A 144,179-nucleotide genomic window follows, 5' to 3' on the forward strand; every position below is an offset into this window, starting at 1 on the left:
TAACAGCTACATTCGATATTTTTAAGATTTTAACAGAATTTTTAACGGATTTTATTGTTTTTGAGAATTGCCAAATTCGTTCCAAATGGTGGAGGGTATTCAAAGTCTTCCCGGCCGAACTTACAGCTATTTTGCTTGTTTTCTTTTATTCAGTAAAATGTAAAACAAAATGTAAAGATTGTGATGTTTGTCTTTTTCGCGGTTTTTTTTTATCTCAACCTGTAGGTCTTGATGGGAAAATCATAAATTCTTAATATGTTATGATTGCCTTTTCACAATTCACATACGTAACTAATTATCATATCTAATTCTAACTTCGATACACAACTCCGTAATCAACATCAATACAAGTTTACCGGTGCAGAACCTCGCCAAAAGTATCAAAGTTTATGTCACATTTGCACCCTTTTCATAACTGTATTAGCTATGACCGTTTTTTCGCATTAGCATTGCATTGAAGTATGCAAAATTAGCTCATTTTCTTCTTTCGGCAAATCGACGACACTAATCACCGTGACACTTTAAACGTTCCATATTTCGTTGTTATCCGCACTATGAGTTGGCCTCGGTAGTATCCACACAACACTTTGGACTCAAGTGAAGTGCAATGGAGTAAGCTCACGGCACTTGGCTAAGATGTAAAGTAATTATGCTCAATTGAACCTGATGCTAAAACGTCAACTAATTTCTACTTTCAGCTAGGGAGGGAGAGGGAGGGAGGGCCCTCTCAACTCATATACGCACACACACACGTGCACCCATGCTACACATTCTTAGCCATATTCCCTTTGGCAATGTTTGACGATATGTTAATTATAGATGTGACCCCATCTCTTGAGGATGCAACAACATCAGTAGAGCGGTATCATTGCCTACGAGGGCACTACCCAACTACATCATCACAACGGTTATGGTCGAACAACGACGACAATGGTTAAAACAGCAGATGCAGCAGCAACGAGAACGACAACAACAACAACAAATATTTCATGGCATTAAACAGATGAAAAATCTAACAACAACACAACTCAATGGGAACCTCTATCCGGTAGGACATGAGACATACATACACCAGTGTTGTTGCCATTGACTAAGATTATGTTCTTATCTAAGCCTTAGTTAAACAAACATACATACACATATGTAGATGTGTAGGTTTATTTGTGCTACAGCAGAGATTTTTGGTTACAGTCTAGGGTTGTGTAATTATAATGTGTAGTGGTGTACAATTTGCAGTTATGATGGAATTGAAAATATTATATATAGATTTCTGTTATAAGTTGAAATGAGACAAAACGGTATGGTGTGGTTGATTGGACGGAAATCTTCATAACCTACAGCCAAAATAAAATAATATTGGAAACAGATACAAAACCTTTTCTCTGCAAGTTTTTAAAACTATTATAATTATTTAGAATTGGAAATATATCACGTCGAAGAAACTATGGGAATTTTCCAAAGTTTGAAGAAATAATAGCAACTTTGAATAATAGGAATGAGCTAGAACTTTCAAATTTTGCATGCCGTCACTCTTAATAAGAAAGGGCGAGGGGAGTGTTCGAAATGTAACACTAGTAAGAATAGGACACAAATTAGACACCACTGTATATGTTTAGCAGTTTTAACCGTAACAAATATACGCGAAACATTTCCTAAGAAAATAATGCAAAAATCAATAACAAAGTAAATTACCGAAATATGTCAATGGGACAACATACAAAAAAAAAAAAAAAACATTTCGGACGGGCAGAACTATCGATGCCCTACAAGAAGAGGTAAAAACAACCACAAAAATCAATAATTATTTTCTTCAACGACCTACATGAGACACAATTTGTGACCCAATTCAGAAACAACAAGTAAACCAGTAAAGAAAGTCCTAAAGCCAGGCGGGGCCGATTTTATGATACCCTAAATAAAAGTTCAAAGGACTAAATATGCCGAAGCATTTGTATCTGTTAAATTCGGACTAGTATTGCTCATTTGGTGCAAAATTAATTTGAAATCAGATAAAGATATATATGGGAGCTATATCCAAATCTGAACCGATCTCGATATTACGGCTATGGGTAACAAATACAACAAAACGGATGAACAATATATATGGGAGATATAGCTATATCTGAACCGATCTTCACCAAATTTGGCATACTACCTTCTAGACTCAATTCGGTCGTATGTGCCAAATTCCATCCCATTTAGGCAAATATTAGACTTTTGGTACACAATAAAAGGAAAATCGGACGATGATATATGTGGGAGCTATATCTAAATTTTTACCGATTATCTCCAATTTCAATAGGGTTCGTCCTTGGACTAAACAAATGTTGTTTGGAAAATTTCATCTCAATCGGACAATAAATGCGACCTGCATTTTGTTCACAAGAATACATGGACAGGCGGACAGGCGGACAGACGGACTGACATGCATAAATCGACTCAAAAAGTGATTCTATGGAGATCCTCAAAAGTAACTATGGGTCTATCTCTCTTCCTTTTGCCTGTTAGAAACAAATGCACAAAGACATAATACCCTGACCACCTTGTGGTGTAGGGTATAAAAAGCATTAAGTTTGACCCATCCCATCCCATTTGGGATGAATTAGGAAATTAAAAAAAAAGAAAAAAAAAAAAACATCAAAAATTCTGTTAAAATCTAAAAAGGTATTCCCTGCCTTACCCCCTGGTAAACATTACCATCGTTCTCCACTAATAAACAAACGTTGTTTTTATAAAAACAACAATAAAGGGATAAGCCTGACCATTTTGCAACAACAAAATACTACGGTATCCCGAACAAACAAGCCACACTGTTCTATCTTTAAAAACCTAATATCGGAAGGTGCCTTTACGATATTGTGGACCTATATAGACAATTCTATTTCAGGAGGTAAAGTACTTACAAAGAACTTGTTGTGTGCAATATCCGAAAATTCGATTGAACATGTAGCCAAAATCATCAAAATACCGAATATGGGGAGGTGCCGTTATATGGGGAATATAACAATTTTCTTTTAGGGGATAAAGTACTTGCAGGGAAATCCTCGTGTGAATTTTCAGACAATTCCGTTGAAAAATATGGCTAAAATCATCGGAATACCGAATATCGAGGGGAGTGGGGATACCGTTTTACGGGGAATATACGATATCGTGGACCTATATAAATTATTCTCTTCTAAGGGATAAAGTACTCACAAGGCACTCCTCGTGTGAATTTTCAGACAATTCTGTTGAAAAATGTGACTACAATCATCAAAATATCGGGGGTACCGTTATGTGGGGGCTATGCGATATCGTGGACCTATGTAGACAGTTCTCTGTCAGGGGGTAAAGTACTCACAAAGGACACCTTGTGTAGAATTTCAGACAATTGCATTAATAAATGTGGATACAATCATAAAAATACCGAGTATCGAGGGGTGCCGTTACATGGGGGTTATACGACATCGTGGACCGATATAGCCCATCTTCGAACATGATCTGCCTGAAGACAAAAGACAGATCTGTGCAAAATTTTAATTCGTTTTGACTGTAGCGTGGTTACAACCGACGGACGGACAGGGCTAAATCGTCGTAGAATTTTATGCTAATGAAGAGTATATATACTTTGTTGGGTGTAAAATTATTATTTCGATGAGTTACAAACGGAAGGACGGAAGACGAATTTAATATACCCTCCATACTATGTATGGTGGAGGGTATAAAAACTGAGATTAGATAAATTAAGATAATTGAATATTATTTATAAAGGCATCCAAGCTCCGACTTCTTAAAAATTAATTAAGCTATAGTCATGGGATTTTTGGATTAATATTAAAGGGGCCTTAAGGGCCATGGACGTGCATATACTTTTCATATACTTTTTCTTTGGAAATCGAGATAAAATAACACCCTTATTTGGTAAAGTTGAAATAAAGTATTACAAATTCCAAAAATTACTTTTTTTTAAAAATCAGATATGAAATTTCTTTAATTTATTTATAAATAAAATTTCCTATACTTTCGATATGAACATAAACGACTAGCCCTAATGTCCATAGTGTGGACTCCACACACAAATATAGTCATACATACACATGTATGAACACAACTATCGTTCATAACAATCCGTACATATGGTTATGGCTAACATAGTAAATTTTCATTTAGTACAACAACTCGTAGTGTCAGTCGAGTATCATGGCTAAAAACCTGACAACACTTTTGGTTTTTCTCGTGAAATCTTATTAGCCTCATAATAAACTTAGCACACCAACACAAACATGTGCGTGTGTTTGTGCATACACACCCATACTACATTGCCATAGGAAACAGATTCTCTGGTGTTGGGACATTCCCACATGTATACGAAATCTGAACCCACAATCCCATCGACATGTACCTTAAACAGACGGCTAAGTATACGAATTTAGCCACGATTACGACGAGCCAGAGTTGATGTGTACCAAAACTTGACGATACACTCTGGAGGAAGATATTGTTTGAATTAGTGTGGGCACGTGTTTGTGTGTGTGTTGTATGGCTGGCTGGCTGGCTATTAGGAGGACGATTGAATGGAAGCTTGGTTCTTTGGTTAACATATGTAAGAGGTTTGTATAAAAAGTCCAGTGGGAAAATGTTTACATTTTAATATTAAACACATTTTAATTTTGAATGAGTGCCAATGCAGAGATTTGGAAAAATGAATGTTGTTTTTTGATTTTGAGATTTAAATTTCAGTTTTTCCAATAGAAATCTATTCAATATGGAATTTAATTGGAATGGAAAATCAGGCGGAATTTGAAGATGGTCCACAAAGTTTCACATATTTCGGAGCTATAGCTTTATCTGAAACAGATTTCCACAAAATTTAAAGTAATTGCATCTATGCTGAATTCGGTCGGTAGTGCCAAAATTCAATTTATTGGAAGTGATCTTTGCTACTTTACTGATCTTGATAACATTTGGAACAGGTATTTCTGCACTGTGTCTAATATCTGGTACCAAATATTTTTCTTGTGGAGTGCATGTTACGAATGTCAGAAAATTATATGTTATATCTGAACCGATTTTCACCAAATTTGAGGCACGTGCTTCCTGGCTGAATTCGGTCAGCCCCCACCCCTTTGGACTGATATTAACCATTTAGTGCACAATAAACCTTAAACCGTTTGAAGATATATTTGGAAACTATATCTAAATGTGGACCGATCCTCATCTATTTCAATAGGGTTCGTCCTTAGGCCAAAAAAATTATGTGTGGAAAACTTCACCTGAATCGGACAATAAATGTGACCTGCTTTTTCACAAAATGCATGAATAGATGGAATGACGGACAGATGGACTAACTTGCATAAATCGACTCAGAAAGTGATTCTATGAGAATCCCCAAAAGAAACTGTGATTCTATTTGGTTTCCTTCTCCATGTTACGAACAATTAAACAAAGACATAATTCCCTTACCAGGGTTTAATTAAACTAATTATATACAACACACTTAAAACTACTTTGCCTAACTTATGTCAGCTGGTCGATGTTGTACACCAGGCTACTCCAATCCAAAATCTCCTATGGAAGAATAGAAGACACTCATACCTCTGTGTTAAGCCTAGCTCAAAGAGGTGACTGGTGGCAAAAGTTTCATATCTCGCAGCTGGTCCGGCTCATCAAAGCACGTTATGATATCTTAAGCGATGCTATTGTAAACTTACATCTGTCTCAGAATGCCAATCCAGTCTTCGTCACGTAGATCGATTATTTCCCTTTCCCACAACCTTAGCCTTTCCATCTGGTGCGACGAAATATCAAAGCATACTGGTAAGAAATAGCCGAGGATAGGACAGATCACCTGCCGTAGATCATGAGTCTAACTACTTCCTAACTAACTGCCATCCTAAAGATTCGACTGTATCTGAAATACAGACCTTTGGCTTAAAGGGCGAATACGGTCGAACCTCTCCTTAAATACTGCCTGTAAGTATCTCAACTTTTCCGAGACAGGAACCTGAGTCTAGCCCATCGTCAAAATTGTCTGAAACCTCCTAAAGCGAACAAAAAGTATCAGCTGAGTTCATAGAAATATTGGGTTGTGAGATCCATTGTGAGGAAGGTACCAAAAGCATTGGTACGACCATCTTCATGCCAGACCTAGAATTGTTGGAAATATTGCGATATGCGAAATTCCAACACAATTGGATTCTTATTCCTCATTTTATAAGCTTTTATATTATTTAAAATTTTGAACCTCTAGTACTAGAGGGATTAATTATATATTGTCAATTTTCACATCTGACATAAAAAATCGCATAATCCTTTCTAGTTCCATAAAGTGAATTTCTTGTTCTATAAAGTGAATTAATTTTGACCTTTTGTGGGGGAGATACCAGAAGGTACCGATACTGCCCATCTCCAAACTTGATCTAAATTTGATAATAATCTTGCGATGTAGCAAGTTTGGTCCGAATATGTTACTTACTTCGAAAGTTATCGTGTGCATCAGCCAGCCAGGCAGACGGTTGGACACCCCTAGATCGACTCCAAATATCCTGAAACGGATTTAGTCAAAAGAGACCAAGGTCTAAAACCATTATTTCGATGAGGCACATTTTGGCCGTATCAAATGATATGGACCCTCTGTAGCTATATGGCTGAGGATATAATTAGGTTATACCATGCCGGGTAGCCAAGGAATGGTGAAGCATAACACAATCCAGAGTTCAACTTTAGGCACCCTCTAACGGAGGCTAATAGGACATCATCGCCCCTGACAACAACTGAGGGCGCTAGACAGTCGCTCAACCACTTTAATCGCGAAAAATCGATCCCTTTGAAAACTTGCAACCATTCTATAGGATTGCTTGTCAAACGTCAAAAACCCTGGCGATATGTAGGCCGACGGCTATAGCTCTGTAATGCCTGTCAAAACTTTTGCCAACAAAAAAAATATATATATAAAAGCCGATAAGGCATGTGTCGTGGAGAGACAAGACCTAAAACCGAACTGACAGTCCGTAGAATTCTTCTTCGATTCTTATACTTCTTGCCAGAAATTAATGATCCGAATAACTTTCCGAAATGGGATAGCAGAGACCTGTAATTACCACACTGAGAAGAATCAGAAACTCGCTTCAGTATGGGAACCATACCTTTTAATCCGTAGGAAAGTACCATGTTATGATTGAATAGGATCGTCAAAAAGGACAAAACTACATTTCCTACCCTAACTTTCAAGCTTACGTTTGAAATGTTGTCCATACAGCAGGATTTATGGGCTGCCCGACGTGAGAACACACATCCAACTTCCTGAGAGAGATGTAGTTCACAGAAAAGCCATTAGCAGTCAATTAACTTCAAAACGACACGTTAAGAAACTGGTCTCCAATCCCCTTCATGGACAAACTGACTTGAAAAACAGCGTCCACCAAAGATCGCAGTATTCGTTGGCCGCGTAAAGGACAATTCAGTATGCGATTTACCGCATAAGACCAAAAAATCTCATTCACTTGGTAATTCTGATTACATATAGTGTTCCATTTAGGTTATGATGAGACAGGTTTTCTTCTGCATAGGGCTTACCAAAGGGTAGTTACTGATTTTCTGAATCATTTTCTCCTCCAACTAACAGAATCGTTAGCTGGGAATACTTTTTGAACTGGCTCTCATTAAGTTAAGTGGCCCACAGAAGCGCATCGTCCCCCAGGAACTTCAGCTCTATGTTCCACGTAGGCTTCGGCCAAACAACTACACTCGAACATAGTCACAATGAGAAGCCGAGTCCGAACGAGTTTCAATCATCTTTGAAGGCCTCAGCATCGGCTACCGAACCTTCCCTTAGCAAGCTGCTAAACCCAAACAATTTCGATCAAACAAGAAGGTCTGGACATTTGATCCCGAAACTACATACCGCTTTCTTCCTGGACATCTCCACCGAATATTTTTACAATAAACCACCATACCCGAACGATTATACCATGAGTATCCGATCCATCTCAGAATACCTGATAATTCCTGATCACATTCAACCCGTCCCCGTTGCCTTCAACATCCCGACTACCTACATCATAGAACCTGATCATCTGCCTCTCGTCAGCCCAGACAGCAGTTCATCAATGTTCCCAAATATCATCAAATCGTTAACAAACATCCTAATTCCTGATCTCTCGCATCAAGTCCTGATCGCCAACATCAACCCAAATACAAACATCATACTTACTTATACTATATAGCATGTCAAAATCCGAATACCCGATCAGCTTTTAGTCGTCGGTAACCTAGTCATTATTTCCGGCTATTTACACTCCGAAATTAATTCGCCATCCTATATTTTATATACATCTTATGGCATTTGAAGAGTAGTAGATCGTAATTTAGTATTTAAATCAAGATAAAATCTGATTTACGCCATAATTTATTCTTCTTATTTCATAAGGTTTATTGGATCCTTATGAAGACCCTGGATGCAACTGAGCTTACCACAGGCGAAGAGAAGATCACGTTACACAATTACATACAAAATCTGTCATTGAATATTCAATTTGTGTATCGATTGTGGAAACCCATTCCCTACACATTCTAAAGTATATCACCAAACTTACCACATTTACCTCGACCATAACCCGATTCTCATTAACAACCACTTCAACATATAAGTAGTGCAATTGCATTTGCCTGTCAATGTTTTAGCTTCCGATTTGTGTCTCCTTTCTTGGCTGCGGTCACTCGACTCGACTCGACAGACAGACAGCAGCGGTAGGTGGTTAAATGCATGGTTATCTTATCAAATGTGCCCCATTTCGTTTGCATTTTTGGTCAAGCACAAAGATAATTGGCAATTGTTTTTGAACCTCAAATTGGCCTCAACATACAAATTGCTTTTAGGAAATCTGTCCCGTCAGCAGTCAAATAAGGGTACTCCAAGGAAACGTTCCTTTCCACATTAACGTGGAAACATTTTCCATGAACTCAGATGTGCCAATTCATTAACTATTTATATGTGTTTATACATATATGTACATTAAGTGGCTTTAATTTTTGCAATTTTCAACACCATCAAATCGAAGAAGAGGAAGAATAACTAGATGGAAAACTATTTTGGGCTGACTTGACTTGATGTTGATTTCATTAGAGTTTCAAATGAATTGTTTGCAATTCATCAACTTAACCCTTCGAGTACAATTTTGTTGGCTCCTCCCTCCCCCCCAAATATATTTTATTGCTGTTGTGTTATTAATGTTGGGGTTTTCTATAAAATTAAATTACTGCTAAACTCATTTATTTGTGTCTTGCTTCTTTGCTGAATAAATAAATATCTGCATGAAATTGCAGTTATTCATTTTGAAAATAATTTATACATCCTTACAATTGTGATATTTGAGGGTGAAAGAATGGAAATGCAAAATGTGGGAGTGAATGGAGAGAAGTTGTATGGTTATTTAACAATTTACCACTTGCAGTTGCATCTGGATGAAATAAAATTTGAAAACGGTAATTTTTGGAGAGTGTAATAAAGTATGGCTGTCAGGCTCAGAGTATTTGAAAGGGGGAAAGATTGATGCTCAATGAAATGGAGTTAGAATTTAATATACAGCCAGCATTGACCTGTAGATAACATATAATCGTACTATACTATCTTCAAATTTATTGCAAAATTTATTTCCATAATTTCTATGAGTTGTTAAATAATATTTCATAAAGTAATTATAAAAATCGGTTGTTACCCATTTAAATATATCCTCAGCCTAGAGAGTATATATATAAAACAATACGGCTAAAACGTACCTTATCGAATAAATTCTGTTAGAATGTCCGTCCGCCCGTCTGTCTAGCTGGCTGTATCCGATTTGGTACAAATTTGGTACTTCGTAATATTGTTTTAAAACACAGATCGAGTTCGGAGATGGCAGGTACCACCTCTTCTGGTACCTTCGACTCAAAAGGTCGAAATTTACAAAAAAAAAATATATATATATTTAACTCACAGAAAGAGAAGGATAATAAGAATTTTCTCCAACTTCGCAAGTCCCAATATTACCATAAGTGCTAGGTCAGGTGCGAAAAAGGACAATATGGGTCAACTGCATTAAGTACCTCTCTACAAAAGAGACAAAAATGTCAATAATTATAACACTTATAAAATGTGACTTAAGAGGCCGATTGTCTTCAAAGTTCCTCACACCCGGAAAATGCTCCCCACAACAACGGTTTTTTAAAGATCGGTTCAGATTTGGATATACCTCCTGTATATATCTTCGACCTATTTCACGTTTATTGTGCCTAAAAATTGTAATATCAGCTCAAATAACATTGATTTTGCTGAATATCATGATAATATTCTTCCACATACAGCGTGAGATAAAAAACTGCAACCAACTTTAAACTGCTATCGGAAGAAAACAGCAATATCAGAAGAAATGGTTCGAAAAATAAAAACACGTCTTGAACTAAACCGTCGCAGGGGCCGAAAAATGGCTCGTGAGCTGAACATATCACAATATTCCACTCGGCAAATATCGAAAAATGAGCTCGGGTAAAAGCCATTTAAATTCCAAAAAGTACGAACTGACACCCCACAGAAAGAAAATAGACTCGAAAGAGCTAAAGAGTTGCTTCGCTTGGCCGAAACTTGTGAAGTATGCGTTGTCCAGCTGTTTGTAAAAAACAAAATGATCGTGTTTACTTGCCAAAGAGGTCAGCTGAAAATGTGCACCATCGGTTGGCCACCAGAACTCAGGCGCCGGTCATGGTGATGGTGTGGGCCGCCATAACAGCCGATGATCGCTCTCCGATCGTATTAATCCACAGTCGGAATAAATACCGAATATTATCGCGAAAATATTCTGGAGGGTGTATTGAAGCCTTGGGCACGCAGACATTTTGGCGCAGACCTTGGACATTCCAAAAGGACTCAGCACCATCACACTCATCACGCGCCACCAAAGAATGGTTACAAAATGAGGTTACTCGCTTCATTTCCAACGCACAATGGCCACCAAAATCTCCAGATACCAATCCGTTTGACTATTGTGTCTGGAGTATTTTGAAAAGAAAGGTTGTCTCTAAAAAATAACAAGGTGTCGATTACCTCAAGCAAGCGCTTCGCCTGGAATGGTCCAAACTTCCGCAGAGCAACATTCGAGCGGCGTGTGACCAAAGGTGACCCTAAATTAAAACAAGTAAGCAAAGGCTACAGTCGAGCGGGGCCGACCGTTGAATACCCTACAACACTATAATAAACGATACACTTTATATAGGCGAGATACTCGAAAGAATTCCACAAGATATTGTGACAAATAATAAAAGAAAACCATCAGGTTTCGTTCTCTAATTTTCGAATAATAGCAACTTAAACTAATTTGCTAATTTAGAATTTATTGGTAGATGTTGCACTTAAATGGTCTTCCTAGATCTGGAACCAATATTTCCCAAAGACCTATAATCTCTCAGAAGTGGCAAAAGATTAACATTTATTATTGGTTTTAGACTGAAACGCATCTATATGAAATATAGACATTTGACTATATTCTTCAACGAAATCAGCGTTAACGAAATAGTCAGAAGTGAATTCTCCAAAAAGTCACTGGAATGGACATTTTCGTATTTTGTCTACAAAAGTTGGCAAACTCCTTCACACATTGAATATTTTTGGATGGCCATCCAAAACTGCTTTTCTTTTGCAATGTCCGGCAACCCCCATTCAAATGTGCGTGAGGACCGGGCGATAATTACGACCTGCTGACAATTTTGCAGTTTTTTGGTCCATTTCAACCCCTAAATATATGGCGATCATCTCCAAAAAGAATAGGCTTTTATTCTGACCCTCATCTTATCTCCATGCAAAATTTCGTAAGCCATAAATGCGATCTGTATATGATATCCTGATATCCTAACTACTTAGTTTTGTTAGCTGTAGAAATATTACCAAATGTTTAATTCAAAATGAAACCAGTAAGGAAAGCTCAAAAGTCGGGCGGGGCCGACTATATGATACCCTACACCACTATGCATATTTAGTAGAGCTCTCGTAAATAGGTTTATACAGGGCATTTCAGAGCTCTATGAGATATTTGGTACAAAATCAAAATCTATCTAATTCTATCGTGCATTTTACGAACTATAGCTATCTCTGAACCGGGTTTCTCCAAATTTTACGTATTAGCTTCTAGACTGGTGATTTGGGCTGATATTGACCATTTAGTGCACATTTAACCCGAAATCGGATGAAGATATATATGAGAGCTATATCCAAATCTGAACCGATTTCGATAAAATTCCTATTCCTATGCTCCATCCTATTCCTGTGCTCCATCTAATACCTGGTACCAAATATCACGGTTGTGGAGTGAATATTACGAATGTGTGGGACTAAAACTCTAAATCGGATGAAACGTGTATATGGTTGCTATATCTATATCTGAACCGATTTTCACTAAATTTGATATACTTGCTTCTAGGCTGAATTTGGTCCGATGTACTAAAATTCAGTCCATTTGGACTTATATCGGCCATTTGGTGCACAATTAACCCGAAATCGGATGAAGATATATATGGGAGCTATATCCAAATCTGAACCGATTTCGATAAAATTACAAACAGCTATTTCTGGGCTGTATCTTATATCTGGTACCAAATATCATTCTTGTGGAGTGCATATTACGAATGTGAGAGGCTTAAACACCAAATCGGATGAAAGATATATATGGGAGCTATAGCTATATCTGAACCGATTTTCTCCAAATTTGATATACTTGCTTCTAGGCTGAACTCGGTTGGGTGTGCCAAAATTCAGGTAATTTGGACTGATAGTGGACATTTGGTGCACATTTAACCCGAAATCGGATGAATATATATATGGGAGCTATAGCTGTTTCTGAACCGATTTTCTCCAAATTTGTTGTATTTGCTTTAAGGCTAATCTTGGTCACATGTGCCAAAATTTGGGCCATTTGGGCTGATATTGGTCATTTGGTGGTCAATTAACCCGAAATCGGATGAAGATATATATGGGAGCTATATCCAAATCTGAACCGATTTCGATAAAATTTAAAACAGCTATTTCTGTGCTCCATCTAATACCTGGTACCAAATATCACGGTTGTGAAGTGCATAGTAGGAATGTGAGGGACTTAAAGATCAAATCGGATGAAAGATATATATAGGAGCTATAGCTATATCTGAACCGATTTTCTCCAAATTTGATATACTTGCTTCTAGGCCGAACTCGGTTGGGTGTGCCAAAATTCAGGTAATTTGGACTGATAGTGGATATTTGGTGCACATTTAACCCGAAATCGGATGAAGATATATATGGGAGCTATATCTAAATTTGATCCGATTCTCACCAATTTCAATAGGGTTCGTCCTTGGGCCAAAAAACTTATGTTTGGAAAATTTCATCTCAATCGGATAATAAATGCGACCTGCATTTTGTTCACAAGAATACATGGACAGACGGACGGACGGACGGACGGACGGACGGACGGACGGACGGACAGACGGACTGACATGCATAAATCGACCCAGAAAGTGATTCTATGAAGGTTCTCAAAAGTAACTATGGGTCTATCTCGTTTCCTTCTCCATGTTACAAACAAATGCACAAAGACATAATACCCTTACCACTATGTGGTGTAGGGTATAAATATGCCAAAAATATGACAAAATTGAAAAAATATGAGAAAATTTTACAAAATCAATATTTTCACCTTTAGAGAGATATTTTTATTCGATTTTTTTAGACGTTTTTTGTTTCCTGCCAAGAGGCCATTCTGAATTAATGAGAACTGTCGAAATCAGTTCAGCCGTTCTCGACATATAAGAGATTTTTCAAGCATATCTTCTTTGATAAACATATATATCGCACATATTTATACCCTACAACACTATGTGTTGGGGGTATTATAAGTTTGATTGGGCCAGAATTTATGTAACACCTCGAAATATTGGTTTCCCATATAGGAAAGTATATATGGATCTTCCTAGCTCGCCGAGCTGAGCCGATCTAGCTATGTATGTCCGTCCGTCCGTCTGTCCATGTTAATTTGTAATCACTCTACAGGTCGCAATTATGGCCCGATCTTCACGAAATTTAAAATGTAGGTGGGTTTAATGTCAGAATAGAACCCTATTTCTTTTGGAGATGATCGCCAAATGTTTAGGGTTTGAAATGGACCAAATACTGAAAAAATTTCGGATTTTGCAGTAGCCATACAGGTCGCAATTATAGACCAATCGATGCGGAATTTCGCATGTAGCTAGAGTTTAGGGCTGGGAAGAAGCCTACCAATTTGGGTGGTCATCGGATAATATTTAGCGGGTAAAATAGACCATATCTTTTTTGTTGAAAAAATTCAAAAATTTTCATTAAACCGCGAATATTTTAAATCCCGGCGAAATCACAAAGCCATGACAAGGTTGCTTCTGACCTTTACATTGATGTTAACATCCAATAAATCGGATATATAGCAAAATATGTGCGATATATATGTCTATCAAAGAATATATGCTTGAAAGATCTCTTATATGTCGAGAACGGCTGAACTGATTTCGACAGTTCTCATTAATTCAGAATGGCCTCTTGGCAAGAAAGAAAAAACGTCTAAAAAATCGCATAAAAATATTTCTCTAAATATGAAAATATTGATTTTGTAAAATTTTCTCACATTTTTTCAGTTTTGTCATATTTTTGGATTATTTTAATTTTGAATTAAACATTTGGTAATATTTCTACAGCTAACAAAACTAAGTAGTTAGGATATCAGGATATCATATACAGATCGCATTTATGGGCCGATCCTTACGAAATTTTGCATGGGGATAAGATGAGGGTCAGAATAGAAGCCTACTATTTTTGGAGATGATCGCCATATATTTAGGGGTTGAAATGGACCAAAAAAAAACTGCACAATTGTCAGCAGGTCGTAATTATCGCCCGATCCTCACGCACATTTGAATGGGGGTTGCCGGACATTGCAAAAGAAAAGCAGTTTTGGATGGCCATCCAAAAATATTCAATGTGTGAAATAGTTTGCCAACTTTTGTAGACAAAATACGAAAATGTCCATTCCAGTGACTTTTTGGAGAATTCAGAAATACAGGAAAGACGCACTTCTGACTATTTCGTTGACGCTGATTTCGTTGAAGAATATAGTCAAATGTCTGTATCTCATATAGATGCGTTTCAGTCAAAAACCAATAATAAATGTTAATCTTTTACCACTTCTGAGAGATTATAGGTCTTTGGGAAATATTGGTTCCAGATCTAGGAAGACCATTTACGTGCAACATCTTCCAATAAATTGGAAATGAGCAAATTAGTTTAAGTTGCTATTATTCGAAAATTAGAGAACGAAACCTGATGGTTTTCTTTTATTATTTGTCACAATATCTTATGGAATTCATTCGAGTATCTCGCCTATATAAACTGTATCACTTATTACACTGTTGTAGGGTATTCAACGGTCGGCCCCGCTCGACTGTAGCCTTTGCTTACTTGTTTGATATATATCCGTTTTGTTGGATGTTAACATCAATGTAAAGATCAGAAGTAACCTTGTCATGGCATTGTGATTTCGCCGGGATTCGCGGTTTAATGAAAAATTTAGAATTTTTTCAACAAAAAAGATATGGTCTATTTTACCCGCTAAATATTGTCCGATGACCACCCAAATTGGTAGGCTTCTTCCCCGCCCTAAGCTCTAGCTACATACGAAATTCCGCGTCGATTGGTCTATAATTGCGACCTGTAGAGCAAGTGCAAAATCAGGATTTTTTTCAATTTTTGGTCCATTTCAACCCCTAAATATTATGCGATCATCACCAAAAGAAATAGGGTTCTATTCTGACCCTAGCCCCACCTCCATTTTAAATTTCGTGAAGATCGGGCCATAATTGCGACCTGTAGAGTGATTACAAATTAACATGGACAGACGGACAGACGGACGGACGGACATACATAGCTAGATCGACTCAGCTCGGCGAGATAGGAAGATCCATATATACTTTCGATATTTCGAGGTGTTACATAATTTTTGGCCCAATCAAACTTATAATACCCCCAACATATATTGTTGTAGGGTATAAAAAGGAAAAAATTTAAGTCCGGCCGGCCCGAATTTTCAATACCCTTAGGCTAAAGTAAACATTTATTATGTAAAATTATATGAATTGAAGCGTGTTTCACTTTATACCTCATATACCAGTAAGACCGTCTGCATAATGCTGTTAAATTTATAAAAATAAAAAACAAAACATAAAGTGAGTTAGTTATACGGAAAGTACCGTTATATGTGGCTATATCAAAACGTGGACCTATACATACAATTTTTCGCCACTTGAGCAGGAACCTATTCTAAAGTTTGTTGATTGAAATGGATATTATATTGCTTCACAGAAACAATATATAACGGATCTCTATAAAATGTACTCAGCCATATTGTTACAGATGGTATATATCACTTGATATGGTCATAATATGTCTCATCGATTTAATAGTGGAAGACCCTAGGTCTCTTTGAATGATGATACATCCCAAATGTCTCACTTCGTATGATGAAGGGCCAAAACTAGGCAATAGAGATTTTGATAAATCTTAAATTATATATAAACCAAAACATTGTCCGATTTCACCTGCTACGATAATCATTCTGTTTTCTGAATCCCGAAATTAAAAACGACTCAGTTGATAATATAAGAGGGTAACGATATTGGGACTGCTCAAATATTGAATTTGCATCGAGCATTACATTACAGCAAATGCCAAATTACAGCTCCAGTATTCGGAAGCCATGGCTGTACCTATTATACTAAAAATTCATAGGTCAATCCCCATACTTTTTCACTCAATATAAACTTCAAAATACCCCCAGATTTATGTACATAATTACATCAAGTATGTTTTCGTATCAATTTGGGAAATTCACTTTTCTGGCTTCTCGTCGTTTTATTGTTGTTGTTTGTACAATTTAGAAAATTTATTTAAAACACAATTGTTTTAGACTGGTACAGCAACATATGTCAGGTTTTTAGAAGCAGCAGCACTAGTTTTGAAATGTCGAAAACTGCAAAACTTTCCAACGAGAATACCCATGACAACGGGCAACAAACAAAACCAGCAGCAACAACAACTACAAATAGCAAACTTCTATTCTGGATTCTTTTTTTGCTTTTTTTCGTTTTGTTTTTGCATTTATGTCGAAAAACTATTTTATGTTTGTTTACGAAACTCCGGAAACCACAAAAGTACTTTTGCATATGGGTGTTTGTGTTTCGGCCGTTCGTTGTTGCTGTTGTTGTTGTTGTTGTTGGAGTTTTGTTGTTCCGTTGTTTCTACTGACGAGTATTTTCACCTGAGAGTATTTACCTACATTAGTCTCAAAGTCCTTCTTCACACGTCTAAACATAACACACGAACATATGGATGTATGTATTGATGTATGCATACATACATACATGCCGTATTGAGACTGACACCCGGCCATTTGTTGTTGAAACGCACGTAACTTTTCACGCACACATACACACACACACGCGCGTCAGTGGCCAACAAAGTAAACAAATGTCAAAACATGAGTTTACCAATATTCCCACCTATTTTTTGAACGGAAGCTTTGCACCAGTGGACACATCCGTTCATACGTCGATATGGGCATTAGAGAGATATATACCCACGTAAATATGTACAAACACACACCATCAACAAAGATAGCAGTGCTGATATGCACATCAATGTGTTTGGGATATTTGGGAGGCACAGTGTCGGATAAATAAATTTTTTGTCGAACATTCGGTATTTTATTGCTCCAGGTCATAACTTGAAACCCTATATTAATAAAAGAGTAAAGTAATTGACTGACTGACATAACGATTCATGAACGCTAGACCGCAGAAGCAAGAATCTTGAAATTTTGGATGAGGGTCACTGTTGGTCCAAAGAAGTCAGATTTGGCTGGGTTTTTGGAAATTCGTACTAGAACGGTACTAAACATCGTATTCGACAAACCAGTATAACTAGAACTCACTGATAGAGTGTATAAAAGATAGACAGAAGAATTTTAGGGAATTCGCACTATAAGTGTACGAAAAGCACCAAAATGTACTACATTTGGAACTATTTCGTATCATGTGAACGGATGAACCTTTAAATTTGGAATCGAAATCAAAGTTGAGAAATAGAATAAATAGTATAAAAATAGGTACAGTTTCTCTTTGGGAGAACGAATAGAGCTAGAATTCCGAAATTTAGAATTAGATTGCCATTACATTCTAGTGATGAGAAATGTAGGTAGTTTTGGAAATTCGTACTGATGTGTACTAAATTTGGTACCATTAAAATTTAGAGAGAAGCAATAGAGTTGTGGTCCGGAAATTTGAAAATTAGATTTCTATTGGAGTGTATGATGTAGGTAGTTTTTAAAATTTGTACTTAAGTGTACTAAATATGGTACAATTTGGTTTTGGATGAACTAATAGAACTGATATCCTCAAATTACAAATGAGATTACTGTCGGAGTGTAAGATTGAGATATGTAGGCATTTTTGGAAATGTGTACATATGTGTACTAAAATTTACTAAATTTGGTACAATTTGGAATTATGTGAACCGATAGAGCTAAAATCAGGAAATTTCAAATTAAGATTACTGTTAGAGTGTAGGATTGGATTATATAAGAAGTTTGGAAGTTCGTACTTATTTGTACTATATGGTACTAAATTTTGTACAGTTTATAATTTGACCGATAAGGATGGAATGCTGAACATTGGAATAGGAATTACTATTGGAGTGTTGGATTGGGGTATGTAGGAAGTCTAGGAAATTCGAACATATGTGTTTGGATTTGTGTGAATCGATAGGGCTGTAATCCTGAATTTAGGAATTTAAAAAAATGTAGTTATTTAGGATCTTTTAGAAATTCGTACTTCCGCATATTATATGGTACTAAATTTGGTACAATTTAAATTTTGGGGAAATCGATTGTATAGGAATCCTGAACTTTGTATAGGAATCCTAAATTTGGCGCAAATTGGAGTTGTGATGAACCGATAGAGCTGGAATTCTGAATTTTGAAAATACTATTTCTATAGGATTATATAATTGAGCTATGGAGAATGTTCTGGAAATTAGGAGTGTAGGATTGGGGTATGTCGGAAGTTTTGGAAATTCGTACATATGCGTACTAAATTTAGATTTGTGTGAACCGATAGGGCTGGAATTTGGAATTTTTTAATTATCAGTCTGGATGCAATCACCAACATATTCTAAGAACTAATAACCATTACCAAATTTGTGTGGATTTTTTAACAATATCCCTTCAATTATAATGGAGAAAATATTTGTGTAGACCAACCAAACCACCCCAAAATCCTCCACTGTATGCCATGATAATAAATACGATGAGTGTCAAAACTTTTAACAGCACAATGGGGCACAATTAACCCGTAAGCTTTATTTATATGCAACAATAAATAATCTAAGGCAATATAGTTCTATACACGCATACATACACAAACGCACACACTCAAACTTCTAAGATGGACGCTGAAACCTTCATGCCATAAAAATGAAAACTAGCATAAGAAACTATATATGTGTACGTTGGGTAGAAGTCGTATTATTTATCAAACCATATGCTATCCTTAGGATATAAGTTTAAACTTAGGCGCTAGTATATTAAAGAAATAATAAAAAATAAACATGTTTAAATATATAAACAAATATAGAATAAGAATGAAATGATTAATGTGTTTTATGAAAATTAAAAACTAATTCCTGCAACTTCGTATGCTAGAAACGTAATCTATTTTAAGCGAATTTAGAGGTGATTTTTAAGTCCAAATGGATAGTATTTAATAAAAACAAGTAAGCAAAGGCTATAGTCGTGCGGAGCCGACCATGTGATACCCTACAACACTACAATATGTTGGAAGCCCCCTCATGTCCAAATCCATTTTGGAAGATTTCGTGTTTGAAATTATGTCACGGGGTAATGCCCAGATATTACCCTTAGCATTTTGACCAGGGACATTTTCCCAATATTCATGCACTCCGTCGTGCTGTTAGTTCTTGTGGTCCATTTTACGGCTAAATATAATCCAATGGTCATCCAAAATGCCAGAATTCTTCCCTGTGCTTAACTATTTTCTCAGGTGTGTCGATTGGCTTCAATTGTGTGATCAGGAATTTTTTTCTGTTTTTGGTTCATTTGAACCCCTAAATATTTTGCGATCATCTCCAAAAGCAAGAGCCTCCTCTGTGTCTCCAAATTTAGACTCATCTATATGATTTGCTTGTCTACGATATTTGGCTATATTCGTCAACGAAATCAGCATAAACCAGTAATGAAAGTCTTCAAGTCGGGCGGGGCCGACTTTATGATACCCTACACCACTTTGCTAATTAAGTAGAGCTCCACATAACAATTAAAAGTTTTTATGGGAGAATTCAATCATACACGCTATGATTACAATTATAATTTAAAGTTCAAAGGACTAAATATGCCGAAGCATTTGTATCTTTTAAATTCGTAATTGTATTGCCCATTTGGTGCACAATTAATTTGAAATCGGATAAAGATATTTATGGGAGCTATATCCAAATCTGAACCGATCTCGATAAAATTTGGCAAAGATATTTCTGAACTGTATTTGATATATTTCCCTGAATATCGTTGTTACGGAGTGCATATTTCGGTTGTGGGTAACAAATATAACAAATCGGATGAATAATATATATGGAAGCTACAGCTATATCTGAACCGATCTTCACCAAATTTGACATACTAGCTTCTAGACTCAATTCGGTCGTAAGTGCCAAATTCCATCCCATTTGGACAAATATTAGACGTTTGGTGCACAATAAAAGGTAAATCGGACGAAGTTATATATGGGAGCTATATCCAAATCTGAACCGATCTCGATAAAATTTAGCAAATGTATTTCTGAGCTGTATTTGATATATTTCCCCAAATATTGTTGTTACAGAGTGCATATTACGGCGGCGGTGGACAAAAATAACAAATCGGATGAAAAATAGATATGGGAGCTATAGCTATATCCGAACCGATTTCGATCAAATTTGGCATACATATTTTCAGGCCTAATTTGGGTGTATATGCAAAATTCCATACAATTCGGGCTGGTATTACACGTTTGGTGCACAATAAAAGGTAAATCGGACGAAGATATATATGGGAGCTATATCTAAATTTTGACCGATTATCTCCAATTTCAATAGGGTTCGTCCTTGGGCCAAACAAAAGATCTTTGCAAAATTTCATCTGTATCGGGCAATAAATGCGACCTGTACTTTGTTTACAAAAATACATGGACAGACGGACAGACGGACGGACAGACGGACGGACAGACGGACGGACAGACGGACGGACGGACATGCATAAATCGACTCAGAATGTGATTCTATGCAGATCATCAAAAGGAACTATGGGTCTATCTCGTTTCCTTCTGCCTGTTACAAACAAATGCACAAAGACATAATACCCTGACCACCTTGTGGTGTAGGGTATAAAAAGCCATAAGTTCGTCTACTGTGTATTTCGGATATCGCATGTAAGTAATGTTGGTATTTTTTCACACAAAAGTAGTGGTTCATTCTACCCGCTGTCTTAAATTGTAACTTCATGCAAGATTTCGTGTCCTTTGGTTTTTATTTGTGACCTTTATAACGGCTGCAAAATCAGGAACATTTTCAGTTGCTGTTCCATTTCAACACCTTAATATATTGCTGACATCTTTGAAACCAATAGGATTAGCCCTTCTGAGCATAACCGTACCCTTGTGAAAATTTTCGTGAGGATCGGACGATAATTGCAATCTGTATATAATAACCCTAACCTGTGTTGTAAGGTGAAAAAATATTACAAAATATACACTTCAATATTTTAAGTCAAATTGAAAAAATCGCATGCGATAAAAATATGAAAAAATAAAAAAATGTCACAAAATACTACCAAATCTGTAATAACATCATTATGGGCATGTTTTTATGCGATTTTTTTAGATTTTATACTTTTATGCCAAAAGGGCATTCTAAATTTACAAAATTTGTCAAAATCGCTCCAGCCATTCTGGCGATATAAGCATTCTAGCCAACATCCCCTTCCTTTGTGTATATACATTGTATATATTTCGCTATATATCCGATATTTTTACCATCGGCAGCGACGTAACGGTCAGAATTGGCCTGTTCGTCTATTTGTGATTTCGCCGGCATTAAAATATTCGCGGTTTAATGGAAATTTGACTTTTATTTATCACAAATGCTATGGTCTATTTCAACCACTAAATATTATCCGATGACCATCAAAATTGGAAGGCTTCTGCCCAGCCCAAAGCTCTAGCCCCATGCCAACTTTCGCTTCGATCGGTCTATAATTGTGACCTGTAGAGCAACTGCAAAATCAGGAAATTTTTCAGTTTTTGGTCCATTTCAGCCCCTAAATATTATGCGATCATCTCCAAAAGAAATAGGGTTCTATTCTGACCTTAACCCCACCTACATTTTAAATTTCGTGAAGATCGGGCCATAATTGCGACCTGTAGAGTGATTACAAATTAACATGGACAGACGGACGGACGGACATACATAGCTAGATCGACTCAGCTCGGCGAGCTAGGAAGATCCATATACACTTTCCTATATGGGAAACCAATATTTCGTGGTGTTACATAATTTTTGGCCCAATCAAACTTATGATACCCCCAACACATAGTGTTGTAGGGTATAAAAATAAGTAAATAACTAAAATTCCTTAAAAATCCTGTTAAAATCTTAAAAATACCGAATGTAGCTGTATATTAGGGTCTATATGACGACGTGGACCTGCATAGGCAACTTTTGTCATAAGCCATTAGCATATTCAAATGCGAAACTTGAAAAAAAATTCGGTGAATAATGTAACCAAAATCAGCAAAATACCGAATATCGGGAGGTACTGTTATATGGGGGCTATACGAAGACGTGGACATGTACAGACAATTTTTTGTCATTGACTGTAGAATCCATTACGAACTTCAAAAATCAATCAATATCAAAAGTTCTGCAGACATTATATACACTTGAATAAAGCTTTTTTAAACCTAATTCATTTCTTTCTAGAGTGATTTCCACAGTCGGACAGACTGAATCGACATAGCATTTTATGCTGATTAATAATATGTATACTTTGTCGGGTCTAAAATGTATATTTCTAGGTGTTACAAACGGAATGACAAACTTAATATACCCTCCATACTATGGTGGAGGGTATACAAATATTATTGTTTATTAGGCTACCGTAAAGTGTGCGGAGGAACCTACGAGCAAAACCATGGAAAATCAGTCTAAATTTATCAAAATATCGAGGGGGTACTAAATTGAGATGAACTAAAAGGTAAACCATAAAAATTTTATATACAGAACTTTGATAAAAAAAAAAATAAATTAATCAGGAAATTATGTATATATGAAGAAAATTTATATGAGGGTTATATGCAATCGAATGTATATTTACAAAAAAAATTGTCACAATCATTAAGAAAATGTGGCCAAAATCATCAATATACCAAATATCAGGAGGTACCGCTGTATGAGGGCTATACGATATCAAAGACCGATATAGGCATATAACGGTACCTACGGATTTTCGGTATTTTGAAAGTTTCAGTCACAATTTTCGACAAAGTTAGGTAAAACTTTGCAATTTGGGTTCTCGGTTGGTCACTTTGCTCCTTGCAGAAAATGTTCGGTTTAGGTCCACTAATTGGTATTGCTCCCATATAACGATACCTCAAGATTTTCGGTTTCTTGGCGCTTTAAGTCACATATTCGAACGGATTTGTCTAAAGTTTTGTATTTGTAGTTCGTAATGGGTTTTAGCTAATATGGAGGAATACTTCGTACCTCCCGATTGTTCGGCCCGAACAAATTTAATGGTTTTACCCGTTACATCACACTTTTATACTTTTTCTGGCAAGAGACTATACTATACTATATCATATCATGAAAAAATGATACATAAAACAGAATTGCTTATCTAATACTTTTGTCAGTTGTTGAGCAGTGCGGAATAGCAGAAAGAACAAGCTGTGTTTAAACGGAGTCACAAAGGTTTTTAATAGGCACCAAAGTTTTTACCGCTCCAAAATTCTGTCTCCAATCCTTATATATCCAAATCCAACTACTTTATATCAAACAGATCAACGAAAAATGTGGGTCAAATTGCACCAAAAATACGCTAATAAGTATCTGTCGGATTTTTTCGTTAATATATACAGGGTGAGATAAAAAAAAACTGCAACAAAGTCAAATGCCATTACTTTTACATATTTTTTTTTTTTAAATTTTATTGAATGAAAGCAAAATATGTCGGGAATAGCATCAAATTTTAGAATAAATTTAGAATAACGGTCAATAAAACCCTCTCACGCTGCCCGAATGTTGCTCTGCGGCATTTTGGCCCATTCCGACGAAGCGCTTGCTTGAGGTGATCGACACTCTGGAATTTTTTGCTGCCAATCTTGCTTTCCAAAATACTCCAGACACAATAGTTCAACGGATTTGTATCCGGTGATTTTGGTGGCCACTGTGCGCTGGAAATGAAGCAAGGAACTTCATTTTTAACCATTCTTGGGTGACACATGCTGAGTGCGATGGTGCTGAGTCCTGTTGGAATGTCCAAAGTTTGCAGCCAAAATGTTTTTGAGTCTATTTTCTTTCCGTTGCGGTGTAAGTTCTTGCACTTTTTGGAATTTCAATGGCTTTACTCCGAGCTCATTTTTCAATATTTGACGAATGGAATATTGCGATATGTTCAGCTCACGAGCTATTTTTCGGTCACTGCGAGGCGGGTTTCGATCAAGTCGTTTCTTTACTTTTCGAACCATTTCTGCTGATGTTGCTGTTTTCTTCCGTCTACTTCCTTGACGTCGGGCTACGCTACCAGTATCACGGTAACAAGCAATGGTACTAGACACAAAAGATTTATCCACATTTAAATGCTGGTGTACTCTAATGATAGCCACTTGTGGTATTCCAGCCAAATATAAAGAAATCACATTATCACGCTTGAATTCCTTTACGAATAACTTTTTTCTGGAAAATTCTACCCAAAATGGATTTTTACGCTTGTAAACAATGAGCTGTCACTGGAACAATTTTAATAGATGTCGGACTGTGGCTTAGAAATGACAGCAGTCTGAAGTTGGTTGCAGTTTTTTCATCTCACGTTGTATATACATATTTTAACTGGACCTTTTATGGGGGAAGTTCCAAAAAAGTGGACCAATGTTGTCCATTTCTTACCTGACCTAAGTCTGACATACATGAGAATGTAATGTATTTTGTAATATATTTTTGAAAAATTAAGAAATGTGCGTGAGGTGCCAGATATAGTGGACGAAACTATTCCACTTCATCTAATACTGAAAAAATATTGGGAAGGGCATCTTAAATTTATATCGTAATTTATTCAAATATTTATTAATTAAAATTTAAAACTTTGTGGTCTAATATACTCCGTCTTCATACAAGATCTTGTATTGATAGAAATGTTGAAAATGGCCAAATTTGAAGGCAATCGGCGCCTTATTTCATATTTTATAAGAGTTATAATTATTCAAAATTTTTGACCCTTTTTGTGCGATGTACTTGATGGAGTGAGTACTTGTAAAAATATTTGGATTTGCATAGTTTAAAAAAATTTGATGATCCTTTCTTGTTCTATAAGGAAAATAATTTTCTGTGAAATTTTGACCTTTTGTGGGGGAGGTACCAGTAGGATTGGACGGATATTGCCTATCTCCGAAGGAACAAATGATATATACCCTCTCTAGCCATGTGGCCGAGGGTATAAAATATCAGGTAGAAATGGGCGAATTTAATCCATTTCCTTTACAAGCGTTAGTTACCATAAAGACTGGCGGAACAATTTCCTTTAATTATATTTTTGTATGTCTGTAAGTTACGCTTAATATGGGCACGAGTTTTCCAATGACAAGAACTTTTTTATTTTATTTTCAAAGTAATGTTGAAATTACTTCTAATTTTACAGCATTAGTAAGCAACAATGATGATTGATATTAAAAACACATGCCGAGTAATTAATAATTTGAACAAGATGTTGTCATGACATGTTAAAAGTTGGCGTTCATACCGCCAATGACTTTGCGTTCTCTCCATTCCATTTCATTTTGTGTGTGTGTGTAACACGCAAAATTATCATTTGTAAATGGTAAATTAAATTGTAAATAATTCGATATTACAGGAAAAAAGGGAAGAGCACAAAAAGAACATTCCAAACATGTTCCCCGAGCACCCAAAATCCCAGACCTACAGCAAACGCTCACACACAGCGCTCAGGAAGAAAAACAAAAACAACAGCAATTCCAATGTGATATGAAACTTGTAATTTCCGTAAAAATTACACTTGTTTGAACATTGGAGTTTATTACTTTATGTAAGCTAACACCTCAGTACAAAATAGATATGGAGAGGAAACCGACAAATGAAATAAGCAAACCAACGCACGCAAACACACACAGACACACGGAGACCAACATGGAATAACGCAAAGAGATACAATTTTAATGGTGAGCTTTGACACAGACGTAACACACACACATCCGCACAGAAAACGTGCAGTCAGAGGACCAATACAATTTCTTGGAAGCGGGTTGGGTGTGTGTATGTGTGTGGGTAAGTATCATTAAATGCTTGAATTACATGGCAAAAGGACATATTCATCCACACTCCCGAGGAACTTTGTGTGTGTGAGTCTCTGTTTCGTTTTAATTTTTTGCCGATATAGCTTTTTACGAGCATAAAAAATAATTTTGGTTAACAATCACGTAACACGTGATACAGAAACTAATTGCTAAAACGAAAAAAAAAATCACTCAAATTGTATATGAGTTATTTCAGGAAAATTACGGGAGTGACGGAGGGTATACGGATTATGTTATTCCGTTTGCAGTATTTATATGAGATTTATATGGAGAAATTTTGAGGCTTTCATAAAAAAGAGATTGTGATATTTCCTGGGTTGTGTTAACTGTCATAAAATCGTTATTTGGACGTTCCATACAAGTCCACCTTTTGATAAAGCCCCATAAAAAAGTACATACGATTTTAGGTACTGTTTGAAGTTTTTTCAACATCGACGTTGAAAAACGGAAATGGTAATGTTCGAAATATCCTTAATAAAAAAACAAATTGGGCCAAGTTTTTATACCCTCCACCATACTATGGAGGGTATATTAATTTTGTCATTCCGTTTGTAACTCCTCGAAATACTCACGTCAGACCCAACAAAGTATATATATTCTTGATCAGCGTAAAATTCTAAGACGATTTAGCCATGTTCGTCTGTCTGTCTGTCTGTCCGTCCGTCTGTCTGTTGTAATCACGCTATCTTTCGAACAAATTGAGATAGAAGGCTAAAATTTTGCACACATGTATATTGTGCCAGTAGGCAGGTTAAGTTCGTAAATGGGTCATGTAGGTCCAAGTTTTCATATAGCCCCCATATAACGGTACCTCTCGATATTCGGTATTTTGATGATTTTAGCGACATTATTCACCGGAATTGTTTCAAATTTGTCATTTGAAGTTCGTAATGGATACTACAGCCTAAGACAGAAAATTATCTGTGTAGGTCCACGTCTTCGTATAGCCCCCATATAACGGTACCCTCCGATATTCGGTATTTTGATGATTTTAGCGACATTATTTAACGGAACCGTACCAAATTTGGTATTTGAAGTTCGTAATAGATACTGCAGCAGAAAACAGAAAATGGACCATGTAGGTCCACGTCTTCGTATAGGCCCCATATACCGTACCCCCCGATATTCGGTATTTTGATGATTTTAGCGACATTATTTACCGGGATTGTTTTAAATTTCGCATTTGAACTTCGTAATGGATACTTCAGCCCATGCCAGAAAATTGTCTGTGCAGGTCCACGTCTTCGTATAGCCCCCATATAACGGTACCCCCTATATTCGGTATTTTGATGATTTTAGCTACATTATAAACAAATTTTTCTTCAAGTTTCGCATTTAAATGTTGTAATAACTTATGACAAAAGTTGCCTATGCAGGTATATGTCGTCGTATAGACATTCGGTATTTTTAAGATTTTAACAGATTTTTTAAAGGATTTTGTTATTTTATTTATCTATTTATTTATTTTATTTTTTTGGAAATTGCCAAATTTGTACCAAATGGTGGAAGGTATTAAAAGTTCGGCCCGGCCGAACTTACAGCTTTTCTACTTGTTATACTTTACAAGGCTACATATGCTCAACAATTATATGCATTACAAGTCTGATGTGACTTTAAATCGGTCTTAGAGCCAACATACCGCATATCTCGCCCAGATAAGTCGATCTAGCTATGTGTGTCTGTTCCTCAAAAAAAATTGATTTGAGTTAGAAAAGAAGTTCGAAAATTATTAAGGGAATTAAATTGACTGCTTTTGCACACGCTCGTCAGTCTGTTCATTTATATATGTAATTTAAGTAGATGTAGCGTGTTTTGTTCGATTGGGATATCATTGGGATATCATGTTTTGTTCGAACCAATCATTTGTTTGCCTCTAGGCAGAAACCTATTGAAAATGGGGACAATCAAACCAAATTAACCTATAGTTCACAGTTATAATTCTATCGACGCGGAATTTCGGATAGGGTTAGCGTTTAGAAGATGGTAGATCCCTACCGTTTCAGATGGTGGTTGCTGCATATTTAGTCAGTGAAAGTGAAAATAAATTTAACACGACAAATACCAAAATTTTAGTGCTTTCAAACTCTTCCGACCAAATCACAAACACGCGAAGAAGTTGTTATCATTGGCGTACATAGTCAGATATAGGAGGTATAGCAAAATATATTCGAAAATTTTAATTTTAAAATACAATTTTGAATAACGACTAGTACGACAGAGGGTGAAAATTCAGTACAAAGCCAACGAAAATGTTCATGGTGCCGAACTGCCAAAAACATTTACAAAAAAAGTGTGAAATGTTTATTGGGCTTAAAAATAGTATTTTGAATATAAAATTTGTGGTCTTTCCGCACAATCCAATTCGTCAAATACTGAATTGGAAATAAACTTAAAAATCTTATAAGTCAAAAATAAGATAGATCTATTTCAGGACATTTGGAGTAGATCTAGGGCATCGTCTCGCGTCTAGGACATAACTCAGGAAGAGAGTATTCGATTTGATCCAAATTTGGAACATCGTAGTATTATTGTCAAACTTAGATAGCGTTCAAAGAGAGGCTATATTGGTCCACGGCTTTTTGTTCCTCCTTAAAAAAAGGTCAACATTTTCATAGAAAATAATCCACTTCACTAATAGCTGTGTCAGGGCTAGCTCGGGGCAGAAAATGAAAAATATCGGCTCAATCTTTCTATCACCTCCCCCGCAAAAAGGGTTTTTAAATTTAAATAACTTTTTATAGCCTCCACATTGGAGAGAAGGTTATATTAAATTTATCATTCCGCTTGTGACACCTCTAAATATCCATCGCAGGCCCCATAAAAATAATATATTCTGGATCAGCATAAAATTCTAAGACGATTTAAAGATGCCCGTCTGTTTATTGACATGGAGCCTTGAAATCTAGCACAATAGTTTGTATTATGTCTAGGATGGTGAGTATTGAAAATGGTCAAACCCTATTGAGATACATCTGTTCACGTTTTCTTATAGCGCCCATATAATGGTACCACCAGATAATCTGTTTTTTATAATTTTAGCCCCATTTTACTGCGGAATTGTCACAAATTTGGAATTGAGAGATTGTGACTGAGTTACGACAGGTGCCAAAATTGTATACATTCGTTCAAAGTTTCCAAACAACTCTACCCTCAGATATTCGGTATTTTGATGGTCCTAGCCTGGTCCTTTAACTACATTCTTCAACCGATTTCACTGGTATTTTGCAGATTTAAGATAGACCCAAAGGCACTTTTGCGAAACTTCATAGAATCACTTTCTGACGAAACATATTGAAATTGGTGATAATCGGATCAGATTTAGATGTAGCACCCATATATCTTCAACCGGTTTCGGGTTAATTGTGCACCAAATTTGGTGAAAATCCGTTCAGATATAGCAATAGCTACCTTATATATGCTTCATCCGATTTGCGGTTTTAAGTCTCTCATATGCGTAATGTGCTCTACACGACAATGATATTTGGTACCAGATAACTTATGGAGAGCAAAAATACTTTTGTCAAATTTTATTGTTATCGGATCAGATTAGATTATAGCACTATATATATATCTTTATCCAATTTCTGGTTTATTTTGCACCAAATGGCTATCATCGGCCCCAATGAACTGAATTTTGACACTTTCGACGGAGTTTAATCCAGAAGCAAGTATTTTAAATTTTGGTGAAAATTCCTTCAGATATAGCTATAGCTCCCATATATATTTTTTATCATATTTGGTCTTAAAGTCCCTCGCATGTGTAATATGCCCTCCACTACAATGCTATTTGATACAGGACATCGATTATATTTGAAAAACACCTCTACCAAATTTTATCGAAATTGGTTCAGATTTGTATATATCTTCGATATACATCTTCAACCGATTTTATGGTTATTCTTCACCATGTATGTAATATCAGCCCAAATTGTACAGATTTTTTCATATTCAACGGTTTTTTCAATTTGGCGAAACTCGGTTCGGTATATATATTGCTCCAATTAAAATTTTTAATATATATAATTCGTATTGATGTCATATCATGCACTTTACAACTATGCAATTTGGTACTAGAGGTACAAAAGCATTCATCAAATTTGTTGAAAATCAATAAAGAGTTGGAAACAGTTCCCAAATTGTGATTACTCTAAAGCCTTAATACGCATTCAAGCCATGATACGCTCATTGTTGGTATGATCTAATTCACATAAATTTCCACAATATATAATTTTTTGTTACGGGAGCTCTTTTAAATAGGCATAGGTATCACTTATTCGGCCTCGACCTACTTTTGACCTTTTCTTACTGGTTTTTTAAACTCTCCACCATAGTATTGAGGGTATATTAAGTTTATAATTCCGTTTGTAACACCTCGAAATATACATCAGCATAAGATTCAATGTTTTTATTTAGCGATGTCTATCCGTCTATCCATCTGTGGAAATCACTCTGGCTTTCGAACGAAATGAAGAAAGTTGATAAAATTTTACTTAAATGTATAATACACCTGCAGGACTTTTAATATTGAAAATGGATCATGTAGGTCCACGTTATATAGCCCCCATATAACGGTACCTCCCGATATTCGGTATTTTGATTTTAGCGACATTGTTCACCGGAATTGTTTCAAATTTGGTATTTGCAGTTTGTAATGGATACTACAGCCTATGAGAGAAGATTGTCTTCGTATAGCGTCCATATAGCGGTACCTCCCGATATTCGGTATTTTGATGATTTTAGCAACATTATTCAGCGAAATTGTTTCAAATTTGATATTTGAAGTTCGTAATGGATACTGCAGCCTAAGACAGATAATTGTCTGTGAGGGTCCACGTCTTCGTATAGCCCCCATGCAGCAGTACCTCCTGATATTTGATATTTTGATGATTCTAGCGACATTATTCACCGGAATTGCTTCAAACATGGGACCAATAGACATGGCATTTGTTATGAGATTAGAGTTTAGGACAACGCTGAAGCCTAGCATTGTAGAAAAATAACCTGCTGATACCCTACACCACTTTGCTAATTTAGTAGAGCTGCGCATAACAATTAAAAGTTTTTATGGGAGAATTCAATCATAAACGCTATGATTATAATTATAATTTAAAGTTTAAAGGACTAAATATGCCGAAGCATTTGTACCATTTAAATTCGGACTTGTATTGCTCATTTGGTGCACAATTAATTTGAAATCGGATAAAAATATATATGGGAGCTATATCCCAATCGGAACCGATCTCGATAAAATTTAACAAATGTATTTCTGAGATGTATTTGAAATATTTCCCCAAATATTGTTGTTATAGAGTGCATATTACGGTTGCGGAGGACAAAAATAACAAATCGGATGAACAATATATATGGGAGCTGTAGCTATATCTGAACTGATTTAGATAAAATTTGGCATACTTGTTTTCTGGTCCAATCTGATCGTACGTGCAAAATTCCATACTATTCGGACTGATATTACAGGTTTGGTGCACAATAGAAGGCAAATCGGACGAAAATATATATGGGAGCTATATCTAAATTTTGACCGATTATCTCCAATTTCAATAGGGTTCGTCCTTGGGCCATACAAATGATTTGCCCAAATTTTCATCTGGATAAGGCAATAAATGCGAACTGTACTTTGTTTACAAAAATACACGGACAGACGGGCGGACGGACGGACAGACGGACGGACATGCATAAATCGACTCAGAATGTGATTCTATGCAGATCATCAAAAGGAACTATGGGTCTATCTCGTTTTCATTTGCCTGTTACAAACAAATGCACAATGACGTAATACCCCGACCACCTTGTGGTGTAGGGTATAAAAACCAAAATTAGAGATATCGCAAATACACTAATGTGAAATGTCTGTTTTTCCGAAAAAGGGAATCAAGATTTTGACGTAGTAGAAACATCTGCTCAAGAACGGTTGGACTGAATATCGTAAAAAGTAATTCGTCCACTAGGACATAGGGTGTAAAACATTGATTCCGGTGAGACATATATTGACCAACCAACTGAATTATATCTGGATTTGACCAAATGTTATGTTATTTACATCTTTGGCATGTCTGTTGCAAATAGAAGGCCCACGATTTTTTATTGTGTTTCCCAATACAAAATTTTTTGCAAGTGGTCTTGCTAAAAAAATACAATGGAAATGTATTTTAAAGCCATAGATTGTCTCATAATCAATTTTATTTTTTATTATCAAATCGCATACCAATCCAAGCAAAAATCTTATGAATATATTTGACAACGAATAGAACACATTAGACTCTTAAATCCTTTTCTACATAAATTAAATATATTTAATGATGCATCTTAGTAATGATACATCCCTTGGCATTTTCAATTACAGGAATTTTTGGAGAGCGAAATTGGCTATTGTTAAATTTCTATTTTAATTTCTGTTAATGTATAAAAACTAAACACACATAGAATTCCCAACATATCTGCTGGCTTTGTTCAACTGTTCGACCTCATACCTGCACCTGCTCTTGACATCAAGTGTTTGTTGGGTTACTGCAGTAAAAACAATTTGCAAACAACAGCACCGATAAAGTTCAACAGAGTAAAAGTATTTACCCTGCCAAAGCAAAAGCATTCTATGGATTGTGGCAAACGAATGTAGATAGATATTTCATAAAAAAGGTGATTTGTAAATAAAAATATAGATATGTACATAGGTACCTAACTACATGTTTTCATACCATGCACACGTTTTAAAAGCGGCATTAGGAGAATACCTTTGCTATTAAGCTTTAATTAAAATGTTCATCAGTACGTGCCTATTTGATATTATGAATAAAAATTCAAATGGATGGAAGGCAGTAGGAGAAGTTGCTGGAATGAAGGGAAAAACATAGCAAACAATCAAAAAAAGAAAAAAATAATTTTATGAATGAATATATGTATTAGAAACAAAATGATACAATTCTTTAATAAGAGATTGTGTCACATCAGCACTCCAAGAAATTACAAATAATTTGAGGTGGGCCAAATAATTACACATTGCTGTTAAATATTTGAAATTGTAATGAATTTGAATCTTTGAAAACTGTACTGAGCTGTAATATTTGTGGTATCAAAGTACGCCTGATTGGAGACTTTCAACCAACCAGAAGAAAAAAGAAGAGAAACCGTAACATTTCTTTCCAAAAATTGAACGAATGTATGATTTAAAGAAGATAAGGCAATTTCTCTGTAACATTTAAGCGCTATCTTTATAAACCCAAAACCTCAGGCTACTGAGGGTGTATATCATTCCATACGGGCAAAACGTGTCTCAGTGAAATAACGTTTTTAGATAACGCTTAGGACATTTGAAGTCGATCGTATGATGACAACGATTGTGAGACTTAGGTCCAATTCGGAGATGGGCACCATCGGTCACCTTCTTCTGTACCTTCTTCACAGAATATCAAAATTTTCAAAAAGTTTTACTGTATAGAAAAAGAAAAGATCATCCAATGTTTTGCAAATTTTGCAAATCCAAATATTTGTTTCCGTGTTATGTCAGGTGCGAAAATTGACACTATCACTACCTCCCCACAAAGAGTCTATTTATACCCTACACCACAAGGTGGTCAGGGTATTATGTCTTTGTGCATTTGTTTGTAACAGGCAAAAGGAAACGAGATAGACCCATAGTTACTTTTGATGATCTGCATAGAATTACGTTCTGAGTCGATTTATGCATGTCCGTCCGTCCGTCTGTCCGTCCGTCCGTCTGTCCGTCTGTCCGTCTGTCCATGTATTTTTGTAAACAAAGTACAGGTCGCATTTATTGTCCGATCCTGATGAAATTTTGCACAAATCATTTGTTTGGCCCAAGGACGAACCCTATTGAAATTGGAGATAATCGGTCAAAATTTAGATATAGCTCCCATATATATCTTCGTCCGATTTGCATTTTATTGTGCACCAAACGTGTAATATCAGTCCAAATAGTACGGAATTTCGCACATACGATCAGATTGGACCTGAAAATAAGTATGCCAAATTTGATCGAAATCGGTTCAGATATAGCTATAGCTCCCATATATATTGTTCATCCGATTTGTTATTTTTGTCCTCCGCAGCCGTAATATGCACTCTGTAACAACAATATTTGGGGAAATATATCAAATACATCTCAGAAATACATTTGCTAAATTTTATCGAGATCGGTTCAGATTTGGATATAGCTCCCATACATAACTTCGTCCGATTTACCTTTTATTGTACACCAAACTTCTGATATTTGCCAAATTGGTTGAAATTTGGCACTTACGACCGAATTGAGTCTAGAAGCTAGTATGTCAAATTTGGTGAAGATCGGTTCAGATATAGCTATAGCTCCCATATTGTCATCCGATTTGTCATATTTGTTACCCACAGCCGTAATATGCACTCCGTAACAGCGATATTCAAGGAAATATATCAAATACAGCTCAGAAATATCTTTGCCAAATTTTATCGAGATCGGTTCCGATTTGGATATAGCTCCCATATATATCATTATCCGATTTCAAATTAATTGTTCACCAAATGGGTAATACAAGTCCGAATTTAAAAGGTACAAATGCTTATTTAGTCCTTTGAACTTTAAATTATAATCATAGCGTATATGATTAAATGCTCCTATAAAAACTTTTAATTGTTTTGCGCAGCTCTACTAAATTAGCAAAATGGTGTAGGGTATCATAAAGTCGTCCCCGACCATAAAGTCGACTGGTTTTTGAATAATTACAATTCTTATAAAATATAAGAAGATTTTGATTGTCATCAAATTTAATACATCCCAATATTTTTATTTACACAATATCTCGTGTGAGGATAGGATATATCGATCCACTCCTTCTTATACCTCCCCCACAACGGGCCGGAATTTGGAATAGCCATGAAGTTCGTAAAACGCGAAATGAGCATCCGATACCTTTAAAACTCGGTAGATCTCAATATTTCTATCAATACAAGAACTGGTGTAAAGACGGGGTACATCTGTTAACTCCTTTTGGTAACTAACCTACAACAGGTCAAATTTTTGAATAATTAAATCTCCTGAAATGAACATTCGATTTTCATACAATTTCACACAATCTCAGTATTTTTACTAACACAAGATCAGATTTGAAGATGCGATTTATCGGTCCACTGCTTTTGGCACCTCCCCCACAAAGGGATATCATCCTCCGATTTTTTCAAATTTCACATATCCGAATATGTTCACTACATATATTAAGATCGTCATTCCGTTTATAACTCATCGAAATAAAAATTTTTGACCTAACAAAGTATTTTTAAACTAAATCAGCGTAAAATTCTAAGACGACTTAGCCCTGTCCATTTGTTGTAATCACGCTAGAATAAAAACTAATTAAGATAGGAAGCTAAAATTTTGCCTAGATTCGACTTTTGTCTGCAGGCAGATTAAGTTCGAAGATTGGCTATATCGGTCCACGATATCGTATAGTCCCTCATAACGGTCCCATCCGATATTCGGTATTTTGATGATTTTAGCCACATATTCAATGAATTTGTCTGAAAATCCACGCAAGGAGTTTCTCCTGAGTACTTTACCCTTTGAAAGATAATGGTCTATATAGGTCCCCCATGCAACTGTACTTCTCGATATTCGCTATTTAGGTGATTTTAGTGAAATTTTTACTGGAATTGTTTCAAATTTCGAATTAAAGTTTGTAACGGGTACTAGTGTCTATGAGAAAAAACTGCCTATGTAGGTCCACATCTTTATAGAGTTCTCATATAGCGGTACCTCCCTATATTCAGTATTTTGATGATTTTAGCGACTTTATTCACCGGAATCGTTTCAAATTTGGTATTTGAAGTTTGTAATGGATACTACAGCCTATGACAGAAAATTGTCTGTGCCGGTCCACGTCTTCGTATAGCCCCATATAGCGGTACCTCCCGATATTCGGAATTTTGATGATTTTAGCGTAATTATTCACTGGAATTGTTTCAAATTTGGTATTTAAAGTTCGTATTAACAGAAAATTGTCTGTGCTAATCCATGTCTTCGTATAGCCCCCATATAACGGTACCTCCCGATATTCGGTATTTTGATGATTTTAGCGACATTATTTCGGCCCGGCCGAACTTTCAGCTTTTTTACTTTTTTTGAGCGGTTTTCCTTTGAGCAGTATTTTTCCATGGAATTCTCTGGAATGTTCTCAAGTCCTAAAAACTGGTGGAGTATAATAGAAATTAGTTTTTTTTCCTTTTTTGGAAATAATAATTGGAAAACATTTACCTTTTTAACCAAAAAATCTTCATAATCTTGCAGATTACCGACAAGAATATGAGTAAAACATTACCACAATGAACCGACATCCAATGTTTCTATCCAAATCTATTTCAACGTCTCAAAGCAATCTGCATTTCTTTATCCTAGACAACAACGATTATTCAAATTTAGTACCATTTAGTATTTATCAATCAATAATGGTACACAAATGCAAAACCACTCCCAAATCTCAGGACTATATACCAGAATAGACCTCAATATCAGTTTTCGGTATTCCAGCCCTATACACCCACTTAATATCAAGTTTATTAATATTTAGAACTTTTTATACAATTTTAATACACACTTCGAAAACCACATGTATATCTCAATCTCAGACACCAATAGATACTACAATATCAGATTCCAGCCAATACTAAGTTTAGTACCAATCAGTACATTTTGGTACAAAATACAACATTTATTAACATTCCACCCCTTCATTTCAAATGCAGGTATCATCAGTAACATTAATATCAATATATAATACTCAATACTAAATATATTACCATTCAGTTAGTTTCGTCCACATTTCCGAAAGCTTCTCCATAAGTAGAGGTTACATGTATGTACCACGACCCTAACACCAAATTTCCGATTTCAAATACTAACTGCTCATCCCACGCTAAATTGTACAAAATATAGAACTATTTAACACTTTTCGTAAACTTGTATTTCATATGTTCAAAACAAACTCTTTATCACAAACATACCACAAACAGGGACTCCAATACATCATTTCACAATTCCAGCTTCATCTGTTCATCCTAAAAGACTAATTAGTACCATTTAGCACAGTTCGATCACTTAGTACACATTTCCAAAACAACCTTCACATATAAAACTTTCCTTCCAAACTTGATTCTCATAAAAAATCCAGTTTTTAGCTCTATCCGTTCACATAATACCAAATAGTACCATTTCAAAAGTTTAGTAAAATGATAGAACTTTTTGTAACCTTAAAGTTCGAATTACCAACAACCGTTTAACATATCCATATGTGTTACATTTGTTTACATAATGTTTACATTTTTTTTAATTTCATTGAATTAAAGCAAAAAATGTCGGAATTAACATCAAATTTTAAAATAAGTTTTGATTTGTTCCAATTGGTCACCTTTGGCCCGATTTTTGGCCTTCAAACAACCAATGAATGTTGCTCTGCGGTATTTTGGCCCATTCTTGGTGGCCAACCGAAGGTTCACATTTTCAGCTGGCCTCTTTGGCAAGTAAACACGATCATTTTGTTTGTTTCATTTCGACGGCGGATTTCGATCAAGTAGCTTCTTTACTTTTCGAACCATTTCTGCTGATATTGCTTTTTTCTTTCGTCCAATTCCTTGACGTCGGGCTACGCTACCGGTATCACGGTAACGTGCGATGGTACGAGACACAAGAAATTTATTTACATTTAAATGCTGGAGTGCTCAAATGATAGCCACTTGTGGTTTTCCAGCCAAATATAATGAAATCACACTATCACGGCTTGAATTCCATCACTAATAACTTTTTTTCTGGAAAATTCTCACCAATATAATGAGCTGCCACTGGAATAATTTTAACAGCTGTCGGACGAGTGACTTAGAAATGACAGCAGTCTGAAGTTGGTTGCAATTTTTTATCTCACCCTGTATCTTGCACTCCATCAGTGACTCTTTTTCCAAATTTCAGAAATCTAACTCATTACGTTGGTTCAATACAAAGTATTGAATTTTAAGTATATTTTAGTAATTTTCGTACCATTTTAATAAGAAATTCCGTAAAGCCAACCTTATCACGTAAATAATTGCGGATTCAAAGCTACAGAAGTTCTATTTAACACCCCATATGACTACATACATTTTCTTCATTCCATGCCCGCAGGCTGTATTCATGCGCTCGCATTCGCATTTAGTCGCAAAACTATTGTGTGTGGTTAGTAATGAATAATAAATGAACTGTGAAACACACAAATAGTAAAATTGCATGAAAATTTACATGAAAATGTAAACAGAAATGTTCTGACATAGACACGGACACACACATACACACATATCTATGCACTAAACAAGTATGTACAAATCTCGCACCCAAAGTGCTTACATAACAGCGCTAAAGAACCAACTAGGCTCTTGACGCCCGAGACATCATCTCTGAGTGCGGTGGGCTGCTGGAAAGCCATAATCCTCAACTTACCTGCACCTGAACAATTTGAATGTATTGTTGAATTGCACGAATATGACTGAGCTGTGGCATTGTTAATGATGTTGTTTGTTGTTATTGCCCCTTGAGATTTGGATAAGGACGATGGCGATGATGACGATGACGATGCCAGGATGCCAAAGGACGATGACAATGCTATTGTTAATGATTACGATGATGTTTACAACGAAAATTATGGTTATTTTGATGGGGAAGAAGATAAAAGTGGAGGACGAGAGACCACGCACACTCAGAGGATTGTACGACTGTCAGAGGTGAGATAATGAGAAGGCAAGAATTCCATTTGACTGACTGACTGTGCCATGGACAGCCAAGCTAACCAGACATTGTAGAATATGTTAATAGGTCATTTTTCTTAGCCCGGAGTTCAATGTAACATTAATTGTTTCTTTCACTTTGTGTTGCAGTTCGTAATTAAGGTAAGAATTGTTGGCTATTGTCTTTCTCATAAATTATAAACGAGGCTACCAATAAAGGTCAATTAGAAGTTTTCAGAAGAGTCTATTATAATGCGAAGGAGCTTAAAGAAATGAAATGGAATATAATGAGGCTGTGGCAAAAATACTATTTGAAATGGAACAGTGTTAATCAGACAAGAGCTTTGCCCGATGTTCAGACATGAATTTAATTCGGTATCAATAAAATTCTTTTGGGAGGAAATATGAAAAATGCTTTGGCAAAGAGAAAGGATTTGAACGCATGATCAGCATGCAGATTGTTAAAATGATTATTAATTGATAACAAGCAAAAAAGCAGCTAAGTTCGTCCGGGTCGAACTCTTAATATCCTCCACCATTTCGAAGGAACTTGAAAATTTTCAAAAAAATCGTCGAAAATTAACGCTAAAAGGAACGCCGTTATGGGGGGTATACGAAGACGTGGTCCTGCATATACAATTCTTTGTCATAGCATGTAAATTCGGGTAAAAAATGTCTCTAATATCATCAAACATGAAACAATTTCTGTGAATAAACCCGCTAATATCATAAAAATACCAAATAAAGTCAGCTGCCGTTATATGTGGTTACGTAAGGACTTGGAACTATTTAGACAATTTTCCGTCACAGGCTGTAGTACCCTTTACAAAGTGCAAATCCTAATTGGAATACAGGGTTAGATAGGAAAACTGCAACCAATTTCAGACTACTGTCATTCATAAACCACTCGTCCGACAGTTGTTTAAATTATTCCAGTGGCAGCTCATTATATTGTTTACAAGCGTACAAAAGAATTTTGGTGAGAATTTTCCAAAAAAAAAAAAAAAAAAGTTATTCGTGATGGAATTCAAGCGTGATAGTCTATTATCTTTATATTTGGCTGGAAAACCTCAAGTAGCTATCGTTTAAGCACACCAGCATTTAAAGGCGAATAAATCTTTCGTGTCTCGTACAATGGCTTGTTACCGCGATACTGGTAGCGTAGCCCGACGTCAAGGAAGTGGACGGAAGAAAACAGCAACATCAGCAGAAATGATTCGAAAAGTAAATAAGCGACTTGATCGAAACCCTCGTCGAAGTGGCCGAAAAATGGCTCGTGAGCTGAACATATCGAAATATTCCATTCGGCAAATATTGAAATTCCAAAAAGTGCAGGAACTTACACCGCAACAAAAAGAAAATAGTCTCAAAAGAGCTAAAGAGTTGCTTCGCTTGGCCGAAAGTGGTGAACTGCCGAATTTGGGTTTCTCCGATGAGAAAACATTCGTTGTCCAGCAGTTTGTAAACAAACAAAAGGATCGTGTTTACTTGCCAAAGAGGTCAGGTGAAAATGTGCACTTGCGGTTGGCCACCAGAACTTAAGCGCCGGCCATGGTGATGGTGTGGGCCGCCATAACAGCCGATGGTCGCTCTCTGCTCGTATAAATCGACCGTGGCATCAAAATAAACTCCGAATATTATGGCAAAAATATTCTGAAGGGTGTATTAAAGCCTTGGGCATACAAACATTTTGGCCGCAAACCTTGGACATTCCAACAGAACTCAGCATTATCGCACTCTGCACGCGGCACCCAAAAATGGTTAAAAAATGAGGTTCCTCGCTTCATTTACAGCGCACAATGACCACGGAAATCTCCGGATACCAATCCGTTGGACTATTGTGTCTGGAGTATTTTGGAAAGCAAGGTTGGCACAAAAAAATACCAAAGTGTTGATTACCTCAAACAAGCCCTTCGCCGGTAATGCAAAATACCGCAGAGAAACATTCTGGCAGCGTGTGACGGTTTCATTGGCCGTTTGAAGGCCATAATTCTTGCCAAAGGTGACCAATTCTAACAAATCTAAACTTATTCTAAAATTTGATACTATTTTCGACATTTTTTGCTTTCGTTCAATAAAATTTAAAAAAAATTAAATTTTATGGCATTTGCCTTTGTTACAGTTCTTTTTATCTCACTCTGTATATGGGATCTATAGCTATATCTGAACAGGTTTTAACAAAAAATTGAAAAACTTGCTTCTGGGCTTAAATTCAAAAATTTAGTTCAGTTGGGTTGATATTAACCTTTGGGTGCACAATAAACGATTTTGACAAAATGTTAGGCACTTATTTCTGAGCTGTATCTAATATCTGGTACTCAAGATAATTGTTGTGGAGTGCATACTACGCATGTGAAGGAAAAATCGGATAAAATATATATATGGAACCTTTTTCTCTGAACGTATTTTCGCCAAATTCGAAGTCTTGTTTCTAAGATGCATTCAGTCGGAATTGTCAAGACTCAGTTCATTTGGGCTGAGCCATATATGGGAGCTATATCCAAATCTGACCCGATCTCGATTAAATTTCGAAGTGGTTTTTTCGAGCAGTATCTATATGATATTGTGTTTGAGAGACTTAAAATTCCAAATCGGATGCCACATATATGTGTAGGAGCTATAGCTATATCTGAACCGATTTTAACCAAATGTAATATAATTATCGGATAATAAATGCGACCTGCATTTTGTTCACAAAAATACATGGACAGACGGACTGACATGCATAAATCGACTCAGAAAGTGATTCTATGGAGATCCTCAAAAGTGATTATGGGTCTATTGCGCTTCCTTCTCCATGCTACAAAAAAATGCACAAAGACATAATACCCTTACATCTATGTGGTGTAGGGTATAAAAAAATTCCATCGTAAGGAAAACCAAGTTAATTTTCCATTTTATGTTGTTGTACTCATTACTAGCTTCAAACACGAAATAAAAAACAATTCCGGTGAATAATGTTCTTAAAATCATAAAAAAAACCGAATAAAGGAGGTATCGTTTTTTGGTGGCTACGGCAGGAGGTATCGTTATATTGTGGCTATGCACAGGTAATTTTCTGTCACAGGCTGTAGAACCAATTACGAAGTGCAAATACGAAATTTGAAACAATTCCGGTGAATACTGTCGTTAAAATGGGGCTATTCGGTATAGTGGACCTATGTAGAAAATTCTCTTCCAGGGGGTAAAGTACTCAGAAGGAACTCCTTGTGTAGATTTTTAGTAAATTCCATTGAAAAGTTTGGGTAAAATCATCAAAATACCGAAAAGAGGGAGGTACCTTTATATGAGGGATATACGATATCGTGGACCAATAAACACAATTCTCCTTGAGTGCTCAGAAGAAACTCATTGTGTGAATTTTGAGACAATTCCATTGAAAGATGTGGCTAAAGTACAAAATACCGGATATCAGGAGGTATAGTTACATGGGGGATCTATACAGACAATTCTCTTCCAGAGGGAAAACTAATCAGAATGCACTTCTTGTGCGTATTTTAAGACAATTCCATTAAAAAAATTGGCTACAATCATTAAAATAACGGGGGACCGTTATTTTGGAAATACAGGATATTGTAGACCTATATAAACAAATCTCTTCCAGGGGGTAAGCTACTCACAAAGAACTCCTCGTTAAGACAATGTCATTGAAAAATGTGCCTAAAATCATCAAAACACCGAATATCGGAGTTGTTGTATAAGGTCTATTGGATATCGTGGACCGCCCATCTTCGAACTTGACCTGCCAGCAGACAAAAGACTAATATTATCTTAAGTCGTTGTTCGATGGACGGACCGACAGTGCTAAATCGTCTTAGAATTTTATGCTGAGCAAGAATGTATATACTTTGTTAGTTAGAATTATTATATCGATGAGTTACAAACTGAATGACGTACTAAATATACTCTCCATACTAAGTATGGTGAAAGGTATAACAAATGGTATCGGTCTACGCTTTGATTCCGCCCAAGTTTCGGTATTAGAAATGTTATCACATTTTCCCAGTATTAAGCCCTCACGACAAAGTTATTAGAACTAACTGTATGAAAGGCATCACGTGGCCATAATTTTAAAAGAAATTACATTTCTCTTTCTCTCTTGGCTTTAGAATTTCCTTATTGGTTCGTCCATTAATTATTACCACTGCAGTAATTATTTGCCCATTACAAAGGTCACGTACTTCATTGGCTACTTTTTTCATCATTCGTCCGCATTTTTCATTTAAACAGAAGCAAAAAGTCATACATTATTACTGCAATCTAATAACGAGTACATAAACTATTCAACATATGTGTTGTTTGCTTTCAACCGAAGTAGTTTTTTTTCTTTTCATGCGAACTCTTTGTGCTCTTTCATAGATTGGTAAAAACCATTTAGATGATATGAATGTAAATACAAAGAGTAGGATATGAATAGGTGTAGGCTCCATCGAATGTGGAAGGAACATAAAATTATGTCTCAATAGTTATATTTTTTTTAATTCTCGGAGCATTTTTTGAAGTGATGGAAAACCTTTTCGATAAGAAAGGAAAACGAAAAATAGAGATAAAAATAAGAGTTCCTCACATGCGTAGTATGCACTCCACATCAATAATATTTGGTACCAGACATCAGATATAGCTCCGAAATAGGTTTTTAAAATTTTGTCAAGATCGGTTCAGATTTGGATATATCTCCCATATATATCTTTATGCGATATGCACTCAATGATATTTAATGATATTTAATACCAAGCATCAGCAACTGATTTTTATATAGTTTCGATAAACATCCTCATCCGATTTTACGGTTATTGATCACCATATAGGGTGAGATAAAAAAAAATGCAACAAAGTCAAATGTCATAATATTTACATTTTTCTTTAAATTCTATTGAATGAAAGCAAAAATATTGGAAATAGCATCACATTTAAGAATAATTTTAGATTTGTTCGAATCGGTCACCTTTGGCACGAACTATGGTCTTCAAACGGCCAATGAAATTGTCACACGCTGCCCGAATGTTGCTCTGCGGTATTTTGGCCCGTTCCCGGCGAAGCGCTTGCTTGAGGTGATCGCCACTTTGGTATTTTTTAGTGCCCACCTTGTTTTCCAAAATACTCCAGACACAATTGTCCAACGGATTGAAATCCGGAGATTTTGGTGGCCACTGCGCGCTGGAAATGAAGCGAAGAACCTCCAAGGTCTGCGGCCAAAATGTTTGCGTGCCCAAGGCTTTAATAGACCCTACAGAATATTTTCGCTGTAATATTCGGCATTTATTTTGATGCCACGGTCAATTAATACGAGCGGAGAGCGATCATCGGCTGTTATGACGGCCCACAACATCGCCATGGCCGACGCTTGAGTTCTTCAGGCCAACCGAAGGTGCACATTTTCAGCTGACCTCTTTGGCAAGTTTATAAACTGCTAGTCAATGAATGCTTTCTCACTGGAGAAAACCAAATTCGGAAGTTCACCACTTTCGGTCAAAGGAAGCAACTCTTTAGATCTTTTGAGTCTATTTTCTTTCTGTTGCGGTGTAAGTTCTTGCCCTTTTTAGAATTTTAATGGCTTTACCCCGAGCTCATTTTTCAATATTTGCCGAATAGAATATTGCGATATGTTCAGCTCACCAGCCATTTTTCGACCACTGCAACGCGGGTTTCGATCAAGTCTCTTCATTACTTTTCGAACCATTTCTGCCGATGATGTTGTTTTCTTCCATCCACTTCCTTGACGTAGGGCTACGCTATCAGTATCATGGAGAGCTCTAACGATAGCCACTTGTGGTTTGCCAGCCAGATATAAAGAAATCACACTATCACGATTGAATTCCATCACGATTAACATTTTTTTAACAGCTGTCGGACGAGTGGCTAAAAAGTTACAGCAGTCTGAAATTGGTCGCAGTTTTTTCATCTCACACTGTATATGCAATATCAGCCAGATGAAATTTTGCACAAATCATTTGTTTGGCCCAAGGACGAACCCTGTTGAAATCGGAGATAATCGGTCAAAAAGTAGATATAGCTCCCATATATATCTTCCTCCGATTTGCCTTTTATTGTGCACCAAACGTGTAATATCAATCGAATAGTATGGAATTTTGCACGTACGATCAGATTGGACCTGAAAATAAGTATGCCGAATTTGCTCCCACATATATTTTTCATCCTATTTTTTATTTTTGTCTTCCGCAGCCGTAATATGCTCTCTGTAACAACAATATTTGGGGAAATATATCAAATACAGCTCAGAAATACATTTGTTAAATTTTATCGAGATCGGTTCAGATTTGGATATAGCTCCCATATATAACTTCGTCTGATTTACCATTGATTGTGCACCAACCGTCTAATATTTGACCAAATTGGAAGAAATTTGGCACTGACGGCCGAATTGAGTCTAGAAGGTAGTATGTCAAATTTGGTGAAGATTGGTTCAGATATAGCAACAGCTCCCATATATACTGTTCATCCGGTTTGTCATATTTGTTACCCACAGCCATAATATGCACTCCGTAACAACGATATTCAGGGAAATATATCAAATACAGCTCAGAAATATCTTTGCCCAATTTTATCGAGATCGGTTCCGATTTGGATATAGCTCCCATATATATCTTTATCTGATTTCAAATTAATTTTGCACCAAATGGGCAATACAAGTCCGAATTTAAAAGATACAAATGCTTCGGCATATTTAGCCCTTTGAACTTTAAATTATAATTATAATCATAGCGTGTATGAATGAATTCTCCCATAAAAACTTTTAATTGTTATGCGCAGCTCTACTAAATTAGCAAAGTGGTGTAGGGTATCATCAAGTCGGCCCCGCCCGACTTTAAGACTTTCTTCACTGGTTTGATATATATTTGAGTTTTACAATTTGGTGAAACTCGGCACGGTAAAACTATTGATCCAATAAATATTTTTCCAAAATAATCCCTATTAAAGTCACATCAAGCATCATACAGCAGTATTATATGGATGATAGTTGGTATGATGTACCCCACATAAATTCCCAATATTAAATTTTTTCGTACGGGAGCTCTACTAAATACGCATAGTGGTGTAGGGTATCATATAGGTGGCCCCGCCTGACTCTGGGTTTTAATATACACATTATTTTTCGTCAGGAATTGATGTTTGGGATAGAACCTACATTTTGCTATATCGCACACAAAATTCCCCTAACTATTGCTTAGTTATCAGTTACTGACACTTTCAAGCCCCAATAAGCTTGTACATTTTGAGGATAGTGCAAGGCAAACGGTAATTTCAAATATAAGTCAAACAGTATAAAATAATTCTATTCCAGAAACTTAATATTGGAGCCCGATGTTTTAAAGAATGCTAGAATACATTTCTGTGTTCGACCTGTAACAATGAGACCTCATTAACTAAGCAACTGCCTGACAATCTACTTTCTACTACTTCAAAACATAAAACATTGTTTCGAGCAATTCGGAATTTTCAACTAAGTCTTTCAAACTTTTAATATTAAATGTTTATCCTGTTTTCGATTTGTTTGTCTTAACTGTCTTATTTTCATTGCGCGCAGAATATTGGCTCATATTAGTTTCCCAACATGAACTGCTTGTCTTCAATGTTCATCTGTCTTTTTTTCCGGGCGTCCGCATGTCTAGACATGAATTTTACATTGATTTGTTTTTCTTTCTTTCGGTCGATTTTTTTTTTGCTTTGGGTCTTCATCGTTTGCTTTCTTACTCGCTTGCTTGTTGCTCCGTTGTGGCGAAGCCATCTTCATCGTCGTTCGTTCTTCATTTCGTTCTACGTTAAATAATTCATTTTCATTTTGGCGGTAGTTTTTCATTATTGAATGTTTGATAATTTGATTTATAGTCTCGCTCCTTCGAAGGGATGATGAGTTTGGGAAACAGACCACAGAGAGGAAATGAAAGAAATAACTATTGCAATCACACAGTACATGAATATAGATAATGGAGGGGATTTGAACTTTTGGAAGAAATGGGATAAGTAAAGATTTTAGTTTCGAATTAAATGTTTAAAATTAATTTCGAAAAATAAGTTTTTAATATTTTTTATGGTGTCACAAATGAACAAAGAAGTGTAACTATAAGGACTTGTCACTTGTCTTTGTATACCCTCCAGGGGGGTATATTAAGTGAGTCATCCGTTTGAAACCCCTCGAAATATACATTTTAGACCTCACAATGTATATATTTTCTTGATCAGCATAAAATTCTATGTCGATTTAACGATGGCCGTCCGTATTTCTGTCTGTATGTCCGTTTGTAGAAATCACTCGAGCTTCCGATTGAATTGCAGTAGGTTCTTAAGATTTTCAAAATACTCAAATGCGTGTCTAATCTGCAGGACTTTTGGTATTGAGAATGGAACATATAGGTCCATGTTTAGGTACAGTCACCTATATAACTGTACCTCCCTATACTGGGTATCTTGATGATTTTAGCGACATTTTTCACCGGAATTGTTTCATATTTCGAATTTGAAGTTCCTAAAAAGTACTACAGTCTATGACAGAAAATTGTATATGCATGTTTATGTCTTCGTATAACCTCCATACATGGGTAAGTCTCTATATTCGGTATTTTTAGGATTTCAACAGAATTTGTAGTAGAATTCCATTATGTATACCTCCGCCATACATATAATGGAGGTTATACTAAATTCATCATTCCGTGTGTAACTCATCGAAATATTAAATTAAGACATTATAAACTATATTAATACTTCAACAGCGCCCGTCTGTCCTTCTGTCCGTCTGCTGTAAGCACGCTAGAGTCAAAACGAATTAAGATAGGAAAACGTTAGCCTTGACATTCGGCATTTTGATGATTGCAGCCAATTATTTCAATGGAATTGTGTGAAATCCACACACAGACTTCCTTTAGAGAACTTTACTCTGAAATTCGATATTTTGATGATTTTAACTACATTTTTATTGGAATTGTTCAAAATTCGTATTTAAATCAAATGCCTGTAAAAAAAATTGCGTATGCAGTTCCACGTTTTCGTATATGATATTGCTAACTTTTTTACCGGATTTGTTTCAACTTTCGTATTTAAAGTTCGAAATAAGTACTTCAGCCTTTGACAAAAATTACTTATGTGGGACGTGATCCCGTACACGGTAAAGTCTCTATAAACGGTTTCCTCTGAGCGGTATTTTTGATGGATTTTTCTTACCCTTCACCACATTGTGGTAAGGGTATTATGTCTTTGTGCATTTGTTTGTAACAGGGAGTAGGATGTGTGATGGACAAATAGTTACTTTTGAGGATCTCCATAGAATCACTTTCTGAGTCGATTTATGCATGTCAGTCCGTCTATCCGTCCATGTATTCTTGTGAAGAATATGTAGGTCCAATTTATTATCCGATTGAGATGAAATTTTGCAAACAATATTTCTTTGGCCCAAGAACAAACCCTGTTGAAACAGGTGATAATCGGATCCGATTTAGATATAGCTCCCATATATATCTTCAACCGGGTTTCGGGTTAATTATGCACCAAATTATCTGAATTTTGACACATCTCACCGAATTCAGACAAGAAACCAGTACATAAAATTTGGAGAAAGTGGTTCCGATATAGCTATAGCTCCCACATATATATTTCATCCGATTTGGTGCCCAAAGCCCTTACAATCATAATATGCATTCGACAACAATGATAGTTGGTACCAGATGTTATATAGGGCTCTGAAATAGGTATCAATTTTGTCAAGATCGCTACAGATTTGGAAATAGATCCCATATATATCTTCCGTCGATTTCGGGTTAACTGTGCACCATATAGCCAATATCAGTCCAAATGACCTGAATTTTGGCATATCCGACCGAGTTTAGTGCAGAAGCAAGTAAATCGAATTCGGAAAAATCGGTTCAGATATAGCTCTAGATCCCATATCCGATTTGGTGTTTAAGTCACACACATTCGTAATATGCATTCGACAACAATGATATTTTGTACCAGATATTTTATAGAGCTCGGAAATACCTCTGCCAAATTTTATCCAGATCGGCTCAGATTTGGATATAGGTCATATATATATCTTCAACCGATTTCGGGTTAATTGTGCAAACAATGGCTAGTAGGAACCCAAATGGAGTAAATTTCAAGACGTACGTATCCATTTTGTAGAACTCGGCTCCAATATATATGTTTATACCCTCCACCATATTATGGAGGGTTTATTAAGTTTCTCATTCCGGTTGTAACACCCTAGCTTTCGAACGAAGTGAAGTAAGTTGAATAAATTTTACTCAAATGTATATTATGTCTGACTTTTGGTATTGAAAATGGGCCATGTATGTCCACGTTTTGATATAGCCCCCATATAACGGTACCTCCCGATATTCGGTATTTTGATGATTTTAGTGACAATATTCATCGGAATTGTTTCAAATTTGGTATTTGAAGTTCGTAATGATTAATTTGATGATTTTAGCGAAATTATTCACCGGAATTGGATTAAATTTGAACCAGAAGTTCCCAGTGGATACTACAACCTATGGCAGAAAATTGTCTGGGCAGGTCCACGTCTTCGTATAGACTCATATAACGGCACCTCCCGATATTCGGTATTTTTATGATTTTAGCTACATTATTCACCGCAATTCAAATTCGGTGTTTTAAGTTTGTAATGGGTACTACAGTCTATGACAGAAAATTGACTTTGCAGGTCTACGTTTTCGTATAGCCCTCTGTGCAGGTCCACGTTTTTGGTATAGCTCCCATATAATGGTACCTGGCTATATTTGGTATTTTCTTGATTTTATCTACATCATTCACCGATCCTCTTTATCTTTTATCCGTCTGTCAATGTATTCTTGTGAACAAAATGCAGGTCGCATTTATTATCCGATTGAGATGAAATTTTCCAAACAACATTTGTTTTGCCCAATGACGAACCCTATTGAAATTGGAGATAATCGGTAAAAAATTAGATATAGCTCCCATATATATCTTTGTCCGATTTCCTTTTATTGTACACCAAACGTCTGAAAATTCGCCTCACTGAAGACTGGATTTATCACAAATTTAATGTTTAAGATACCAAAATAGTACATAAACTGAATTTTCCTTCGAACCTATATAAAAAGGACTATTATCTTTGGGATCATAATCTTCGTTTTACGATTTTTCTTTCGTGCAGACTCTCTTACAGCAAAACTACCCAACTCCATCGAAACCTTTGATTATCCATAAATACTCTCAGCTCATATTCATAACCTGAAAGTTTCTTAGTTTATATTCAATGTTCAGTACTGCAATAATTTCCTAAACAATACCGCTATATCCCACACAAACCAAACAATAGTCTCCCAGGACCAATGTCGTCTAAATATTCCATTATCACGAAACGCCTTTGCTAAGTGAACTTTTATTACGTTTTCGACAAAAGTTCGCCAAACTGCAATTTCGAATTCGTTATAATAATAACAATAAACCTTTTTTGCTGAACGGACACACACACAAACAAACAAAGACACGCACACCAACAAACACACCCATTCAATGACGGTCGGTCCTTTTATATTTTTTTTTCTGCAACAAAAACGTATTCAACTAAAAACTTAAAATAAACCCTTTGCCAAAAACTTTATGTTCTACCGTATCCTTTTTGTTTCACTGTTTGTGTTCTGTTGTTGTTGTTTCTCTTTAGTACCAAAACATAAATTCCATTCAACATAAAACGAGCAGAGCAGCAATTTCCACCCAGCGCATCCATTGAACGCGCCGTTGTCGGTATGTTTGTAGGTTCGTCCGTCTACGACGGAAAATCTATGTATGGATTCATTGCGAACGAAAGCAACGTAAATTGCAGCAAAACTGAACCCAAAGCCATTCAATGTTACCCAAGTTCTTCAGTTTGTTTCGGGTTCATTGCTCTAAAAAGCCAAATTATGTTTTGCATGTAAATTGTATTGTTTCGACTTTTCAAGAATGATTTTTATAGTTGGCAAATATTCAGTATTTTCGTTGGCCAAGATATAAGGGTGGGTCGAGGTAGAAAAATTAAATTTTAAAAATTTTGAAGATTGGTCCAAGTTTAGGCATAGTCCACCCTCCGATTAAAAGAAATTTAAAAAATTAACCTACATTTTTAGTAGAAATGGACTAGCATTTAAAATATGGTGTTCTTAATGGATCATACAGGGTGAGATAAAAAAAACTTTAACAAAGTCAAACGCCATAATTTTGACATTTTTTTAAAATTTTATTGAATAAAAGCAAAAAATTTCGGAAATAGCATCAAATTTTAGAATTAGCTAAGATTTGTTCGGCCTTCAAACGGCTAACGCTGCACACGCTGACCGAATGTTGCTCTGCGGTATTTTGGTCCATTCCATAAATCGTTTTCTTACTACAGGGTAAGATGAAAAAACGGAAATCAACTTCAGACTGCTGTCATTTCAAAGCCACTTGTCCGGCAGCTGTTAAAATTATTCCAGTGACAGCTATTATATTTTTTACAAGCGTACAAAAGCATTTTGGTGAGAAAAGTTATTCGTGATGGAATTCAAGCGTGATAGTGTGGTTTCTTTATATTTGGCTGGAAAACCACAAGTGGCTATCGTTAGGGCACTCCAGCATTTAAATGAGAATAAACCTTTTGTGTCTCGTACCATTGCTGGTAGCGTAGCCCGACGTCAAGGAAGTGAACGGAAGAAAACAGCAACACCAGCAGAAATGGTTCGAAAAGTAAAGAAGCGACTTAATCGAAACCCGCGTCGCAGTGGCCGAAAAATGGCTCATGAGCTAAACATATCGCAATATTCCATTCGGAAATATTGAAAAATGAGCCATTGAAATTCCAAAAAGTGCAAGAACTTACACAGAAAGAAAATAGACTCTAAAGAGCTAAAAAGTTGCTTCGATTGGAAGAACGTGGTGAACTGCGAATTTTGGTTTTCACCGATGAGGAAACATTCGTTGTCTAGCAGTTTGTAAACAAACAAAATGATCGTGTTTACTTGGCAAAGAGGTCAGTTGAAATGTACACCTTCGGTTGGCCACCAGAACTCCAGCGCCGGCCATGGTGATGGTGTGGGCCACCATAAAAGCCGTCGCTCTCCGCTCGTATTAATCGACAGTGACATCACAATAAATGCCGAATATTAACGCGAAAATATTCTGGAGGGTGTATTAAAACCTTGGGCACGCAAATATTTTTGTCTCAAACCTTTGACATTCCAACAGGACTCAGCACCATCGCACTCAGCATGCATCACCCAAGAATGGTTACAAAATGAGGTTCCTCGCTTCATTTCCAGGGCACAATGGCCACTAAAATATCCGGATACCAATCCGTTGGACTATTGTGTCTGGAGTATTTTGGAAAGCAAGGTTGGCGCTAATAAAAACCAAAGTGTCGATCACCTCAAGTAAGCGCTTCGCTGGAGAATGGGCCAAAATACAGCAGAGCAAAATTCGGGCAGCGTGTGACGATTTCATTGGCCGTTTGAAAGCCATGATTCGTGCTAAAGGTGACCAATTCGAACAAATCTAAACTTTTTCTGAAACTTGATGATATTTCCAACATTTTTTGTTTTCATTCAATAAAATTAAAAAAAAAAACCAGTAAGGAAAGCTCAAAAGTCGGGCGGGGCCGACTATATGATACCCTACACCACTCTGCATACTTAGTAGAGCTCTCGTAAAAAGGTTTATACAGGGCATTTCAGAGCTCTATGAGATATTTGGTACAAAATCAAAATCTATCTAATTCTATCGTGCATTTTACGAACTATAGCTATCTCTGAACCGGGTTTCTCCAAATTTGACGTATTAGCTTCTAGACTGAATTCGGTCTTATGAACGAAAATTCTGGTGATTTGGGCAGATATTGACCATTTAGTGCACAATTAACTTGAAATCGTTACCACTATGTGGCTGTACAGATGTCTGAAACAATTCCTAATATTAGTTGGGAATTGAAGGAACGAAAATTGGAATAATTGGTTTCCCCTCAGTTATGAAGGAACTCAGCTCCACCGCCACGCCAAGGCTTATTCCCCGAAAGAGTAAAACAGTCGAATTGTATAATGCTACTATGGAAAGTAGCGTATAATTCAACCATTATTTATATCAATTTAAAAAATATATATGGGAGCTATAGCTATATCTGAACCGATTTTTACTAAAATTGGTGTACTTGCTTATAGGCTGGTTTCGGTTGAATTTGCCAAAATTCATGCCATTTGGGCTGATATTGGTGGTCAATCACCCAAAATCGGATGAAGATATATATGGGAGCTATATCCAAATCTGAACCGATTTCGATAAAATTTAAAACAGCTATTCCTGTGCTCCATCTAATACCTGGTACCAATACCTGGTTGTGGAGTGCATAGTAGGAATGTGAGGAACTTAAAGATCAAATCGGATGAAATATATATATGGGAGCTATAGCTATATCTGAACCGATTTTCTCCAAATTTGATATACTTCTAGGGCGAAACCGGTTGGGTGTGCCAAAATTCAGGTAATTTGGACTGATAGTGGACATTTGGGGCACATTTAACCCGAAATCGGATGAAGATATATATGCGAGCTATATCTAAATTTGATCCGATTCTCAATAGGGTTCGTCCTTGGGTCAAAAAAATATTGTTTGGAAAATTTCATCTCAATCGGATAATAAATGCGACTTGCATTTTGTTCACAAGAATACATGGACAGACGGACGGACGGACAGACGGACTGACATGCATAAATCGACTCAGAAAGTGATTCTATGAAGGTTCTCGAAAGTAACTATGGGTCTATCTCGTTTCCTTCTCCATGTTACAAACAAATGCACAAAGACATAATACCCTTACCACTATGTGGTGTAGGGTATAAAAAACAAGCAAGCAAAGGCTGTAGTGCGGGGCCGACCACGTGATACCCTACAACACTACAATATGTTGGATCCCCGCTCATCTCCAAATCCATTTTGGAAGATTTTTCTTTTGAAATTATGTCACGGAGTACTGTCCAGCTATTACCTTTAGCATTTTGACCTGAAACATTTTCCCAATATTTATGCACTCCGTCGTGCTGTTAGTTTTTGTGGTCCATTTTACGGCTAAATGTAATCCAATAGTCATACGAAATGCTAGAATTCTTCCCTGTGCTTAACTATCTTCTCAGGCGTGTCGATTGGCTTCAATTGTGTGATCAGGAAATTTTTTTCTGTTATTGATTCATTTGAACCCCTAAATATTTTGCGATCATCTCAAAAAGCAAGAGGCCCCTCTGTGTCTCCAAATTTAGACTCATCTATATGATTTGCTTGTCTGCGATATTTGGCTATATTCGTCAGCAAAATCAGCATAAAAAGCCAGAAGTTCGCCTGTTGTGTATTTCGGATATCGCCTGTAAGTAATTTTGGTACTTTTTCACACATTCAACACGCTGCCTTAAATTCTAACTTCATGCGGAATTTCGTGTCCTTAGGTTTCTATTTGTGACCTTTATAACGGCTGCAAAATCAGGAACATTTTGAGTTTCTGGTCCATTTTAACCCCTAAATATATTGCGGACCGCTTTGAAAACAATAAGGCTTAGCCCTTCCGAGGCTAATCCTACCTTTGTTAATAATTTCGTGAGGATCGGAAGATAATTGCAATCTGTATATAAATAATAAGTCCAACCTGTGCTGTAAAGTGAAAAATATTACAAAATATACACTTCAATATTATAAGTAAAATTGAAAAAATCGCATTTTAAATTGACAAAATTTGTCAAAATCGCTCCAGCCATTCTGGGGATATAAGCATTCTAGTTAACATCCCATTCCTTTGTATATATACATTGTATAAACTTCGCTATATATATCCGATATTTTTGCTATCAGCATCTACGTAACGGTCAGAATTGGCCTGTTCGTCTATTTGTGATTTCGCCGGCATTAAAATATTCGCGGTTTAATGGAAATTTGACTTTTATTTATCACAAATGCTATGGTCTATTTCAACCACTAAATATTATGCAATCATCTCCAAAAGAAATAGGCTAGCCCCACCTCCATTCTAAATTTCGTGAAGATCGGACCATAATTGCGATCTGTAGAGTGATTACAAATATACATGGATAGACGGTCGGACGGACATACATAGCTAGATCGACTCAGCTCGGCGAGATAGGAAGGTCCATATATACTTTCCTATGCGGGAAACCAATATTTCGTGGTGTTACATAATTTTTGTACCAATCAAACTTATAATACCCTTAACACATAGTGTAGGGTATAATTAGAATTGAATCAACAGCCAAACCATTCGGTTGGTTTTCTTTTTTCACTTACATTTTGTGTGGGAGGTAAATGATGGAGTGGACCGATAGTGTCCATTTTCGCACGAGGCTCATCTCTAATACATATCTATTTTAGATTTGCAAAGTATGAACAAAATCGGATGAGACTTTCTTGGTCTTTACGGTAAATAATTTTCCATTAAAATTGACTTTTGCGGAAGATCCGGAACCGAACTCTATCTGGGTTTCACAATTATATTAAGATGTACCAAGCCAGACAGACGGACACCCCTATATCGACACCAAATGTCCTGCACGAAAGTTGATCTAGAGAGTTCTATGGTCTAAACCCATTATTTTGATTAGGCACATTTTGGTCGTATCAAATGATATATATGGCTGATGGTATATAAAAATTTATAAAATTTGACTTTAGGCTACTTGTATCTGCTTATGAAACAATGCTGATACTTCAGCCCATTTTGTTGAAAAATGTTACAAGGGCCTTAAAATATCTTTGACAAAAATTTGTTTTATTTTTTCTACAATAAGATTACTGCCCCTTTGACTGGAAACTGCAGCTATGGCCTTCAAAATCGTAAAATCAGACGGAGCCTAAATATTTTGTCAAATTTTTGTACGGCAAAATGTCACCCTTCTGCCATTAAAATATCAAAAATTTGGATGTTTTTCTTTAAGGGGTCTTTACCAAATAGATGGCCTATAATGAAGATAGTGAAAAGCTTATACAATTGTTGACAGTTTTCAGAACTTTTCTGTAGGGGAAGCTATATCCTTCGAGAGCCTAAATCACCAAACTGCAAGTTATTCTGTAGTACTTCTTCTGCAAAAATACAAAAAAAAATTTTTGCTATTACATCTTCGAATGTAATTGATTATTATTGATAAAGTGTTACGGCTTTACAGCGATATAAAAGTGAAATCGGGTGGATCCAATATATGGGTGTTTTATCTTAATCAATATGGACTTAATGTTGTGTGTAATCTCCATATCTTATCATCCACCCTAATATACCATAATTTTTATGTAGACAAAACGTTAAAAATTTTGCAGGCACCTTAAAAATGGCTTGTTTTCTTTTTAGCGAACATTGAAATGTTCTGAGCTAAGAATGTCTCTGTATTAGATTGGGTGTGTGTCAGTGTGTATGTTTATTTTCCATCTTTTTGGCAGCTGCTTTTTCTTTTCAGAATTTTTTTTTTTATCGTTTTTTGTTTTTATACCCTACAACACTATGTGTTGGGGGTATTATAAGTTTGATTGGGCCAAAAATTATGTAACACCTCGAAATATTGATTTCCCACATAGGAATGTATAAATGGATCTTCCTATCTCGCCGAGCTGAGTCGATCTAGCTATGTATGTCCGTCCGTTCGTCTGTCCGTCTGTCCATGTTAATTCGTAATCACTCTACAGGTCGCAATTATGGCCCGATCTTCACGAAATTTAGAATGGAGGTGGGGCTAGGGATTTTGCAGTAGCTATACAGGTCGCAATTATAGACCAATCGACGTCGAACTTCGCATGTAGCTAGAATATGTCTATCAAAGAAGATATGCTTGAAAGATCTCTTATATGTCGAGAACGGCTGAACTGATTTCGACATTTCTCATTAATTCAGAATGGCCTCTTGGCAGGAAAGAAACAACGTCTAAAAAATCGCATAAAAATATCTCTCTAAAGATGAAAATATTGGTTTGTAACATTTTCTCATATTTTTTCAATTTTGTCATATTTTTGGCATATTTTCATTTTGAATTAAACATTTGGTAATATTTTTACAGCTAACAAAACTAAGTAGTTAGGATATCAGGATATCATATACAGATCGCATTTATGGCCCGATCCTAACGAAATTTTGCATGGGGATCAGATGAGGGTCAGAATAGAAGCCTACTCTTTTTGGAGATGATCGCCATATATTTAGGGGTTGAAATGGACCAAAAAAACTGCAAAATTGTCAGCAGGTCGTAATTATCACCCGATCCTCACGCACATTTGAATGGGGGTTACCGGGCATTGCAAAAGACAAGCAGTTTTGGATGGCCATCGAAAAATATTCAATGTGTGAAATAGTTTGCCAACTTTTGTAGACAAAATACGAAAATGACCATTCCAGTGACTTTTTGGAGAATTCACAAATACAGGAAAGACGCACTTCTGACTATTTCGTTAACGCTGTTTTCGTTGAAGAATATAGTCAAATGTCTGTATCTCATATAGATGCGTTTCGGTCAAAAACCAATAATAAATCTTAATCTTTTGCCACTTCTGAGAGATTATAGGTCTTTGGGAAATATTGGTTCCAGATCTAGGAAGACCATTTAAGTGCAACATCTACCAATAAATTGGAAATGAGCCAATTCGTTTAAGTTGCTATTATTCGAAAATAAGAGAACGAAACCTGATGGTTTTCTTTTATTATTTGTCACAATATCTTGTGGAATTCTTTCGAGTATCTCGCCTATATAAACTGTGTCGTTCATTATAGTGTTGTAGGGTATTCAACGGTGGGCCCCGCTCGACTGTAGCCATTGCGTACTTGTTTTTTTTTTTTTTTTTGTAGTCGTTTTCATTGCTCAGTAATAAAGTTGTCAGAACTAACATGGTTTTCCGTTTATTTTTGGAGTTTGCTTAAACACTCGCACACACACATACATACATACAATCATTTATTTGGGCAAACATACACACATACATATGTCTATGTTTCCTCCCAACATATCCTCTTCTTAGACTTCTTTCCGTTTTTTATGAGACGTTTGGTTTGTTTGTTTTAAAGCAAGCGGGTAAAAGTAAAACATTACCCAAAAAAAGTACAGCAACAAAGCAATCGCTGGCAGGAAGCCGGGAAGGAATGGAGTAAATAGTTTATGGCTTAAGTCATTATCAGTATAAACCGCAATGGGCTGTGGTGGTGCGACTAACGGAAAAAAGCAGCCGTAGCATTGACTGTGCATGGCCAAGAGATAGAACCACACCACAGAGTGCGGTACATTTGTATGAATACACTCGACTGGTTACAGCCATGGGTATATTTTTATGGGCAAATTATAGTTTTATCTGGAAAATTTATAGATGCGACTATTAAAGAAGCAAGAAGAAGCAGCAGCGGCAGCAACAACAAATATATCCAATGGGAAAAACGTGGATAAGTGAAAACCACCCGAACCAAAATTTCGTCGATCTCTATGTGTGTGTGTGTGTGTGTGTGTATGAGTGTTCTGGAGTTACCATAAATAAAGTTAAACAAATTGTGTATATTCAGATCCTTGGATTTTTAAGGTGTATTATTTACTTAATTGGATGTACACGGTCATATATTGGCGAAGATTAATTGAGGGTAAATATTATTATGCATACAGCTTCGGTAATAGGCAGGTATTCTTTATTATTATTGTTTTTGTTGTTTTCTTTGGATCACTTAACACAATAAATAAATGCAATTTATGGGAGTTATTGGAACAATTGAGAGAAGAGGAGCAAATAATTTGCTTAATGATATTAAGTTGTATGACTGAAAAGCCTACAAAACAATAACTTCGATGTTTTTTAGTCCCAAAATAAGAAGGATCTTCAATAAATGGTGGTGATCTAAAGCTCATATTGAAACCACCTCAATTTATAAGATCAGGATGTGAAGGAATTTAGATACCGCTGGAAGTCTGAAGATGGCCGTAAATACTGATATGGCTAGAATACACGCACCGTCCATGCAAACGATAGACTCTGTGGACGTTACTGTAATTTTTTGCTTAATCTGTCTTTCCACCTGTCTACAAATTTTTGTAAACAAAGTACATGGCCGCGCTTATTGTCCGATCGAAATGAAATGTTGCAAAATTGATTTTTTTTTTTTTTTGGCCCAAGGACGAACCCAGTAGGAATTGGACATAATCGGTCAAAACTTAATAGCTCCCATATATATCGCATATCCCATAAATTTACAGTTTGGTACACCAGTTCCTAAACGTAAGAGTGATTTAAATTTCATATATTTTTTATAACTCATACGCAGAGTTTTCATACAAACGACATGCGTCCAGGGTACTAAATCGTTTGAACTAGATTAACACGACCCTTTTTGCATTTTTGCACATTTGGTGAAAATTTGTTCAGATACATATATGTATAGGTCCATACAAATTTTTCCATCGATTACTTATTTTTGTCTTCCTCATTCGTAATATGCACTCCGTGACAACTATATTCGGCGCAATTTCGGAAATACAACACATAAATTCATTTGCCAACTTTTATCGAAATCGGTTCAGACTTTACTTACTTCCTGTCAGATGTCAGATACAGCGAAGAAATACCTCTACAAAATTTTTTTTTTTGGTATCGGTTCAGATTTGGATATTGCTTTCATATATATCTTTATCTGATTGGGTTTGTTGTGCACCAAATTGCTAATATCGATTCAAATATAATGAATTTTGGCAATTCCGACTGAATTCATCTTAGAAATAAGTGCTTCAAATTTGGTGAAAATCGTTTCAAATATAGATATAGTTTCCACGTATATGTTTCATCCGATTTGGGGTTTTAAGTCCCTCACATGTGAAATATGCACACAAAATGTTATCGAGATCGTTTCAGATTTTTATACAGCTTCGATATACATCTTCAACCGATTTTACGGTTATTGTTCACCATATATGTGATATCAGCTCAAATTAGTTAGATTTTTTTTCTATTCAACCGAATTTCTCATTTCAAATAGGTCCGGTATATATATTGCTCCAATAAATATGTGTTGGGGGTATTATAAGTTTGATTGGGCCAAAAATTATGTAACACCACGAAATATTGGTTTCCCACATAGGAAAGTATATATGGTTCTTCCTATCTCGCCGAGCTGAGTCAATCTAGCTATGTTTGTCCGTCCGTCCGTCTATCCATGTTAATTTGTAATCACTCTACAGGTCGCAATTATAGTCCGATCTTCACGAAATTCAGAATGAAGGTGGGGATAGGGTCAGAATAGAACCTTATTTCTTTTGGAGATGATCGCATAATATTTAGGGGTTCAAATGGACCAAGAACTGAAAAAATTTGCTCTACAGGTCGCAATTATAGACCAATCGACGCGGAAGTTAGCATGGGGCTAGAGCTTAGGGCTGGGCAGAAGCCTTCCAATTTTGATGGTCATCGGGTAATATTTAGTAGGTGAAAAAGGCTATGACATTTCAGTTAAATAGAATCAAATTTTCCATTAAACCGCGAATATTTTTAATCCCGGCGAAATCACAAAAAAGACGAACAGGTCAATTCTGACCGTTATGTAGATGCCGATAGTAAATATTTCGGGTACATATAGCGAAATATATACAATGTATATATACAAAGGGAGGGGATGTTGGCTAAAATGCTTATATCTCAAGAATGGCTGGACCGATTTTGACAAATTTTGTCAATCCAGAATGCCCTCATGGCATAAAAGGATAAAATCTAAAAAAACGCACAAAAAGACGCATATAATGATGTTAATATAGATTTTTTAGTATTTTGTGACACATTTTTATTTTTTCATATTTTTTATCGCATGCGATTTTTCAACTTGACTTATAATATTAAAGTGTATATTTTGTAATATTTTTTCACCTACAACACAGTTTGATGATATTGTATATATATATTGCAATTATCGTCAGATCCTCACGAAAAGGGTAGGGTTAGGCTCAGAATGGCTAGGCCTATTTTTTTCAAAGATGTCCGCAGTATACTTAGGGGTTCAAATTGACCAACAAAACATGTTTCTGATTTTGCAGTCGTTATAATACAAATAGAAACCAAACGAAACAAAATCTCGCATGAAGTTAGAGTTAAGGTCTGGGTAGAATGGACCACTACTCTGTGTAAATTATACCAGCATTACTTACAAACGATATCTGACGATAGCCAAATATCGTAGACAAGAACATGATATAGATGAGTTTAAATTTGGAGATTCAGAGGGGCCTCTTGCTTTTGGAGATGGTTCAAATGACCCAAAAACAGAAAAAAATCCTGATACTTAATTGAAGCCATTCGACATGCCTGGGGAGAGCGATAAGGACAGGGAAGAATTCTAGCGTTTTTGAACAACAACTAACAACACGACATAGTTCGTAAATATTGGGCAAATGTCCCTGTTCAAAATGCTAAGGGTAATATCTGCGTGACATAGTTCCAAAATGGATTAGGACATAAGAGCGCTTCTAACATGTTGTAGTGTTGTAGGGTATCACATGGTCGGCTCCGCACGACTATAGCCTTTGCTTACTTGTTTAATAATCGATTCGTAGTTGGATATTGTGATTGCTCGAAAGCCATGATACGGATTCCAGTAAGGTTCATATTTGGTATGATCAACTTCACATAAATTACAAATATAAACTTTTTTGTTACGGGAGCTCTTCTAAATATGCATAGTTGTGTAGGGTATCATATAGTCGGCCCCGCCCGAATACCCAATAGCACGAAATAGGGCGTAAATATAGGATAAATACTATGAAGATTTCCATATTTCTTTACATCAGAAATATTGAGATGAACGGAGCAAAATTCTAACCCGTTGCGGGAAGGTATCAGAAGAATCGATATATCATTCCCACCAGATCTTGTGTCGAAAAAACATATTAGGTTGTGTGAAAATTTATGACCATGGGTCTTTTATTTTATATTTATAAGAGTTATAATTACTCCAAATTTTGACCCTTTGGGAGGAGGTATTTTATGGAGTGGGGATATTGTCAACTGCTGTCATTTCTAAGCCACGTGTCCAACAGCTGTTAAAATTATTCCAGTGACAGCTCATTATAATACTAACAAGCGTACAAAAGCATTTAGGTGAGAATTTTCCAGGAAAATTTTTATTCGTAATGGAATTCAAGCGTGATAGAGTGATTTTTTTATATTTGGCTGGGAAACCACAAGTGGCTATCGCTAGAGCACTCCAGGATTTAAATGTAAAGAAATCTTCTGTGCATCGTTACCGTGATACTGATGGCATAGCCGACGTCAAGGAAGTGGTCGGAAGAAATCAGCAACATCAGCAGAAATGTGTCGCAGTGGCCGAGAAATGGCTTGTGAGCTGAACATATCGCAACATTTCATTCGGCAAAAATTGAAAAATGAGCTTACCCCGAGCTCATTGAAATTCCAACAAGTACAAGAACTTACACCGCTACAGAAAGAAAGTAGACTCAAAAGAGTCAAAGAGTTGCTTCGATTGGCCGAAAGTGGTGAACTGCCGAATTTGGTTTTCTCCGATGAGAAAATATTCGTTGTCAAGCAGTTAGTAAACAAACAAGATGATCGTGTTTACTTGCCAAAGAGGTCAGCTGAAAATGTGCACCTTCGGTTGGCCACCAGAACTCAAGCGCTGTCCATGGTGATGGTTTGGGCCGCCATAACAGCCGATGGTCGCTCTCCGCTCGTATTAATCGACCGTGGCATCAGAATAAATCGCGAAAATATTCTGGAGGGTGTATTAAAGCCTTGGGCACGCAAACATTTTGGCCGCTGACCTTGAACATTCTCAGCACCATCCCACTCAGCACGCGCCACCCAAGAATGGTTACAAAAAGAGGTTTCTCGCTTCATTTCCAGTGCACAATGACCACCAAAATTTCCAAAATTCGAACCAATCTAAACTTATTCTAAAATTTGATGCTATTTTCGATATTTTTGCTTTCATTTAAAAAAATTAAAAAGGTAAAGGTATTATGGCGTTTGACTTTGTTGCAGTTTTTTATCTCACCCTGTTCAGTATTGTTTTCATATAAGAAGCTCCCATATATATGTTTTATCCGTTTTTAAATACGCACTACATCAAAACGATATTCGGGATAAAATATCAAGTTCGGCTCGGAAATACCTCTGTAGAATTTTGTAGACATCGGTTCAGTTTTGGATATAGCTCACCTACAATTATCAGTTTATTGTAATACAAATCTGGGAACAACTCTAGTATAGTAAAACCACTGGGATTTTTTTAAATTTTTTTGAACCCGGATTTCGGGAAAGTTTTTTTTTTTTGAGGTCTCGGAGTCCACCCCAATTCCCGGTATAGACTCATATCTGCAAAGGTGATATTTACAATACAGATTTCATATAAAAATAAAGATTTTAAAATTAAGCCGCTCTAAAGCCTTAGCCCTCCTTTGAAATTCAACATTTTCGACTGTTAATTGACGCAAAATGTTCTTCTACACCACATTCTATATTCAATGGAAACTTTTTAATTTAGTTTGATTTAAGTAGTTTTTCACAAATAGGTTTAGGTTAGGTTAGTAGTTTAATGCCACAGATAAACAATTATTTAAAATGAATCAAATTTCGATAGATTTTTATGTGGCATTGCAGAATCTCTTCAAAGAACTAAAAACTTAAATCAATATTCTTAATCTATCCCTACTTCTTCTTAGACATTTAGACACAAAAAACCCTAAAACTCAATTTTATATCCTTTTTTTTGCAAATTGTAATTGCCTTTTTGAGTTCCCACATCACACAATTATCGAGCAAACAAAATTATTTAAATTCTCCGTCTCCCTTTTATTTAACCAATTAAAAATATCCTTTTCCAACCGAATTGGCTTCTATCCAAAATGTGTAATTAACATTACAAAATCAAAAGTCCAATGGCAGTGCCATTGTTCCATCGTCGTCGATGCCTTCCTCCTCCAGCCCGGCCAGAGCAAATGACAATCAGCAAGCCGGTAAATGACTGTAAACACACCCATTATCGTCTGGACAATGCAAAATATTTATAATTCAGCATCCCTTTGATGCTGGCAACTGATTACACAAACATGGACTGACTGGCTGACGGACGGACTCATTGGCTCTGTCTATCTCTCGGAGATTAAGGACAATAATTGTCATCAAAAGCCTTATGCAAATTTCTTGTCATACAAATAATTTGCGGTTGTAATTATCCGCAAATATGTGTGTCCACATACTTTGGGGCAGTTTGTATTAGTGTGTGTGTGTGAGAATGTGTTTGTGTGTAACACAGACCTACACACATTCCCTTGCAAATATTTGGTTGTACACATTTGCATACCTTTCATTGAAGTCAAATCAAACGAAACCACTACTGACTCATGTATTAAGTGCTGGTCATTCGGGCATTTGGCATACTCGTGTATTAGATTGGTTAACAAACTTTGTAATTCGGAGATAATCTTGCTAAAGAAGCGCTAAGATTTTTTAGATATAACTCACTAGCAAGTTAATGGGTTCGAACCTCGATTCTTAGTCATATTTACAAGGTATCTAAGTAAAACTTACCATTAATGGTTGGCTACTTTCGAAACTTTCAAACTAACGAGGCTTTATCCAAAAGTCATGTTATGAGCTGGGGCCCATATCATCCGCGCTGTCTAAGCCAATAAACAAAATTGTCCCATCTGGGACACAGAAAACCAAAGATTAATCGTAGAAAAGCCTCTCTATCTTCCACGTATTTTCGTGTTGTGCTGTTTATGGTCGGCCTGGATCATTGGACCTCCCATTTTCTACCCTTTACATTAGAATAGATGGTAAATTAAATTTGTCATTCTGTTTATAAAAACCAAAGTATTCGTCGGAGACCCCTTAAAGTATAAATACTCATGATCAGTATGAAATTAAAATGAAGAAACAACCAAAATTTGTTGTCGTACAGCTTTGGCTAGTATTGTAAATGAGGTATATCGATCCACTTTTTCGTTTAGCCTCCACATGATGGTGCCGTCCCATATTCGGTATTTTGATGATTCTAGCCATATTTAGTATTTAGTGTTTGTAATCGATTCTACCTCCAGTGGCACAACATTATCAATATATTTCCACATTTTACTGCTTATATGTCTGTACCCTCGGATTTTGGCCATTTAATCACCTGGGAGATAAGGTCGATCTAATAGCGGTAAAGTTTCTTCAGATCTGAAACCTTTTTGTCTAGAATAAAGATCCCAAAACCCCAAACCTACTACCTAAAGTTAGTGTTGAACATTAATCATGGAACCAGTATTTTCCAAAACCATAAGATCTCTAAATGAGCATAGGTTTTTGACGAAGCAAATGTTCCTACTACGTCAAATAACTAATTCGGTCTTTCGGAAAGGAGATAAATTTCACATTTAGAATTTTCGGTTTCATTTTTATTTCCATTGCATTCTTGAAATAATGTCATATAGAAAATGTTCCTGATTTTGCAGCTACTCTACAGGTCACAATTATAGACCAATCGAAGCGGAAGTTAGCACGGGGCTAGAGCTTAGAGTTGGGCAGAATCCTTCCAATTTTGATGGTCATCGGGTAATATTCAGTGGGAGTAATAGACCATAACATTTGTGTTAAATAAAAGTCAAATTTTCCATTCCGCGAATATTATTAATCCCGGCGAAATCACAAATAGACGAACTAACTTCTGGCTTTTTATGCTGATTTCGTTGACCAAATACCGTTCATAAGTAAATCATATATATGAGTCTAAATTTAGGGATACAGAGGGGTCCTCTTGTTTTCGAAAATGAACCAAAAACAGAAAAAATTTCCTTATCACACAATTGAAGGCAATCGACACGCCTGAGAAGAAAGTTAAGGACAGGGAAAATTTCCAGCATTTTGGATGACCATTGGATTATATTTAGCTGTAAAATGTACCACAACAACTATCAGCACGACGGAGTGCGTAAATATTGGGCAAATATCCGTGATCAAAATGGTAAGGGTAATAACTGGGCAGTCCTCCGTGACATAATTTCAAAAGCGAAATCTTCTAAAATAGATTTGGACATAAGGGGGCTTCTAACATATTGTAGTGTTGTATGGTATCACATGGTCGGCCTCGCACGTCTATAGCCTTTGCTAATTTTGTTTTAATTTGATTCAATATTGAAGTGTATATTTAGTAATATTTTTCACCTTACAAGATGGGTTGTGGTTATTATATACCGTCTGCAATTATCGTCTGGTCCTCACGAAAATTTTCACAAAGGTAGGTTTAGGCTCAGAAGGGCTAGGCCTATTTTTTTCAAAGATGTTCGCAATATATTTAGGGGTTGAAACGGACCAAAAATAGAAAAAAATCCTGATCACACAATTGAAGCCAATCGACACGCCTGAGAAGAGAGTTAAGGACAAATGAATTACATTTAGCTGTAAAATGGCCCACAACAACTAACAGCACGACGGAGGGCGTAAATATTGGGCAAATGTCCCTGGTCAAAATGCTAAGGGTAATATCTGAGCAGTGCTCCGTGACATAATTTCAAAAGCGAAATCTTCTAAAATATATTTTTGGACATAAGGGGACTTCTAACATATTGTAGTGTTGTAGGGTATCACATGGTCGGCCTCGCACGACTATAGCATTTGCTTACTTGTTTCATATTAAAGTTTGGACTAATTTTGGTAAACAAAGTGCAAGTTAGAATTATTCCCGATCGAGATGAAATTTTACATAAATTATATGTTTGACCCAATGACGAACCCTATTGAAATTGGAGATAATCAGTCAAAATTTAGATATAGTTCCCATATATATCGTCGTCCGATTTGCTTTTTATTGTGCGCTAAACGTGTAATATCAGCCAAAATAGTATGGAATTTAGCACATACGACCAGATTAGGCCTGAAAATCAGTACGCCAAATTTGATCGAAATCGGTTCAGATATAGCTATAGCTATATATTGTTCATCCGTTTTGTTATTTTTGTCCTCCACAGCACTCTGTATCATGTAATATTAGACTAAATGGGATGTAATTTGACACTTACGACCAAATTGAGTCTAGAAAGTAGTATGTCAAGTATGTGAAAATCGGTTCAGATATAACCACAGCTCCCATTTATATTGTTCATTCGATTTACTGAATTTTGTCCTGCGCAGCCGTAAAAATTGAGATGTTCATATATGTCTTTAGCCGATTTCACGGTTACTGTGCAGCAAATATATTTTATCAGCTAAAATAGTATGGAATTTTAGCACATTCAATCGAATGTTTCCATTTGGTACATTGAAGCAATCCATATATGGAAACAGGAATTCGTTTCCATATATGGATTGCTCTGATATATATTACATTTTAAAGAATCAAGGACCAAAAGACTTATGTCATGAATCATAGACTTTTGAACAGTAGATTCCAAGGACCACCAGAGAAGAAATTGTGTACGTGAGACTATTTTCCAAGGCTTATTAAATCTATAGTCTGGGACTTTAAAAACTAGTTCTTCAAGAAAATAATCTTGGATTTTTAGAATACAATTAAAGCTATTATCATGGATTTTTTATAGTTTACTTTTTTCAAAAGAACTTTCATGGTTTTTTATTTAGAATATATTTTAAGACTACCTAAGCTAAGGAATTTACAGAGTACATTCGTTTTGTGGTGTATTGACTGATAAACTTTTGGCCGGTGTTCGTCAAGCTTTGTATATATAACTCGACTTAAGGAGTGTGAACACAATTTTTGTAGTGATATGGCTTGACTAGAAAATAAATAATCAAAGTTTAACTAGAGTGTTATATCATAAATCATAATTAAATTATGCTAATTTCTATGTTTCTCACATTTAGTGAGTTTCATAGGACATTAAAAAAAATACACGTACACATAAACTTAAGCATGATATCTTATTAAAATTCACTTATAATGAAACAAAAACAAATGTTTATTGTTATTTACCTCTCCTTCCAACCAAATATAAACAAATTAGTAATTTCTACAAACATTATACATTTGTATTTGCCAACCAAACAACTTATACTTCTCACCTTGACTTACATCATTTCTTTTGGTTTACCGGCAAATCTTGTGAGAGTATATCTCTTACCATGCCTACCATGTTGTTGTTGTTGTTGATAGTTTGGCGTAGATACAATTTCGGCATCGTCGTCTTCTTGCTAAGTTTTCTCTCCACCACCTTTTTTTGGCAAAACAAATTATTTCGGTTGTAATAGAATTTATTACCTCTGGCAAAGATTTAATTCAATTATAAACAATGAAATTAAATAAACTTCTTGTCAGCACGTAAATTAGACTAAACTAAAAGATATAGATACAGGTAAGAAGATACATACGCACACACACACACACACGTGAAGACATACATCACTGTGTTTCAACAATTAATTTGCATAGACAAACTCACTGAAATTTATTGTATAAAGAAATGAAAATTAGATTTTCTTTAATAATTATGGTCACGAATTATCATGGCAATGATGCAAATAAATTAATTTAATTTAATTACAAGGAACTATAATGAAAGTTTGCAATAAACCCACATACAGATATAATCAAATTCGAATACAAATACGAACAATGTTTGAACAACCTATAAAAATGTTAAAATCAATTAACATAAATTTACTCGTTCCATGGGAGGAGGACTTAAAATAAATAGCCCTGCAATGAATAAACTAGGCAGCAAAGAATACAAGTTATTGAGCATGGAGGTAAGGATTCAACGCAGTTAGTAAATCAATGTAAGTGAAAAGTGAGATAGAAAACTTTAGAGAAGTTTATCCCGATAGAAGTCGCAAGATATTTTGCTAAAATAAGCCCCCAATAAAAATTTCCACGTATAGGAGAAATCATAAGAGTTTTTATATATAATGAATCTTTTATATATCTTTTGTTTATAAGAGTACATAACTAGGTATTCTCTTAATAAACGGACACAAGAAGCCCTCCTCTCTCCAAATACCTCAAGGAATTATGACAAAAATTGTTATAGTAAAATATTTAGGCAATACTGACATCGATTTGCTTAAAAAACCTACTAATTGGAAGTGCGATGAGAATCTATATTGAATACATTTTTCAGGGAAACTTAAGATCGCCTTAAATCTTAAGCCCCTAACAACAACTAGTTTGGTCGAAAATTCATCTTGAAGCTTTAAAATACACACAATTGAGAGCTGTAGCGAACACATGTAGTGGTGGATATACGTACACATATTCATACCGTGACTGTTAGGGATTTTAATGAGAAATGTATATTCTGGATTTTTTTAGCCCACATCACTGTATTTGGCCTATTAAACGTTTGACTGGACCAAATATTTCGTAACACGTAGAAATATTGGTCCTAGACCCATTTGTCCGTCTGTCTGTAATCACAAGGTCGCAAATATGGCCCGATCTTCACGAAATTTTTCATGGAGTTCGGGTTAGAGCAAAGTAGAAAGCTGTTGTTTCGGGAGATAATCGCAACATATTTAGGGCATAAAATGAAAAAGAAGAAACATTTTCCGATTTTGCTGTTGAGATTTTGGATGGATTAAACATTAGAGGCAGGGTAGAAGCCTACCAATTTAGATGGAATAATATTTAATATATTAATAATTTAATTTACCATAACTTTTGTGAGAGAAATACGTAAATTTCCATTAAAAAACGAATAAGCTTAATGCCACAAATTCAAAATTGACTCTTAATTAAAATGATGAAATCTAAAAAAATCTCTATATGCCAATAAAAATGTTAATGTGTATACAATTAGTCATATGGCTACAGAGGTTATATATGATAGATACGGCAAAAAACATGCCCCATCGAAATAACGGTTACAGGGCCTAGGTCTCTTTGAACCAAATTTGTTACTTGACATTTGGAGTCAATCTAGGGGTGTCCGATACGAGAATGCGATTTGGACGAAACTTTGTACATCGTAATGTTATTGTCAAACTTAAATCGAATTCGGAGATGGGCAACATCAGTTCGCTCTTTCTGGTACCTTCCCCCAAGAAACAAATTTACCTCATAGATAGGAAAGGGTCAATATATTCTATGAGTCCTAGGTCAGATGCGAAAATCAAGTACCTCCCCCACCAAGGGTTAAATTTTGGAATAGTTATAACTCTTTTAAAACTAGAAAATATGGTTCGAATGTCTTTAAACGTCACACATTCGTTATTTTTTTAACACAATCGCTTTACTCTTTCTGCTATCTCCCTCACAGCGGGTCAATATTTTGGATAGCCATGAAACTTGTAAAACACGAAATGGTCATCCGATTCCTTTCAAACTTGGCGCATCTCAAATTTTCCAACACATCCCATACCATCCTCAAGTTTCTCAAATCTCAATATTTTTACTAAAACAAAATCTGGTGTAAAGATGAAATATAAAACTACTACTTCTGGCACCTCCTTGAACTTGTTTTTGACAAAATTTATGCATTTCCATGATATGAAATGGATTTAGAGATTTTTCTCTTGGTTCACCTTTAGTGAAATTTGATGAGGATTATTTTTGACTTTGACATACAAAGAAGGAAGGAATTATAAGTTTGATGGGGCCAAAAAGTTTTAAAATGCCACCGATCAAAAAACAATGGTAAAATTTCTACGGAACCATATGGCATTATTTCAAAAAAAGTAAGCAAATGCTATAGTCGTGCGGGGCCGACTTTGTTATACCCTACAACACTACAATATGTTAGAATCTCCCTTATGTCCAAATCCATGTTGGAAGATTTCGCTTTTGAAATTAGGATTTTGACTAGGGACATTTGCCCAATATTTATGCACTCCGTCGGGCTGTTAGTTGTTGTAGTCCATTTTCTAGACTCATTATATGATTTGCTTGTCTACGATATTTGGCTATATTCGTCAACGAAATCAGCGTAAAAAGCCAGAAGTTCGCCTTTTGTGTACTTCTGATATCGCCTAAAAGTAATGCAGGTACTTTTCACACAAAATTAGTGGTCCATTGTACCCGTTGTCCTAAACTCTAACTTTATGCGAGATTTCGTGTCCTTTGGTTTCTATTTGTGACTTTAATAACGGCTGCAAAATCAGGAAAATTTTTAGTTGTTGGTCCATTTCATATTGCATTATATTGCGGACATCTTTGAAAACAATAGGCCTAGCCCTTCTGAGCCCAACCCTACCCTTGTGAAAATTTTCGTGAGGATCGGACGATATTTGCAATACTTATATAATATCCCCAACCTGTGATGTAAGGTTAAAAAATAAGACAAATTGAAAAAATCGCATGCGATAGAAAATATGAAAAAATGTCACAAAATATTACAAAAGCTATATTAACATCTTTATTGGCATATTTTTCTGCGATTTTTTAGATTTTATACTTTTTATGTCAAGAAGGCATTCTGAAATGAAAAAATTTGTCAAAATTGGTCAAGCCATTCTTGAGATATAAGCATTCTAACTAACATCCCCTTCCTTTGCATATATACATAGTATATATTTCGCTATATATAACCGATATATTTACAATCGGCATCTACGTAACGGTCAGAATTGACCTGTTCGTCTATTTGTGATTTCGCCGGCATTAAAATATTCGCTGTTTAATGGAAAATTTGACTTTTATTTAACACAAATGTTGTGGCCTATTTCACCCACTAAATATTACCCGATGACCATCAAAATTGGAAGGCTTCTGCCCAGCCCTAAGCTCTAGCCCCATGGCAACTTCCGCTTTGATTGGTATATAATTGCGACCTGCAGAGCAACTGCAAAATCAGGAATTTTTTCAGTTTTTGGTCCATTTCAACCCCTAAATATTATGGAATCATTTCCAAAAACAATAGGGTTGTATTCTAACCCTATCCCCACCTCCATTTGCAATTCCATGATGATCGGGTCATAATTGCGACCTGTAGAGTGATTACAAATTAACATGGACAGACGGACAGGCGGACGGAAGGACATACATAGCTAGATCGACTCAGCGACTATGTGGGAAACCAATATTTCGAGGTGTTACATAGTTGTTGGCCCAATCAAACTTATAATAAATCCAACACAAAGTATTGTAGAGAATAAAAATTATGGCATTTGACTTTGTTGCAGTTTTTTTTATTTTTTTTTTTTTTATTCACACAAGTCAATGTTCTTAAATTTTGAAAATGTTTTTGAAGAACCGATGGTTTTGTTAGAATATCTTTAAAACTTAACAGATACTTAATGGCGCAGTATCTTAAAATAGTTTTTGTGGAAGTAAAATTTTATCTTTGTTTTTTTAAAACCTGTAGACTTATAATCGTGGATGAATAAAAATACTTTTAAGGACCAACAGAGGTATACTCGTCAATATTTAGATACAATTTACTGGACATTGAAAGGATCTACAATTGTGGATATTTTAAAAGTGTTTGTAAGTCAAATCCACCTATAATAAAAATAAGAGATAAAGTATACATCAGGCGGCCAAGTGAACGAATGTGATCAATATAGTTCCAACTGCCCTGAATTGGATTTATTTAAAATAGATCTGGGCTTAAGCCCGCTTTCGTCCATATCAAATCATATATATATCCCATGTACCCATATGGCTAAGGGTATAAGTAAGTAAATTGAAGTGGGATCCGACCAATAAAATTCTGCCCGTCATATTCTACATGGCGGATCTTATCGATATTTCGTTTTGATTCGAACTTTTTGCCCCAATCAATATTTTAATGCCCTCACAAGATATTATTCTAGGGTATAAATACTAGCAATTGTGAAATGTGAAAATTCACATATATGTATCTGTTCATATGACCACAGCATACATCTGGTCTCAGTTGTTCATAGATTCGCAATAAATTAAATTTCAACCGCAACCCTAGACACTTGATTGTTTTCCTACAATCTCCACAAAGCTAACACATGGACGAGTAGAAATATTACCAGAAAACTAAATGTGATTTATGGATACATTTTGCAGGGGAATAGAAAACTTGCACACCACAAACTTAAATTTTATTTGTGATGAGAAAAAACTTGTTTTGCATGAAGCTAAAAATGTGACGTTGGCTTTTAGCAGTGGTGACCAATTGTCCCATTCAGTGTATAATAATAACAAACTGTATATGAAACAATAGGTTCAAGTAAATAATTTTTTTCAAGAAGACAGTTGATGTTTAACATCAAAATTAATGTGGTATAAATTTGACTGGACGTGATTGCTAACATGGTAATAATGAAATTTTTATCGATTTTTCATTGAAGTCATATGAATGATAGTCTTTTCTAAAGTATCCATGAAACTCACTCTCTAGCCTTCATATTAGATAACATAGGGTGTGCCAACGAATTGACTTTTCAATATACATAATAACATAGATTACATCAACCACTACCACCAAATGATATAAATAGTCAATTCAACCACAATTACATACAATCACTAATCTATCACTATATACATGTGTGTGTCAATTGTCGGTATATGTGCTGATTTTGTTATATATATATATATATATACTGTAATACATGCACATACACTAATTATGTGTTTAGCACAAGTGATATAATAAAAGTGACCACAATGTCACCAACAAGTCACCGCTTATTCATTACTCAACAATTTGTATGCTGATGTATTCAAAGTGTATAGGGAACGCCATAAATTGATAACAACAATTTAAAAATAATTGCTCACATTTATTCGAAAATTTTATGTTATTTAATAAAGCGTGATGTGGGGAAATATTTTTGAGGCTGTATTGCATCTGTAAAAAAATAAGCAATAACCACACCATTTTAAAACTATACCGGCCACTTTTTATACCCTACAACACTATGTGTTGGGTGTATTCTAAGTTTGATTGGGCCAAATATTATGTAACACCTTGAAATATTGATTTCCCACATAGGAATGTATATATGGATCTTCCTATCTCACCGAGCTGAGACGATCTAGCTATGTATGTCTGTCCGTCCGTCTGTCCACGTTAATTTGTAATCACTCTACAGGTCGCAATTATGGCCCGATCTTCACGAAATTTAGAATGGAAGTGGGGTTTGGGCCAGAATAGAACCCTATTGCTTTTGGAGATGATCGCATAATATTTAGGGGTTGAAATGTACCAAATACTGAAACATTTCCTGATTTTGCAGTTGCTCTACAGGTCGGCGCAGAGCTTAGGGCTGGACAGAAGCCTTCCAATTTTGATGGTCATCGGGTAATATTTAGTGGGTGAAATAGACCATAGCATTTGCGTTAAATAAAACTCAAATTTTTCATTAAACCGCGAATATTTTTAATCCCGGCGAAATCAGAAATAGATGCAGAGGTCAATTCTGACCGTTACGTAGATACCGATTATAAATATATCTGATATATATCGTGAAATATATACAATGACCAATGGATGACCATTGGATTATATTTAGCTGTAAAATGGACCACAACAACTAACAGCACGACGGAGTGCGCAAATGTCTCTGGGCAATATCTGGGCAGTGCTACATGACAAAATTTCAAAAGCGAAATCTTCCAAAATGGACTTGGACATAAGGATGCTTCTAACATATTGTAGTGTTGTAGGGTATCACTAGTCGGCCAATAAGCTCCATATTCACATAAGATCTCTGAATGAAAGAAATATTGAAACATACAAAGTTGAAGAGAATCGCTAAATTTTGTTGTAAGGGTTATATTTATTTTTAATCCTCTTTGTGAGAGAGGAAACAGAAGGAGTGGCTCGTTCCATACTAACGGCATTCCAAATCGTATGCTTTTTGGTAGATATATTGGGATGTGGAAAATTTGAAGACAATCGGACTCTTATTTGGCATTTCATGGAGTGGACCAACATTATCCACTTTGAATCTGATATGGCACTTCAATACAGGGTGAGATAAAAAACTGCAAAAAAGTCAAAAGCCATAATTTTTACATTTTTTTTTTTTCAATTTTATTGAATGAAACCAAAAAAGTCGGAAATATCATCAAATTTAAAATAATTTTAGATTTATTCGAATTGGTCATCTTTGGCACGAATTATGGCCTTCAAACGGCCAATGAATCCGTCACACGCTGCCCGAATGTTGCTCTGCGGTATTTTGGTCTATTCTCGGCGAAGTGCTTGCTTGAGGTGTTCGAAACTTTGGTATTTTTTAGTGCCAACCTTGCTTTAAAAAAATACTCCAGACACAATAGTCCAACGAATTGGTATACGAATATTTTGGTGGCCACTGTGCGCTGGATATGAAATGAGGAACCTTATTTTGTAAACATTCTTGGGTGGCACGTGCTGAGTGCGATGGTGCTGAGTGCTGTTGCTATGTCCAAGGCCTGCGGCCAAAATGTATGCGTGCCCAAGACCACGGTCGATTAATACGAGAGGAGAGAAACCATGGGCTGTTATGGCGGCCCACACCATCACCATGGACGGCGTTTGTGTTCTGGTGGCCAACCGAAGGTGCACATTTTCAGCTGACCTCTTTGGCAAGTAAACACGATCATTTTGTTTGTTTAGAAACAGCTGGACAATGAATGTTTTCTCATCGGAGAAAACGAAATTCGGCAGTTCAACACTTTCGGCCACGCGAAGCAACTTTTTAGCTCTTTTGAGCCTATTTTCTTTCTGTTGCGGTGTAAGTTCATAAACTTTCCGGAATTTCTATTGCTATTGCTTCTATTGCTTTACCCCGAGCTCATTTTCCAATATTTGCCGAATGGAATATTGCGATATGTTTAGCTCAGGAGCCATTTTTGCCACTGCGACGAGCGTTTCGATCAAGTCGCTTCTTTACTTTACGAACCATTTCTGCTGATGTTTCTTTTATCTTCCGTCCACTTCCTTGACGAGGGCTACGCTACCAGTATCACGGTAACGAGCGATGGTACGAGACACAAAAGATTTATTCACATTTAAATGCTGGAGTGCTCTAACGATAGCCAATTGTGGTTTTCCAGCCAAATATAAAGAAATAACACTATCACGCTTGAATTTAATCACGAATATCTTTTTCCTGGAAAATTCTCACCAAAATGCTTTTGTACGCTTGTAAACAATATAATGAGCTGTCACTGGAATAATTGTAACAGCTGTCGGACGAGTTGCTTAGAAATGGCAGCAGTCTGTAGTTTGTTGCAGTTTTTCCACCCTGTATTGTTTTATAGTGTATCTGTTGGTCAACTCCTCCAGACTTTTTTGCTTCTTGATTTTGTTAATAAAAGCGATAATTTTATTTGCTAAAACCTTATATTAATCTGCTATATATTAATACATTATTGCGGATTAGTCTAGAATAATACTATGCTACTCGTCACAAACTTTCAATCTCTTCAAATTTCTCAATTTTCCAAAACTCTCAAAACTTTCACACACACTCATACGCAACATTGAAGTAAACTGCAACTATTTTGTTATTAATACTCCTCATATCTGTTGAGACTATGTTTACAAAATTTGATAATATTATTTCTCTTTGGTATTGAAGTTTTCTCATATTGAATGTTGTACACATCCATACGAAGTTTTGAGTGTTCCTTTAAGATAACAGTTTCGTGTACGTGTGTATGTATATATACCTGTCTAGTAGAATAGTTTTAAGCATGCATAGAAGACCACTTGTTTGTTGGTATATTTTCAGAAATCCTTTTGGGATAAAACTTGTGGAAAGTTTTTATTACAATATTTTGTGTATGTAATCCTTTTGAAACTCAACTCAGCGATGATGACAGTGGAACGAATTTGGTTTGAAGGAAGATGTCTTATCCTAAGACCTTTATTAAATGTCCATTAATTCAATTAATTTATAAAATGAACATTATTCAATAGTTTTACTATAAATTAAAAATAAACAAGTAAAAAAGCAGTAAGTTCGGCCGGGCCGAACTTTGAATACCCTCCACCATTTGGAACGAATTAGAAAATTTTCAAAAAAATAAAATCCAATAAAAATTCTCCAAAAATCTTTAAAATATCTAATATAGGAAGGTACCGATATATGGGGGGGATATACGATATTGTGGACCTATAAAGACAAATCTATGTCTGCGTGTAAAGTACTCACAAGGAACTCCGTGTGTGGATTTTCAGACAATACGATTGGAAAATGTGGCTAAAATCATCAAAATACCGAATATCGCGGGGTACCGTTATATTGGAGCTATACGTTATCGTTAACCTATATAGAGAATTCTCTGTCGGTGGGTAAAGTGCTCACAAAGAACCCCTTGTGTACAAAGAACCCCTTGTGACCATTCCGTTGAAAAATATGGCTAAAAACATCAAAATATATATATATACCTCTACCGAGGTATAAAGTACCCACAAGGAATTCCTTGTGTGGATTTTCAGACAATTCCGTTCAAAAATGTGGGTAAAATCAGCAAAATACCGAATATCGGGGGATACCGTTATATGGGGGCTATACGATATCGTGGACCTATATGAACAATTCTCTGCCGAGGTATAAAGTACCCACAAGGAACTCCTTGTGTGGATTTTCAGACAATTCCGTTGAAAAATGTGGGTAAATTAATAAAATTCCGAATATCGGGGGGTACCGTTATATGGGGGCTATACGATATTGTAGACCTATATAGATAATTCTCTGCCGAGGTATAAAGTACCCACAAGGAACTCCTTGTGTGGATTTTCAGACAATTCCGTTCAAAAATGTGGGTAAAATCGTCAAAATACCGAATATCGGGGGTACCGTTATATGGGGGCTATACGATATCGTGGACCTATATGGACAATTCTCTGCCGAGGTATAAAGTACCCACAAGGAACTCCTTGTGTGGATTTTCAGACAATTCCGTTCAAAAATGTGGGTAAAATCATCAAAATACCGAATATCGGGGGTACCGTTATATGGGGGCTATACGATATTTTGGACCTATATGGACAATTCTCTGCCGAGGTATAAAGTACCCACAAGGAATTCCTTGTGTGGATTTTCAGACAATTCCGTTTAAAATTGTGGGCAAAATCAGCAAAATACCGAATATCGGGGGGTACCGTTATATGGGGGCTATACGATATCGTGGACCTATATGGACAATTCTCTGCCGAGGTATAAAGTACCCACAAGGAACTCCTTGTGTGGATTTTCAGACAATTCCGTTGAAAAATGTGGGTAAATTAATAAAATTCCGAATATCGGGGGGTACCGTTATATGGGGGCTATACGATATTGTAGACCTATATAGATAATTCTCTGCCGAGGTATAAAGTACCCACAAGGAACTCCTTGTGTGGATTTTCAGACAATTCCGTTCAAAAATGTGGGTAAAATCGTCAAAATACCGAATATCGGGGGTACCGTTATATGGGGGCTATACGATATCGTGGACCTATATGGACAATTCTCTGCCGAGGTATAAAGTACCCACAAGGAACTCCTTGTGTGGATTTTCAGACAATTCCGTTGAAAAATGTGGGTAAATTAATAAAATTCCGAATATCGGGGGGTACCGTTATATGGGGGCTATACGATATTGTAGACCTATATAGAGAATTCTCAGCCGAGGTATAAAGTACCCACAAGGAACTCCTTGTGTGGATTTTCAGACAATTCCGTTCAAAAATGTGGGTAAAATCATCAAAATACCGAATATCGGGGGTACCGTTATATGGGGGCTATACGATATTTTGGACCTATATGGACAATTCTCTGCCGAGGTATAAAGTACCCACAAGGAATTCCTTGTGTGGATTTTCAGACAATTCCGTTCAAAAATGTGGGCAAAATCAGCAAAATACCGAATATCGGGGGGTACCGTTATATGGGGGCTATACGATATCGTGGACCTATATGGACAATTCTCTGCCGAGGTATAAAGTACCCACAAGGAACTCCCTGTGTGGATTTTCAGACAATTCCGTTAAAAAATGTGGGTAAAATCATCAAAATACCGAATATCGGGGGGTACCGCTACATGGGGGCTATACGATATCGTGGACCTATATGGACAATTCTCTGCCGAGGTATAAAGTACCCACAAGGAATTCCTTGTGTGGATTTTCAGACAATTCCGTTCAAAAATGTGGGCAAAATCAGCAAAATACCGAATATCGGGGGGTACCGTTATATGGGGGCTATACGATATCGTGGACCTATATGGACAATTCTCTGCCGAGGTATAAAGTACCCACAAGGAACTCCTTGTGTGGATTTTCAGACAATTGCGTTGAAAAATGTGTGTAAAATCATCAAAATACCGAATATCGGGGGGTACCGTTACATGGGGGCTATACGATATCGCTTACCGATATAGCCCATCTTCGAACTTGACCTGCCTGCAGACAAAAGAGAGATCTGTGCAAAATTTTAGCTTCCTATCTTAATTCGTTTAGACTGTAGCGTGATTACAACAGACGGACAGACGGACAGACGGACAGATGGACAGACGGACGGAAAGGGCTAAATCGTCTTAGAATTTTACGCTGATCAAGAATATATATACTTTGTTGGGTCTAAAATGATTATTTCGATGAGTTACACACGGAATGACAAAGTTAATATACCCTCCATACCTTTTTTGGTGGAGGGTATAAAAACAAGCAAAAAAGCTGAAGTTGGGCAGGGCCGATCTTTGAATACCCTGTACCATTCCGAACGATTTTGGCAATTTTCAAAGAAAAAATCCTTTTACAATCTTAAAAATACCGAATGTAGCCATATATAGGGGTCTATACGACGACGTGGACAATTTTTGTCATAAACCATTACAATACTCAAATGCGAAACTTAAATAAAAACAAGTAAAAACGCTGTAAGTTCGGCTGGCCGAACTTTGAATAAAACATCTGTTAAAATCTTAAAAATACCGAATGTAGTTATTATTTTAGGGTCTATACGACGCCATGAACCTGCGTAGGTAACATAAGCCACTACAATATTCAAATGCGAAACTTAAAAAAATCGGTTATAATGTCGATAAAATCAAAATACCGTTATATGGGGGCTATACGAAGACGTGGACCTGCGCAGACAATTTTCTGTCTTAGGCTGTAGCATCTATTACGAACTTCATATACCAAATTCTCCGGTGGAGAAATTCGCTAAAATCATCAAAATACCGAATATCGGGGGGTACCGTTATATGGGGGCTATACGATATTGTAGACCTATATAGATAATTCTCTGCCGAGGTATAAAGTACCCACAAGGAACTCCTTGTGTGGATTTTCAGACAATTCCGTTCAAAATGTGGGTAAAATCGTCAAAATACCGAATATCGGGGGTACCGTTATATGGGGGCTATACGATATCGTGGACCTATATGGACAATTCTCTTCCGAGGTATAAAGTACCCACAAGGAACTCCTTGTGTGGATTTTCAGGCAATTCCGTTGAAAAATGTGGGTAAATTAATAAAATTCCGAATATCGGGGGGTACCGTTATATGGGGGCTATACGATATTGTAGACCTATATAGAGAATTCTCAGCCGAGGTATAAAGTACCCACAAGGAACTCCTTGTGTGGATTTTCAGACAATTCCGTTCAAAAATGTGAGTAAAATCATCAAAATACCGAATATCGGGGGTACCGTTATATGGGGGCTATACGATATTTTGGACCTATATGGACAATTCTCTGCCGAGGTATAAAGTACCCACAAGGAATTCCTTGTGTGGATTTTCAGACAATTCCGTTCAAAAATGTGGGCAAAATCAGCAAAATACCGAATATCGGGGGGTACCGTTATATGGGGGCTATACGATATCGTGGACCTATATGGACAATTCTCTGCCGAGGTATAAAGTACCCACAAGGAACTCCTTGTGTGGATTTTCAGACAATTGCGTTGAAAAATGTGTGTAAAATCATCAAAATACCGAATATCGGGGGGTACCGTTACATGGGGGCTATACGATATCGCTTACCGATATAGCCCATCTTCGAACTTGACCTGCCTGCAGACAAAAGAGAGATCTGTGCAAAATTTTAGCTTCCTATCTTAATTCGTTTAGACTGTAGCGTGATTACAACAGACGGACAGACGGACAGATGGACAGACGGACGGAAAGGGCTAAATCGTCTTAGAATTTTACGCTGATCAAGAATATATATACTTTGTTGGGTCTAAAATGATTATTTCGATGAGTTACACACGGAATGACAAAGTTAATATACCCTCCATACCTTTTTTGGTGGAGGGTATAAAAACAAGCAAAAAAGCTGAAGTTGGGCAGAGCCGATCTTTGAATACCCTGTACCATTCCGAACGATTTTGGCAATTTTCAAAGAAAAAATCCTTTTACAATCTTAAAAATACCGAATGTAGCCATATATAGGGGTCTATACGACGACGTGGACAATTTTTGTCATAAACCATTACAATACTCAAATGCGAAACTTAAATAAAAACAAGTAAAAACGCTGTAAGTTCGGCTGGCCGAACTTTGAATAAAACATCTGTTAAAATCTTAAAAATACCGCATGTAGTTATTATTTTAGGGTCTATACGACGTCATGAACCTGCGTAGGTAACATAAGCCACTACAATATTCAAATGCGAAACTTAAAAAAATCGGTTATAATGTCGATAAAATCAAAATACCGTTATATGGGGGCTATACGAAGACGTGGACCTGCGCAGACAATTTTCTGTCTTAGGCTGTAGCATCTATTACGAACTTCATATGCCAAATTCTCCGGTGGAGAAATTCGCTAAAATCATCAAAATACCGAATATCGGGAGGTGCAGTTATATGGGGGCTATACCAAAACGTGGACATAACATACATTTAAGCAAAATTTTATCAATCTACTTCAATTCGTTCGGAAGCAAGTGTGATTTCCATAGACGGACAGACGGATAGACGGACTGACATCGCTAAATCGACATAGAATTTTATGCTGATCAAAAATATATATACTTTGTGGAGTCTAAAATGTGTATTTCGAGGTGTTACAAATGGAATGACAAACTTAAGATACCCTTCATACTATGGTGGAGGGTATAACAAATCGGAGAATAAAGTAACTAAAAACATCAAAATAGCGAATATAAGGAGGTATCATTATATTGGGGCTATACGAAGACGTGGACCTGTACAGACAATTTTCTGTTATAGGCTATAGTACCTATTGCGAACTTCAAATTGGAAATTTGAAATATTGGTATGCGCAAAATTACAAGAAGATCGAGCATTTATATCCAATTTTATGGGAAATCATAAATTCCATATTCATCTCAGGTTTCTGATTGAGAAAAATATTTAAATATAGCGTGTTGTATAGAGTCGCTGATTTGCTTCGCAAGTTTCGACAGGTACAACTATTGAAAAGATCTATATTATATTCACAGCAGATCTTGTGTATGTATATGTGAAATTTGAAACTAGTTGGATGCTTATTTCGGTTTCCTTGAGCGTTTTGTTTTTCAAAATCTTGAAATCTATGTGGGGAAGGTACCAGAAGAAATGGTCCGATCTTTACCATCTTAATAACATAACTTGTGTTGATGGAAATATTGAGATGTACCATGTCTGAGTGGAATCGGATCTTAATTTCGCGTTTCATGAGCTTCATAGATATTCCAAATTTTGACACTTTTGTAGGGGGAGGTACCAGAAGGAGTGGATCGAGATATCTCATCTTCACAGCAGATCTTGTGTTAGTAGAAATAATGCAAGGTGTGAAATATGAAGAGAAACGGATATTTATTTTGGATTTTATAATCGATTTGTGGGGGAGGAACCTGAAGGAATTGTCCGATCCCTACCATTTTTGTAACACATCTAGTGTTGAGATGAGCCAAGTCTGGATGGAATAGAATGTGAATTTAGCTTTATATGAGCTTCATGGATAACCAAAAATGTTTACCCTTAGTAGATGAGAAGAAGTGGATCTTCCCACCAGACCTTGGGTTAATAGAAACATTGTGGTGTGTGTTATTTGAAGAGAAAGTTAAAATTATTAAAAGTTATAATTGTTCAAAATTTTGACCCTCTGTGGGGTCAAAGTAGACCGATATAGTAGCACTGATGCCAATATTGGGATTTGCGAAGATAGGGTAAAATCGGATTATCCTCTTTCTGGGAAGTCTTTTTTTTAATTTCGACCTTTTGTGGGGGAACTGCCAGAATTTAAAAAAATTATTAAAAAATACTTTAAAATATTGTTTTGCAGTTTAAGGACTGTTGGAACGAATATAAAGTTTTAAGGTGGACTTTTCTGGCAGATATTGCCCATCTCCGAACGAAAGTTTAATAATAATATTACAATGTACCAAGTTTGCACCAGATCGGATATTCCCTCCGACAGTTTTCGTGCGCACCAACCAGCCAGCCAGACAGTCGGACGGACAATGCCAGATCGACTCCACATATCCTGAAACGGATTTGGTCCAAAAAAACGTAGGGTCTAAAAACATTATTTCGATGAGGCACTTTTGGCCGTATCAAATGATATATACCCTCTTTAGCCATATGGCTGAGGGTATAACCAGTAAAGAATGTCCTAAAGTCGGGCGGGGCCGATTTTATGATACCCTACACCACTTTGCTTATTTAGTTGAGCTCCACATAACAATTAAAAGTTTTTATGGGAGAATTCAATCATACACCCTATGATTATAATTATAATTTAATATTCAAAGGACTAAATATGCCGAAGTATTTGTATCTTTTAAATTCGAACTTGTTTTGCCCATTTGGTGCATAATTAATTTGAAATCAGATAAAGATATATATATCCAAATCTGAACCAATCTCTATAAAATTTGGCAAATATATTTCTGAGCTGTATTTGATATATTTCCCTGAATATCGTTGTTACGGAGTGCATATTACGGCTGTGGGTAACAAATAAAACAAATCGGATGAATAATATATATGGGAGCTATAGCTATATCTGAACCGATTTCGATCATTGTATGTGCAAAATTCCATACTATTCGGGCAGATACTACACGTTTGGTGCACAATAAAACGCAAATCGAACGAAGATATATATGTAAGCTATATCTAAATTCTTATTATCTCCAATTTCAATAGGGTTCGTCCGTGGGCCAAACAAATGACTTGTGCAATCGGATAATAAATGCGACCTGTATTTTATTCACAAGAATACATGGACAGACTGACGGACGGACAGACGGACTGACATGCATAAATCAACTCAGAAAGTGATTCTATGCAGATTATCAAAAGGATCTCTGGGTCTATCTCGTTTCCCTTTGCCTGTTACAAACAAATACACAAAGATATAATACACTGACCCCCTTGTAAAAATAATCCATATCGTTCTCATGATATTCAACAGAATATCACATCACTTGTGGCGTATTAGTATTTTGTGCATCGTCACAAATAATAATACGCCACAGGGTACATCATTTTCTGACATCCCTACAACTTTAAATTCACACTTTTGTTGAAATTTAACAAACCATTTTTGTGGAATTTTCATAAAATTTTGCCTTTTCATATCATAGTAGATATGTTATATTTAGTTTGTGATTGCGTTTATAACTTGTCGAAATAATTATTAATGACCAAACAAAGTAAAATTCTGTATATCCTTTGAAGGAATTGAATTAGAAGAAAACATTTTATGTGCTTGAAAATGAGGAAATTCGGACCCTATTTTCACATAGGCGCCATAGAAAAGGACCCCCCGTTATCCAGTGATTGAATGATTGTAGCCACATTTAGCCAAGTGAATTAATTAAAATTCGGTATTGAGAATTAGTAAGGGATTTGACTTCCTGAGGCAGAATATTGTCTATATAGGTCCAAGTTTTCGACAAGCCCCCATGTATTTAAGCAACATATTTCAATGTAAGTTGTAGTGCTACACATCCCAAAAATCCATTTCAAACCCCAATGTATTCACATTTTTCTGATGAATAAGTTGCAATACCAAGTTTATGGAATATTATAAACCATAAACGTTAGTAAATCCTAACAAATTGTTTCATATGACGCAATTTCGACTCACTAACCATAAAAATATGTGTCATGTGTAAGGAAGCCTTGTTTGTAAATATTAAATTTTATTATGTAATAAATAGAATTTTAATAACCAAATTAGTGCTTCCAGCCCAGCACAAAAAGGGATAGTTTATTTTTCAAGGACATAACTTAATTGTGCTATTTGCTGTTGACGGACTGTGTGTAAGATGTACGAGGACATTATCTTGTTTGTGATTTAATGTCTATATTTAACACTGCAAGATGGCAACAAACATTGTAATGTCTTAGCATAAAATGGGCGAAAATAAAATTTCAAGGACAACGAGCGCAGAACAACAAATCCAACATACTACGTGGCCTATAAAAATAAGATGGATATAAAAAGCACCCCAAAGGAAATGGGTATAACGAATTCTTGGCGAGTCTAAAGAAATAATTGCATGGAAAATAAGTGTTATGAAAACCAGAAAATAAATTTTTGTTCGACTGAAGAAGCCATAGGATAATATAGGTAACTACTTTTGAGCTTCCATGTAAATAATAAGCACGGATCCACTTTTTGGTGTCAAAAGCTTTCTTTTCCACAGTAATATTTATAAAGCCTTTCTTTTCGTAATTAATTTTTTTCTATAAAAATCAACATAACACATTTGAATAAAAATACTTCTTCAATGAAATCGACCAAATTTATGCGTATTAAGCGTAGCTTCTAGTAAAAATAAATAGGTAAATCGTGTCAACTACGGTTGTTATTGATTGCGTATTTCAGCTTTAGAGTGTTTTAAATTTGAAATCGGATGGACTAATATATGAGACATATATTTCTATCTTAATGTATTTTTGTCATTTACACCGTGCTTAAGTTGAAAATTTTCGAGTCAAAAATGTTTGTTTGGCTGCTTAGAGAAATTAAGTCATCAACTACAAGTATTAACCAGTGTTTTAAAGAAAACACAAATAAATACAAGTGATGTAGGAACATGAATAAAATTAATTTAAAATGTGACTATACTTTTGCCATATTCGCAATGTATGTAAATATTAAAAAGGCCCATAACCTCAAAAATTTAAATGTTGTTGCTAAGAATAGAATATTTTTGTTAATTAAAGAAAGAACTAGTATTGTCTTAAGAAAAGAGGGAAAATGTCATTATTCATTAGTTTTTTACATTATATTAGTTGTTGTTTTTATACCCTACACCACAAGGTGGTCACGGTATTATGTCTTTGTGCATATGTTTGTAACAGGCAAAAGGAACGAGATAGGCCCACAGTTCCTATTTATGATCTGCATAGAATGACATTCTGAGTCGATTTATGCATGTCCGTCCGTCTGTCTGTCCGTCTGTCCATTGTAAATTGTAGCTCCCTTATATGTTTCGTCCGATTTGCCTATTATTGTGCAAACTTGTAATATCAGCCCGAATAGTATGGAATTTTGCACATACAACCAAATTAGGCCTGAATATAAGTGTGCCTAATTTGATCGAAATCGGTTCAGATATAGCCATAGCTCCCACATATATTGTTTATCCGATTTGTTATTTTTGTCCTCCGCAGCCGTAATATGCACTCTGTAACAACAATATTTGGGGAAATATATCAAATGCAGCTCAGAAATACATTTGTTAAATTTTATAGGGATCGGTTCCGATTTGGATATAGCTCCCATATATATCTTTATCCGATTTGTGTTAAGACTTTCTTTACTGGTTATTATATAGGATTCTCCTCCTCGTCCTCAAAACCAACCTTAATCAATAGTGAATTAACTTGTCTTACTTTTGATTAATGAAGCAATTAAAGACTATGATAGCGAATTATTATGATCGTTTATTATGATATAGTTTCGGTTCATTTTAGTTACGAAGCATCATTTTCCAGCTGTAGTTTTTAAAATTACTTACGAAAACAGTCGCAAGATTATCATACATTAAAGTAATACCTGTTTTCGAGGGATCTCAATCCACTGGGCCTATGTCAAGATTTAATCATATATTTGGTAATTGAGGAGTTTTTACCCACTGATAAAAGAAAACAAAATGTCCAAAAAAAAAGTTTAGCAGAACTGTATCTGAAACATACAAAAATGAAGAGGCCGTTAACAAATTGTGAAAAAGGCAGTAAGCGAATATATCTACGTAGAATTGGTAATTTCAAATTTCGTTAGATTTTTTTTGAAATAAATGGCCGAAAGCTTTAAAATACAGACAATTAGGATATAGAGTAATATGGGATCTATAGCAAATACTGGAACACTCTAGAAATTTTTCTTCAGGGAAAGAGAACTCAAACGTAGTCCAAACAAGAAGAACCTTTATATGGGGACCAGTATGCACCATTTTCAATACCAATCATCCAAAAAGTAATATCAATGTCTGAGAAAATTTTCAAAATAAGGGAATACTTTCGTGGCTTAAACTCCCGATTATACACAGAATTTACGTCAGGGCCTCTGTTCTGCCCTAAATTATAAAGCCAATAATATACAAATGAACATTGAACATTATTGGTTTATTCCAATTAAAAACCAGTAAGGAAAGAACAAAAGTCGGACGTGGCCGACTATATGATACCCTACACTAATATGAACCAAAAAGCATTGCTTAAATAATAATTATTGGACCGGATCGAGTTTCACCAAATGATAAAATTCGGTTGAATATAAAAAATCTCTTTAATTTAGGCTGATATTACATATATGGTGATTAATAACCGTAAACTCGGATGAAGATGTATATCAAAGCTATATAAAAATCTGCACCGTTCTCGATAAAATTTGGCTGATATATTTTCGAGCAGTTGTGGAGTGCATATTACGCATGTAAGCGACCTTAACACCAAATCGGGTGAAACATATATATATATTGGAGCTATGGCTATATATGAACCGATTTTCTTCAACTTTTTTAGGCTAATATTAGCCGTTTGCTGCACATAACAATCTGCAATCGGATATATATGGGAGCTATATCCAAATCTTAGCCGAATGTAAGACCAAATCGAATGAAACATATATATGGGAGCTAAAGCTATATCTGAACCGATTTTCACAAAATGTGACGTACTTTCTTCTAGACGTAATCCGGTCAGATGTACCAAAAATCAGCACTTTTTGATAGATATTGGCCATTTGGTGCACAATTAACCCGAAATCGGTTAATAATATATACGGGATCTACATGCAAATCTGAACCGATCTTGATAAAATTTGTCAGAGGTATATCTGGGCTGTATCTGATAACTGGTACCAAATATCATTGTTGTCGAATGCATATTATGACTATATATGGGAACTATGGCTATATCCGAACCGATTTTCACCAAATTTGATTAACTTGCTGCTAGACTGAATTCAGTGGGATGTACCGAAATACAGGTTATTTGAACTTATATTAGCCATTTGGTGCACGAGTAACCTGAAATGAGTTGAAGATATATATGAGAGCTATATATAAATCTGATCCGATTATCATCAATTTCAATAGGGTTTTGTCCTTTGGCCAAACAAATATTGTTTGCAAATTTGCATCTCAATCGGATAATAAATGCGAACTGCATTTTGTTCACAAGAATACATGGACGGACAGACAGACGGACGGACAGACAGACAGACGGACTGACATGCATAAATCGACTCAGAAAGTAGTTCTATGAAGATCTTCAAATGTAACTGTGGGTCTATCTCGCTTCCTTCTCCATGTTATAAACCCTTACCTCTATGTGGTATAAGGTATAAATATATATTGGAGCAATATGTATATGGAAACATAGTTTCCACAAAATATCGTATTTGCTTCCAGGATAAATTCAGTTGAATGTGAAAAAATCCATCCAATTTGGCTTGATTTTACATATTCGATGCACAATAATCAAATCGGATAAAGACATATATGGAAGCTATATCCAAATCTGAACCGTTATGAAGTGGTGTGTATATTACGAGTGTGAGGGACTTAAACACCAAATCGGATGAAATGTATGTATGGGAGCTCTTACTATGTATATCTTGCTTCTAGGTTGAATTTGGTCATATGTGCCAAAAACCACACTATTTCCTGCACAATAAAAATTATATCGGAAAAATATATATGTGAGCGCTATATCCACATCTTAACCGATAAAATTTCGTAGAGGTATTTCTGAGCTATATGTGATATGTGCCAAACTCCTACTACCTGTGTAATATTTTATGCAAATAAGGCAATAAATGCGACCTGCGCTTTGCTCACAAAAATATATGCACAGACAGTCAGACGGACGGACCCGTAAAAATCGACTCAGCATGCGATCATCAAAAGGATCTATGTGTCTACATCGCTTCCTTCTCCATGTTACAATTACATTGATATATATCTTATACGTGGAACCGACCAAATATAAACGGTCATATGCTAAGGGTATGTATACGTCGTCAAACTTGCCAAATTTTTCTAGTATGTTTAATTTATTTGTATTTTAAGAATATCGGAAATTCCAGTGAAAACGACAAAGAAGAGATACATTGAATTTACATTGCATTATGCGGCTGTTCCTTTCTGTTCCATACAATCTCTTTTAAAAGCTTCAAAATATTTTAAAACATCCCTTAATTCGCATATACCTTAAAGTTAGAATATTATCTTGTTGTATTTAACCTCATCTGACCTAATATTGCACACCTTTTCAAAGAATTAACTATATAATATTAATCCATCACCCCTTTAAGCATAAAATATGTTATTCATAAAAAACCTCCTTCGCCGTATATCATACGATCTTTAGAAACTATTCACATACATATTAGTCACCTAATAAATGTCGGTTTTGTAATTAGTTGAAAGTGAAAAACAAGAAGAAAATACAATTTTCTTTATTTCTTCACAATTGGTGTCAGTGCTTTGGTAAATTACCTCTTTATGCTGCTACTGCTGTCGTTTTTTTTAATTCTTTCTGGCCCAGCATGTATGAAAAACTTTTATTATCAGCTCGTCTCAATGCTGGGAGGTCAGTGCCTCTTCTTGGGTTATACATTTTTAATGGTGTTTTTCAAGAGACATGTGAAAATGAATAGATTTTTTTCGTCTTTACTTACGGCGTATTTTTTCCCAGCTTCGTTTGTGCTAAATGTTGCTTCAATACATGACTGAGTGAGTGTGTGTGTGCATGTGACACATCACTGCAGGCATCCGTTTGCATTCACTGCTGCTGCTGCTTCTGCTACTCTTTTCTCTTTCACAGATTCACCCCCATCTGACTCGATTAAAAATTCTGTCATGAATTTTCTCATCATTTAGAACTTTTAAATGAGAAACATTTCACAAATTAAAGATAATAAAAACAATTCACTTCGAACAAGCAGAGGGAAATAAGTTGATATAATAGAGAAGAAAAAAAAAGTTTATAATTTTCGCATTATTAATTTTCTTGGTAGTCACTCGTTCGTTCGTTTCTGTGAGCAGAAATTCATTAAAAAGGGAAAAATATACATATTTTTTTAATATCTTTCAGAACTCATCTCAGCTGACAACACTTGTATTCTGTTTCTGTTCGAATCAAAAACTAAAAGGGTGTTCAATAGGTACATCGGAGTTGGTTGTAATTTGTTGATTCGAGTTCACCATTGGAAATTATACGCCTTTTTATTGGTTTTAAGGTTTAAGGTTAAAGATTAACCGATTTAAAATCTATTCGAACTGAAAGTATATTTAGACCAAAGCTTTGCGAGAATCGAATTGTCTAAAGCCCCATAAAATATTTTTATTAAAAATGTTTATGCTAATCTTACGATGTTTGCATCTCTGAACATATCTTAAAATTTATGCTGAGTCCAGATTTTTATGAGGATTTTCGAAAAATTTTCAAAATAATTTGAATATTTTTAGATATACCCCCCATATGAGGCCAATTTGATTTTTTTAATATTTTAGAGAAAGTTTCCAATACTACCATTTGATAATTCAAATTCTAAGGGAATGCGAACCTTGCCTGGAATATTTTAGCAATAAATGGTATCGAAATCATTTCTAGATTGTCATTCTGGAAATTCTTTGTATAAAAAACGCATTATTATATTTGTTTTTGAACGGATCCAGGAAACCATATTTTTCTATACCTCTGATATCCGACTTAAATATCACCGAAATCAGTATAAATGTATTTGTGATTTTGTTGAGAAGTTACCTTCATAATTTAAAAATATTTACCGAAAATTGAAATTGTGGTAATTTTCACACAAAAGTTCTATTAGGTTCTATTCTGACCCTAATTTGAACTCTCTGCCAGATTTCGTGAGGATAGAATGATTTGAACTGAACATGAACCGATGGGCGGGTAGAAAAACATAGCAGGATCGATCAAACCTTTAATTCCCTCATCATATCGCAACATTTAAAAAACATACCACAAATAAAATAATTTTGAAAAAAAAAAAATATCTGAAAAGTTGGTTCTAGTTATGTTAATGTCAAAGTGTCCGGATCAGCAATTGCTTTCAAAGCTGCGCAGGTATTGAAATTCCTCAACGATTCTTGGTCTACCGTATTATTATTTTCTTAATATATGTATTATGTACTGGCACCTGCCAGCTACTTCGTCAGCGATAAGTTCACCTTATGTTAGATTCGTTCTAACAGTTTGTGTTAGGCCTTCCTATTCCTTGAGCCAGTACAAGATTTAGTATTTTTCGTACAATTATAATGCACATTTCCAAAACCACTTCCATATCTTGATACCAGATGCCAAGAGAGACCTAAATAGCGAATTTTATCGATTCCAGCTATATTCCATCACTGAATTCAGCCACAACCTTCATATCTTAACCGCAGATACCAACAGTTACATCCATATCCAATTTAAGGATTCTAGATCTATTCCCAACACCTAATACAGTACTATTTAGTTCCTTTCGTACAATTATAACAGAAATTTCGAAAACCACCTCCAACAGAGACCTGAATGCCAAATTTTGGGATTTCAGCTGTATTCCTCCACCCAATACCCAATTTAGTACCACTTAGTACTTTTCGGACAATTATAGTACACATTTCCATAACTGCATCCATATTTTAACCACAGACACCAACAGTGAAAATCATATAACATTGCAGGATTTAAGTTCTACAGGGTGGGATAAAAAAACTGCAACCAACTTCAGACTGCTTTCATTTTGCAACGAATTAGGAAATTTTCAAAAAAAAAAAACAAATTCATTAAAATTCTTTTAAAATCTTAAAAATACCGAATATCGGAACATGCCGATATATGGGGGATATACGATATTGTAGATCTATATAGACAATTCTATTTCAGGGGGGTAGAGTACTCACAAAGAACCCTTGTGTAGAATTTCAGACAATTATATTGAAAAATGTGGCTAAAATCATTAAAACACCGAATATAGGGGGGGTACCGTTATATGGGGGCTATACGATATCTTGGACCTATATAGACAATTCTCTTTCAGGGGACAATTCTCTTTCAAGGAGCTCCATGTGTAGAATTTCCGACAATTTTCTTAAAAAATGTGGACCGATACAGCCCATCATCGAACTTGACCTGCCTGCAGACAAAATACAGATCTGTGCAAAATATAAATTCCTATCTTAATTCCTGTTGACTGTTGCGTGATAACAACAGACGGGCGGACAGGGCTAAATCGTCTTAGAATTTTACGCTGATCAAGAATATATATACTTTGCTGGGTCTAAAATTATTATTTCGATAAGTAGTGGCCGAAAAATTGCTCTTGAGCTGAACACATCACGATATTCAATTCGACAAATATTGAAAAATAAGCTCGGGGTAAAGCCATTGAAATTCCAAAAAGTGCAAGAACTTACATCGCAACAGAAAGAAAATAGACTCAAAGGAGCTAAAGAGTTGCTTCGCTTGGCCGAAAGTGGTGAACTGGCGAATTTGGTTTTCTCCGATGAGAGAACATTCGTTGTCCAGCAGTTTGTAAGCAAACAAAATGATCGTGTTTACTTGCCAAAGAAGTCAGCTCTCGGCACGCGAAAATGAGGTTCCTCGCTTTATTTACAGCACGCTATGGCCACCAAAATCTCCGGATACCAATCCGTTGGACTATTGTGTCTGGAGTATTTTGGAAATCAAGGTTGGCACTAAAAAATACCAAATTGTCGATCACCAAAGCAAGTGCTTCGCAAGGCAACATTCGGGCAACGTGTGACGGTTTAATTAGCCGTTTGAAGGCCATAATTCGTGCCAAAGGTGTCCAATTCGAATAATATTGGTCCACTTTATGTAGTACCTCACCCACAAAGGGTCAACATTTGGAATAACTAAAGCTCTCACAAAATGCAAAATTCTTTTCAAACTCAACATCATACTACTTCTATCAGCACATGATCTGGTGTGAAGGTGAGATATATCGGTCCACTCCATCTGGTACCTACCCCACAATTGGGTCAAATTTTTGAATAACAAAACGCTCATTAAATGCTAAATAGGCATCCGATACTCTTCGAATTTTACGCATCTCAATATTTTTAGTAACACAAGATTGTGTTGAAAGCTGTATATATTATTACACACCTTCTGGTACCTCCCCCCCAAGGGGTCTTCTTTTCAATTCTGGTGTATCCAAATATTTCTCTCAGCTAGAGATCTTATATGAATATTGTAGTTCTGTCGTACCTCCCTTACAATCGGAGCCCCCCATTAAGTATCACAGTTTGAAAAATCGTAACGAAAGTCGAAACATAATAAACATTGGCTTAGGGTATGCATCTGTCCACAAAACCTACTTTTTTAAGTTGAATAGGCCCGAATGAATTTAATTCATTGGATTAAAGTGGTCTTTAGGAAATCGCTTGCATTTGTTGACTTTCTTGTCTATTAGAAGACTTCCCAATGGATGGTAAGGGATTTTCTGAATTATTTTCTGTCCTCCGACTAATATAATCATTAATTGGGAATACTTTTTGAACTGGCTCTTATTAAGTTGAGTTACAGGTGATTCATTTCCTAGCGCTTTGGCTTGTTGTCCCAAGGACAAACATTTTTCATTAATTAGAGGTAGGCCCAGTAGTTCTAGTTAAAGAAATCCTAGCCATTGTAAGCGACACAAACAGCTATATTCGAAAATCCGTCTCAAAAGACCTGGACATCCCTCTTATCATCATCATCACGAACCCCAGCCTTTCCCGTACACAAACGTCGTAATTCCTGTTCTTATTCCTGGTTAACCACTATCCATCATAATATCATATTATCTGCATTTGAACACAATTAGATTGTAATTTAGTATTAAAATCAATAAAATATTTAATTTACATTCCAAGGGAAGGGAGAAATCTACGCTTCTTATTTCGTAAGTTTTAGTGGGTCTTTGTGGAGACGGTGAATGCAGCTCAGCTTACCCCAGCTAATAAGAAAACTCGTTAAAAACCGCTAAAACTAAATTTTAAATTTATGTTCATTGCAAAAAATTAATTCTTCAAAATAGCTTACGATAATCCTAATAATACTAATATATTTAGTATTGATATAAATGCCTCGGAAAAATGTATGACTCTTCAGAATCGAATTGATTTTCAAGCATTGCCATTCAAACACCATAACCCTTTACAGACCTACAAAAATTCTTACAGAAACCAAAGCAGTATGTTTGTTTTTCGTACATTTTGACAAGTACTGCTGCCGCTGTTGCTGCTACTTCTACGATATATACTTGAAAAGTTAAATACACGATTCTTATGGAATCTTCATTTCTTCTTCTTCTCCATCTTTTTCATTTCGAAAATAAGAAGCTCGCACAAAAAAAAAACCGAAAGTAAACCAATGGCACAACAGTTTTGTAAACATTATAAATATTTGAAAGCTGAGACAGTACTGCGACCGCTGTAGCCTTTCGAAGTGATGTTGCAGCTCCTGCTGCTTCATAAACTGACAGCAAGTTACAAACTTCGGTGATGAATGTTAGGTTTATATGTATGGCAATTTTGTGTGAGCGAACAACGAACAAAACGGCTGAATGTTGAATGGTTGATGACAGTGTGTGTGTGTGTGTTTGTAACCTTGTGCCACAAATCTATGAATGTTTGGAATGGTGAATGACTACGACAACTAACTCTCAAATTGTGTCGAGATGGAGTGCAGTGATAAAAGCAGCAGCATTAAACACACATACGCACACAAACACACACACACACACACACACACTTAACAAAAGTCCTAGAAAACTCATACAAGACCACCAAACAAGTCGGAATAACAGCACCACAGTTTTAAGATTTATTTGCAAGAATAAATTGTAAATAATTAAGTACTGCTGTTGGCTGCTACTGCTGGTGCTGCTTCTGCTGCTGCTTTCAGGCATTGATGCAAATTGAAATTTGGGTTAGAAGAAAATTTTGCTAAGTCATTATCTCCGAAATGAGTTCAAATTCATAGCATTGAAAAAAGTATCTTATGCTGCTGACTTACACTGAACACTGTTTACACACATATTTTGATATGGGAAATTACCAGAAAAATAATTTACAGAAAGTTGAGAGTGGTAAGTAGGTAAATGCTAAAGGGAGAGAGGGGAAAACATGAAAAATTGAAAAAAACTTCCAAAGAAACAATTGGGTTGCACCAGTTCATGCATATATACTGAATTATTGCACCCATTAGGATTTTAAAATAAGGCATTGCCAACGGAGATCTATGCAAGAAAGAAAGCATCAGTTGGTTTGTCGATTGGTTACATATACGATTCCTCTCCAATTGACTCTTTGATATTGAAACACTTTTAGTGAGATGCCGGCCGAAATGCTGGAAATGGTATGCCAACATTATTTTTAAAAGGACGGCTCTACGTGCCACACAACCGAATCTTCAATCAAAGTTCTCAAATTTCTGGCTATTATTTGAAAAAAAAAAAAAAAAAAAAAATTAAAGAAGCATTGAATGCCCTTCCCCATTTGGGAAGAATTTGGAAATTTTCAAAAAAAAAAATCGGTTAAAGTCTTAAAAATTCCGAATATAGCCATTATATTGGGGTCGATACGAAGACGTGGACCTTCATAGGAAACTTTAGTCACAGGCCATTACAAAATTCAAATACAAAACTTGTGAAAAATCCGGTGAATAACATATAGGGAGGTACCGATATACGGGGGCTATACGAACACCTGGACCAGCATACACAATTTTCTGTCGCAGTATATAGTACTCAATAGGAACTTCAAATATGAAATTTAAAAAAAATCCGCTGGATATTGTACCAAAATCATAAAAATACCGAATATGGGGCCCATACGAAGACCAGGACCTGCATAGGCAATTTTCTGGCATAGACTGTAGTTTCTATTACGGACTCTAAATACGAAATTTGAAACAAATCCGGTGAACAATGTTGCTAAAATCATCAAAAATACCGCTATATGGGGGATATAGCGGACCTGTATAGACAATACTCTTCCTGGTGGAGAAGTACTCAGGTGGAACTCCTTTTGTGGATTTTCAAGCAATTTCATTGAAAAATGTGGCTAAAATCACGAACATACCGTCCGTGAGATGAAAAAACTGCAACCACCTTCAGACTGCTGCCAGTTCTAAGCCACTCGTCTGACAGCTGTTAAAGTTATTCCAGTGACAGATCATTATATTGTTTACAAGCGTACAAATTTTTGGTCAGAATTTTCCAGAAAAAAAGTTATTTGTGATGGAATTCAAGCGGATAATGTGATTTCTTTATATTTGGCTGGAAAACCACAAGTGGCTTATCGTTAGAGCACTCCAGCATTTAAATGTGAATAAAATGTTTGTCTCTCGTTCCACCGCTCGTTACAGTGATACTGGTAGCATAGCCCGACGTCAAGGAAGTGGACGGAATGGTTCGAAAAGTAAAGAAGCGACTTGATCGAAACCCACATCGCAGTGAGCGAAAAATGGCTCTAAATATTCCATTCGGGAAATATTAAAAAATGTGCTCGGGGTAAAGCCATTGAAATTCCAAAAGGTACAAGAACTTGCACCGCAACAGAGAGAAAATAGACTCAAGAAAGTGGTGAACTGCCGAATTTGGTTTTCTCCGATGAGAAAACATTCGTTGTCCAGCAGTTTGTAAGCAAACAAAATGATCGTGTTTTCTTGCCAAAGCGGTCAGCTGAAAATGTGCACCTTCGGTTGGCCACCAGAACTCAAGCGCCGTCCATGGTGATGGTGTGCGCCGCCATAACAGCCGATGGTCGATCTCTGCTCGTGTCAATCGAACGTGGCATCAGAATAAATGCCGAACATTATCGCGAAAATATTCTGGAGGATGTATTAAAGCCTTGGGTACGCAAACATTTTGGCCGCAGACCTTGGATATTCCAACAGGACGCGGCAGCATCGCACTCAGCACGTGCAACCCAATAATGCTTGCAAAATGAGGTTTCTCGCTTCATTTCCAGCGCACAATGACCACCAAAATCTCCGGATACCAATCCGTTGGAGTATTGTGTCTAGAGTATTTTGTAAAGCAAAATGCCAAAGTGTCGATCACCTCAAGCAAACGCTTCGCCGGAAATGGGTCAAAATACCGCAGAGCAATATTCGGACAACATGTGACGGTTTCATTGGCCGTTTGAAGGCCATAATTCGTGCCAAAGGTGACCAATTCGATCAAATCTAAACTTATTCTAAAATTTGATGCTATTTCCGACATTTTTGCATTCATTCAATAAAATTTAAAAGAAAAATGTAAAAATTATGGCGTTTTTTCTCTCCCTGTACAGGGGGGTACCGTTTCATGGGGTCTATACGAGAACGTCGACCTGCATAGACAATTTTCTGTAACAGGCGGTAGTACTCATTACGAACTGCAACCAGTAAGGAAAGCTCAAAAGTCGGGCGGGGCCGACTATATGATACCCTACACCACTATGCATATTTAGTAGAGCTCTCGTAAAAAGGTTTATACAGGGCATTCCAGAGCTCTATGAGATATTTGGTACAAAATCAAAATCTATCTAATTCTATCGTGCATTTTACGAACTATAGCTATCTCTGAACCGGGTTTCTTTAAATTTGACGTATTAGCTTCTAGACTGAATTAGGTCTTATGTACTAAAATTCAGTCCATTTGGACTTATATCGGCCATTTGGTGCCCAATTAACCCGAAATCGGATGAAGATATATATGGGAGCTATATCCAAATCTGAACCGATTTCGATAAAATTACAAACAGCTATTTCTGGGCTGTATCTTATATCTGGTACCAAATATCATTCTTGTGGAGTGCATATTACGAATGTGAGAGGCTTAAACACCAAGTCGGATAAAACATATATATGGGAGCTATAGCTGTTTCTGAACCGATTTTCTCCAAATTTGTTGTATTTGCTTTAAGGCATGTGCCAAAATTCGGGCCATTTGGGCTGATATTGGCCATTTGGTGGTCAATTAACCCGAAATCGGATGAAGATATATATGGGGCCTATATCCAAATCTGAACCGATTTCGATAAAATTTAAAACAGCTATTTATGTGCTCCATCTAATACCTGGTACCAAATATCCCGGCTGTGGAGTGCATAGTAGGAATGTGAGGGACTTAAAGATCAAATCGGATGAAAGATATATATGGGAGCTATAGCTAATCTGAACCGATTTTCTCCAAATTTGATATACTTGTTTCTAGGCAAGAATAGGCAAGAATACATGGACAGACGGACGGACGGACAGACGGTCTGACATGCATAAATCGACTCAGAAAGTGATTCTATGAAGGTTCTCAAAAGTAACTATGGGTCTATCTCGTTTCCTTCTCCATGTTACAAACAAATGCACAAAGACATATTACCCTTACCACTATGTGGTGTAGGGTATAAAAAAGAAATTTGAAACAATTCCGTTGAATAATGTAGCTAATGTCATCAAAATGCCGAATATAGTGAGGTACCGTTTTATGGGGGCTATACGAAAACCTGAACCTGCATAGGCAATTTCATGTCACAGACTGTAGTACCTATTACGGACTCTAAATATAACATTTCAAACAATTTCCGTGAGTATTGTAACTAAAATCGTCAAAATACCGAATATAGGGGGGTACCGATGTATGGTTGATATGCGATTTCGTGAACCTATACAGACAATTCTCTTCCACGGGATAAATTACTCAGAAGCAACTCCTCGTATGGATTTTCAGACAATTTCATAGAAAAATTTAGCTACAATCCTTAAAATACTTAATATCGGGGGTATTGTTATATGGGGGCTATATGATATCGTGGACCTATTTAGACAGTACTCTTCCAGGGGGTAAAGTACTCATCACTATCAAAATACCGAATATCGGGGGTATCAATACATGGGGGCTATATTATATCGAGGACCGATAAAGCCCACCTTCGAACTTGACCTGACTACAAACAAAAGACTGATCTGTTCAATTTTTAATTAGTTTTGACTCTTGCGTAATTACAACAGACGGACAGCGGTCGGACAGGGCTAAATCGTCTTAGAATTTTACGCTGATCAAGAATATATATTTTTTGTTAGGTCTCAAATTATTATTTCGATGAATTACAAATGGAATGACGAACATAATATACACTCCCTACTATTTATGCTGGAGGGTATAAAAACAAACCATCTCTAATTTTTAGTTTTTTTTGCACCGATATATTTTACTTTAATAATTGCCCAAAAGGCAAGGTAAGGCAATGATCAATTTAGAATTTAATACTTCATTTATTTCTTATATTAATCCAATGAAGGTTATCAGCATCCCCTATTGTACGATCTCCTCGTTCGCTTCATCTATTAAAAAATAACTTAATTCATGCGATTCCTTACAATAATTCATTTTCTATTTACTTTCCGACAAATAAAAATACGAAAAGTCTGAAACCTTTCCGGTGAATGCTTAACAAACATCTGCAGCATCATCACATCGATTTTACTTTCAACATCGGCACGAATGGTTGTGACCTGGAATGTGATTAGGAAAAAGAACGTATAAAAAAGGGTGGTGCATTGGGGAAATTATTATTGGAAATGTTTATTAATTTAACAAAATAAATGAAAAACGTGCAATACAAGTTTTCTTAATTTAAACTTTTATAATTCCCTAGAATTCAAATGTCTTATATTATGTGGTTTGTAAAAAATTATGGCGCAGTTTATATCTTCATTCTTAATGCCCTAAACCAGTATATGGAGAGTGGTCTTAGGCCTAAAGTGTAGTATACCGATTATCTCAAGGAGATGAGTTGAGCTAGCTATATGTGCCCGACAGTCTGTCCACTATCTATACATGGACTGTTGAAGCTCTAATTTAGAAAATTTATATTGCTGTCCCTGTGTGTAGTAGGTTCCTTGATAGAAAGGTGGTTTTGGAAATATGTACGAAGAGTACTAAGTGCTATTTAGTATTTGGTATAATTTGATACAGTTTGGCATTAGGTGCTTTGAATCTGAATTTTGGTTTAACGGAAATTTGGTTCACGTTTAACCTGGACATATGGAGGTGGATTCGGAAATGAGCACTATAATTGTACGAGTACTAATTGCTACTAAATTTGGTATTGAGTGAAGGTATAGGATTGGAATCCTCAAAATTGATATTGAGGTTCCTGTTGGTATCTGGGATTGAGATATGGAGGTGGTTTTTACAGTGTGGTTTATAATTATAACGAAAGCCTACATATGGTATTGGGTGAAGAAAAAGAACTGAAATCCTGAAATTTGATATGGATGTCACTATTGTTGTCAGTGGTTATGATATGATGATGATTTTGAAAATGTGTGCTTTAATTGTTCGAAAATTACTAAGTGGAACTAACTTGGTTGTGGAGTTTAGGGATAGAGCTGAGATCCCGATTGTTGATATTAAGCCCTCTCTTGGTATCTGGGATTCATGTATGGTGGAGGTTTTGCAAATGTGTAATATAATGCTAAATATAGTACTAAATTTGTATTTGGTGAAGTAATAGAGCTGAAATCCTGAAATTTGATATGAATATCATATTGGTGACTCAGGTTAACATATGGAGGTGGAAATGTGTTCTATAATTGTTTGAAAAGTGTTAGATGGGATTAGGGATTGGGTGAAGGGATACTGCCGAAATCTCCAAATTTTCATATTGAGTCCTCTATCTGAGGTTGAGGCCTGGAGGTGGTCGGTATATGCGTACTATAATTGTATTGAAAAGTACTAATGCTGTTGTTGTTATGGATAAGGATATGCGGATATATATATTTTATTTATAGGGTTTTGGGGTATTTTGGGTATTTTGTTTGCAGGGTTTACATATGGAGACGATCCAATTTAAAACTTGACAATTAAAGATTTGGAAGAATTTTTTGTGCAAAAGGTAAGTATTTTTTTATTACTCTTTTCGAAAAAAGGAAAAAATATTATGTATATTAAAATCTTGAAAGACTGAAAAATTTATGAAGTTGTTATTTTTTTGATCGAAAAAATTATTTTGCAGTTGCTTTAGAGGTTGCAATTATAGACCAATCGAAATTTTGTATGGGGTTAGAGTTTAGAGCTAGGCAGAAGCATGCCAATTTGCGGCTAAAATATACCATAATTTTTATGTAAAAATACGAAAATTTCCATTAACAGCGAATATTTTTGGTTCTAGCGAAATCACACATACACAAAAAAATCATTCTTCTATATAACAAAATATACACAATTTCATATATCAAAGGAGGAAATAATAATTAGAGCAGCTATAACTCAAGAACGGCTTGACCGGTTATGACATTTCTCGCCATTTCAGAATGGTTTTTTGCTAGCAAAAATAATAATATTTAGAAAAATCGAATAAAAAGATGTTCATAAAAATGAAAATATCTTTATAACCTACAACACTATGTGTTGGGGGTATTAAAAGTTTGATTGGCCCAAAAATTATGTAACACCTCGAGATATTGGTTGCTAACTTAGGAAAGGAAATGCTCTATAGGTCGCAATTATAGACCAATCTACCAAATGGAATTTAGCAGGGGCTAGAACTTAGTGATAGGCAGAAGTCTTCCAATTTTGATGGTAATCGGGCAATATTTAGTGGGTGAAACATTTGTGTTAAAAAAAATCAAATTTTTCATTAAACCGTGAATGTTTTTAATCCCGGCGAAATCGCAAATATACGAACAGGTACGCTCTGACCGTTACCTAGATGCCGATAGTAAACATTTGGATATATATAGCGAAATACAATGGTTTCTATTTACCTGCATCAACATTAGCTGCGCATTGGCCTTTGCAGACCAAAAAACTTTTTTTATGCCATTTTTTTCTGAATCCCTTTATTTGAATTGTATTTAAGTGCCCAATCGATAGCTGCACATTAGACATTCCTGCCTCGAAAATTTGGTATTTTTTTATTTTGGTTACAAAAGTTGTATTTATCTGCACAAGAAAATTTTTTGCAAACTCAAAGAAGACACTAAAAACTACCACTTCGTTTTTGTTTTTGTATTCGTATATAACAACACAAGAAAAGAGCATGCATTAAAACATATTCTCGCTTCCTCTCCCACACTAAAAGATGGTTATGCTGGATAAAACACCACTGATGCTCAAATACATACGAATAGAAAATTAAAGATACCTGCACTTTAGTAAGTAAGTAAATTAAAGATACCTGCTTCATTGTGCAGATAAGTGCAATGAAGCTACCTGCATTTTGGGCATTGCTGCACAAGATGTCGTGCAATTTTTGATTGTGCAGGTAAGCAAAAAATACTGTATATACAATGTGGCGAAACATATACTAAGGAAGGGGATGTTTGTTAGCTGGACCGATTTTGACAAACTTTGTCAATTCAGAATTCCCTCGTGGCACAAAAGAATAAAATCTTAAAAACGCATAAAAAGATGTCAATAATGATGTCAATATAGATTTTGTAGCATTTTGTAACATTTTTCTATTTTTTAATATTTTTTATCGCATGCGATTTTTTCAATTTGACTTATAACATTGAAGTGTATATTATGTAATATTTTTTCACTTTACAGGTTAAGTAATATACAGATTGCAATTATCGTCCACTCCACACGAAAATTTTCACAAGGGCAGGGTTAGGGTTAGAAGGGCAAAATATCCGCAAAATATTTAGGGGTTGAAATGGGCCAAAAACAGGAGAAATTTCCAGATCACACAATTGAAGCCAATCAACACGCCTGAGAATAGAGTTTGGAACGGGGAAGAATTCCAGCATTTTGGATGACCATTGAATTATTTTTAGCTGTAAAATGAACCACAACAACTAACAGCACGACGGAGTGCGTAAATATTGAGCAATTGTCCCTGTTGAAAATGCTGAGGGTAATATCTGGGCAGTGCTCCGTGACATAATTTCAACAGCGAATTCTTCCAAAATGGGTTTAGACATATAGGGACTTCTAACGTACTGTAGTGTTGTAGGGTATCACATGGTCGGTCCCGCACGACATAGCCTTTGATTACTTCTTTTTTTATACCCTCCACCATACATAGTATGGAGGGTATATTAGTTCGTCATTCCGTTTGTAACTCATCCAAATAACCATTTTAGACATAACAAAGTATATATTCTTGCTCAGCGTAAAATTCTAAAACGATTTAGTCTTGTCCGTCCTTCCATCTGTTGTAATCACGCTACAGTCAAAACGAGTTAAGATAGGAAGCTCAAATTTTGCACAGATCTCTTTTCTATCTGTAGTCTGTAGGTCAAGTTCGAAGATGGGCTATACCGGTCTATGATATCGTCTAGCCCCCATATAACGATAACCCCCAATATTCGTTATTTTGATGATTTTAGCCACATTTTTCAATGGAATTTTCTGAAATTCTACACAAGGATTTAGGGCCACGATATCGTATACCCCCCATATAACGGTACTATCCTATATTCGGTATTTGGATGATTTTAGCCACATTTTTCAACTGAATTGTCTGAAAATTCACATAAGTAGTTCCTTGTAAGTACTTTATCCTCTTGAAGAGAATTATCTATATATTCCTACGACATCGTATAGCCCCATATAGCGGTACCCCCGATAATCGGTATTTTGATGATTTTAGCCAAATATTTCAACGGAATTGTCTGAAATCCTAAAGAAGGAGTTCCGTGTGAGTACTTTACCCCCTGAAATATATTTTTCTATATAAGTCCAAGAAGTTAATTGTGAGTACTTTTCCCCCTGAAATAGAATTGTCTATGTAGGTCCACGATATCGTATATCACCCATATAACGGTACCCGCGATATTCGGTATTTTGATAATTTTAGAATTGTCTGAAATTCTACAGAAGGAGTTCCGTGTGAGTACTTTACCCCTGAAAGAGGTCTAGGTAGCGGTACCTCCAGATATTCGATATTTTGATCATTTTAGCCACATTTTTCAACGGAATTGTCTGAAATTTTGCACAAGTAGTGAATACTTTTTCCCCTGAAATATATTTGTCTATATAGGCCCACAATATCGTATATCCCCCAATATCGTATATATTGGGACCTTCCGATATTCGGTATTTTTAAGATTTTAAGAAAATTTTTAATAGATTTTATTTTTTTGAATTTTTTTTAATTCGTTCCAAATGGTGAACGGTATTCAAACTTCGGCCGGGCTGAACTAACTGTTTTTTTTTTTTTTAATTTCGTCTTTTGTAATATTTCCTCGCCCTACAACACTATGTGTGGTGGATTTTATATTCAGGTCGCAATTATCGTCTGATCTTCATGCAATTTTCCTTGGGGCACAGTTCTCATCTAAGGACCCATAAATACGGAATTTATTATGAGGTTAGGGTTAAGTTTAGAAGTTTAGAATTTTGGATGTTTGGATGTGAAATGGAAAACTATTTTATGTGAAATAATACTAAAATTAACAAAAATTAAAGTTGCATCTCTGACCTCTACATTGGTGCTAATTTCGTTCGTAACTATAGAAAACATCGGAGACACAGGAAATTATTTAAAAAATTAAAAATTGTAAATACCCATAACACGACGCCCCATGTCGAAAACAGGTCAAATGTTACGAAAATTTGCAAGACCTCGTAGAATCGGTCAAATGCCAAGATAAAGCTTTTGCACGACTGTGTAACTTTATCAAGAATGATATGAATTAGCTATCTGAGTGAAATACGTGTAGGAACATCTGTTTCGGCAAATACCGTTGCTTTTTAGAGTTCGTATGTTTTTGGAAAATATTGGTTCAAGATTTATGATTATTCTAAAAGAGGAGGGATTAAATTCACAGGGTTGCCCATATTCGACGGACCCATATGACAGAGATGTCACATCGCTTAATGATATACCGCGTTTGAAGCGTCAGTCCAAGCAGATTTTTACCGTGAACCAATACACGCCACGCGAGCGCTCTGAAATAGTTGAAATTTACATTCAACAGAAGAAGTCAATTGTGAAAACTCAACGTGCTTTTAAAACATTAAAAAATGTGAGAAGAACACCATTAAGCGTTTATACGAAAAATTTTCGACTGGTAAGGCTCTTTCTAATCCGAAGAGGCCATATAAAAGTCGACCAAGGCGATCGGCCGAGAATATCGCTGCCGTACGAGCCAGTGTTGAGAGGTCCCCAAGAACATCCCAAAAACGCCGTTCTCAGCAGTTGGACATGGCTCGGTATACTTTACAACGGATTATTCGCATTGATTTGCATTTGTCCCCGTACAAAATTCAATTGATACAAAGAAAGTTGCCTGCGGACAAGCCTCGTCGATTGGAATGGGCCCAAAGAGTCATCGAAATGGCCGAAGATGACGAGCAATTTTGGAACAAAATTATCATGTCCTATGAAGCCCATTTCACATTGAATGGGACCGTAAATAAGCAAAATTGCCGTTTTTACGCCACTGAAAATCCTCAGGAGATTCAAGAAGTGGCTCTTCATGACGAAAAAGTCACAGTTTGGTGCGGCGTTAGTGCGAAAACGGTCATTGGGCCGTTTTTCTTCCAAAATGAAAATGGCCATGCTGTTACCATCAATCAGGAGCGTTATCGCGACATGATGACCAATTTTGTGATGCCAATTATTCGTCGAAAGCGTATGAGGCAGTTCTGGTTTCAACAAGACGGCGCTCCACCGCACACAAGTCGCATAACAATCGATTTTCTGAAGAATTTGTTTCCGGGCCATTTGATGTCGAAAAGTTGTGATTTGGACTGGACACCGCGTTCGCCCGATTTGACGACGCCTGACTTCTTCTTGTGGGGATATTTGAATTCAAAGGTTTACGTTAACAAGCCAAGGACCGTAAAAGAGCTCAAGGACAACATTCGTGAAGAGATATTCGCTATTCCGGCCGAAAGGTTGGCAAAAACGATGGAAAATGCAGCAAAAAGGGCACAATATGTCATCAACGCCAGAGGCGGCCATTTGAGAGATATCATATTCAAAAATTGATGTAAACAAATCTACTTGGAACAAATTAAATGATTAACATTGCCAACCGTCAGATTTTCATTTTTTTTCTTTTATTTAAAAAAAAAAAACATGGGTCCGTCGAATATGGGCAACCCTGTATGTGATTGTCATTCTACTAATACTCAGTGGGGAACATATCGCTATCATATCGCTTTTAATCATAGTTCAGTACACAGGTGATGTCATATTTTTCATATCACTGATACGCATAATTTCGTATAAACAGTCGGAGTCCACGAAACTAGATGAGGACTCCTTCGATCGAACTAGATTGGTACACCTCTTGTCTGCTTGATATCTTGATATCCACTCGAAAAAAAAAAATTCCATTTATGTCCAGGTTTTGGGATCTTTTGCCATCATCATATGATTTTCCAAAATAATGGGTTGCATTTTGATAGTTTGGACTCGTGACAAATTTGGGACTCTCTAACATTTCTCCTCATAGCAGGGGTATAAAAGTCCTTTCCCACTGAGGTATCACCCTTTTTACCAGATTCCCTTACAATCCACCCTAAGATCGGCATATTTCTTAAATTGGTATTTGTTGTTGCAGATTCTATAAAGACTTCTCAGATGTATATTTCTTCGTTTGTTATATTTCGCCTTAAGCTGTATATTTGTGTTGCTGTCACGCACGTTAAGCTGTTTGTAGTGAAAACTGCTTTAAGCTCAATATAATTCACTCAATTCTACTGGCGTACATGCCCACACACACACACACCATCACCGTGACACAGCGACTCATATATTGGCTTACAATTACACACAAATCGATGCACACATACATATTTACCCAGTCATCCAAGCAAAGCATGTATGTGACGAGTTCAACATCAGCAGCTGATTTTCTCCTTTTCTTGGTGAGATGCTTTCTTTGGAATTCAGTAAAGTGTGCATGAGGTTGCATTTCCGTTTTCTCCTTTTGCTTTCACTTCCTTTTCTAAATGCATAGTAAATTTAACACACACACACACATGGATATTTTCTAGTCACTCACACATCGACGTTGATTGAGGAGAAAAAATAGAAAACAACAACAACTCACGCACCAGTCCATTGACATGCAGCTGTAATCTTAGAGTGTGGCAACTCACATGTGTTGTAAGTGCAACGGTGTGAGTGTTTGTGCGTGTGCAGAAGGGTAAGCGTGAGTTTATCTCTTGGAAATCTTAACATTACACACGGATTTTCTTGCAACTCATGCTTACCATTCATAGAAAAAGAACGAAACCATGAAAGGAACCAAAGCAAAGCGCAGCGCAGCATAGCACAGCAAAGCTATTGAAACTGGTAAAAACTTTAAATAGAACTTAAATAATAAATAAGGTCTTAGTAAGGTAGTTTGCTATGTTTTGCTTCGGTTCAATTCGGCTTGGGTTTGCTCTGGCTTGGCTTTTCGAGGCAATAAACTAAATAGAATTGGAAATTGAAATAGGGATGATTGTTATTGATTGCAGTGTGTATGGCTACATTTTTATTTTGAGTAGTTCAAAGCCGAGTAGAATTTCGAATTTATAGAGCAGTGTTACTTCGAGCCATGCATAAGAAATTCAGTTGCATGCCACAAAGTAAGATGTAGGAACTTTAAAAAGGGAAGAAATGTTAATTTTAATAAGATCTTGGTTCAAAAAAAAAAAAAAGTTTGTGGGGACAATTCTTAGTGGAAAAAATAAATTACAAAATACTTTGGGATATTAGAAATGTTAATGTCCCAAAAAATTAGCCGATGCAAAATTTGAAGTACGAATTTTTAATGTAAAACAAGTAAGCAAAGGCTATTGCCGTGCGGGGCCGACCATGTGATACCCTACAACACTACAATCTGTTAGAAGCCTCCATATGCCCAAATCCATTTTGGATGATTTCGCTTTTGAAATTATGTCACGGAGTACTGCCCAGATATTACCCTTAGCATTTTGGCCAGGGACATCTGCCCAATATTTACGCACTCCATCGTACTGTTAATTGTTGTGGTCCATTTTACAGGTAAATATAATCCACTGGTCATCCAAAATGCCAGAATTATTCCCGGCCCTTAACTCACTTCTCATGCGTGTCGATTTGATTCAATTGTGTGATCGGAAAAAACATTTCTGTTTATGGTTCATTTGAACCCCTAAATATTTTGCCTTTATCTCCAAAAGAAAGAGTATCTCCAAAGTTCGCCTTTTATATATTTCGGATATCGCCTGTAAGTAATGTTGGTATTTTCCCACACAAAAGTAGTGGTCCATTTTACCGGCTGTCCCAAATTCTAACATCATGCGAGATTTCGTGTCCTTTGGTTACAATTTGTGACCTTTATAACGGCTGATAAATCAGGAACATCTTTAATTGTTGGTCCATTTCAACCCCTAAATATATTGCGGACATCTTTGAAAACAATAGGCCCGTCTGAGCCTAACCCTACCCTTCCGAAAATTTTCGTGAGGATCGGACGATATTTGCAATATTTATATTAAATCCCCAACCTGTATTGTAATGTGAAAAAATATTACAAAATAAACACTTCAATATTATAAGTCAAATTGAAAAAATCGAATGCGATAAAAAATATGAAAATATAAAAAAATGTCACAAAATACTACATAATCTAAATTAACATCATTATTGGCATATTTTTGTGAGACTTTTTTAGATTCTATGCTCTAATGACAGGAGGGCATTCTGAATTGACAAAATTTGTCAAAATCGGTCCCGCCATTCTTGAGATATAAGTATTCTAACTAACATCCCCTTCCTTTGTATATACACATTGTATATATTTCGCTATATATAACCGATATATTTACTATCGGCATCTACGTAATGGTCAGAATTGACCTGATCGTCTATTTGTGATTTCGCCGGGATTAAAAATATTCGCGATTTAATGGAAAATTTGATTTTATTTAACTCAAATGTTATAGCCTTTTTCACCCACTAAATATTACCCGATGACCATCAAAATTGGAAGGATTCTGCCTAGCCCTAAGCTATAGCCCCATGCTAACTTCCGCTTCGATTGGTCTATAACTACGACCTGTAGAGCAACTGCAAAATCAGCAATTTTTCCAGTTTTTGGTCCATTTATATATTTTTGGTCCCTAAATATTATGCGATCATCTCCAAAAGGAATAGGGTTCTCTTCTGACCCTATCCCCACCTTCATTCTAAATTTCGTGAAGATCGGGCCATAATTGCGACCTGTAGAGTAATTACAAATTAACATGGACAGACGGACGGACATACATAGCTAGATCGACTCAGCTTGGCGAGATAGGAAGATCCATATATACTTTCCTATGTGGGTAACCAATATTTCGAGGTGTTACATAATTTTTTGCCCAATCAAACTTATAATACCCCCAACACATAGTGTTGTAGGGTATAAAAATATATTTTTATTTCCTACAACACTATGTGTTGGTGGCATTATAACTTTGATTGGGCCAAAAAATTATATAAAACCTAGAAATAATGGTTTCCTACATTGGAAACTATATATAGATCTTCCTATCTCGCCGAGCTGAGTCGATGATCGCACACAATTAAGGAGTTTAAAAAGAAAATTTTCCTGATTTTTCAGTTACTCTATAGTCCACAATAATAAACCAATCGACACGGCATGGTGTTAGAGTTCAGGGCTGGACAAAAGCTAACCAATTTGGATGCTAATCGGACAATATTTAGCGAGTAAAATTAATCACAATTTTTTACAAGCGAACAAAAGCATTTTGGTGAGAATTTTCCAGAAAAAAATCTTCGTGATGGAATTCAAGCGTGATTTCTTTATATTTGGTTGGAAAACCTCAAGCGGCTAACTTTAGAACACTCCAGCATTTAAATGTGAATAAATCTTTTGTGTCTCGTACCATTCTTCATTACCGTGTTACTGGTAGCGTAGCCCGACTTCAAGGAAGTGGACGGAAGAAATCAGCAACACCAGCAGAAACGGTTCGAAAAGTAAAGAAGCGACTTGATCGAAACCCGCGTCGCAGTGGCTGAACATATTGCAATATTCCATTCGGCAAATATTGAAAAATGAGCTCGGGATAAAGCCATTGAAATTCCAAAAAGTGCAAGAAAGAAAATAGACTCAATATAGCTAAAGAGTTGCTTTGCTTGGCCGAAAGTGGTGAACTGCCGAATTTGGTTTTCTCCGGTGAAAAAATATTCGTTGTCCAGCAGTTTGAAAACAAACAAAATGATCATATTTACTTACCAAAAAGGTCAGCTGAAAATGTGCACCTTCGGTTGGCCAGCAGAAAGCCGGCCATGGCGATGGTGTGGGCCGCCATAGCAGCCGATCTGTTATGCTCTCGTATTAATCAACCGTGGCATCAGAATAAATGGCGAATATTATCGCGAAACATTTTGGGCGCATACCTTGGACATTTCACAGAACTCAGCGCCATAGCGCTCAGCACTCGCCACATAATAATGGTTACAAAATGATGTTCCCCGCTTCATTTCCAGAGCACAATGGCCACCAAAATCTTCGGATTCCAGTCCGTTAGACTATTGTGTCTGAGTATTTTGGAAAGCAAGGTTGGCTCTAAACCAAAGTGTCGATCACCTTAAGGAAGCGCTTCGGGAATGGGCCAAAATACCGCAGAGCAACATTTAGGCAGTGTGTGACGGTTTCATTAGCCGTTCGAAGGCCATAATTCGTGCCAAAGCTGACCAATTCGAAAAAATCTAAATTTATTCGAAAATTAGATGCTATTTCCGACATTTTTGCTTTCAAAAAAAAAAAAGAGTTTATGTAAAAATTATGACGTTTAATTTTGTTGCAGTTTTCTCATATAGCCCCATATAGGGGAAAATGGAGAACTTGTACCTATATATAATTAAGTTCCAGGGAAGTTAAGACATATTGCGAATTTCAAATAAAGCATTATGAAAATTCACCGAAGTCATAAGTTACCATACCTGATTGCTTATACTGTACATCCAAACATTTCTAACTAGAATCGAGTGGAACAGGAGTTTAAATTTCAATTAGAGCGTTTTATACTCTACACCACACTGTGGTCCTTGTGCGTTTGTTTGCAACATGGAAAAGGAAGCATAAAACCACATTCTGCATGTCCACACGCATGTCCGTGAGTTTTGAAAACAACGTAAATGTCGCATTTATTGCCCGGCCGAGATGAAATTTTCCACAAATCATTTGATTGACGCAAGTACGAACCCTAGTGAAATTGGTGGACCAAATTTAGATTCAGCTCCCATATATATTCGTTCGATTTCAATTTTATTTTACGCCATAGGTGTATTATTCGTCCAAATATGATTACTTCGGCATATCTGACCGAATGCTGCCTAGAAGCAAATTTGATGAAAATTGGTTCAGGTATAGTTATAGCTCCCATATATAAAATGTTTCATCCGATTTGGTGTTTACATCCCTCACGTTGGTAATATGTATATGTTCTTCCGATTTCACGGTTATTGTGCGTCAAATATATAATATCAGTCAAAATTGAATGACATTAAACGGAATATTTCTCATTGGTGAAACTTGATTCCAATATATCCATCGCCCCTATATAGATATCTATCTATATAAAAGAGTAGTGAAATAGTTGATTGACTGTCTGATCGAGAATCAACGCCCAGACGAAACGGCTGAATTTAAAATATTGAAATTTTGCGCGAGGGAAAGTCTGGCCCAGCGTAGGTACTAAAACTGCAAAAACGTATCAAAAATTGAGTACTTTGTATTGGACAAACCCAATGAGCTGAATCTTAGAATGAGAGTCACTGATGAAGCGCAGAATAGATTTATCAAAGCGTTTTTGGAAATCTCTTAAGTTAAAGAAAAGTACTAAAATTGTACTAAACCTCTATAATGGTACTATTTATTATATTGTGATCTTAGAGAGCTAAAAGCTTATAATTTAGTATGATAATCTAGGTTGGAATATAAGTTATGATGGTGGTTTTGAAAATGTGTACTAAGTGTGTGATATGTACTAAATTTGAGTTAGCTTGGTATGGAGTGAACTGATAAAGCTAAAAATAGGAAACATTTTATTGTGGTCCCTTTTGGTTGGTTGGTTTGTGGTGGAGAGATGGTTTAGGAAATGTGAGCTACAAGTGCAGAACAAATACTAAATAGTACAATGTGTAGAATAATGTGGCATTTGGTGAACATATACGGCTTGAAATTTGAAAATTTGATATAAGGGTCGCTTTTCATGTGCAGCCTAAATTTATAGAGATGGTCTTAGAAATGTGTGTAATAATTGTATGAACAGTACTAACTGGCACCATATTTGGTATTGATATAAAATTTTGAAATTTGATACTTAGATAACTGCTGGAGTTTGTGGTTAAGACATGAAGGTTGTTTTAGAAATGTATTCTATAATTGTACGAGAAGTACTAAATCATGAAATTTGATGTGGATGTCACAATAGTACCAAATTTGGTTTTGGGTGGAAGATTGGAGCTAAAATCCTGAAATTTGAAATGGATGTCACTGTTGGTGTCTCTGGTTAAGATATGGAGGAACATTAGCAAATGTGTACTATGATTGTTCGGAAAGTACTAAATTGTACTAAATTTGGTAAAGGTGAAGGGATGTGGCTGGAATCTTTAAATTTGATATTGAGATCTATGTTTATATCTGGAATTGAGATATGGAGGTGGTTTTGGAAATGTGTACTATAGTTGTACGAAAAGTACTAAATTCGGTATTGTGTGATGGAATATAGCTGATATCTCGAAATATGATATAGAGTTCACTGTACAGGGTTGCCCATATTCGACGGACCCATCTGGCAACGCCATAACTTTTGACAGGGATGTCACATCGCTTAATGACGTACCGCGTTTGAAGCGTCAGTCCAAGCAGATTTTTACCATGAACCATTATTTATATTCAACAGAAGAAGTCAATTGTGAAAACTCAACGTGCTTTTAAAACATTAAAAAATGTGAGAAGTGCGCCTTCAAAGAACACCATTAGGCGTTTATACGAAAAATTTTCGACTGGTAAGGCTCTTTCTAATCCGAAGAGGCCATATAAAAGTCGACCAAGGCGATTGGCCGAGAATATCGCTGCCGTACAAGTCAGTGTTGAGAGGTCCCCAAGAACATCCCAAAAACGCCGTTCTCAACAGTTGGTCATGGCTCGGTCCACTTTACAACGGATTATTCGCATTGATTTGCATTTGTTCGCGTACAAAATTCAATTGACGCAAAGAATGTTGCCTGCGGACAAGCCTCGTCGATTGGAATGGGCCCAAAGGTCCGTCGAATATGGGTAACCCTGTAGGTGTTCGCGACTAATATATGGGGGAGGTTTTGGAAATGCGTACTATAATTGTACTAAATGGTACTAAATTTGGAAATGGAGAACATGACTAGATAGCTTTAAGGGACATTTTACTGTCGAAAAATATAGTCATTGATTATGGTATTACAGAGTTGTCTTACCATTTCGGCTGCCTTCCTGATTGAAAGCATCTCCGTTGGCAATGCCATTAAGCTACAATTGTTATTATGCTTATATGAGTGTTTAACCATTAGGTTGGGACAGAATACACCAGCCTCGGCGCCTTCAATCATCTTGAAGACGTCTGTATAAATGGTCAAATCGTCCAGCCAGCTCAGGAATCCCTACCAGGTATGTATAATTACTTAAAAAATTCGACAAATTAGTATTTATATTATCAACTCCTGGTGCTGACCAATTTTAGACTCGTCTGTTGGAAAATTAGTAGAAATCACCATTTTACCACATATCATTTTGGAACGACATTTTTAAGGTAGACCGTGGACTTTTAACTTAATCTCACTTTAGAAAAACGCCAGACGTTCTTAGCTTTCTATTCCGATTTTTTGGATGCTAGCGTAATTACAACAGACGTAATATGGACACCAATTATTTTGAAGAGATACAAATGGATAATATTCTCTGTTTAGAATATACTCTCCATACTATTATGGTGGTGGGTATATAAAATCAATTTCATTGTCAGTTTGTCTAGAAATGTGTTACAGGAGACACATGCAGCTTTTGTCAGAGAATAATAGATTATGTGTGATATGTTTAATAGAACCAAAGCCAACACGTGTGTGTACCTCCCTTTATTCTCTCTTCAATCTCGAAGAAATTCATCACCATTAACCTGTGCTTTCTTCATAATCCATCCCAACCTAAATCTAAATGTCACTTCCATTGTGTGTGCAGCAATTGTCTCACAAATGACAATAATTTACTGGCAACAAGCAATTTATCATAGACATAGTTTTTTACTTAAGCCAATGCATGTAGCAATTTTTTCCATACTTATCCTATTATTATTCCCTAATTTACCAACATTAAATAGTAATTTAAAAATTGCCTGCCTTACTGTCATATATCAGGCGAAAGTAACAAAATAAAAAACCTCGAACAAAACAGACAAATTTTCCGTTACTAGCTATTAATGGTGTTATTGTTGTCTTGTATGAACGCGATAATATTTTTTGTTTTCCCCTTCCATTTTTTTTTTTTTTTTTGATTTTAGCGATTTTTCCTGCTTCTGCCTTTGTTGTTTTCGTTCAACATGAAAAATAAAATTTCCAAACATTTTTCACTAATAATAACAATGGAAACAGCGGAAAAAATGGAAGAAAAAAAAAACACCAACAACAGACACATTATTTATCAGAGGAGCAACATTTTTCCTAGTATCGTGCCTTTGGGTTGTTTGTTTCCATTCATTGTTATTAGCCAGGGAGCAGCCTTTGTTGGCACAATAATGACCATTATTGGCCACTATTAGTTGGGAGTTTTGAATAGTTTGTTTATGAAAGTAAATCGAATGACAGGAACGAAAAAAAGTTATTCATTATTAGGGAGAATACAGTGGATTGGAGGAAATGAATTTTGAATTTTCAGTTGTTCCTCCGGGTGTTTGGAAAAGAACAATTGGATGCATAGGGACCCATGAATGATAGCACAGTGATAGTTTATGCTTTATTACCTTATTATGCTCAATACAGAGCTATGAGGCTCGTTTTAATGGTCGAGTGAAAAACTGTAAATTGTGAGCCTGTTCTGCAACTTTTTATACCCTCCACCATGCATAGTATGGATGGTATATAAAGTTCATCATTCCGATTGTAACTAATCGAAAAAGTAATTATAGACCCAAAAAGTATATATATTCTTGATATATGATATTCTTGATGATGCTTAGCCCTGTTCGTCTATTGTAATAACGCAAGAGTCAGAATTAAGATAGGAAGCTAACATTTTGCTCAGATCAGTCTTTTGTGTGCAGGCAGGCCAAGTTCGAAGATGGGCTATATATATTCCCCCTTATAACAGTACCTACCGATATTCGGTATTTTTAACGGTTTTAGGCACATTTTCCCATTGAATTGTCTAAAATTCTACACAAGAAGTTCTTTGTGGGTACTTTCCGCTTATAAGAGAATTGTCTATATTGATTCACTATATCCTATATCCCCCATATAACGGTACCTCCCGATAATCGGTATTTTGATGATTGTGGACATATTTTTTAATAGAATTGTCTGAAAGTCGACACAAGGAGTTCCTGCTGACTACTTTAACCCCTGGCGGAGAATTCTCTATATAGCTCCACGATATCGTATAGCCCCCATATAGCGGTATTCCCAGATATTCCGTATTTTCATGAATTGGCGGGAATTGTTTAAAATTTCGTATATAAAGCTCGGAACCATTTCTAAAGCCTATGACACAAAATGTGAGAGGTACTTTTGAAGGAGTTTTTTGACATTTTTTAAGTTTCTTCCAAATGGTGAAGGGTATAAAAAGTTCAGCCCCGCCGAACTCAGCTGCTTTTTTACTTACATTGCCACCTTCATCATACAATCAAATAGCAGAATTATTTCTAAGTATCAGGACTTCAGGACTAAGTTTTAGGACTTTACCGGTTCTCACAAAATTTAAGTTGTACCACTTTTAGTACCAAATAAGTACGAATTTCCAAAACTTCCTACATAACCCAAGCCCACAATGCAATATTAATATTATTTTCAAATGTTAGCATTCCATCCCTATCGCTTCGCCAAAATACAAGTTGTACGAAATTCCATCCCTATCGATTCACCCAAATCCAAATTTAATTTATATACCCTACAACACTATGTGTTGGGAATATTATAGGTTTGATTGGGCCAAAAATTATATAACACCTCGAAATAATGATTTCCCACATAGGAAAGTGTATGTGGATCTTCCTATCTCGCCGAGCTGAGTCGATTTAGCTATGTATATCCGACCGTCCGTCTATCCATGTTAATTTGTAATCACGCTACAGGTCGCAATTATGGTCCGATCATCGAAATTGAAAATGGAGGTGGGGATAGGGTCAGAATAGAACCCTATTTTTGTGCATTTGTTTGTAACATGGAGAAGGAAACGAGATAGACCCATAGTTACTTTTGAGAACCTTCATAGAATCACTTTCTGAGTCGATTTATGCATGTCAGTCCGTCTGTCCGTCCGTCCGTCCGTCTGTCCATGTATTCTTGTGTTATTATCCGATTGGGATGAAATTTTCCAAACAACATTTTTTTGGCCCAAGGACGAACCCTATTGAAATTGGTGAGAATCGGATCAAATTTAGATATAGCTCCCATATATATCTTCATCCGATTTCGGGTTAAATGTCCACCAAATGTCCACTATCAGTCCAAATTACCTCAATTTTGGCACACCCAACCGAGTTTGGCCTAGAAGCAAGTATATCAAATTTGGGGAAAATCGGTTCAGATATAGCTATAGCTCCCATATATATCTTTCATCCGATTTGATCTTTAAGTCCCTCACATTCCTACTATGCACTCCACAACCGTGATATTTGGTACCAGGTATTAGATGGAGCACAGAAATAGCTGTTTTAAATTTTATCGAAATCGGTTCAGATTTGGATATAGCTCCCATATATATCTTCATCCGATTTCGGGTTAAATGTGCACCAAATGTCCACTATCAGCCCAAATTACCTGAATTTTGGCACACCCAACCGAGTTTGGCCTAGAAGCAAGTATATCAAATTTGGGGAAAATCGCTTCAGATATAGCTATAGCTCCCAAATATCTCTTTCATCTGATTTGATCTTTAAGCCCCTCACATTCCTACTATGCACTCCACAACCGTGATATTTGGTACCAGGTATTAGATGGAGCACAGAAATAGATGTTTTAAATTTTATCGAAATCGGTTCAGATTTGGATATAGCTCCCATATATATCTTCATCCGATTTCGGGTTTATTGACCACCAAATGGCCAATATCAGCCCAAATGGCCCGAATTTTGGCACATGTGACCGAGATTAGCCTTAAAGTAAATACAACAAATTTGGAGAAAATCGGTTCAGAAACAGCTATAGCTCCCATATATATGTTTTATCCGATTTGGTGTTTAAGCCTCTCACATTCGTAATATGCACTCCACAAGAATGATATTTGGTACCAGATATAAGATACAGCCCAGAAATAGCTGTTTGTAATTTTATCGAAATCGGTTCAGATTTGGATATAGCTCCCATATATATCTTCATCCGATTTCGGGTTAATTGTGAACCAAATGGCCGATATAAGTCCAAATGGACTGAATTTTAGTACATTGGACCAAATTCAGCCTAGAAGCAAGTATATCAAATTTAGTGAAAATCGGTTCAGATATAGATATAGCAACCATATATATGTTACCCTTACATTCGTAATATTCACTCCACAACCGTGGTATTTGGTACCAAGTATTAGATGGAGCACAGGAATAGCTGTTTTAAATTTTATCGAAATCGGTTCAGATTTGGATGTAGCTCCCATATATATCTTCATCCTATTTCGGGTTAAATGTGCACCAAATGTCCACTATCAGTCCAAATAACCTGAATTTTTGCACACCCAACCGAGTTCGGCCTAGAAGCAAGTATATCAAATTTGGAGAAAATCGGTTCAGATATAGCTATAGCTCCCATATATATCTTTCATCCGATTTGATCTTTAAGTCCCTCATATTCCTACTATGCACTCCACAACCGTGATATTTGGTACCAGGTATTAGATGGAGCACAGAAATAGCTGTTTTAAATTTTATCGAAATCGGTTCAGATTTGGATATAGCTCCCATATATATCTTCATCCGATTTCGGGTGATTGACCACCAAATGGCAGTAATATCATCAATTTTGGCAAATCCGACCGAAACCAGCTTGCAAGCAAGTACACCAATTTTAGTAAAAATCGGTTCAGATATAGCTATAGCTCCCATATATATCTTTCATCCGATTTGGTCTTTAAGTCCCTCATATTCGTAATATGCACTCCACAGGAATGATATTTGGTACCAGATATCAGACAAAGCCCAAAAATATTTGATTTTAATTTTATTAAAATCTATTCCGATTTGGATATGCCTCCCATATATATCTTCATCCGATTTCGTCTTAATTGTGCAACAAATGGCCAATATCAGCCCAAATCACCTGAATTTTCGTACATAAGACCGAATTCAGTCTAGAAGCTAATACGTCAAATTTGGAGAAACCCGGTTCAAAGATAGCTATAGTTCGTAAAATGCACGTTAGATTTTGATTTTGTACCAAATATCTCATAGAGCTCTGAAGTGCCCTGTATAAACCTTTTTACGAGAGCTCTACTAAATATGCATAGTGGTGTAGGGTATCATATAGTCGGCCCCGCCCGACTTTTGAGCTTTCCTTACTGGTTTTTTTTGGAGATGATCGCATAATATTTAGGGGTTGAAATGGACCAAATACTGAAAAATTGCCTGATTTTGCAATTGCTCTACAGGTCGCAATTATAGACCAATCGACGCGGAAATTAGCATGGGACTGGGCAGAAGCCTTCCAATTTTGATGGTCATCGGGTAATATTTAGTGTGTGAAATAGACCACAACATTTGTGTTAAATAAAAGCCAAATTTTCCAATAAAACCGCGAATATTTTTAATCTCAGCGAAGTCACAAATAAACAAAAATATCAATCCTGACCGTTACGTAGATGCCGATAGTAAATATGTCGGATATATAGCGAAGTATATAGAATTTTTATATACAAAAGAAGCTAGAATACTTATATCTCAAGAATGGCTGGACAGATTTTGACAAATGGTGTCAATTCAGAATGCCCTAATTTCCAAAAACACTTTTTTTGTACCCCTCCAATACGAATTTCCAAAAAAAAAAACGTATTATCTGACACCTTCGGACCAAAAGTGATCCTCACCAAAAATTTCAAGATTCTAGCTATAGCAGTTTCGTCTGGTCATTCAGTCAATTACTTTGCAAGCAACAAAAGCTGTTTATTAAATATACTATAACAAGAGTAGTTAAAAGTTGCTGAATAGGCCTACTGGTATCATGAAATTTATACCAAAAGGCATTCCATCAGGGGACTAATTGTTTTATGTGCGAAATGTAGACATATTTAATATTTTCGTAATTATTTTTATTTTCTCTTCTTCATTTCCTTATTCCCCTCAAATCACAGTGCACTTCCCCATTGTACATTTGTCCAACTCATATTTGCTCGTAAACATGTATATTTGTGTTAACTGACATGTTGTTAAATTAAGTTTTATTAAATAAATATTTAACTTGTCAAACTTTGTCTTTTAGTCCTTACACAATCATTTACACCAAAAAGAGGAAGAGGAGAAAAAACGAGGTTACAAATGGACTCCATGTTATTTTGTTGCCTCAATACCGATGTTCAAATATCCAAAAACAAATATAACATCCGACCGACGCAATTGTACTGGTCTCTGATTTTTGTTTTTCTTTCAGAGTTGAAATATTGAAACTAATAAATATTTATTGCAGAAAGAAAAGAAAAGTTTTAATCTTGAATTAAGGATAATTGGGACCTGCTAGAGCGGAAACTTATGATTTCTAAGAAATATAAAGATTTTTTATTTAGAAATTGAAATGCGAAGTTGGAGCCTCATTAAAAATATCTTCAAATTTACATATCTATGTTATATATGTCAATTTTGTTATCGTACGTCAAAGAAATCAAACAAAGAAAATTGGGAGAGTTTGACTCGATAATCATGTGCAAAGTAAAGAAAGGACAAAATAAGTAATACTAAATGTAATCATTGTTTGATGAGTATTGCGACTTTAGAGCTGATAAACTTAGTTTCAATAGATTTTCACCAAATTTGACGGAGATATTTTTTCTTATGTATGAAAAATGTTCTGAAAAATGACTATTTTGGAAATGCTATAGAAACGAGAAAATATTTTCTTAAAATTCGTGCATTTGTTTGTAACATGAAGAAGGAGACGAATTAAACAAAAAGTTCCTTTTGATTATCTTCATAGGATCACATTCTGACTTCATCTTACCATATATTTTTGTAAACAAATTAAAAATTTTCAACAAACCATTTGTATGGTTCAAGAGACAAACTCTATTGATTTTGGTGAAAATTGGTCCAAATTTAAGTAATGCTTTCATATATATCGTAATATATATGCGTAATATTCGTCCAAATAGGATGTATTACAGCTATTCGAAGGAATTTTGTCTATATGTTTCATCCGATTTGGTGTTAAAGTACCACTCATTTGCAATATAGGCTCCACAATGATATATTATACCAAATATCTCATACAGCTCAGAAATACCTCTGGAAAATTGTATCGATATCAGCTAAGATTTGGATATAGCTTCCATATATGTCTTCATCCGATTCACGGTAATTGTGCACCAAATACATATGCATTTCACACCTAACCGCCCGGTCCTGCGTTTGAGCATTTTTTCAGTAAAATACAATTGTTTTGTCATTCTAATGATAAAACAAATAAGCTAAAGCTATAGCCGTGCGGAGCCGACCATGTGATACCCTACAACACTGCAATATGTTGTCCTTATGTCCAAATTCGTTTTGGAAGATTTTGATTTTGAAATAATGTCATAGAGCCCTGTCCAAACGTTACCCTTATTTACGCGCACCGTCGTGTTTTTATGTATTCGAAAAGTCATCATCCATTTTACAGCTAGTTATAATCCAATGGTCATTCAAAATGCTCGACTTCTTCCCAGTTCCTAACTCTCTCCTCATGTAGAGCAACTGCACAATAAGTAAAATGTTTTTTTGGTTCATTTGAACCCCTAAATTTACATCTCCATAACAGTAGGTTTCAATTCTGACCATAACGCTAGCCCATGCAAAATTTCGTGATAATCGGACGATAATTGCGACCTGTATATAATACTTTCAACACATAGTGTTGGGGGTGTACATAAACGGTAGAAAATGTACAATTCAAAATTGTAAGTCAAATTACAAAATTTCATGCGATAAAAATACCGCAAAAATTAAAAAAATGTAGCAAAAAATATTCTCTTTTTTATACCCTCCACCATACTATGGAGGGTATATTAACTTTGTCATTCCGTTTGTAACTCATTGAAATACTCATGTCAGACCCAACAAAGTATATATATTCTTGATCAGCGTAAAATTCTAAGTCGATTTAGCTATGTCCGTCAGTCTGTCTGACTGTCTGTCCGTCTGTCTGTCTGTCCGTCTGTCTGTTGTGATCACGCTATCTTTCGAATGAATTGAGATAGATAGCTAAAATTTTGCACACATGTTTATTTTTCCAGTAGGCAGGTTAAGTTCGTAAATGGGCCATGTAGGTCCACGTTTTCATATAGCCTCCATATAACGGTACCTCTTGATATTCGGTATTTTGATGATTTTAGCGACATTATTCACGGGAATTGTTTCAAATTTGCTATTTGAAGTTTAAAATGGATACTACATCCTAAGACAGAAAATTGTCTGTGCAGGTTCACGTCTTCATATAGCCCCCATATAACGGTACCTCCCTATATTCGGTATTTTGATGATTTTAACGACATTATTCACCGGAATTGCTTCAAAATTGGTATTTGAAGTTCGTTATGTGAACTACAGTCTGTGACAGAAAATTGTCTGTGCGGGTCCAGGTCTTCGTATAGGCCCCATATATCAGTACCTCTCTATATTCGGTATTTTGACGATTTTAGGTACAATACCCACCGAAATTGTTTGAAATGTGGTATTTGAAGTTCGTAATGGATGCTACAGCCTGTGACAGAAAATTGTCTATGCTGGTCCAGGTCTTATATATACGATATTTTGATGATTTTAGCTACATTATTCACCGTTTATTTCAAGTTTCGAATTTGAATATGGTAATGGCTTATGACAAACAATGCCTATGTATGTCCACGTCGTATAGACCCCAAAATAACGTCTATATTCGGTATTTTTAAAATTTTAACAGAATTTTTTAAAAATTTAAAAATTTCCAAATTCGTTGCAAAAGGTGGAGGGTATTAAAAGTTCGGCCCGGCCGAACTTACTGCTTTTTAACTTCTTATTGATATATTCTTCTACGATTTTCTTTGATTTTATCCTTTTCTGACAAGAGACCATTCCGAATTGATGATAAGTGTGAAAATCAGTCCAGCTGTTCTTCACTTATAAGTGGTCAAACTAACAGCACTTTCTTTGATATATGAGATTTTATATATTTTGCTTTAATTGCGATATCTTGTATATGAGCATCAATGTAAGGGTTAGAAATGACATTTTTGTGTATTTAAGATTTCGCCAGGATTAAAAATATTCGCGGTTTAGAGTAGAAATCTTTGTATTTTGTCCATAAAAGTTATGGTATATTTTACCCGCTAAATATGGTCCAATGACCATTCAAATTGGTGCGCTTCAGCCCAGTCCTAAACTTTAACTTCAAACAAACTTTTACGCCGTCCTGTCTGTAAATATGGCCTGTAGAGCAACAGAAAAATCAAGAATTTTTTCCGTTTTTTGTCAATTTCAACCCCTAAATATTTTGCGATTATCTCCAAATGTAATAGGTTTCTATTATGACCCAAAATCCACCTCAATTTTGAATTTCGTGAGGATCGGCCATAATTGCGACCTGGATGGACATACATAGCCAGATCGACTTAGCTCGAAGAGATAGGAAGACCTATATATAGTCTCCTATGTCGGAGACCAATATTTCGAGGTGTTAAATAATTTTTAGCCCAATCAAACTTATAATACCCCCAACAGATGACTGTATACGTTAACGAAAACAGCATTTTTGATTTGGCATTTAAGTTGCTTTTAGCCTTAAATTTATTCGCAGTTGAATGGGAATTCAACGTACTTCTCACGCAAGATCATGGTCTAATGATCATTCAAAATTGTAAGCATATACCATTTTCTAGACTATAACCCCACTACTGATAAGTCTATAAAATCCATAAAAGCAGAAAAAAATCTATTGTTGTCCTTTTCAACCCTTAATTATTTTTTCAGCAACTCCAAAAACAATGAGCTTCTATATAGGTCAGTTTCCTAATAAAAACTTGACGAGATCAAATGGATGGATGTACACACATAGCTTGATTGATTCTCAATACTCAATACAATGCTTTTGACCACAATCTGACTACATTTACAAAGCCACCTCTTAGTCACAAACGTATCACCAACAGGATCCTCATTATTAAATTTCAAAATTCCAGCTCCATAAGTTTATCCTAAACCTAACTATTTCAACTTTGTTCCTTATACCAAATTTCAAGTTATTAGCTCATAATACCAAATGGTATCAAAAGTACCATTTTAGAACTTTTCGTAACGTCAAAACTGGTAAATCTATCCTGCACTCGTTCCAATTTTCAGAATTATATCTCATTCCGTTTGTCCAATACAAAGTATTAAATTTTTAATACATTTTAGCTTCTGGATGTTGTTTTTCCGTCAGTTATTTCACTATACGCAAAATATTGTGTTCTTATTACCCTCCGCCACAACATGGTTTTTCCTTCTTTTTTAACACCTCGAAGTAAAAAGTTAAATCCCCTCAAAGTGTTTTCTTAATCAGCCTACAATTTATTGCCGATTTAGCGATATGCCTCCATTTGTGGAAATCACTCTAGCTTCCGATAAAGTAGGTTCAAGTTGTGGCAGAGCTCTCATATAATAGTACCGACAGATTTAAGATATTTTGTTTGCTTTAGTCACAATTTTAACCAGCATTACGAAAAAGTTTGAGTTCCCAGTATGTAGGCAACATCCTAGCATAGGACCGTATATATAGGTCCAAGTTTTCGTATAGTCCCCTATTGGATCTGTACCTCCAGATATTCTGTATTTTTTTCTTACATTTCACAGTTAATGTTCCAAATATGTTATTTGAAGTTCGAAATGGATACTATCTCTTATTTTAGAAAATTGCTCGTACGGGTCACATATTCGTGGAGTTTCCTTATAACGGTAACTCCCAGCATTCCGTTTTTGATGATTTTAGTTACATTTTTCAATAGAATTATCTAAATTTGATGTTTGGGGTTCGTAATAGGCAGCACTTTTTCGTAAAGCCCCATATAGCTGCAACATCTGATATTCGGAATTGACATTTTGCAAGTTCATTCCAAATGGTGAAGTGTAGCAATAGTCCGAACCGAAGGAACCAAATGTATATGGAGCGCTACGAAAAATTGCTGCTTACTTTCTTTGTAAGTATCTCTATGAAAAACACACATAATGGTCGGCCCCGATCCTATATTTACTTTTTTCTATATGGCATGAAATTTAAATTTCCTTAGAAAATCCTTATCCTTCCTTAAATTTTAAATGCCACTCTACTTGAATCCTGCAATCTGACCTTGATGCCTGCGGCTTCCCTGCTTCAGAATAATTTGTTCTATTGTTTCACACTCCTGGAATTCTTGTCATATTTTTTGTTAATTTTCTTGTTTGTGTCATTTAATAATTGACCTTCCTTCTAGTAATCCGACTCACTTTTGCTTAGATAACAATAATTATAACAATGTGTTCATTACTTTTGAAGAATTTTAAAAACCTCCCTCTCTGTCTCTGCCTTTGCGGGATATCTTGGCCGACAATTAGAACGCCTGCACCTTAGGAAGTTTTCGACTTTTGTGGAAATTCTTGTGGATGGACTACAATTACATCATCGAGGCTATGTTTATGAAGCCTGTGGCTTCATGTATTAATTTCCTCTCTATTCCTGGCAAAACATTTCTATTTACAGAAAGGAAATTTGATGAAGATAGGCATGTGGTCTCTGGCCAAGAAGGTGGGTGGACGGCAAGATGGGCAACAAGTTTTATGACTTGTGTCAGATAATGAAGTACCGGCAAAGAAACACTTTTCACAAAAAAATCTAATTGCAAAGGAGCAAAAAAATCTTGGAAAATGAGAAACGTTTCTTTTCTAATTTAAATCATCAGCACGTGTTTTGTAGCTTAATTCACCATAAATCTCTGCGTTTTCCTTAAATACTGCCTAACAATATAAGTAAGAAATTCCTTCTAAGCCGATGATACAAAGCCTTAATGCTACCAAAAGTATTTGTACGAAATAAAAATATAATTCCTTCGAATTGTTTTGTGTTGAGAAATTGAAAAGTTTTTTCTTTTCGAAAAAATGTGAAAATGGTAACCACTAAACTCTTATCAAATTACCATTAATCTTTTGTGCTGCGTAAGCGTTCAGATTTTTATGTTCCATTAAAGATTCGAATCACTTTTATTACAATTGGTCTACACCTTACGTGCAACTGACCATAAGGCTCCGGGCATTTCATCTCTTCTCGATGGTAAATCATTCATCATCAATATTTCCAGTTCGGGTTTTTTGCAGGTGGTGTGGTCCTTGCTTCTGCTGGTGGTTCTCTTGTTGTTGTTATTATTTCGGCCACAAATAAATAGAGCACAATAATACGCTGACATACACAGATTTATGGCCTGACCTCAGTATGAAATGTTTGTAAGCATTTACCTTGAATATTTTTCAGATTTTTTTCGTTTTGAATGTAGGTTGGTACTGCTGAAGTTCTGTCTGTTCTATTTATTAAGGTTATTTCACTATGAAGTAGAAAGAAAAGCGAAAAAAGAGCAAGTGATAAAAAAGAATATTGTACGAATAATGGGATACCCTAAGTAATTTATTTTATAATGACACCTACGTCGTCAATAAAAATCGTATAGATCTAGATATAGGACCTGGTATCATAGTATTAGAAGAACAACCAACTTATTAGATTAACGTCGAGAAATTCGTGTAGAGGAACACTTATACTGATAAGGATCAAAATAATATAAACCAGTAAAGAAAGGTCAAAAGTATAGCGGGGTCGACCATATGTTACCCAACGCAACCATGTATTTAGATGGAGGAATGTAATAAGGAAAAAATCGAAAATTACCATGATTTTTTTTATACCCTCCACCATAGTATGGAGGGTATATTATGTTTGTTATTCCGTTATTACCACAAAAAAAAAATAAAAAAAACGAAATGTTTTAAATATACTACAGCCTAAGACGGAAAATTGTTTGTGCAGGTCCACGTCTTCATATAGCCCCCATATAACAGTACCTCCCGATATTCGGTCTTTTGATGATTTTAGCGACATTATTCGCCGGAATTGTTTGAAATTTTTTATTTGAAGTTTGTAATGGATACTACAACCTATGACAGAAAATTGTCTGTGCAGGTTCACGTTTTTGTATAGTCCCCAAATAAAATGGTACCTCCCAATATTTGGTATTTTGCTGATTTTAGCGACATTATTCACCAGAATTGTTTCACATTTGGTATTTGAAGTTCATAATAGATACTACAGCCTATGATTGTCTGTGCCGGTTCACGTCTTCGATGAGCCCGCTTATAACGGTACCTCCCGATATTCGGTATTTTGATCGTTTTAGCTTCATAGCTTCTATCCAGGTCCACGTCGTTGTATAGACCCTAATATAAAGGCTAAATTTGGTATTTTTAAGATTTTAACAGAATTTTTAAAGATTTTTTTGAAAATTGCCAATTTTTTTGCAAATGGTGGAGGATATTCAAAGTTCGACTCGGTCTAATTATATACCATACATATTATAGTGTATGGTCGACCCCGCACGTATTTGAAGGCCGTTAGTACGAAAATATGGCAATTATCGCCAAGTTTTGCATAGTCTCGTGGCTCCGGTCACAAATCAATATTTAAATAATGAAATGGATTTGATTAGCGTTTTAGCTATGATATAACCAAAAAATGTCGGTCTTTGATCGAAGCTTGGATCAACCTAAGCATATCTATGAAATTTCCAACAAAGTCAGCGGTTCTGAGATGAGTCGTGTAATTTGCTTGCTTCCCTATATAGTCTGAATCCTACATTTCAAGAGCTCCAGCTCCTAACCAGTACTGCTCGCATAACCATCTTCATAATTGGAGCTTGTTGCTCCTTACATGTTTTTAGCTCAGTGCAAGATTCTGCCACGTAGTCGGCTCAACGGTCTTAACCAGCTCATCGCTCATAGCCAGCTTCAGCTCGTAACTTATTCAAATTTGTAGAAGCTACCAAAGCCTATCGGGGCTGACTTTGCTGGTTTCCACTCTTTGCCAACTCAATGCTCGTATTTTTCGCCATAACTAACTGTATCTTCAATTCTCCTTCCCGCTCGTTATCAATTATTGACTCGTAGCCAGCTCAACTGCACATAGTGTACCTCTTCAAATAGAAAGCACTGCGATTCTATATCCGAATTTATTCAGTTACATCTTTTTGTCAGCTTCCCGCTAGGATTGCAGCTTTCTCAATATTCGTACATTTTTCACTGTCAAAGTCAGTTTGTGGCTAGTCTAGCTCTCTGCCCGCAACCAACTTCAGACTACTGTAATTTCAAAGCCACTCGCCCGACAGCTGTTAAAAATATTCCAGTTATTCGTGATGGAATTCAAGCGTGATAGTGTGATTTGCTTATATTTGGAGGGAAGCTACAAGTGGCTATCGTTAGAGCACTCCAGCATTTTAATGTGAATAAATCTGTTGTGTCTCGTACCACCGCTCGTTACCGTGATATTGGTAGCGTTGCCCGACGTCAAGGAAGTGGACGGAGGAAAACAGCAACATCAGCAGAAATGATTCGAAAAGAAAAAAGATGCGACTTGATCGAAACCCGCGTCGCAGTGGCCGAAAAATTGCTCGTGAGCTGAACGTATATCAATATTCCATTCGCCAAATATTGAAAAATGAGTTCGGGGTAAAGCCATTGAAATTCCAAAAAGTGCATGAACGTACACCGCAACAGAAAGAAAATAGACCCAAAAAAGGTAAAGAGTTGCTTCGTTTGGCCGTATACGGTGAACTGCCGAATTGGGTTTTCTCCGATGAGAAAACATTCGTTGTCGAGCAGTTTGTAAACAAACAAAATTATCGTGTTTACTTGCCAAAGATGTCAGCTGAAAATGTGCACCTTCGGTTGGCTACCGGCCATGGCATCAGAAAAAAAGTATTATGGTGAAAATATTCTGAAGAATGTATTAAAGCCTTGGACACGCAAACATTTAGTCCGCAGACCTTTGACATTCCAACAGGACTCAGCACCAAGAATGGTTCCTCGCTTCATTTCCAGCGCACAATGGCCACCAAAATTTCCGGATACCAATCTGTGCAAGGTTGGCACTAAAAAATACCAAAGTGTCGACACCTCAAGCAAGCGCTTCGCCGGGAATTGGCCAAAATACTGCAGAGCAACATTCGGGCAGCGTGTGATGGTTTCATTTGCCGTCCGAAAGCTCTAATTCGTGCCAAAGGTGACCAATTCGGGCAAATCTAAACTTGTGCTAAAATTTGATGCTATTTCCGACATTTTTTTCTAAAAATGATGGTACTTGACTTTGTTGCAGTTTTTTTCTCAACCTGTATTTCGTCCAGTTGTTCAGATTTTGGTATAATTCAATAAACTGGGATATAATAAAACGCGCCGCTTCTGTATGAAGAATTGGAAATCAGTCTTTGTTTTATAACAGACCTTATATGATAATACCGTGCAATTACAATAATTGGTTATAATTTGGTACTCAGGTTTTTAATTGACTATTAAAATTTTGGCCCTTCTGAATCATATTTTTATGCTATCTCTATGTAAAGTCCCCGGTTGTCTAGGCATGCTGTCTAAATTTCCAACCCTCTTTAGATAAAAGTTGAATATCCATATTGATCATAAATGATTTATCAAAGGACTAGAATGTGGTAGCAATGAATACGGTTCAATCCTTGATACTGAGTTCTTTTTCTTGAAAATAAGAAAGGTCCTTTCATTAAATCCATGTACAAACATTTTACGGTATAAAACATACAATGTTACAAATAAATGGCACAACCTAACAATGCCTCCTACTACTGTCGTAATTCGTTCCCAAAATATAAAGCCACTCATGGTCAGTACTCCCGCCCAGGGCTTTCATTGGATAGCACAGGATGGACAAACTTATGTTTCACTTGTTCGTAGCACAATATCCCCATGGCAAATAAATATTACCTCACGCAAAATAATCATAAAATACATTTCACTGAACTGAAATTAACGAAAATGAATGTAGCATTGATGCCCCCAGAAGTAGTTGGTAGAGTAGAGATGAGGAGGCGGGGTGGTGGTGTTGATGTTGGTAAACCATAGTCAGTCAGTAAATAGTCCGCTCAGCTCAGTATGTTCCAGATTGTAGCTATGTTGCTGCTGCTGCTGATGAACAACAAACATGAGAAAACCATCTAGAACATGCAAACACTTGAACTAAAAAAAGTAGAAGAGAGAGGGGGAGAGAGAGAGAAAACAACGACTGTTGTATCTGGCATATTGGTATCAATGGTAACCATGGCAGGGTGCATAGCAATTTGGTCCAGGTCAAATCATTGAAATGTGAAGTAGAGATATACTCGGGATTGAAATTAGTACTCCAAGTGCACTGCAGTACACGAAAATGAAAATCAATTTCTTTTCTTTGGCGAAAAATTCAATATATCAAGGCAATATCATATAACAGGAAGTTATGCCTATATTTTTAAAAATTCATTGCTGTTATATTGATATAACAAACCAGTAAAGAAAGCCTTAAAGTCGGGCGTGGCCGACTTTATGATACCCTACACCACTTTGCTAATTAAGTAGAGCTCCGCATAACAATTCAACGTTTAATGGGACAGTTCAATCATACACCCTATGATTATAATTATAATTTAAAATACAAAGGACTAAATATGCCGAAGCATTTGTATCTTTTAAATTCGGATTTGTATTGTCCATTTGGTGCACAATTAATTTGAAATCGGATAAAAATATATATGGGAGCTATATCGAAATCGGAACCGATCTCGATAAAATTTGGCAAAGATATTTGTGAGCTGTATTTGATATATTTCCCCAAATATTGTAGTTAAAGAGTGCATATTACGGCTGTGGGGAACAAATATAACAAATCGGATGAACAGTATATATGGGAGCTATAGCTATATCTGAACCGATCTTCACCAAATTTGTCCCATTTGGGCAAATATTAGACGTTTGGTGCACAATCAAATGTAAATCGGAAGAAGTTATATACGGGAGCTATATGCAAATCTCAACCGATCTCGATAAAATTTAGCAAATGTATTTCTGAGCTGTATTTGATATATTTCCCTAAATATTGTTGTTACAGAATGCATATTACGGCTGTGGAGGACAAAAATAACAAATCGGATGAACAATATATATGGGAGCTATATCTGAACCGATTTCGATCAAATTTGCAATACTTATTTTCAGGTTCAATCTGATCGTACGTACAAAATTTCATACTATTCGGAATGATATTATACGTGTGGTGCACAATAAAAGCAAATCGGACGAAGATATATATGGGAGCTATATCTAAATTTTGACCGATTATCTCCAATTTCAATAGGGTTCGTCCTTGGCCCAAATAAATGATTTGTACAAAATTTCACCTGGATAGGGCAATAAATGCGAACTGTACTTTGTTTACAAAAATACATGGACAGACGGACGGACGGACATGTATAAATCGACTCAGAATGTGATTCTATGTGATCATCAAAAGGAACTGTGGGTCCATCTCGTTTCCTTTTACCTGTTACAAACAAATGCACAAATACATAATACCCTGACCACCTTGTGGTGTAGGGTATAAAAAACATTTGAATACGTTGCCGGAATCGGCAGCTAATATTGTTAGCATTTGGATCAGTCAAATCATGGTTGAGAAAAATTCTCCAGAATACCTTGGGGTTCATCTTTACATGGAACTTCCCCCTCTTCACTAGCCACAATGGTTTCAGACAGACGAAATTCTTGCAACAGCGACCAAACTCAGATATTAAATTGAAAATGTAATTTGTATACCCTCCACCATACATCGTATGAAGGGTATATTAAACATGTCATTCCGCTTGTAACTAATCGAAATAAATTTTTTAAAACCCATCAAAGGACATATATTCTTGATCTTGGTAAAATTCTGATATCATTTAAAGGTGACCGTCTGCGGAGGGATCAACTTAGACAGCTAAAAATGTTGGCCATACGCATGTTATGCAATATACGAAGGAGAGGTCGATATGATTCTTTTTTGACATTTTATGAGCGTTTGGGTTATTCAATATTTTAAATTTTGTGGGGGAGGTACCAGATGTATCCTGCTTACATATCACATTTTGTGTTTATAAAACTATTGAGATGTGTGAAAATTGATAAGAATCGCATTTTTTGGGAGACACAATTTTTTAAAATTTTGACCCGTTTCCATGGGAGGTACCAGAAGGAGTTGTCTGATACATTCCATCTTTACACCAGATCTTCTGCCGATTGAAATATTAAGATCTACCAAATTTGAAAGGTATTGGAAGATAATTTAGCGTTTTACGAGCTCCATGGTTATTCCAAAATGTTGACCACTAGTGGGGGAGGTACCGAAGGAGTGGATCGATATAATCCATGTCCACATGTCCATGTCCACAATAATAATTGAAGTTATTCCAAATTTTGACCCTCTGTGGGGGAGTGGACCGATATTGTCTATTTTCGCACCTGACTTAGCACTGAAAAACATTTGCAAGGTTTGCACAAAATACAATGATCCTCTATCATTCTTTGAGATAATTTATTGTTTTTAAAAAATTGAGACCTATTGTGGGTGAGCACCCAGAAGGAGTGGATCAGTATTGCCCATCACAGAACTATATCTAAACTTGATAATAAAATTGTGATAAAGCAATTTATTGCAAAATTGTATACATGCTGTTACTGTAGCGTTATCGCGACATGATGACCAATTTTGTGATGCCAATTATTCGTCGAAAGCATATGAGGCAGTTCTGGTTTCAACAAGACGGCGCTCCACCGCACACAAGTCGCATAACAATCGATTTTATGAAGAATTTGTTTCCGGGCCGTTTGATGTCGAAAAGTAGTGATTGGGACTGGCCACCGCGTTCGCCCGATTTGACGCCACCTGACTCCTTCTTGTGGGGATATTTGAAGTCAAAGGTTTACATTAACAAGCCAAGAGCTCAAGGACAACATTAACAAGCCAAGAGCTCAAGGACAACATTCGTGAAGAAATAGCCACTATTCCGACCGAAATGTTGGCAAAAACGATGGGAAATGCAGCAAAAAGGGCACAATACGTCATCGTCACGAGGTGGCCATTTGAGAGATATCATATTCAAACATTGATGTAAACAAATCTAATTGGAACAAATTAAATGATTAACATTGCCAACCGCCAAATTTTTATTTTTTTCTTTGATTAAAAAAAACATGGGTCCGTCGAATATGGCAACCCTGTAGTACTATTTAGAACTTTTTGTGCACTTGTAATACCGATTTCCAAACGCACCTCTTTATAACAAACCACCAATAGAGACCCTAATAAAAAATTTTCAAAATTCCAGCTTCATATGTTCACCCTCTATCAAACTGTTCCACATTTAGTACCATTTAATACAGTTCACACACTTTGTACACATTTCCAAAACAACTGCTGATGGTACCATTTTAGAAGTTTAGTACCATTTTAGTACTTTCGTAGTTTTTTAGTATGAATTTCGAAAAAGCCAGCCTAAAGACGAAAACACTAAAATATCCCCCTCCGCCACAGTCCCATGTCTGTGAAACATAAAATTAAATTTTATCCAATGTGAACTTTTAAAATGGAAAAAGTTCTTTTTTTTTTGTTTGATAATTTTGCCCACCTTCCTTACCAAGACGACGACTGCGATATCTTCTCAACAATTGATACGGCAAAATTGACAGAGAGCAAAAAAAAAAAACACATTCGAATGCCACAAGAAAATAAAGTAAAACATCAGCAAAAAGAAAAGAAAAAGAAATCAACATACAGCAATAGTATTTGAATATGTTTACCACCCATTGTTGTTAAGCTCATCATCGTTCACACAATTGTCGGGCATCCCATCCATGCTCCATGGCATACACTGCCAGGCTGGCTGGTTGGTTACGCCTCTCACACTCATTCGCTCAAACCACCGCCACACTCGACAGAGACCAATTCATCTCAATTCAAGACGAACAAAGGTAAACAATGACAAATGAATACAAAAAAGAAACGAAGAATTGGAAAAAGTTGGAACAAGACGTTTCCCTCCATCTCCTACCCCAATGCCAATCAAATGTCGTTGTCACCGTTGTCAGATGACAAATATGCCAATACAGAAATACTTTCTTTTATCATCGATGTTCCAAGTTTCCAGGCAGTGGAAGTGTGTCGTGGCTATGGTTTGCCTGGAGGGAAACATAATTGAATTAAACAATCCTGCAAGCAAATTTAAAGTTTATATGTTTCTTTTTTTTTCTGTTGTTGCATGATTTTTCGCTTTGAAAGTTTCCTTCCTTTTGGCGCTTAATTGAGAACAAATTTAAGCCATGGCATACAAACTGAAAAAAAAAAAATTCTTTATTTCAGAGTGACGTCAATAACGGTCTTTGTATGTGTATTGGCTCATGAGTTACACATATTTTAGTTAAAGTGGCATTCCTTTAAAAACAAATTCTTTTCTGAAATTTAAAATAAAGGTCTCTGATGTGGTGTAGAATATATGTACCGAAGACAAATTAAAAATTAAGTGCCACTAAAAAACAATAAATTTGGTAACATTTGATATCATGTGAACAGATTGAGCTGAATTCTTGATATTTAGTATAAATAAAATCTGGTGAATATTGACTGTGTACGGGTATGGATTTTTTACCCTTCACCTTGGAAAGGAGGGTATATTAACTTTGTCATTCCGTTTGTAACATCGCTAAATATAAAGTATATATATTCATAATCAGCTAAAAAAAAAATAAGCAGAATAACTTGTATTGTGTCTAGGATGGTTGGTATTGAAAATAGGATATACGGTCCACGTTTTGGTATAGCCCCCATATAACGGTAACTCCAAATATTCGGCATTTTGGTAATTATTGCCACATTTTTTCACAGATTTGTCCGAAAATAAGTATTTGTAGGTCATAATGGGTCCTAATTTGTGAGGCAAAATATTGTGGGTATAGGTCCACGCATTGGTATTACCGCCAAATAATGGTACCTTGCGATATTCGGTAATTTGATGATTTTTGCAACACTTTTTCACGGATTTGTCTAAAATTGGTATTTGTTGGTCACAATAGGTTCTAGCTCCGGTGGCGAAACATTGTATGTATAGAGCCTATGCGTGTTTGTAGAGTTGATATTGCCAATTATGTGAAGTAGATCATACCAACTATGAACAAAATTACATAACTGTATAATGCATGCATGAGGATTATATTAAAAATATATTTATTGAAGCAATTGATGTTCCAGACAGAGTTTCACCAAATGGAAAAATTGGGTTGAATATGAAAAAGTCTATTCAATTTGCGATGATATTGCATATATGGTGAGCGACAACCGTAAAATCTGATGAAGATGTATATCAAAGCCACATAAAAATCAGAACCGATCTCGAAAAAAATTGGCAGATGTATTTACGAGCAGTACCTGATGTCCGGTATCAAATATTAGTGTTGTGGATTGCATATTGCTCATATGAGAACTTTAAAACCAAATCGGATAAAATGTACATATGGGAGCTATAAGCTTTATCTGAACCGACTTTAACCAAAATTTGGAGCACTTAATTTTAGAAAAAATTAAGTTGGAAGTGCCAAAATTCAGTCCATTTTGGGTGATATTAGCCATTTGGTTGATAATAGAGCTGAAATCGGATAAAGATTTATATGGGAGCTATATCGAAATATGAACCGATCTTGACAACATTTTAAACATTTTTTTCTGGGCTGTATCTGATATCTGGTAGCAAATATAATTGTTTTGGAGTACATATTACAAGTATATCATCCCATATCGGATGAAACACATATATGGGAACAATAGGTATGTCGGACCGATTTTCTCCAAATTCCGTGTTTTTGTTTCTAGACTGAATTCGGTCACATGTGTCAATATCCATTTAATTTGGATTTATATTGGCCATTTCGTGCACAATTAACTCGAAATCGATTGAAGATATATATGGGAGCTATATGTAAATTTGAACCGATTGTCACCAGTCTCAATATGGTTCCTCCTTGCAAATACTGTTTGGAAAATTTCATCTCAATCGGATAATAAATGCGACCTACATTTTGTTCACAAAAATACAAGGACAGATGAACGGATAGAGGGACTGTCATGTATAAATCGACTCTGAAAGTAATTCTAAAAGGCTTCTAAAAGTAACTATGGGTCTAAATCGCTTCTACTCCATGTTACAAACAAGTGCACAAAGACATAATACCCTTACCACCATGTGGTGTAGTTTATAAAACAAAATGCGTTGAAAACTCCGTTAAAATTTGAAAATAGTACCCATTACGAACTGGAAATACAGAATTTGAAACAATTCCGGTGAATAATGTCGTTGAAATCATCTGAATACCGAATATAGGGAGGTATATGGTTTCAATACTAAAAGTCTGCCTTAAAAACGTCAAAGTGAGGAGTAAAATTTTATCAATCTACTTCTATTCGTTCGGAAGTTAGAGTGATTTCCACAGAGGGACGGACGGCCGGACATCACTAAAGCGAAATAGAATTTTATACTGATCAAGAATATATATGCTTTGAGGTCCAACTCAATATACCATGACATGGTGGAGTGTACAAAAGTATCATAAATTTCGGTGTTTATTATCGATAAAGCAAGCTAAAGCCATGGTCGTTCGGGACGACCCTGCAACACTATAATATATTCCAGGCCCCCTTTGATTCAACCCATGTTGGTTGATTTTTTGAAATAATAATTTGAAAATAACAATATCATGCAAATCTTTGCAAATATTTACGCCTTCTGTCACGTTAAAGGTCCATTTTATCCCAAAATGCTAGATTTTGGCCCTTTACTAAACTTTAATCTCATACGAAATTCCGTGTCGGTTAATTAATTGTGACCTGAAGAGCGACTGCGAAATCAGATTTTTATACCCTACACCACATAGTGGTAAGGGTATTATGTCTTTGTGCATTTGTTTGTAACATGGAGAAGGAAACGAGATAGACCCATAGTTACTTTTGAGAACCTTCATAGAATCACTTTCTGAGTCGATTTTTGCATGTCAGTCCGTCTGTCCGTCCGTCCGTCCGTCTGTCCATGTATTCTTGTGAACAAAATGCAGGTCGCATTTATTATCCGATTGAGATGAAATTTTCCAAACAATATTTCTTTGGCCCAAGGACGAACCCTATTGAAATTGGTGAGAATCGGTTCAGATATAGCTATAGCTCCCATATATATCTTTCATCCGATTTGATCTTTAAGTCCCTCACATTCCTACTATGCACTCCACAACCGTCATATTTGGTACCAGATATTAGATGGAGAACAGAAATAGCTGTTTTAAATTTTATCGAAATCGGTTCAGATTTGGATATAGCTCCCATATATATCTTCATCCGATTCGGGTTAATTGACCACCAAATGGCCAATATCAGCCAAATGGCCCGAATTTTGGCACATGTGACCGAGATTAGCCTTAAAGCAAATACAACAAATTTGGAGAAAATCGGTTCAGAAACAGCTATAGCTCCCATATATATCTTCATCCGATTTCGGGTTAAATGTGCACCAAATGTCCACTATCAGTCCAACCGAGTTCGGCCTAGAAGCAAGTATTTAAAATTTGGAGAAAATCGGTTCAGATATAGCTATAGCTCCATATATATCTTCATCCGATTTGGTGTTTAAGCCTCTCACATTCGTAATATCCACTCCACAAGAATGATATTTGGTACCAGATATAAGATACAGCCCAGAAATAGCTGCTTGTAATTTATCGAAATCGGTTCAGATTTGGATATAGCTCCCATATATATCTTCATCCGATTTCGTGTTAATTGTGCACCAAATGGCCGATATAAGTCCAAATGGACTGAATTTTAGTACATCGGACCAAATTCAGCCTAGAAGCAAGTATATCAAATTAGTGAAAATCGGTTCAGATATAGATATAGCAACCATATATATGTTTCATCCGATTTAGAGTTTAAGTCCCATACATTCGCAATATTCCACTCACAACCGTGATATTTGGTACCAGGTATTAGATGGAGCACAGGAATAGCTGTTTTAAATTTTATCGAAATCGGTTCAGATTTGGATATAGCTCTTATATATATATTCATACGATTTCGGGTTAAATGTGCACTAAATGGTCAATATCAGCCCAAATCACCAGTCTAGAAGCTAATACGTAAATTTGGAGAAAACCCGGTTCAGAGATAGCTATAGTTCGTAAATGCACGATAGAATTAGATAGATTTTGATTTTGTACCAAATATCTCATAGAGCTCTGAAATGCCCTGTATAAACCTTTTACGAGAGCTCTACTAAATATACATAGTGGTGTAGGGTATCATATAGTCGGCCCCGCCCGACTTTTGAGCTTTCCTTACTGGTTTTTTTTTTTTGTTTTTGTTTTTGGTCCATTTCACCTGCTTAATCTTTTGCGATCATCTCCAAAAGCAATGTGACAGGCACATATAGCTATCGTACCATTATGTCCAGGTATTGCAAACTTTTGACCCAACCCATGGTGTTGTAGGTTATACAATTTAAGTTCACTGTTCTATAGGAACTTACTCAATTATTGTTCAACAGTAATACATTTAGAGTAGATAATAATTCTACAAAAGTGATTGAATTTAATTTTGTAATACCAGATGGAATCCTATTGAGATACACTCACACGTGCTGATAGTTTTATTGCCTATTATACCAAATCTTTTTTGTATCGCTATGTATTACAATCTTACATATCTGTTAAATAAAAATTTATAAATTGTTTCCACTTGTGGTAGAAACTCTTTTTTGCTCCGGCTCTTGTGTGGAGCTCCAACATGACCAACAGATTTCGTTTTTTTTTTTCCTGCAGCCAAGGATTACAAAGACTTAAAATTTAATTGCCTTGCCAGGATATGAGGGTTAACACACCTTAAATGGCAAATGTTGGCAGCTCATTGACCCCCTTTTGAATTACAAGCAGGGTTTTTACTGTTGCTGTTGTTTTTGGTCGGTTTCGGTGAATTTATTTTAAACCATTTTTATGTTTTGTTTGTAGAGAATTATAGTACTTTTTCGGTTTTTGCTGTGCAGTTGTAGTTTTATGATGCTGTTGTTGTAGTTGTTGTTTTTGCTAGCATGCAACAACAAAATATCGCATAGAAAATAAAACCCGTGCCACATGCATCCTTTGGCATGCAATGCAAATGTAATGTGAAAAGCTTTCAGACTTTTTATGACTATTATTTAAGTTCAAATATGCAAAAGGACTCGCATAAACACATGCACACAACACACACGCACACATACTTAATGGCGAAATATAAACATGCGGGTATTTTTTTGTGTGTTACGTTTCGTCCTGCTAATGGAAAAGTGACTAAATTCATCAAATACATATGTATGCTGATGGAACAGCCAAAACATCATCATCATCACAAAAACATTATAGTTTTGAATTAAAATTCTGATATGAATAAATATGAATAACGACGAGAAAATAGACCAGAGTCGGTAGGACTGAAATTCTGAAAAGCCACTACAAATGGAAATAGTTGGCAATAGAAGAGTGAATGAATGGATTGACCTAACAAGGGGTCTATAGACCTACGCTTTGAATTTGATTTTCTCTGTGGCGAACGTACACAATGGGTAATTAAAGACTAAACTTTGCATATTTCAAAAACATGATGCGTTATATCTAACCATTTATCTTGGCCGACAAATTAATTGACTACAAGTTGCCTAGCTATTAATATCCACAAATTTCAAATTCCTGCCAGGTTTAAAGATCTAGAAATAAGAAATTTTTACGGACACATATTGGCTTTAAAACCAGTTAAAAGTATTTGCCGATTCTGCCGACAGATGAACAGGGTGAGATAAAATAACTGCAACAACAAGTCAAAACGCCCTGATTTTACATTTTTTTAAATTTTATTTAATGAAAGCAAAAAAGTCGGAAACAGTATCAAATTTTAGAATAAGTTTAGATTTGTTCGAATTGGTCACCTTTGGCACGAGTTATGGCCTTCAAACGGCCAATGAAACCGTCACACGCTGCCCGAATTTTGCTCTGCGATATTTTGGCCCATTCCCAGCGAAGCGCTTGCTTGAGGTGATCGACACTTTGGTATTTTTTATTGCTTTATTGCTTGCTTTCCAAAATACTCCAGACACAATAGTCCAATGGATTGGTGGCCATTGTGTGCTGGAAATGAAGCGAGGAACCTAATTTTGGTGGCGCGTGCTGAGTGCGATGGAGCTGTGTCCTGTTGGAATATCCAAAGTCTGCGGCCAAAATGTTTGCGTGCCCAAGGCTTTAGTACACCCTCCAGAATATTTTCGCGATAATATTAGGCAATTTATTCTGATGCCACGGTCGATTATTACGAGAGAGAGCGACCATCGACTGTTATGGCGGCCCACACCATCGCCATGGCCGGCGCTTGATTTCTGATGCCCAACCGAAGGTGCACATTTGCAGCTGACTTCTTTGGCAAGTAAGCACGATAATTTGTTTGATTACAGACTGCTGGACAACGAATGTTTTTTCATCGGAGAAAACCAAACTCGGCAGTTCACCACTTTCGGCCTTACGGGGAAGCAACTCTTTAGCTCTTTTGAGTTTTTTTTTTCTGTTGCGGTGAAAGTTCTTGCACTTTTTGGAATTTCAAGGGCTTTACCCCGAGCTCTTTTTTCAATATTTGCCGAAGGGAATATTGCGATATGTTCAGCTCACGAGCAATTTTGTGCCATTGTGGCCGATATCTATCTACCAGATTTTGCATTAATAGGTAATATTGGGATGTGTACAATTTTAAGGGAATCGGATGCTTAGTTCGCATTTGTAAGCGTTTTGGTTATTCAAAATGTTGATCCATATATTCCATCCTCACACCAGGTCTTGTGTTCGTAAAGATATTGGGATGTGCAAAGCTTGAAAATATTCGGATGCTCATTTCGCGCGTGAGCTGCACAGTTATTCAAAATTTTGACATTGTGGGGGAGGTACCAGAAGAAGTGGACCAATATATTTATACCAGTTTTTGTGTTACTAAATATTGCGATGTGTAAATTTGAAGAAAATTGGATCTGATGTTATGTGATAGTAGAAATATTAAGATGTGTAAAATTTGAAGAGAATGGGATGCTCATTTCGGATTTTATAGAATAATAATTATTCAAAATTTTAATCCGTTGTGGGGAGATACTGGAAGCAGTGGGAAGATAATTTTCTTCTTCACATCTGATTATGTGCAGAAATATTGGGATGTGTGAAATTTGAAGGGAATCTAATGGTTATTGCGCAAACAGATATAATTAATTATAATTTTAACCCTTTGATATATAATACAGAACAGATATATAATTAATTATAATTTTAACAAGAAGGAGTGGGTCGACTTTTGCACCTCGCATAGCACTGATACAAGTATTGGGTTTTGCAAAATTTGAACAAAATTGGATGATCCGTTCTTATTATATACGGAAAATTATTTTCTGTAATTATTTTGACATTTTATGGGCAAGGTTCCTGATGGAGTGGAGCAATATTCCCCATCTCCGAACTCGCTTTAAGTTTGACAAAAATATTAATATTAAAATACCCATTTAGACAATTTTTATCTACTTTTTTTCGTTGCAAAATGGTCAGGCTTATCCCTTTATTGTTGTTTTTATAAAAACAACGTTTGTTTATTAGTGGAGAACGATGGTAATGTTTACCAGGGGAAGGCAGGGAATACCTAGGTTTCGGAAGAGCCACCAATCCTCATCAGTTCCCTTGTTTTTGTCTGGCATATTCTCTCCAGAAGTTATTTTAAAAATAACTTCTATGACAAAAAACATTTTTTACCCAAGTGACGAGATCGTAAGCTCAATAGAAGAGGAACCAAAGAATTTTTTTTTTTGATGTGTACTGGAGATTGTGTTTGAAAATAACAATCCGTTATATGTGTATATTACTTCAACAGCCCAGGATTGTGTACACTTACCTAACTTTGACAAAGATACATACTTAAATATACGAATTACAGCATGATTCTAATGACTACAATTAGGCAAGCATTTAAACTAATAGTTATTTAAAAGTTTACTTTGCGGCATAACATCAATTCGTACTAAACCACAAACTATAGCAATTAATTTAGAAACTGCAGTTAAAAAGTTAAAGAAAAGAAAAAATAATAAAGCAAACAAAACAAGTTAGAAAGTAACAACATTGAAGGTATAAGTCTGTGTTTTCCAAAGTGGCATATATTGAGCATAGGGCATGTAACATGCAAACAAATCGATAACAAATTTTGTAAGAGTTATAGAGGCTGAATTTTAGCTAATTTTTTTTGTAAACACATTTGCGCTTAATATTTGCATGAAATGATTTTCCATCATTAAATCACATGGACCGTATTATCAGTCAAATAAAGATTTAATCCATTTTTATTTCTCTTATGCTATTTTTTCATAGGCTTTCCTATAGCCCTTATAGCCCAGCACTTGTTTATAAGATGTAATGATGCAAACTTTTTGTTCCTTTTGGTGCTTTGTCTGAATAGAATCGTATTATGGGCGGTTTTATTATCATAAAAGTGTAATTTTATTTATTTTCTCGATTGAGATAAGAACTTGCCCAGTTCATTGGCTTTTTCAAGGGATGAACCCTATTGAAACTGGTGGTAATAGGTCCAGTTTTGAATATATCTCCCATACATATCTTCATACGATTTAACTTTTATTGCAAACCAAATGCACAATATATATATATCTATATATATATATACATATATATATATATATATATATATATATATATATATAATATATATATATAGATATATATATATATATATATATAATATATATATATATATCTATATATATATATATATATATTATACTATATATATATATATATATATATATATATATATATATATATATATATATATATATATATATATATATATATCTATATATATATATATATACTAATATATATTATATACATTATTTCGATTTGACTTTAAGCCCCCTCCATGCCGACACTTCCAGTCTAACACTTATGGCTTCTGAGGGTATATACAGGGTGAGATGAAAAACTGCAACCAACTTCAGACTGCTGTCATTTCTAAGCCTCTCGTCCGACAGCGGTTAAAATTATTCCAGTGGCCGCTCATTATATTGTTTACAAGCGTACAAAAGCATTTTGGTGAAAATTTTCCAGAAAAAAAGGTATACGAGATGGAATTCAAGCGTGATAGTGTGATTTCGTTACATTTGACTGGGAAACCACAAATGGCTATCGTTAGAGCACTACACAGCATTTAAATGTGAATAAATCTATTGTGTCTCGTACCATCGCTCGTTATCGTGATACTGGTAGTGTGGCCCGACGTCTAGGAAGTGTACGGAAGAAACAGCAACATCAGCAGAAATGGTTCGAAAAGTAAAGAAGCGACTTGATCGAAACCCGCGTCGCAGTGGTCAAAAATGTCTCGTGAGCTGAACATATCGCTATATTTCATTTGGCAAATATTGAAAAATAAGCTCGGGGTAAAGCCATTGAAATTCCAAAAGGTGAGGAATTTAAACCGCAACAGAAAGAAAAATAGACTCAAAAGAGAAATACTTTGGCCTATTGTGTTTGGAGTATTTTGGAAGCAGCGCGCTTCGCCGGGAATGTGCCAAATACCGCAGAGCAAAATTCGGGCAGCGTGTGATGGTTTCATTGGCCGTTTGAAAGCCTAAGGTGACCAATTCGAACAATTCTACACTTATTTTAAAATTTGATGCTATTTCCGACATATTTTGCTTCATTCAATAAAATTAAAAAATTATGGCGTTTGACTGTGTTGCAATTTTTTTATCTCACCCTGTTTTGTTTATGTATTCCTGATATCTGAGCTCAATGCTATATTATTAGTATCTGTTATAAAAATATGACATATATCCACGATATATGTATAAATAAACAATTTAAGTCAACGCAATAAATTTTTGTTAACAAAAAAACTAAAAAAAATTGTATTTCACTTGATTTTCAAATGTAGTTAAACTGCTAAATAATTT

The sequence above is a fragment of the Musca domestica genome, unplaced genomic scaffold (genome assembly GCF_030504385.1).
Source record: "Musca domestica strain aabys unplaced genomic scaffold, Musca_domestica.polishedcontigs.V.1.1 3, whole genome shotgun sequence".
NCBI lineage: Eukaryota > Metazoa > Arthropoda > Insecta > Diptera > Muscidae > Musca > Musca domestica.